At 37.2% G+C, this 123,487-nt stretch overlaps 7 protein-coding genes across 26 annotated transcripts in view; 2 read left to right on the top strand and 5 right to left on the bottom strand.

The window, feature by feature from the left end:
- Positions 1-3,022, bottom strand: part of vamp1a (vesicle associated membrane protein 1a) — an 8,842-nt gene extending 5,820 nt beyond the window's left edge. For both annotated transcript variants that reach the window (XM_027002274.3, XM_027002275.3), the window contains exons 1-3: positions 2,872-3,022; positions 2,085-2,220; positions 1,545-1,703 (exon numbers count right to left, since the gene is read on the bottom strand). In XM_027002274.3, coding sequence (XP_026858075.2) covers positions 1,545-1,703; positions 2,085-2,220; positions 2,872-2,873 — 297 coding nt within the window. In that variant the 5' untranslated portion in view covers positions 2,874-3,022. The remainder of the gene's footprint in view (positions 1-1,544; positions 1,704-2,084; positions 2,221-2,871) is intronic.
- Positions 3,023-4,515: 1,493 nt separating this feature from the next.
- Positions 4,516-15,746, bottom strand: iffo1a (intermediate filament family orphan 1a). 2 transcript variants are annotated; one of them, XM_027002271.3, is made up of 9 exons: positions 14,279-15,746; positions 12,390-12,450; positions 12,124-12,219; positions 11,784-11,924; positions 10,052-10,239; positions 8,198-8,315; positions 7,416-7,505; positions 7,012-7,142; positions 4,516-6,860 (listed from the first exon to the last, which is right to left on the bottom strand). In XM_027002271.3, the coding sequence occupies exons 1-9, from the start codon at positions 15,244-15,246 to the stop codon at positions 6,713-6,715; spliced, it is 1,941 nt and encodes a 646-aa protein (XP_026858072.2). In that variant the 5' UTR covers positions 15,247-15,746; the 3' UTR covers positions 4,516-6,712. The 2 variants fall into 2 exon arrangements, with proteins under 2 accessions (XP_026858072.2, XP_026858071.2); XM_027002270.3 differs by having other exon boundaries at positions 10,052-10,242; positions 14,279-15,744.
- Positions 15,747-19,839: 4,093 nt separating this feature from the next.
- ing4 (inhibitor of growth family, member 4) lies at positions 19,840-28,405 on the bottom strand. Its single transcript, XM_027002345.3, has 8 exons — positions 28,329-28,405; positions 27,565-27,636; positions 27,265-27,431; positions 24,623-24,737; positions 24,320-24,434; positions 23,596-23,740; positions 22,918-22,979; positions 19,840-22,767 (listed from the first exon to the last, which is right to left on the bottom strand). The coding sequence occupies exons 1-8, from the start codon at positions 28,363-28,365 to the stop codon at positions 22,728-22,730; spliced, it is 753 nt and encodes a 250-aa protein (XP_026858146.1). The 5' UTR covers positions 28,366-28,405; the 3' UTR covers positions 19,840-22,727.
- Positions 28,406-55,696: 27,291 nt separating this feature from the next.
- On the top strand, positions 55,697-81,388 carry fam131ba (family with sequence similarity 131 member Ba). Of its 9 annotated transcripts, XM_081697624.1 has the most exons (11): positions 55,697-55,854; positions 63,649-63,946; positions 64,374-64,463; positions 65,454-65,491; positions 67,470-67,505; positions 70,732-70,834; positions 72,229-72,447; positions 72,601-72,741; positions 77,747-78,048; positions 78,320-78,577; positions 78,830-81,388. In XM_081697624.1, the coding sequence occupies exons 6-11, from the start codon at positions 70,738-70,740 to the stop codon at positions 79,061-79,063; spliced, it is 1,251 nt and encodes a 416-aa protein (XP_081553750.1). In that variant the 5' UTR covers positions 55,697-55,854; positions 63,649-63,946; positions 64,374-64,463; positions 65,454-65,491; positions 67,470-67,505; positions 70,732-70,737; the 3' UTR covers positions 79,064-81,388. The 9 variants fall into 9 exon arrangements, with proteins under 9 accessions (XP_081553750.1, XP_081553739.1, XP_081553767.1 ...); XM_081697613.1 differs by lacking the exon at positions 64,374-64,463; XM_081697641.1 differs by lacking the exon at positions 64,374-64,463 and having other exon boundaries at positions 78,897-81,388.
- A 1,595-nt stretch (positions 81,389-82,983) lies between these two features.
- clcn1a (chloride channel, voltage-sensitive 1a) lies at positions 82,984-101,731 on the bottom strand. Its single transcript, XM_027002354.3, has 23 exons — positions 101,574-101,731; positions 98,337-98,607; positions 97,703-97,834; positions 97,147-97,275; positions 96,399-96,532; positions 96,230-96,307; positions 94,938-95,016; positions 92,856-92,981; positions 92,568-92,652; positions 91,383-91,484; positions 91,184-91,268; positions 90,864-91,019; positions 90,491-90,560; positions 90,025-90,135; positions 89,073-89,286; positions 87,610-87,743; positions 87,024-87,211; positions 86,772-86,853; positions 86,587-86,672; positions 86,342-86,386; positions 86,065-86,169; positions 85,257-85,343; positions 82,984-85,153 (listed from the first exon to the last, which is right to left on the bottom strand). Exons 1-23 carry the CDS (start codon positions 101,622-101,624, stop codon positions 84,923-84,925), a joined length of 2,781 nt encoding a protein of 926 aa, XP_026858155.1. The 5' UTR covers positions 101,625-101,731; the 3' UTR covers positions 82,984-84,922.
- A 2,400-nt stretch (positions 101,732-104,131) lies between these two features.
- LOC113572591 (uncharacterized) lies at positions 104,132-106,726 on the bottom strand. 4 transcript variants are annotated; one of them, XM_027002292.3, is made up of 4 exons: positions 106,632-106,726; positions 106,442-106,474; positions 105,577-105,615; positions 104,132-105,187 (listed from the first exon to the last, which is right to left on the bottom strand). In XM_027002292.3, exon 4 carries the CDS (start codon positions 105,147-105,149, stop codon positions 104,457-104,459), a length of 693 nt encoding a protein of 230 aa, XP_026858093.2. In that variant the 5' UTR covers positions 105,150-105,187; positions 105,577-105,615; positions 106,442-106,474; positions 106,632-106,726; the 3' UTR covers positions 104,132-104,456. The 4 variants fall into 4 exon arrangements, with proteins under 4 accessions (XP_026858093.2, XP_081553827.1, XP_026858094.2 ...); XM_081697701.1 differs by having other exon boundaries at positions 104,132-105,615; XM_027002293.3 differs by lacking the exon at positions 105,577-105,615 and having other exon boundaries at positions 106,632-106,695.
- On the top strand, positions 106,129-118,150 carry styk1a (serine/threonine/tyrosine kinase 1a). Of its 7 annotated transcripts, none has more exons than XM_081697660.1 (11): positions 106,129-106,416; positions 110,323-110,378; positions 110,953-111,156; positions 112,494-112,637; positions 112,911-113,141; positions 113,776-113,957; positions 114,277-114,357; positions 115,255-115,496; positions 115,580-115,620; positions 115,770-115,866; positions 115,959-118,150. In XM_081697660.1, exons 2-11 carry the CDS (start codon positions 110,324-110,326, stop codon positions 116,152-116,154), a joined length of 1,473 nt encoding a protein of 490 aa, XP_081553786.1. In that variant the 5' UTR covers positions 106,129-106,416; position 110,323; the 3' UTR covers positions 116,155-118,150. The 7 variants fall into 7 exon arrangements, with proteins under 7 accessions (XP_081553786.1, XP_081553809.1, XP_081553789.1 ...); XM_081697658.1 differs by lacking the exon at positions 106,129-106,416 and adding an exon at positions 106,855-106,992; XM_081697672.1 differs by lacking the exon at positions 106,129-106,416 and adding an exon at positions 106,855-106,992 and having other exon boundaries at positions 115,282-115,496.
- The last annotated feature ends 5,337 nt before the right edge of the window (positions 118,151-123,487 follow it).

Genomic DNA, 123,487 nt, shown 5'->3' on the forward strand with positions numbered 1-123,487 from the left:
AGTACTAACACTAATTCTGATAACGAACACATGATATTCAAATGTTGTATTATGGGATTCTATTATTATCTATCTATCTGCATTTATACTTTTCAGGTTTGTTTTCTTTAGCTGGTCAGATTTTTGTTTTCAGATAAGAGCACAGTTTAAGATTTATATAATCATTTGATGAAATGGCTTTATTAATACATTAATGTTGTACATTGAAAAATCTAATTCAGTAGGTAAGGTTCTCCATCCTCATTTCCTTTATTTTCTTTCCATGTTTAGATCTCACTGAAGAACACTACAATTATTAAATAGTTTGCCTATGTGAAAAATATCCTTAAATTCTAAATCTCTTGACGTTTCAGTATTTTAACATCCACTTGTTCTTGCTCTGTATTCATCAGGGGCATCTTTATTGTCTAGGTCCAAGGAACATAAGAAGATCATTTTGCTACTTATGACTTCACTTCAGTAGGCCCTTGAGATTTGTTTTAGCAACAGGATAATTTGTTCTGCTGTGCATAATGGTATGGTGTGTGTGTGTGTGTGTGTGTGTGTGTGTGTGTGTGTGTGTGTGTGTGTGTGTGTGTGTGTGTGTGTGTGTGTGTGTGTGTGTGTGTGTGTGTGTGTGTGTGTGTGTGTGTGTGTGTGAGAGAGAGAGAGAAATGAGAGTAAAAGAGGGAAGGAATGATTTGTAGCAGTTGCATCACAAATCACAGCAACTGGGAGTTAATCCAGCCATGCTGTAATCCAGATTGGGGCTAGGAAAACCCTCCCCCAGGGACTTGATAGAATGGGAGTTTCATCCATCTGTGCAGAAAGACAGTGGGGGTAGGGACAAGTTATTGGTGGGGGTGTTACATTTTTTCTGAGGGATACGTTGCTGGAGTGCTCGATGGATATTGTAAAATATAATATGTAAAGTGAATCTGACCGAGGATCTGATCTAGATATCACTGACTCAGACAAGATGGCTGCAATGTGAGAGTGACAGGGTTTGTGACTTATCAGAGCTGCCAATTATATACATTTGCTACACTAGTGATTTATAGACTGAGTTACCTGTAAATGAGGCTCCCGCATCAACACTGAGTCAGCAATGCCCTACACAGCAGCTCCATCAGCAAACCCTTCTATACTGTTAAAGAAAGGACTCAGTGATGCAGGAACTCAGGAGTAATGGCACTACCCTAAAATCCTGTGAGTCCTTGAACCACTTATTACCATTTTTCCCTATTTTGTATATTCCCTGTTAATTAGTTGCACAAATATTTGAGCTTGCTGTATCTATTGTCCATACTTTAATCCTGCAGTACAATTACCTTTAAAGGCAATGCAGTTTAAATCAATATGATTTATAATCTATTATATCAAAACATTAAGTCAAATAATTAAACAATACAAGTCATAACTTAGTTTGTAATTAGATTTGAACCTTTTAATTCTTCCTTATTTTTTATATAAGTATTTTAATTCTAAAAATCCTTTTTGTTTATGCTAAGCGAAGCCTGAGCAGTTCTTGGTGCAAACACTGTGAGGCATGCTGCAGCACGTACCTTGCAGTTTTTCCACCAGTACTTGTTCTTCAACTTGGCAGCACTGCTCTCAAACTGCGAGGCTCCAGCCTGCAGCGCGTCAGCCCGGTCGTCTAGCTCTGACAGTTTCTGGTCCCTGTCCAGGACCTTGTCCACATTCACGCGCATGATGTCAACCACCTAGGCAGGTTCATTTGAGGGAAGAAGCAATACATTATGTTCTCATCTAAGATTGGCTTCAAATTCCAATCACATTACATTTCAGTTTTTGAATTTCTCCATGGCTGCCTGTTAGGATATTTGTGGGGAAAAACTATAGCCTAAGTTGTTAAACTTATTTTCATCACTGTCAGTATCATCTCAACAAGATGTCAACAAAATGTCTCACACTAGAAAATCAGAATGAATTGAACATTCTAGTAATCAAGTTTGACTCCATACATTGGTAACCTAAATTGGTTACCATTGGTTACTCTGAATATTTGTTCATGGCCTCTGTCCTGCAGTGTCTAAATGTCAGATCTGTTCGTTGTGTATTTTTGTTTTGTTTGCTGTGCTTACTTCCTCCACTTGAGCCTGTGTCTGTTGGAGCCGCCGGTTGCTGCTGAGGTTTGGGACTGTACCTGGTGTTCCCCCTTCACACTCAGGAGCACCTGGGGCACCTGGGGTGGCAGCAGCTTCTGGAGTGGGGCCAGACCTATGTAAAGGAAATAAGGGTTTGCGGCATCAAAGATAAATAGAAATGATGTAAATTGAAATGCAAAACTTTAAAAACAAAAGTGTTTTATTGGTACAACTGAGCCTTGTGTTTCCTGTCCTGCAGCAATTACACATGTATAAGCAATGGGCCTCATAGTCAACAAAAATAGAGAGACGCAGATACGTATGATGTCTACCATCTAGACGGGTTCACTAAGCAATAAAAGCAGTGAATTCCAGAATACAGCAATCGCATTCTCTTCCACGAAATTAATATAATCTTTTTACATCTTTTATTAAAGTGCAGTAACTCTTCTTTGCGTTTGGATCAGACCAGTGTTACCTAAAATAAAAAATCGAACTGATGTCTAAAGATACGAATTTACTTTAATCTAACGCAGGCACCAATACATGAAAAAAGTATAGCCAGAATGCTTTGTTGCGTTTAAGAAACGATTACTAAGGTACTATCGAATGCAGAAAGAAAGTGTATTAAAGAGCGGTGAAAAATGTTAACGAAAAAAATAGGAACAACTACCGTTTTAAATCTAAAATTAATACAACGTATCCATTTTTGATAACAGGATCAATATTTTAGTGTTTTTCCTCTGAACAGTAAAAAAATTAAAAAGTCGCATATGCTACTTACATTTCGACGGTAGGAGGTTAACAGTGAATGAGCCCAGACAGAATAGTACACTGGATGAAAGAGATGAGAGAGAAAGAGAGAGGGAGGAGGAGGAGGAGGAGGAGGAGGAGTTCGAGTGAAGGATTGATTACTATAAACCAAAATTTTCCGTTCACTCATCTTAATTAAAAAGATCTTAATTCATTTAATTAAAACTAAAATAAACGACTGCCCTGCCTGTTTATAAGACAAAGTATGACGCTAGATGTAGAATCGCGAATATTTTGACCACGTCATTACAAAAGTGCTGCATGCTGCATTACCGAAAGAAAACCACTGTTCACGGCAAAATAGTTTGAATAAAGCAAACGGTCACTAAAAAGCACAAAGCGGCGAATAATGCTCTTGAAGGTGCAGCGACCCCACCCCACCTCACCCCACATCCCTCCCCGTGCGGAGTTTTCTATACCCTCCCTGTAGTCTGCAGTTCATGGGACAGCATTTCACGAGCCTGCCTTTTCCAGACTGCCCGTTGCTTAGACATCGCACTTACGTTGGATACTCTGTCCTCGAACTGATGTAAATAAGGTGGCATGTGGTTATTATTTCGAAAATCATAACGTCTCATGAAATGTGCGTCTTATTTTAAATCTAATATGCAGCATATTGCATAGGTGCTGTTGTGTTCTGCATTTGTGTTTAGGGAAAAGTGTTACTGAATAAATTTACGTATTACCTCAACTAATCTTAAAAGGCTTTCTTCATATGGCATCATATTCCTTAATGTATTTTTAATTTTTTTGGAATATGCCACATATATTGTAGCCTCCGTTGCAAGGATAAAAAGGATATACAGGGAAAATCTTATTTTACAGCAAATGAGATGTAAATGCATTTTGCTGTTTGGGTTAATGGAGGGTGCCATCGGTGCAGATATCAGACAAGCTCAGCAAAATCCAAGAGATTGGAGATGGTAACAGCTATACAGAGAGATGAACTCAGAGCACCAATTAGTGACAGCAGATTTAAAGCCCAACTGGTAGGGCTGGTCACTATTGCTTCAAATATATAAACACATTTGAAAGAACCCCCACCCCCTTCCTGGAATAGAAAAACAATTTTTTAACTAATTGCAATACTGCTTTTGACAAAACTGGATCAAGAACAACTGCTAATGGAAATGAGCAAGCATAAAATAAACCAAACATCAATATCATTGTCATACATGCTGCAAATGATTACTTCTGAATCAAGTTAGATGTTAAAATTCTGTATAAGATCTAAAGGTCTCTCTGGCTATTCTTTGAGTGTGTGTGCAATTGCCTTTGTATTCCTGCTACAGTCAATATTTCTGTATTGAAAATATGAATCAAATTGACAATCAAATCTGCAATGTCATGCTAATACATAAATAAGGTCAAGGGTTGAAAGAAATTTTTGCTTTTGAAAGATTTGCACAGTTTGAGACATCATATATAGACCAAAGCAGTGGCATAGGTTTCATTTCAACTTGGAGGGTACACTGCTCACACCATATGAGCAGGAATTACTAGGGGGGGGGGGGGGTCTTGTCACCCACCCCCCCTGCACACACATAAAAAAAAATCTTACTATACCTATGGAACAAAGCATTTTCCTCTTATAAACACATTCATACATGTCAAGTCTTTATTCATTTGGAATTATAGTATTCATATATCCACATTTGTATGTACATCAAGGTTTAAAGAACTACTGTATTCTGGACATGAACATGTATCATTTACATTTCACAGAACAATTTACATATACTAATTTGTTGTCATGGTACAAGTCAGTTGTGATCTTATGAGTGTTAGTTCTTACTAATGATTTAGCATACTTAATATGTCTACTAAAAACATAGTCTACAAAGGGAGATAAATGGTAAACTCATCCATATAGTCCCCAAAGACCCCTTTTATATATTAAAATAGATTAATCCATTTCAGCATCTCAAAAACTGCATCAGACAATCGACTGGCAACACACATATGTATATTATTTCAATATAGTGATAGCTGTTATCACTGTTGTCTAGTTTGAATAATTAACAACCTCCCAGAGTTGCACTTACACAAAACTGAATTAATTCAGTTGGTGATGTAGGTCTATGCACCAAAAACACCAGACCCTTGCTGCAGTGAGCTTTATATCCCAGTTATGTCTCTACCATAGCATGAAAACATGCCATAAGAATTACTTAACTATATGAACCTAAGTGTTGCAATGTAAAACTGCACAGTGAATGACCATACAGAGCGTTGCACCGCTGTACTTAATGACTATACATAGTATAAACTACATGGTAAACAGAATCCCTTTATTCGAGATCATGGCCACACAAAGACAATGGTAGATTTGTTGAAAATCCATCTAGTGGATAGATGTATTTTTGCTAATACTCGTACTCCTTTGTTTATCCTTGTCATTTGTTTCCTTGATTCTCTATTCAAGTTATTAGCTGCATCTCAAAACCTAGGCTGCATATCTCAGCCACTACGTCAAGTAGGCTGTTCTAATGTGAAGGACCCTTCAAATACAGGCTAGAAATGTAACCTACATTTGGAGTGATTTGAAGGAAGCAACTGATGTATCCTTTCTGGTCCTCGGTTACCCACAGTTGTCTGTGCATGTACAACGCAAAGACAAAAAAACAAAACAAAACAAAACCAGAAAAAAAAACAGCAAAACATAAATGGCAGAAAATCAACCTTCCGTAGCCGAGTTCATTTTAAAATGTGTTTTTCACACACTTGAATCTATCTGTCTTTATTTGAAAGGTTTAAAATGACTGATTAAGATGTATATAGATGAATGTTTTAATCAGATATATGTGCATATATATGTAGTTTATCCTACTAGCTATATAAGATAGCATTCCATAACAAATGCTAATCAAGCTAGCAAAAGCAGAGCTACACATCTCAACGGACACAAGTTTCACAATGCTATTTCAAGAGGCACTGATGTCACCACGCAGCCTCGTTAGACTGTTTGTTCTATTTGTGCAAGCTATAGATTACTAAGGAGGAGTCTTCACAGAATAGTCCTACTGAGGACTCACCCTGCCTCAACTGCAGACTAGGCTTTGGAAGAGAGCTATTGTCTTTTTCCACGACTCTGACCTTTGGCCCCGTACTTCATCTCTTAAATTATTCTGAATTTTTCCTCCACCCTGAATGATTTTGTGATTTGGTCCAACTCTCTAGATATTTATTGGCACGTTTCATCTTATTTTGAGACAAGTAGCATTACAGTGTACACATAATTAGACATATCTGGCTTTCAAACATGTCCTTCTGTATGCTGCTAGTCCCAAAGTGAAGCATGTTTGTTTAAGTTGTTGGCTAAGAAAGCATCTTACCGTACTTTACCACTGCTGGCATTATAGGTTAATTACAATACAAAGTATTAGTTAAGGGATTATTATCTTCATGTTTCCATTTTCTTCAAGTTTCCAGTAGTAAAATAATAATTTGGTTATCCATTTATCCATTGGCAGTTCCATGATTTGATGTAACTGCTAAAGTATGGCCTTTGAAAGTGTGTAAAACTGATTCTGAAACTTTGTGGTGTAAAACATTCTGGAGAAAGTACCAATAATGTGTTTAAAGTGTTGTTGTTTAGTGCAGAATATTATTAAATGTCCTAAAACAGTGGCAACTTCTTTTAAATATAGTAACAATCTCTCGCTAGAGGGCACCAGAGAGTTTTGTGAATTTGTGATACTGTAAAACTATGAGGCTACCTCATCATCAAGGTAAGGTGTGGATTTACAGAATCACTAGTACACCATGAAATAATAAACAGTCTTTGTTTATAATTACACAAATTAAGGTTGTTAGGATTTCCAGGTAAGGTTAGAAGGGTTGTCCTGAGAGTCACAATACATTTCAGTGGTCTCAGCATCTGATGAAATATTCGACTTCCTCGCCGTCTCTCCTTCCTCACAATCTTCCACAGTCATAGAAATGAGAAGGGGGGATTTTCTGGAAGAAAAAAATCTTTTATCAGGAGGGGATATCAATGAGCTGATTAAGATATAAATGCTGTCACTGTACTTAATGTGAAACGTTATTCATCATATTACTTCATAACTTCCTTAATGATGTATTTTTGTCTGTGTGCATGTGTGTATACCTGTCTCCAGTCTGTGTGATGAGCCTCCTGCAGGTCTCCATCTGCACATCCAGCCCTCTCTTCATACTGCACATCTCCATGTACTCATGCAGGTGCCTATTCATGTCAGACTTGGCCGTGGCCAACTCCAGCTGTGTAGAGGCAATGAGTGTGTGTGTGTGTGTATGAAAGACAAACATGGATGCACATTACAAGGTCTGTGACATCAGTTCTGAATCATGCTATCAAACCTTCAAACAATAACTCATATGCACAACACCACTCTAAAAGTTATGTATTTACATCAAGAGGAGGCATGAAATACCTCAACGCCTTGCTTCCACTTAAATAGGCCCAAGTTTGTTAGAAGGGTGAACTGCCTGCAGACCTACACACACTTGTCCCCAGTTCCAGACTGTTCTTACCTCAATCTGGTCTATGGTATCTTGGTATTCCTTCTCGCGAGACTTGAACAATGACTCAGTATCTTTTATCACCTTTTCGATTGACTCCTCCTGTTGTGCATGTGTGTGTTGTGGAAAAACACAGCAGGATCACATTTTGGATTCAGTTTACCTAATAATCTAAAATTAGTGTAAAACCAACACTCAGCTGAAATGATCATATGCTATATTTAGATAACACACGCACACACACACGCACACGCGCACACACACGCACACTCAAACTCAATTTATTCAAATGAAATAGTTGTGTTCACTAAATAGACATGTTTACTAAAAACAGACCTATGATATTAATTGTCTGAGTAATAAAAATTCAATAAAATATAAATAGATACTGGATTATAAATTGTAGTAATACAATTATAACACAAATACTCTGTTTGAAAATAAATTTGTTAAATAACATGACATTATGCATAATTTAGCTTAATGTCATGCTCCCCAGAAAATAACCAACTAGCTCTCACACCCTGGTCCAAACTTAAACATTCCATATATATTTGAACAGGTGGCTTCATGTTTTCTAATCCAAGCAGGGGTTTTTTTTTGTTGTTGTTGTTTTTTTTTAATATCAGTGCATCATTTTCATTGTATTGCCACTGCATGTATGGTCTTAAAACACTGTCGCAAGAATCCTTTTACTAAAATGAACTGTCGCATCTCTGCATTCCAATAAAACAGGTGCTTGGAAGACATTGCCAATTTGCCATGCAGTCTGGTGAGATCCCAAAATGCTGTACCTCTCCCTGAGTCTCCACACCCAAAGCGTATCCTGGGAAATCCTCCCAAAGCAGCAGTGTCTCCTCAGTCTCTTCCCATGCCAGACTATCACAGTCATCTTCAAACTCACACTCACGCCTGCAAGACACACAAGCATGCAGTTAAAATATTAGATTCAATTGGTTTCAGCCAATGTATAAGAGAACTCACATACTCTGGTGGACATGCACTTGACATATTGGCATATGGTGTAGACATAGAGAAGGACCATTCCCTAATTTCATTTGAACTACATATGAGCCACAATATAGTAACCGGCAAGGTTACTATCACTATCATGCTAGATGCATGATCACATCAGCCATTGCACCTAGATTTATTGCAAATCTCCCAGACTTTTCATTTGCGACTAGGATACCCTCAAACCCCATGGCATTTGATCAAATAACTGATTAACTAATAACTGATAAAATGACTGCTTAGAATCATTATTCCGCTACACACTCAATTATGTTGCTCCACTTAAGAATAAAAATTAGAGACAAAAAATGAGTACCTTGGTATAAAGATCATATTTGCAATTTAAAGCAAAACACTCAAAAAATAGAATGTAAATGGCACCATACAAAGACTGTAGTCTTCCAGCTTGCATGGAAGGAGAGCCTTCTCAAATATAGAAAGGCACTTATTATTGCTCGAACAGCTTATCTCTCGACACTAATAGACAATAATAAAATAATAAATAATAAAATAATAAAAATATCCCTAGATTTCTATTAAGTACATTTGCACATCTAACTAGGAATAAAACTGACTCCAATGTTCAGATTACATCATCACAGTAGTGAGTTCATGAATTTCTCTAATGAGAAAATTAAGCACATGAGAGATAACATTGAGAGTATTAGCGTGACATCGGGTAGCTAATTAGAAATCATAACAACCAAGTCAAAAAGGACTCTAGAATCCTTTACACCTATCCAAAGCCAAAACATCTAAGAAGCTACTGTTTGTTGTAATTGGAAATATTGAGACAGTACCATAAATGGTATGGTTTCACTGCATCCTTTATACTGACCTAAACTGCTTTTGCAAGCCTGGCACCTTCATGGGTGCAAAGTGCTAGTTCTTTTTTTCTTTTGAAACAAAATGCTTGTCATATACAATATAAACTTGCAGACATGAAAATAAAACTCAGATCATTCTAAGACCTGATATCTGCATGAGTGTCTCTTGAGTCTCCTTGAGCTCAAGTCTCTTGCAGCCCTCCAGGAGGCTGACTGACTACAAGAAGACAAAGTGAATCCTGATGTCCCCCCCCAACAGCTCCTATTTAACATGCTGTTTTTTTTGTCATTTTATTCTTCTGATATAGTTTTACTTGGTAATTCGTTTGTCAGTTTTTACTAGGTGTTTTCTAAGTTCAACAGTAGGCACATTTTAAGGTAATGACCAACTTGTTCGAATACCTGGAAAATCATGTAGAAAGATGAGATACTAATCAAAATGATGAGATACTATTCAAAATGCAAATGGTCAAAATGACCGCTATGGGCTTTATAGGTAGAAATACCTCTAAGTTTTTTGTGGTTTGTAATATTAATTTCATAATAATGTCATACTAATATATGTACTAATATAATAAAGGTCACAAATTGATAGACATGGGTGTATTAATTTGTCAAAGCTATTAAAGCTCAAAATTTCAAAATGGCCAAAATGACCGTCCTGGTGGATCTAGTAATAAAAGCAAATACTATATTTAAATAGGCAGATTGAATTGTTATCATTGTTATGTTAGCTTTAAGCAATCATATGCACACATACATAGCGAAAATGACAAGTAGGTTTTACTCAGGAACTCAGGCACTTACAACTGGTTAAGCATTCTCTGCATTTCTTCATTGACCTGACTGGTGGATGAGCCACACAGGTCCACATCTTTATTCCCACACTCGTCACTCTCTGAGATGCTGGTTGGTTCCTCACCCTCATTGCTCTTGGCAGAATGAGGGGCTTGTTTCCGAGGACGGCGAGTTAGCGTTGAAGGAGGTGTGGCCACCTGCTACATTGAAAAGGAAAGAGACTGTGACATGAAGCATGATAATAAGGGCAATATATCATAAAGCAAAGTATCAAATGACACTGAAATTTCAGAGTTAGTAAAATTATTCAGATAAACATTTTTGAGATTACTTCACACTGGCACAGTATAAGTCTTTGTACTTTGCTTGTCAAAGTTAGAGGTCTGTCTGGGGAGTATGAAAGATTTAATTTCATGCACCTGAAATGCATGTACTGTCTTCAGTTGCCAAGTCAACAATATTTAACAATGTTTAAACAACCTAAATGGCCCTGTTTGAACAAAACTGGCCATTTTGAGTGCCTGTTCCTTTAATATTAAGCCACTGCTCACCCCACCCCACCCTTCTTCAGTGGATGCAAGAAGGGCTCCATGCTACCATCGCAACTGTTGTGCATGAACCCTTGGCAGAATCATGGCTGTGGGAGAAAATATAATGACATGACCATATATATTTGAAGCAGAGGCAGACCTTGAGTTTACTCTGAGGTCAGGTCTCTGCTATTTCTAGTAGCTACACACACACTAATACACTGCAAAGTGTACCTAAATTACAGATGGAATTAAAGTACATTTTAATCTAGCACAACATGCTAATGTCACCAAGCCTTGATTACCAAAGTGGAACACAACTGTAACTTGATTTTAATATTTTCATTCATGTCATTCAGTGTTGATAAGATGAAGTTCATCTTACATACATTCAACTCACAAACTAATAGCAGTATTGTGGATCCTGCAGCAAGTGATGCCAATAACCTAGAAAATTACATCTAATATATTACCTCAGCTGTAGTGCTCAACAGCCGAAGAAACCTATGAGTCAGCATAACTAACTTCATTGTCAATCTTGCTTTGTCAGTCATGTGCTGTACTGACAAAGGTTGTAAAAGCAGTCAGACACAATGTAAGTAGCTAGCTAACACACATACAGGTTTTGGTCATTAGTACGTGGGCTGTTAAGGGCAGTGATAGCTCAGTGGTTAAAGTACGTGACTTGTAATCAGAAGTTTGCTGGTTCAAGCCCTGCCACTGCTGGGCCCTTAACCTTAACTTTCAATTGCTCAAGTTGTACTCAATCATAACTTGTAAGTCACTTTGGATAAAAGCATCAGCTAAATGTAAAAGCACTATCAAAAGTAACCATTCAGTTCATCTGAGGCTGGGGACTGATCTACTGCTTTGTGCTGGTATGCATTGCTTGTAAAAAAAAATGGCACACCTTTACAAAGGTAGTTCTCAGGTGGATACTCTCATATGAGGAGATGGCATAATTCTAATGAGTGCTGTAATAATTTAAAAAGTAGAGCCAAATCTGAAATATATGTTTTCTCATGTGTGCAGCCAAAAGAAACTGACTAGATTGTCTTATTTCACAGTTTGTGGGCTGGTAGGCACTCCACATAGCCAAATATATGTCCACAATTAATTTTAAAATGCACTTTTCAAATTATATCCCCTTCTTGACACCTTCTATATTACTGACTAAAACAGTTACATGGGGTGATGGGTAGAGGACTCACCTGGAATATCTGAATCATGTCCTCACAGTTCCTCTGCTGGGCCACATCACATAGACGCGCGGTGATATCTATCCGTCGGCAGATGTCCATGTCCACCTTCATGGCCTTCTCCTGGATTTTACTGTCCAGTTCTGAGAGGTTCTTTTGGAAAACACAGGAGGACAAATAGAAAGCAATGAAAACAAAGAAAATGACAGGAGGAAAATAAAGGGAATAAGCAATAATACTACATGTTTGAATTCAGCATCTGATGTTCATCTAAGAACAAGTTTTTTTTCTAGGATTGAAAGTTCTGCTCAGGGATATGGATGAAACAGGTTACAGTAATATGATGACTCACATTGCTCATAAGGCCTTTGAAGAGGACCAGCTCTGCCTTCAGCTGCTTCACCCTCAGTGCAAGCTCATCCTGACACACCTCACTCTCCTGAAGGTCCTACACACACACACACACACACACAGATTTTAAATTCTACATATATTATTAAGTACAATGGCGAAATATAGAAGAATTCATGAATGGTTGGATGGATGGATGGAATTTATGCCAAAACAGATCACAGATTTGATAACTGGTCAAAATTGATATCCACTGTCTTAGTTCACCTCTTCAAGCTCTGCAATCTTCTCTTGCAGGTCCATTCTTACTGTATATTCCTCCTCCCATCTATTATGAATAAAATAATATTAATATATAAATGAATAAAAGGGAATAAATGTGTAGCATTAGTGGATATTATATTATTTACAAATTATATATGTAAACCAAACATCAAAAGTGACATGAATGCTGACCTGCATTTTAAAACCTTTAAAAAATAAATGGTCCTTGGCTACTGCAAAAAGGTGACATTGGATTATTTGTGTAGTATGTAGCTACACATATTTCTAAGTGAAATACTAAAGTTAATAATAATTTGTTGAGTTTTTCACAATAAGAAACTGTGGATGGTGCACTGAGCTTCATACAACACAGAATCTTAGCCAAAATCTCTTAATCCCTCATATAATTTAACCCTATAGTTTGTAATAGTACTCTTATAGATTTTCTGATTTCATGGCACCTTGAGTCTGTATGTAATGTCTTAAATAAGCCTCTTTACATCTACCCACTGTTTAGCAGGAGAATTTAGCACCATAAGGGAAACAGGCTCTGAAATACAGTGCTGTGCTATTTAATCAACACTTGGAGAAAATAACAAAATAATGGCGCCTAAGATAAATGTCATGCCACCCACAGTGACAGAGAAAGAGAGAGAGGGAGGGAGAGAGAGAGAGAGAGAGGTGGGGTGGTGACCATTAAACCCTTCTCTTGTGGCATCACAACCACTAGCAGCACTCACAGCAGTGCTGCATTGCAGATGCTGAGCCAGATTTGGGAGGAAGCAGAAGGAAATGAGAGATGTGTGTAGGGAGGAAGGTCCACAGTAATTTCAAATTTAGCCATTATTTTTCAGTGTAGCAAAGCTAAGAGGGTAAATCTGGGTCGCTTTGACAAAATCTCCAGCACACACTCCAAAATGCAAGGACAAACCAAAGTGATGGTGCAATCAAACTATATATATATATAGTTTGATATCTCCTTTATTTGTGTATATATTGTGTACTTATCTGCAATTCTCTGCATCTATATATCTATTCAGAGAAACAATGAGAAAATAAGAGCAAGAGAGAGGGATAATAAAAAGGGCAGTGTAGAACACTGTTTTCCAAAAAGAAAATAGACCATTTGGGTCAGAGGTTGTTCTACGGCTGTGCAAGCAAAGTGCTTTCATATAATGTTATATACAGAACATATATGTAGATGGATATTTATATTCCTACTTGTAAATTCAGTATTTAAGTGTTTTTATAGAGTATAATAATAATAATAATAATAATAATACATTATTATTATTATTATTATTATTATTGTATATATTCATAATAACTAATGTTACAGCATTTGTTTTCAATGTTGGCTTACAATATGATAGATGTTTTTAGTTTGTTTTTGTTGTGCTATCAGTATAACCTTGAATCCTGTCACGACCAACAAACATTTAATGTTCAAAATTCAATAATTACTTCAAAATCGCTTTAACCAATTTCGAATCACAATGAGCAGATTTTGAGCGAATTGCTAGACCTTTGTCTGCACAACGATGGCAATTACATCACTTTTACAATATTCTTGTTTTATTTTATTTTTTTTAATTTTGGCTTTTAGAAGACTCAATCGTATATTGCCACCTAAGATCCCATGAAATCTCTAATCTCTGGTACGCAAACAGATCACCGGTGATCCTCAGTTCCTCAGTTAGACCGTTGGTTACTCATTAAAGTTAAACTACTCAGTATGTAAACTTTATATAAGGATTACCTTAAATGTCTTTGGTTTAAGCCTCAGAAAGTTGCGTAAATGTTGCAGCATGCATAAAATTTGACTGAACACTTGCTTTATTCATAGAGTTTACACCTTGGTTACACAAAGACAGAAGTGTCGAATTACTGACCTTCGTTTATATTCGTCCCGTTCCCGCTTCACTTTAGCCAGTACGTTGTACAGGGCCCGAATCTCTGGGGTGATGGTGTCGATTTGGACACCTACTCCGTCTGGATGCATGCACGACACACCGGGCCCTGCCACTCTCGACTCCCAGCCCGTGCTGAACCTACGAGCATGGTTATACGACCAAATAGTCCCGGGGAGAAACCTAGGCGGGGGATTAGTGGATGTACCGGTCCCAGTACTGACATATTTCTCATTGTTATTAGAGACGGTCTTTGACGCAGGATCATGTGAAGATAAAGGGCTGATGGTGAAATTTGGAGTAAAATTTGAATTCGAGTCCGTTGCACTTAAAGGGTTTATGTTTTCGTGCACTTTACTGGTTTCAAGAGGATTAAATGTATTGTTGAGCGTTGGTGATAAGAGGCCTCTGGACAGGTACGTGGAATTGTTTGCGTTATGAATCGGTGTTGGGTCTGGCCTTATCGTTATGGGTCCGATGAACCCAGTCTGAACCCCGATGTCTCTTGTCAGCGGTTTTTTATCTTCTGCACATCCTCCTCTACCATAATTGTTTTCCAAAGCTTGCTGTAACTGTTTCTCCAGAGCTTTATTCCGCCGTTCTAATTCATGTACTTTCGCCAAGAAGCAACGAAAACGCAAATTAAGAGTCTTCAGCACGCTAATGTTGGAACCCAGATCGTTGCGTAAGGCCACCGCGGCTGGAGGCGGTGCTCGGTTGAGAGAACTGTTAAGGTGGAGAAAAGGTACATCTTGCCCCGCACCAATGTGCTCGCCTAAGAAAAAACCCGGCTCAGGTGAGCCAAACACGGGCTCTGTAAAAACGCCAGCGGTTGTGGTATCTGACAAACCTGTCACCTGATTCTGTTGCTGTTGGATTAAGTATGCATTTTCACTCAACACAGGATTCATTCTTGAGTAAGAAAATCTGAAATGCTCGAAATCCGGCATGAACTCCGATTTAACCTTGTATCTTGAAAGCTAATTCCGTTAATTATCTAAGCAGTCGAGTCGGACCAGGTACACTTGTTTACCTTAGATGCCTGAATTCAGATGAATAAAGAGAATTATCTAATTCCACAACACAGCTCAAATAAAAGTAATCTGTATGAATTCCGGAAAAACCGTAGACTAATAAGTGGTTTCTATATGGGAGTACAGGGTACTGTACCTGAACAGAGGTAGACGTCCAGGAGACAAGATAAATCCATTGGTAACTGGGTATTTAAGGACCAAGCCACAAATAAAGGCGAAAGGCAACTGCGGCTGTTTTTACCGCATCTGGAGCAGTATATGCTCAGCTGAAGCCATACATTCTTACATCACGGTGTTAAGGTGATAATGTGAGTTTAATAACCGGCTTAACTCATAGTTCTATTTAACTGGTGTATATTTGACCTATAATTCATTGCTGTATAGTTAAATATTTGACCGTCTTCTATACGTTTCGGCCATCTTGATGCTTTTTTAGTTTTTATTGTGCGCTACATTCTTGGTGCTTAACGGTACTTATGACAAATTCTAACGTCACTGATCACGACAGACGTCGAAACAAGCGTACTTCAAAGCTGGGCCAGAAAGCTCAAGCCTTCTGCATCTTGCAATTACATTTTCATGGCCGAATAAAGAATAATTCATTATTACTGTATTTATCATTGTCTCAAAGCTTAGACGACGTGGCACCGTACAAACTAGTAGGCCGAGTCCATGTTTTTGCAGACAAACTAAATGTCCAGTATACTGGAGAAAATGTCCAATTAAATGTTTTAACCAATCTCAGACAAGATAAGGAATTTTCATTAAGAGCTCTCGACTGAACGACAAAAGCTTACAAATGCTTATTAAATTCCTTGTTTTGTCATCACTGAACGGATTAATTACCATGTAAAATTCTTGGGGGAAAAAACGCTCTTTTTATCATCATTTAAAACTTTTATTATCATATAAAACTTGAATATGACATGGCAATGAAAACTGTGCAATATTATGATAATACTAACGTTGGTAGTGTTTCATCCTAGGAGATTTTAAGTAGCGTGATTGAGTAGCGTAGATTGTCAGAGAAAGAAGATTTGAGGTATATTGGTAGTTTTACTCTTTGGATGATACTGAGACCATAAAGTCAATAACAGTGTGCAAACCATACTATTGCAAGACCAAAGTTCAATTAAAAACATGATAGATTGTATTCACACAATACAAACGTAAGCTTCTAATTTAATTTGCTATGTGAGATACTTCTGTGATCGGTTAGTGAACTGGTCTTTTTGAAATATACTATTATAAGTAGCACAATTCTCCAAAAGCATATTGCTCCTTAGAATCCAACTATGGTACCATGAAACCAGCTTGACAAAATGGTTAGAGTGTGCAATGCCAGCGCTGGCAGAAAAGTAAGAAGAGTGGGAGTCACTGTCGATACACAGGTCTGTCGATACCTACTGACAGTAAGGGAACATCTGTTGCCATAATTCAGACTTAAATTTCAATATAACAGTAAATGACCCTTGATTCATTGTGCCTAGATTCCTGCCTAAATTGTGACCGTGTACTTGTTTCTCTGTGTATCCCAGAATTCTGCTCAGGAGGCTGTCTGCAACTGCCTTCATCACTCTTTTAATTTATTAATATTTAGCCTGCATAATGTGACAAGTAGGATATTAATTTAAAGAGACAGCTGTACAGGATTTCACAATGTAGATAAAATATAATATATTATTATATTTGAGTAGAATATAGCATGAAGTAGAATGTTGCTTTCCATTATATCTTAAGATGTATAATTATTCAGGCCCTTTGATTATTCACATAATAATGATTATTCATACCACTTTCCTAGAGTGACTAAGCAAAGCTGCACACATTTAATGAGCAAAGTGTAGTCACTGTAAATTAATTATTGTCTAGCTCTATATTCCAAATGCCATCAAATATGACACTACACAGAATACTTTTAAACAGAAGGTTCAGTATGTCTGTATGGGACTTTGCTTACAATTCCCCTCATCCTTTGTTATATACCTATTGAGATTTGGTATGAGTTTGCCTACAGTCTTAGTGGCTCCAGTGGAAGCAGGAATGATGTTCTGGCTGGCACTACGCCCATCTCTCAAAGAATTACTGGACAGGCTGTCCACAGTGTTCTGTGTGGTTGTGATTGCATGCATTAAGATCTGGAGAATGAAGGTACAGGGAGAAAGAGCTTTGGTTTTGAGCAAAGGAAAACAGAGCTTGGGCCAAAATTTCCTAGGCTGACCTGTTTTGAGTTTAAATTAATAAAGCTGGATGAATATCAGTGTTACCATTAGTCCCTCACTGATGCCAAAATTATCATGGATGACCTTGGCCAAAGACGTAAAACGGTTTGCTGTATAGGAAGCATTCTGCACAAAATTCAAAAGAGATGTGTTTAATCAATGGGGGTTTTCACAGCACAGCTAAATTAGAGATTCAAACAAGAAGAGAATTATTGTGCTTTTATTATTCAGATGTATTCAGGAGTTCTCACCATAAGTTTAGCATCAATGAAGAGGGCACTGGATGCCACAACATTGACTTTTCTAGTAAGGAAGACAACTCAAAACACTGATGGGTGGAAGGGGTATTGATGTCACCCACTAGAGGGCAGCAATAGCATTTTGCATGGCCAGACCATACTGTATCTATTCAAATCTTCATGTTAAAATGGTACAATCATGGCCTGTACCAAACGCCTACCACTGCATCAGCGCATTTAAATTGTCAGGCAGGATTTATGACCAAAGCTTCAGCTCTAATCTTACTGATTGCCAGCAAATGAAGGTGAAAGTTAATAGATTTGCAATAAAGTTACCTTATTCTTATTTTATTAAAAAAGACCAAGACCTCAGAATCTAAGATATCAACAGAAAATAGTAAGGTTATAGAACATGATCGCAATAATTGTTACATTTCTTGTGTCTTAAAATAATATTTATTCCTTGATTTCACAAAATGTTACACATGCTCTAACAGTGCAATTGAAATACTTTTGCTTCAAAGACAAATTGTACTTAATGTAATTAAGGTAATGCTCCAGTTTCTTTTTGCCATGTTGCAAAATTAAGATGATAAAGTTTTACCCAAATGCTAGGTTTAAACATACATGTTTCCTCACACACCTTCTCCATGAACTTTGCAGGACAGGACAGAGTTAGAGTGAAAGATTGAGTGTGACAGCTGGAGAAAAGGGAGCCATGCTAGATGACTCAGTGGCTGTGATATGATCTATGTCATCTTTGTGGAGGGTATGGAGAGAGGATTACAGACACACCAGGGGCAAGACAGGACCGCTACACAATATAACCCCACTTGGTGACATCAGGATCTCTGACATTTCAGGCGAGACCACCAGGCAAAGCGTCAAATGTCAACATACAGAATAGAATGTGTTTTGGGAAGGACTTAATAATTAGATCACTCATTGTCAGTCACCCATTGATTCCATCTTTTTTTCAGGCTCAGCTCAGGACCTCTAAATAAAAATGAAAATCTATTTACTGTTTTTGTTTGTTGTTTTTTTACTTGCAACTTACTTACAATGATTTGAGTCCACAATGATATGCACCTTCCATTTTAACAGTGCAAGGATGCCATTCTTGCATGCCAAAGTTTTTCCAAATTAATACACCACTACTCACAACCATTAAAGTCATTAATATTCTTTTAAATGGAAAGATTCAGATTCCAATATATCCACTTCAAAATTATGTGAGTAGTTCTAGTTCACACCCGGGTGCTTTTTAAAAATAATAAATGAAGTCTAAATACAAAGCAAAGTCACAAATGTGAAATTAATTACAATAAACTAATCTACAGTGTACATTGGGTTATTTAGTAAATAATCAGGGAGAGTGAATTTGTTTCCGCATTTACAAATCTGTGTATTACAAAATGGTATTTTTTTGAATGCCCCCCCCACCCCACAGTTTGGTTATATTATAGAGGTTTCCTATAATATAAACAAAAATGATCTAACACCATAAAGGACAAACACAATAACAAATAGGTAAAATACATTGTAAAGAGGATGCATATTGTTAAGGAGGAAAGTATGTATTTAGTAAATATAATTTATTTTAATTTATACAGAAATATGCTTAAGAAAATATAAACAGCCACATGTAGATAAATACTCACCAGCCACTTTATTGGAAACAAATATCTTGTAGGTATTCCGTCCTTCTGTGTCCACGCACAATTTGTGTTCTTCATTCTTGAACCATTCAGCAATGAGTTTCTGATCACAGGACCCACTTTGCTGGATTTTCTGAGTTGCTTAACCCAGCAGTGACATTTACATATGTAAAACGCCAGGAACACCCCTAATAAATTTGTTCCAGCCCAACACCCACAACTGTCACTACCCATGTAAGTTTTAAAGCCACATTGATTGGTTCTCCACATGAACATCTAGCAGTGGTTTTGGGATTAGTGATTACGTGTCTGAAGAATTATACATGGCAACAGATTAGCTAGTCTGTCTATATGATTAAAAATGCATATATAAAATAATAGCAACAGTAATGACACATCATTCACATTTTTAATCTGCCAAGGTATCAGTTATGTAGACATCATATTAGGCCTGAGATTAAGACTTGGGCAGCAAAATTATGTCCTTTCTATTAAATATATGCTAGGCATACAAACAAAAGTGATCCTGGGAGTCTACCTACCACTCTAACAGTAACATGGATATGTATGTTGATTTACAGTTGATTACCTAAGCATAAATTAAAATGAACATTGTTTTAAATGGTTTGTTTTTTTTAGTTACAAATTATGCTAAAAAAAATCATACCCTGTAGGATTTTAACCCCATCAGTAATTCTAAAACCCAGCATTTATCAAAAAAAAGTTAAGTGATGTTTAACACTAGAGTACCTCTAAGTAATTTGACATGTTCTGTATGTCTATGTCTAGGTTATGCATGTTAGGCAAAGCTCCAATGATCCTTTCATATCTGTATGTACATTCTCTCATCTTAAAAAATTTAATGCTTTAACAGTAGTCCTTACTTTTGCAACAACTGTTAGTACATACAGAAAAGAGGAATTACAGATTAGTCTAATGAACACAACACAGATACTTTACAATTAAGAAAGGGTAATAGTTCCTGACTGCCTGTTACAGTAAAAGGTTTGACAATATCTATACAACTGATTTGAACCCAGTTCTGAAACTCCTCGAGGGTGAAAATATTTGTAAATAATTTTTTAAAGAATAGACTTAACACTACAGTGAAGCCACCTGGGCTTTACCATATATTTATAATTCTACAATAACATCTGTGTAGTCATGTTTGATGGCCTGCAGTCCAGACACCTTGTGGTGCAAATATTAACTGCAATACAAATGAAACATTTGCCACACTTTGTGATCTTTTTGAGATAAATATCCACCAAGTTCTTCTTGTACAGGATAGTATATACTACAGTGGCTTTGTGACAATTATTGTGCAATTAAACTGGAAATGCTTGCCTAGGACAAAATTTCTGTAAACTGTGATGATTTTTGTTTCTGGCTGTTGAACCTACTTTACCTTCTGCATTTGATGCCTTAATTGGAATACTTTTAGGTCATAATGTCAAGTGCAACAGAACGAATCCTAAATTCTGTGTGTATTACAATGCATCTGATTCCTTATTGGAATAAGAAGTAGGCAGGGCGTAAATGGCATTGATCTTAAGTTAGAAATCACCAAATAAAATTTACTAAGAATTATTGTCTTTTCATTTTAACATTCATGTACATACATTTCCTTTGGGTTAACTACCTAACTTCAGTATACAACATATGCCACATGCCCACACATAAGATTATATTTATGTAGCTCCTAATCAATCAAAATTTACCATATATATATATATATATATATATATATATATATATATATATATATATATATATATATATATAAAAAAAAAGTGAATTAGAAAGCTATTACATGATTTAAAACAGGAGACATACAAGAACATTCTTAAGACAAAATAAAAGAGACTGCAAGATTATAGAACACACAAGTCCAATTCAGACATCAGGTATTGTTCAGTCAACATGGAAGACACAAAGCCCAACATCTGACATTAGTACAATACAGTACTTATTAGAACATCTGTATCAGATCAAATCACAAACAAGACTTCATGGGAACTCAATTATAAGGCAGAAATTAGTCATTCATATAATGTAATGCTTTCTCATAATATAGCAGCCAAGTCAGACACTCATGTTAGAATTCAATTATGTATTATATCTTGCACAATTTTATGTAGAGGTTGTGATCTGCTGACAAAATCTGCTATGCAAACTCAGACACCATCATCAGCCATATGATGGAGAGCTTCGCATGAGTAGGCAACCAATTTCAAACCTTTCAAACCAAACATTTTACCAATAAATGTTTTCAAAAGCACCAACATCCAGTCAAACTGAATAATAAAAACCCAATCTGCAGGCCAAACACAGCAATATTCACCTTTTTTGTTCATAGCTTACAATACAGCGGGATGAATACACAAAGGAGTCTGGCCCACGAGTGTTGTTGCAATGATGTTGCAGCACTTTGTCCAGTACCTCATTACCTCGTGTTAATGCTATAGAGTCCAGCGGAAAGTCGTATAGTTTGACTGATTCAGTTCATTGAGTAGTGAACTTATAAGCACCAGAGGAAGTTTCCTTCACAGCAGCTAGTTTGTGGAATGAACCTGAATTTGGAGTTTCAACCCAGTAAAAGTGAGATGGGTTAATGTGCGGCAAGTGTAACTGTATGCAACAATGGAAAAGCCCTGGTTTTAGAATAGAACAGTATGCAGCTCAGCATTTCCCCATATCAATTATCCAAGGTACCTGGTAGGGAAAACCTTGAAGCTCAAGTGTATGGGCTCATTTAGAATATGCAGTAAAATTGTGCATCAGCAAGATCTCAAAATGACAATGGTTCAGTAACCCATGGAAAGTTATAACTGTAAATTTCAACCATAAAAGTATTTAAGAACGACTAGTGGATATTTATGTCCAAGGACTAAGTGACATGCTCCCTGATTTATCTACTGTTGAGTTCATTGATTTGTGCATGAAATGCATATAAAAAAAAAAGGCAACCAACCAATTAACAACCATCCCAAAATCAAAATGAAAATGTACATGTTAAAAATATATATATATTGGAAACATAAATTAAACTACAGTTGTAACTATGACTCCTTCATCCATCTATCCTCTTCTTTTTGTCAGACAGAGAGAAGAAAGATGATAGAGGAGAGGAGGACAAGCACCAGCTTTAGCAGAGTGTTTCTATATTAGTGTCTATAGGGGGGTGAGATCAAACACTTTATGCCTCTCTTCCTTTTTCTTTCTACCTCCTGCTCTGCCCATGTTTGTTTTCTTTTTCATCCTTTTTCTAAGAATGTTCATTTTTTCTTACGCTCCTGTGAACATCTTGGGCAGTACCTGCAAGACACATACAAAAAAACTGTAAAGAAAGGGGGAAAAGCAGCATAATCTTCAAAACATTTTGATAATAATAAGGGCATGGTTCTTTCAGCACAAGTTCCCAAGTTCAGGTTTGCAATTTCAAGGACACAATACATTAGCACTCACCATTTCCCCCTGGGCTTGGTGGTCAGTCCCACACAAGCAAAGTGGAACCACTCAATGGAACACTATGGAGACACAGACATACAGTCACATAAAGCATAATCATAAGCATGTCACTATACAAAAGTCCATATACATGATGGTTTTGAAAGAAATTTTAGAAAGAAAAAAAATCCAACTACAAATAAAACAGGAGGAATTACAGCAACCTTAGCAGTAAATGTAGAGATCCTTAATTCATAGGGGTACAAACTACATTTACTTCAAAAGAAAACTGTTTAACAAGATCCTTGATCCACATTTGATAAACGCATTAGTTGGTAAAAATGGAACTGGCAAAATTCAAATGAAGTTTGAATGCTCAAAAATGTTACTGAAATTTTATGAGCTTCTAGCTACTTTGTAAAATTTGGTTTAAAAAGACAATGATCTCTTATGTTCTTCCATTAAATTCTAAGTCAACATGGCTGATGAAACTCAAATAGAATCATATTGCATAATTATATAACCAGATAGATCCAGTTAGAACTCAGTACTAAAGCTCACGAAGCACACAGATGTATAAACACAAAATGTTACATTTCCTCGAACAGGGAAATAAAAGGTGTGTGTACCTTGAAGTGTTAGAATCTCGATTCCTATGTTATCAAATTCACTTTCAAAGTAAGATAAATATCTTACATCAGTATTGTCGCAGCCAATCATCTCTCCATAGGAGACCTGGTGGCAGAGGCAATAGGTTGGTTCATTGGGATCCACAGGCATATCCAGCACATCAGAGGGGTGAACATTCCCAAAATTTACTGAAGGAGAAGAAAACTCAGCCCTGGACAAGAGGAAACAGGACAAATACATGTTAGGCATTAGGTGTGAGTTTTCTCATTAGGTTAACATGTTAACTGTTTTTTATGCTTGAGTGTAGCAAAAATAGTTCTTGATGAACCAAGCCATTTTAGGACACACACACACACACACACACACACACACACACACACACACACACACACACACACACACACACACACACACACACACACACACACACACACACACAAATTACTATATAACCTGGGTTTGTTCCTTTTTTGTTCAACCTAGTGGAGCAAGTATGACTGGTTATATGAAGAAGCAAAGGAAAAAGGCATTAAAAACCTGCTTTATTGCAATCTGCAACTGATTTACTATGAATTAAATTGAAATGTGTCTTCCCCAAAACATCACTGCAGTGTCTAGACACTAAATACCAGGTTATATTGACAATTATTGCTACATTCTCACTGTTAAACAGAAATAAAGAATCTGCTTTAAATGGCATATTCCTATCACATACTTGCAGAAGACAATTTAAATTGAAATAATAAATCTAGTCTGGTCTTAAAACAAAGGCTTGTCATTTGCTCCCCACGTTTGTGTTAGCTTGACTTTTTTCTGGCCACCCTTAGGACTGCAGTCATCATCCGAGTTCTTGACCTTTGACCGGGTACGAGACACTTTTTTCTCCTTAGGTCCCCGAAGTTCACCTTCAAATGAAATTTGGTAATTTTTAAATAACTTTAAAAATGATTTGAAAATATAAATAAATTAATTTAATGTTAATCTTGCACAGTACCACACAGACTGCTTGGAATAACTACTATGTGCAAAATATTTAACTATCCAAACGGGCAGACCGACACAGTTAGATACATAAATTAAGATTGACACTTACTCTTGTTTCCCTTGCTAGAAGTGGAGTCATAATCTGTGCTCTCTATCTGCTTCTCTTTGAGATCTGCCTCGAAGCGTGCCAGGTCTGTGTCTAGCCTCCGGATGTGTTTATCCACCTTACAAAGAAAGCAAACACAAAAGGTCACAGTTATCAGACATAAGGTAGCTATACAGTCTAATTTTTCAGGTGGCCATAATGCTTTCATTTTGAATGAGATCTATTCCTTGGAACTTGAGTATTTAAAGTAGCAGTGAATAGTGCAAAACCCCATGTATTCTTTTTCAGTAAACAGATCAAGTAACATGAAAACCATATAATTAAGAATCGAGAAAGTTATTTTTTTTTAACCAACTCATCTAACAAAAAAAAATTATAATCATGCTTTTTAACAACTTGAACAATAAAAAAAACTAGAGCAGGCTGGCAAAATTCATTACTACTAGATTTACAATATTTTATTTCATATGAACTCTAGTACATATGAAAAAAAATCTTAAACTAACATTAATATTGTGAGATCATACAACAAAACACTTTAAAGCTTTGATCTTGATGACTCATGATGAAGTTAAAGATGGGGATATAAAATGTGTGATTCTCTAAATGCTCACAGGACTATTCCTGAAACATAGCATTCAAAGTTCTGTGATTTGTCAGTAATTTTTTATTTCAGTGTTATATGCTGAGCAACTGAGAACTTATAAAATATCACTTCCTTTGCATAATCAGAGGCTGAAACTGATACAAGTACCAGCTGATATAATTCAGAATGAAGCTCACTCTACCAATTAGCTTAATGGCAAAATTTTAAATGACTCCCTCTTTTCTTGACAAAAGGTTGGACGAATGAAAGCTTATAAACTTATTTCATCTTCAAATGGTTATGTTGTAACTATTGAAACATAATGGGGGGGGGGGTAGTGAAATAATACTAACAGTAATAATAAAAATATATATTGCTTGGCACATACCCAAAGGTCATTTTATAATTTCAAGGGGAGGAAACAAAAAGCTTCGAACAAGTAGAAAAAGGGAGGAATGAAAGTGTCTTGAGAAAAGATTAACTTTGTAGGTAGAAAGAGTGGGAGAACAGCAAAAATGTGGATAAGGACGTGCAAAGGGTTGGTGCAGCAACACCAAAAGGCCCATCACCTAGTATCCATTTTGGAGAGTGGACACAAGGAAGCAGTACTGCAGAATGTGGGCATAGGGAAGTAGTAGTTCAGAAACACAGGTGGATACACCCATCTTTGAAATGAAGGTTAAGAGGATTTTATTGTGCACAAAGTCTTAAAATGGCAGTTTACATGAATAAGCTTTCAAAGTAGTTATTTTGAATGTTAGTATATTACACTATATTTGTAGGTTTCAAATTTTTCAAACTGACATTTACAGCTTAGAGGTATCATTTCGGTGGTCACTCCCACATATTCCCCTCTAAATATTCTATAATTACATGATGCATAAAGCCTAGACCATACATTTATCACTTCTTCAAACGCAGACTGAAGACCCATCTATTTGCAGAATATTTAAAGGACAACGGACTCTGCACCCATATTGACTGACTATATAAGTACTTATTGTAGGGTATTGTTTATGTTGTTTAACAAATTCTAGCACTTATTGTTTATTGCACTTATCATTGTTTAAGATAGACCTTATGTATTTTGTACTTTTAGGTATCAGCATTGATCCCTGCATTCTACAGTATTCTAGTTCATTGGTATGTAGGACTCTAACCTACTGGTCTGTACTAGGATATATTCTATGAGTAAATGACAAAGCACTTTTATAAGTCACTCTGGCTAAATGCTGCAAATGTTCTAGATTGGACTACTATAATGCCTTACATTGGTTGTACCACTAAGTGCTTTAACAAGCTTCAGTTATTTCAAAATGCAACAGCCGAGGTTCTTACAAGAACTAGAACTTGTCATATTATGCCTATTTTAGTAACACTGTACTGGCTCCCAGGAACATTTATACTGATTCTAAAATACTTTAGACACATGTAGATGCCCTCATCAAACCAAGACTAGGACTCCTAATATATGCTTTCATCGCTAAACTATTGTTATTACTTTTGTTCTTTTTTGTTTATACTGTTACTGTTTTGGTCGACCAGAGGAGGATGGGCCCTCCTTTTGAGTCTTGGTTCCTGTCAAGGTTTCTTCCTCGTGCGCTTAAGAATTTTTCCGTGCCACGGCTGCCTTTTGTCTTGCACACTGGGGTTTTGGATTCAGATATCTTTAAATTTGCTTTGTGTGAATGGCTGTTGTATAAAGCACTATAGAAATAAATTTGACTTTGACCTTGACTTTGAAAAAAGTTGAATTCTGAATGAGTTCTCAGCATTCCATTATTATAATGTTTTTAATTAATTTATTTATGAATTATAATACCAATCCTTTTCTTTAAACATATATGTCAACAATCACTTATTTAAACTTTATTCTAGGCTATTTCTGCATTGCTTGGGCATTCAAATATCAAACAACCTAAATGGATTGGTTAAATGTACTATAGAAAATAACAAAACATTCTAATGTGTTGAGAAATCTTTCAATGTTAAAAAACAAATTAACCAAAAGAAAATAATTCTGCAGACTGCCAAGAATGAAATAAAGTGCTGGACTAACCATCTCATAGGTTTGCATGGCCAGCTGGACCTTGTCATCTCCAAACTCTTTACACTTCCCATAGGACTGCTGAATCTGTCTCAAAAGAGAAAGTTTCTGCTCCGAGGAAAGAGTCCGAGCATTAGCGGTGTACTCACGAGCAAGGGAATCTATTTGCCCTTTCAAATCTAAACAAAGGAAGAGACAATACAGCAAGGTTGCAAATAAATTACTCTTGTATGTAGGAGTTAATTTCGATGTTTGTATCGTAAATAAAAAATAAATAAATAAATAAATAAAAAGTAAATGAAAATGCGTTACCCTCAGTGCGCTGGTCTAAATCTCGCATGAGCTGGAAATTCCTTTGAAGTTCAAAGGGAAGATTCTCTATGCCTAAAGACACAACAAAACCCACAGACCCATTACATAAATGTCATGAAACACAGCAAGCTTTGCTACGCCCTACACATCGAACAGTCTTGCGCATTAATTTGTAGGTGCGACACAAGATATTTGGAAGTGTGCTAGTAAGAACGTCGAGTGGGATTCACAAAAAATATCAAGGTAGCTGTTAGCTACCTAGCTGGATAGTTTATCATCAGTTGTCAAATTAGGAACTTTGTCTTGGCGCACATGCACTTAAAGCCTGCTACCCTGGTAAACTAGCGCGAGTTTGTGAGAAAGTATCGGCTATCTATCGTTAGTTCGGTACTGTAACGCTAGGTTAGCTAAGTAGCTAAACGAGTAGGTTGTAATATATGGGAAACGTTTTTAAAAGTAAAACATAGCTTGTAAAATTCACTTTAAAAAGTAAAACATTCTCATGACTAGCACTGTCTAGGTAGTTTCTGAAATATAAATATCGTTGCTAGCTTGTTAACGCTAGCCCATAAGATAGCTAACCTAGGTTAGTTAATATGATTTTATGATTCGGGAGGCTGGCCAAGGCTTTTAACAACCGTATTGTTATCTTATAAGACCATGGAAAATATGTAGAATTATTACTAATAAACCAAATTATGTGCGTACATCATAAAATACTCAGAATAAAATAACCCATAATAACTATAAAACAATGGTCTTACTGTCCAGATAATGCTCCAGATACATTCCAGCCGCCATCTTGAAAAGCACAAACAAAAGTTGTTCCGATGTTACCGGAAGTGTGCTAGGGGGCGATCACGGACGATCAAAACATTTACGAACGAACAGTCTTTGCGACCAGAGACCTGATTGGCATATCTGTCCAGTTTGGGGATGCGCATGCGCAAACCGTATGGCGACGAATTCGTGATCAATTGAAATGCAGTCATGATGGTGGAAAAACGTTAATTGGAATACACACATGACGTTACTTTTTAATAGCAACATGCAGAATAAGTGACAGAAGTAAAAGCAAAGAATCGACTATATTGTTTTCATGTCGCTTGATCTCTTTACTGAAAAGTATTACATGGGTTTTCGCATTTAAAATGACGAATTCATGTCATATAATCAAGGCAATACTATATTGCTTTCAAGCCTCACTAAAATGCTGTCAATACAATTAGCATGAGCTTGCATTTAAATTGACATGGGGAAAATGTAAACAAAAATAAAGTGAATTGCATTGATGTAACGTCAGTTTTCCCAACTTTAATAAAATTAAGTCATTTTAAATGGCCATTTTTATTTTACTTCCATATATGTGTCCTGAAACGTATTGATTGCAACCACATCGTTAATTTAGTTTTACCTATCCAGAATGTGGATGCCTATTCTTAGTAGGATTATTTGAAATGTTAATTCCAAGATATGTGATTCCAAGACAACAGTTTTGATTGGAATCCCACATAGAGACACTAGAGGGCAGTTATGTATGGGCATTGGGTCATTTTCAACTTTGTAGGTCTGTTGCTTGAGAAGTCTGAAATGTAGCATTTTTGGAACTTCAGTAATGTTCTGGAGAAATAGAGTGGTGCCATTTGCAAGTTGACCGAAGATGATTTACTGATTATATGCATTTCATTATTAACATTAGAATTTAAGAGCATGAAAGATAAAGCAATGTTCAGCCATTTTGAAAAATCCAAAATTAAAATACCACATGTTGCAGTGAATAGAGTAACCACTAATGAACCATGACTGTTTATTGCTAACAACAATAGCATAAGATATCCCTGCTTTTATTCATAGGTGAAATTTATGCTGGGGACATGTCCCCAACATGCTTTCAAATGGCTGATTTTGTCTTTACCACTTTATGAAAATGTACTCTGATGATATTTTATTTTATAACAGCTTGCTGCAGATACCTGTCCAAACAGTCTGTGATAATGACAGAATCTGAAAATGCTCATGCTTATATTTTGTCACATAATGCCATGATAATTAATGTGACAGAACTGACATTGCATGAATAAGCATTTTATAAATAAAAATAAATACAAAACAACTGTACTACAAATATAATTTCAATTATAGTGTTTATACATCTTATGTTATTCAACACTTGACAAACACTTATTATGCCTTTTGTGAACTTCCTTACAGTGCTGATTTATTTTCAGTGAAAACACAAGCCAGCGTACTTGATTTCTTAATGGGAATGTAAAGTTGAGAGGCAGACTGCCACACAGTGTTCTTGTCCTTAACACATTTCAAATACAAGCTATACTCATGCCTTTTGGTGATTGGAATAACAATTATCACAGTTCAATAAAGTAATTTGGCCTTAAATTATCGAAATATCTAGAATCCGTTCCAGGTTTTGGAATCAGAACAATAAGTCCTTGTTTTTTGTAGGTGGAAGAAAGAAGTGTTCAGTTATGAGGTCTCAAAAATGTCTATAGAAATTTGCTGTAAGACCATCAACTTCTGGTAATTTGTCTGAGATAAGAATGGTTAATCCAAGATAAGAATCGCTAAGTGATTTCATGAGCATACATCTCTGCAAAACCTGGATTAATCTGACAGTGTAGTTTATATATTCAAATAGTTGACATTAACAGTAAATAATGATTGGGAATATAGTATTTCATAAAATACAGATACATCTTCAGATATTAATTTAGAATTTGACCATTCCTGTACATTAATTAGTGATCTGAGCATTCCATTTGTTTGTTATCCCAGCTCACAAATGTTTCTCTCATACCATCACCCTCATAAATAGCTGACTAGTTCCATGTGCCATGCCATAGCTTATCTTTTTTTTTTCTGAAAGCCATAAGAAGCTGCTTCACAAATAAAATAATGCATTAATGCTCTATCACAATTTCACTTCCATACTACTGATCTTAGCTTAACCACAAATACTGGCATTTTTTTGTATATTGTAATCTTGTATGTAATATGTATATTGCATGTATATTGGGATTTGTATATTTATTGCCTGTGTTGCTTGAGAGTTACTATCAGCTGCAACAAAATTCCTTGTGTGACTAAGATGAGCTTCACTCCCCCTCCATCTGCTTGGAACAAGTTCTAATAAAATCACCTTTGGCCTTATTAGTATATAATTGATTCAGTTTTGGCTATAAATCAAAAGGTCTTCTGCAAGCACAGCTTTGCTAGAGCACTGGTTAATCCTGTTGATTATTTCAAATTCTGCTATAAAGTATCTGTTTGCTAAATGATAGAGAAAATCGACCTACTTGTATTTAAATCATTACCACTTACTGGTGAAAGAAACTTGATCCTCCTGTTCATAAATTTTAGAAATCATTGACTTAATTTTCATACAAAATGAGTCATATTTTATAAGACCTGCATTAAATTTTCAATATTCCAATCATTTTGCTAATAGATTTCAGCTCCATGCTGAAATGATTTGTTAAATTATTTAACAATGATTTGTTAAAAGAGCTGGGGAATTATTATGGTTAGACACCAGATGTATTATAAATCCAGAAACCAGCCAATAATCAGTCAGCCTACTGGAAACATTAGGTTTAGACCAAGCATGTGGCACAAAACTGGCATTTCTCACACTCCACAGATCAACTAAGTTAAGACATAAAACAACATAGACTGTATATATGAATGGATGGTATGTCTGTGTTGGCATGGTATGTCTGCATTTTGATTTTTTAAAGGCACCAAGCAGTAGATAAAAATTGGAGACAGAGCATGCACAATAGGGACTATACTTTATTTGAAACTTAACATTATCTAAATGAATAGATAACCTTACATGAATCATCTTATTTTAGCTACAATATTCATTCCTACAAGATGAGATATTTAATTATTGTCTACTACTTTTCTGTTAACCAATTACCAATTAGGATAATGTTCACCTTAATTTAATTTGACATAACTCGAACAATACTGCATTATTCAACTGAAACTTGATGTGATATGTTTCAGTGCCACTTTGACAAACTAGCTTGCTAACATTCGGGAAGTTAACGTTAGCTGCCAGCTAAATATCTAACATTAGCAGCAAACCACTTACCAAAGCAACTGCAGAGAACTTGACCCCGAGGGTCTGTTGGAAACATTTACTACTGAACAAAACATTGTTTTACTTCAGAAATGTCAATGTAACAGTCAAACTTGTTAACACAGTCAAAGGTTAAAAAAACAAACATCTCAAGCAAAGCTTACCATAGAAGTGGAGTCAGCTGCAACATAGCCAGTTGCTGTCAACCAATTAATCTCCACAATAACTTCTATAACATCCATTAATTGTAAAGAAATATATTGAGAGAGATATTAACATTAGTGTAGCTTTATGAATTGGCATAACAATTGCTAAAAAATTAGATATGTAATTTAAAATGAAAGTTTGTCTTTTAAGCAGTTCTACACTGCAGCCACTAGAGGCCATGAAACAGTGATTTCACTTTTCACCCACTGCCACCTAGTCCACTTTTATATACAGTCTATATTTTATACGCAGTCAACAATGATTTGCCAACATTGTTTCACGTAGTAATCAATAAAAAAACAAATAAAAAACTAAAAATAATATATATTTTTTACTGATCCTTACCTGCACAAGCTTTCCTTTTACTGTTAGTGTTGTCGTCATGTAAAGTTATGTCATGGGGGGTCGGCCTCTCCGCTGGGGAACCACGCCCACTGGCCACGAGACCCAAGGTAAACACCTACCTTGTTTCAAATCACCTGCCTACTAACCCGGTGCACCTGTTCTTTGTTTCTCCCGTCATCTATTTCAACCAGCAGGTCGGTAGGGAGGACGCTGCGCATTAACGGATTACCGTGTGAGGAGTTGCCAAGACAAACAGTCGTCTTTTTGGTTTTCATTGTCGTTGCCAGAGAATTGTGCCTTTACCCATGGAGAATAAAGAGCACTTTCTGGCAACCTCGCCTCTTGCTCCCTCTGTGCCGCCACCGTTACAGTTACCTCAAATAAGACAGCATTTCTTCAGCTAACCTGGCACTTAGATTACCAGGCTGGTGAGGTTTCTCAAGACATCACTTGCATTGCTTGATTCTCCTCAGGGAGATATTCCTTCCCTGCTATTTTATGTTGTTTTGACTCCAATTATTGTGGTGCACCACAACATTGTTCTTTTACATTTTACGAAATGTAGTTGACACTTTTATTCAAGACAACTTGCAATTATGACTGAATACAACTTGAGCAATTGAGGGTTAAGGGCCTTGCCCAGGGGCCCTACAGTGGCAGCTTGGTAGTGGTGGGGCTTGGTTTTGTGTAAGACCTCCAGTGAACCATTTTAGCTGGCTGGAATTTAGCTCATTTAGTTCAACAGCTGTCTACACAGTAATTTAACGTTTTGGTACAGAAGACCTACAGAAGAGAATCAGAGAAGTTATAGAGAGTGAATAACCACAGTGTAATAGCTTCTTTTTCAGATGCTAGAGTGTCCAAAACTGTCCAAAATTAGTTGGGGTGAATGGAGCTAAAAATGAAAATGTAAAATAAATTCTCATCATCTGACCAGGATCTTCCTTTAAATTTGGAAGGTAGAAGTGTGTATTATACTAAAAATAACCAAGAAAATGTCCTGGTGTATTTCCTTTTTTCTATAGCAAATGTATTTTTGGGCAGTAGGATGCTAGCATTTCTGCTACTCTAGTCATTCATCAGCACTAGATCACAGAAATGCTAACATCCTGCTTCTCAAAACCCATTTGCTGAGGGTTTGTCATATTCATCTCTCCTGCTAATACTTATTTCTATGTGGAATCTACCTTCAATACTGCACAAGCTCACAAGAGATTACATTATGTTGCTTACGGCATTAGTCACACTATTATTCATAATTGTTCAAACTGTACATTTAAACATCAGATGAAAGTACATATATATTAATATGATGAAGACAATGGAAATGTCATATTACTTTACCTGCATTATCTTACTTACCCTCATCCAACAAGCCTCCAGCATGAGATTAAACTTTGCAATTATCTGGCCTTGATGGAATTTACATTCTGTCAATTGAGAAAACAAAACAAATGAGGTTTTTAGCTCAATGCCATAGCTTAAAGTCTGTATGCATTTGAATACAATTATACACATGTTAAGATGTTCATTAACATGTAACTGTCTTCCTCCCATTTTCCATACTTGTCTTAGTAATAGATAAACCATTATGGAGCCCATCAAATCATAGGCTTTTAATTAGGGTTCTCAAATAGGCACTCTCTTTTGTATTTGACCAAATTAATTCTGTTACCTCCAGAAGGCTCAATAGTAGGGTTGGCATTCATTAGACCATATCAAGCCCTACTGGCACAATTAATGCATGCTCAGTGTCATCAGTTCCACATAGCCAAACAATGACACACTATCAAAACAAGCAAAAATAAATCCTTATTGGCCTACCTGGTTACTAAGGCTGTAACAAGCCCCATTGGCACTGTTAATGCATCCACAGTGCCAGTGGTTCCATCACTCCACCAGTCAGATCACAACATTATGATGCAACCCTTAAAACCAAACTCAACAAGTAGCGAAGTTGTTGACTTGTCTATAAATCCTCTACCAGCCTAATATATGCCGGCCACCCACATTCCCTCATTTTAGTCACCAAGTATGCATATTTCAGCTTTTGTCTTTCAAAGGCTTTTAAAATTACATCCTCAAATGGAATCCTTAACTTAATAAACTATTTGCTCTCCCTCTGAATATAACATGTCCGACATCATCACAGTTACTACAATATGCTGTGGAACATAAAGTTGCCTACCTACATCTTCTACCAATTTCCAGGCTCATGTTTTAACCCATCTAGTTATGGCTATCTTGTCTGATCACTAATTCTCTCTGCCTTTCCTTCACAATCCTAACAGACTTATTAACACTTTTGTCTGGAAGAGAACCTGTATGCACCTACTATCCAATAAACATGCCAAAGATTTAGGGACCTCATTATGCCTCCATGTATAATGTTTCTGTGACAGACTAACCTTGTATCCTGATCAAATGTGCCTTAAAATTTCAAACCCCAGCTCAAAGTTTTACAACCCAAATATTCACCTACCAACCATAAGGTTTTTAAAGTTGGAAGCACATCATAGGTAGCTCCAATGATAAGGTTGTTGTGATTTTGGTCTATTGCCCATAAGCCTCACCAGCCCATCTTTCACTTCTCAACATCTTAGCACTTCAGCCACTGACCGTTTTCTTTGAGCAGCTGCTGCTGTACACTTGCGTTCTTCTTCCTGCTCTCAAAAAATTTTGAACTCATCCTCTCTGGTAATGCAGCCTTGTTGAATGCCTTTCATGAATCACCTTACTCAAACCCTACCTTCCCGTTTTGTTCCCACCCTTTGTGTTCCAATGCTTTTTGAGCTGAATGGACTGCCTCTCACAGATTCCACTTCTTCCCAGCTTTTACACCTGGATCAGGAGCTTTTGCTACCTAATCTTTAGGACTCAAAAGTCATTTAGAAACTTACCTTGGCACATTTAAATTCCTCTACCAAACTTGTGATAAGCAGCTCTAGCTTTCCTTTGCCACACTGCTTAGACAAAAAGGTAAACAACTTCCTTAGGGTCTTATTCTTAATCTTTTAATTAATAGCAACTTCATATGCTTGTCAGTTACCAGCTCATACAAAGAAACATTCCAAATCGACGACATCACAGTTTTTGATATAACAAAAAAAAAAAAAAAAGGTTTTAATGAAGAATATACCAAGAAAACAAAGCAAAGTGAATGAGGGCTAAATGTAAAGAAACAAAAACAAGCCATCAAACATCTCAGAGTCCTTTGGCCTTGGTTGATGTAGTTTCAGAGGTGAGATGTCCTATGCAATTCCCAGACTGGAGGATACTGCAGATTTAAATAAGGGTAGTTGAACAACATGAAGGTGTATATAATGATCCTTAAGAGAGTGATTGGTAATGTCTGTCTGGATGTTGGAGTTTGGCTATGTGTGAATGTTTGGCTGGGAGTGGACCGGAGCGTGACAAGGGATTTATTAATACTAATATTATCCCTCACCATATCTTTTCTCAGGGCCCAAACTAGCTACGTATCACTAATAACTGTTATACTATCCACCTAATCTTTTCACTTGTTTCTCCAATGTAGAGGGATTCAGTTCACAATTAATACATTTTCCTGCATGTGTTTCCCCCTAATAATTGACAAACTTCTAAAATGATAAGTTTAAATTTTAACCTTTATCACTTAAGATCATAACTCAAATGGTCAAGCAACTGCTAAGTACATGGAAAGGTAACTGTTGATTTGTCATATCATCCATGTATACTCTGATAGGTGTGAATCGAGTGTTATCCTGCAACTTCTCTCTACCACCAACCCACTTGGAAGCCATATGCCAGATAATACTGCTATGTTTCAAACATACTGAAGAGCTTTGGATCAGACTGCAAGACCTTGCAGAGAATGCAGCCAAAAAGGACATCATAGACATTTAAAACACATGTTGCCTCTGCAAAGCTGACCAGCATTGTCGATGATCCCAAACACCCCTGATACAAACTTCTCTCTTCTGTCATCTTGGAAGAGGTTCTGGAGCATTCAGGTCATTACAGCCAGACTGTGCAATAGTTTCTTCCCCCATGGCATCAGACACCCCAACTCCCACTAACTGACAACAAATATTGAAAACATACTGTATTCCATTTAACAATACTGTGTTCTTAAATGAGTCTACTGGCTGCTGTATGCTATAAATGTATCTTAAAATATCAACATATGGTACATCCTTTGCACGTCCACACAATTATGTGTACTGGACTGTGTTGCCCTATATATTATCTGTATTTTCATATTTATTGTCTACACCTACATTATTTTGTTTCCTGTATACCTGTATATAGCTGAAATTAAAATAAAATGCCTCTTGTCTTGAAAAATGTTCATGGACTAGATGGATATTGCTAGTTGTTTGAGCAGCCAGCTAGCAAAAACGTTTACCATAATACAATAACTAAACCAAACCTAACACAAAGTTTAGACTTGACCTTTAAACCCTGACATATCCTGATTAATCTGTTCCAGAGTAGAATAACACCAGTGAGACATGAAGAGAAATGCAGGCAGAGAAACAAACAAACAAACAAACAAACAACAACAACAACAACAACAAAACAGCAAGGAGAAAATACACCAAGTAGAGTGAGGACACAATGCCATTGAAGAGTACAGGGAGATAAAACACACATAAGCTAAAGTTCTTGGCCAGGGCATGGAACGAGCCAAAATCAGAGGTGAGTGAAGGGAGTTGTAAAGGGCTAATTAAACTGTACAATAAATATTGTAAATAAATATCATCTTACACTAATCTGAATCAATGATAAGATGTGATGTCCCAATCTTTTGTGGTTGTAGTCTTTATTGGAAAGTAATAACTGTCATGGAACATTCAGCTCCTGCGAGTCATGTGATTTGGCCTGCCACATGCAGTGGGAGGATCTTTGTTTATTTGTAACCATGCCTACACAAGGTTAGTGTTTTTGTGTATATTGTCTTTGTGTATATAAACCTGTGTTGTGGAGTGCAGTGCTGTCGGTCTTTGCTATGTTTGCCTTTTATGCATGTTTGTCTCTGTATATGGTTGTCCTTGTTCACGTTAGTTATATGTATGTAGATGTTCACCATTTATGTCATGTGTGAGTGCGATTGTTGTTTTTGTTATATGTTAATAAATGTCTGTCTACGTCAAAGGAGTCTGAGTCCTGCACTGCGGCACTCGGGCTGTTACAATAACAAACACTACACAGTCAGTAAATATTACAAAATAGTGAAAAGCATAATAATAATAATAATAATAATAATAATAATAATAAGCTTTCCAAATCACACAAAGGTCATGTCCTATCAAAATCAAGTAATCTAGGTGGATATACTGGGTTGTCTTTCTTTGTCTCTAGTGCACTCAAAGTCACTAATGGATTCTGATAAATGAATGAAGTGCAGAACCCCAGATGGATGTGAGATGTTGTGATCTCTGCTAACTAAACATATACTGTAATTAACCCATTGTGCAAACAAATGTCAGTACACAAACTTAATCTCCAGAATTATAATATCTGGTTTGTCTACTGGTTACCTTACTTCACCATTACAGCCATTAGATTAACATACATATTCTGAAATCAAATCTGACAGACACAAAGATGGATACAGGTGAAAGTGTGAAAGGTTTTTGCATTATGGAGAGAACAAATAGTCTCTAGGCTCTGACAAAATTGCTGCTGAAAGAATATTATAACTCCTTGTCAGCCCCAGACACTGGTTTATACAGGCCTGTTCTGTTATCTTGGCTAAACTGATGGCCTTCAGTAGAGACATAGTACTTGACACTACTCTTGAGAGCACATATGGTCTTGGTGTTGTCACACATTCAGACAAAATTCTTGAACATTGTTTACTTGAAATTTCTTCCCAAGACCATACAATATATTTATTTGCTTAAAATTGATGTGATCATGTTCATAAACACATCTCTAGCACACAGACATTATTTGTCCTTTCCAGTGTCTTCTTAATTGCACTCTGACAGTCATGACAGTAGAAAGTTTTGTGGGATTTTCAATCAAATTAGTGGATGAAGTGAGAAAGACTATTAGACATCCAAAATGTCAGAGATTATTATAGCCTTGACATTCAGGCCAATTAAGAAATAGAAAAGTAGATTCTGTAAAATGATACCATTTTCATAGAACAGCACACATTCTACACTGCTTATACATCACATTATTTTACTGTTTTCCTCAATCAATCAAAAATCAATTAATTATCTGAACTTAAAATCTGAACATCAAATATTCATTCTACAAAGGCCTCATGTGGTTACAAATTGCAGCAGAAATTATACAGCCCTTGAAATTTCATCCACACATTTAAACATAAAATGGATCTAGATTATAATGCAAAAATAATTCAGTTTTTCCAAACTGAAAAAACAGCAAGTTCATGGCCACCCACATGCCAGTTCTTGTCCTTGAGTCTCTGGTGGAACAGTCCACACAGCCAATGTGTTTAGTAATTTTTCTGTAGGGGAAATTACAGCAGCATTGCTAATATGCATTCATGCTCCCTTGAGCACATTAACGAAAGAGATGATTAGTGCACTTTCCTAGACAAAGTAGTAATTGGAATGCTTTCAGTGTTCATTAAACCTAAGCGCAGACCATGCATATGGTTTACCGACTTTGATACAATCTTTGATTGTATTTCTACAATATGTAATGGTGGAAGCCTCTAACGTGCAAAGATCTTACTTAATCTGCCAAAAGCATTTAGAAAGGTAGCTCTTTTTACTGAACATGCACCTTATGCATACTCTGTAATAGGTACATCTCTGCCTCACAGCGGATTGTAACATCCCTTACATCTTCCATAATAGAGACAGGAAGCCAAACCGACCCCAATACAATGTATCACACCACAAAGGTACAGCATAGCAGGCTTTGGATTTCTGTTTCTGTCACCACAGGTTATGTGCCTTCACAAAGAAGCAAAGTAGAACTCATAGTGAATAAAACCTTGATGAATTACTCCAGTTCTAACTTGAAGTTATTGATCTTGGCCTGGGCAGCAGAGCAATGCTGGAGTGAAACTCTCCATCTGAATTAAAGCATTGTCATGGCTGGATAAGGCCACCTACGCACACAGTTTTAAAAGGTTTAAGAGAAGCAACCTGTTTGGCTGCTGTTGGCTTTCATTTATCAGTGTTTACAACAGGACTGTTTAAAACTATAAATGGCAATGTAATAGCAATATTCATAATATTCATATTTTCAAGCAGCTTCTTGTTACAGCAGTTCATTATGTAATGCAGATTCATGTAGTCATGTAAAATTTAGGTTTTTAACTTAGCCAAACCACATCTTGAAAACATGAAAAGTTTTATTTTTAAGAAAGCTTTAAAAATCTTCTGATAAGACTTGTAACCAATGAAAAATGTGAACAACTGCATGTAACCAATGAAAAATGTAAACAACTGCACATTTAAAGAGGATAACTAATAAAGGATAATCTAATAAATAAATAATAAAAAAGTACTGGCTATCATGAATTCGCTATAATTGCTTTAAAATGATAATTACTAAATGGTAAAATAATAGTATACATATACATCTTCACACTCACTGGCCACTTTATTAGGTACACTTTTTCAACTACATCTCAGTGCATTTAAGCATATAGACAAGACAACAAAGTTCAAACCAAACATCAGAATGGGGAAGAAAGGTGATTTAAGTGACTTTGAACGTGGCATGGTTGTTGATGCTAGACAGACTGGTCTGAATATTTCAGAAACTGCAGATCTACTGGGATTTCTACACACAACCATCTCTAGGGAAAATATTTAATTTTGTGATATTCTCTGTGTAAAATGCCTTATTGATGCCAGAGGTCAGAGGAGAAGGTCCAGAATGATTTGAGCTTTGTAATGGAAACTTTATAGTTAATCAACCACTTGAACTGTTTGTGTAGTATGTCAGGATGTTACTGAACAGCTTGCCCATTATCTGCCCTTCCACCTAGTTTTTTTGACATTGGTGCTGGGAAGATGCTGCAGGACAAAACAACTCCTAGTAGGGAGTAGTTCCTTTCTCTCTTAAGTATAAAGTATACAGTATAAAGGTGGGCTAAGAAAGGGGAGAAGTTACCTCTCCCTTACTGAGACACCCCAGGCTGAGTCTTTGAATAAATTTTGTTTTTTGCTTTACCCTTGCCTCCGAGTCATTTCTTAGCACAGCAATTGCTGCAAAATCATTATATTGTTTCTCTAACCTGTCCAGGAAGATTTCAAACACAGCTGATAGAAAGGCAACTGTTACAACCCTGTCTAGGCTGGGAGGCCTTAATATAGGGTTTGAGTGCAACAGCGGTAATAATGAGTAATGGAATATAAACCAGACAAACAGGTTGACAGCAAAGGTCAAGTGTATTTTCAAGTTTTGGTGTTCAGATACAGAAATATACAAGAAACTGGTGCAATAGCTTCAAGAGTGACCCAGAACAACCCAACAAACAAAACCACACTAGAAATAAAAAGATAACTGACTGAGCTAACAAAAAGAAACATACAATGACTATACTTGTATAAACAGAGATAAATCCACACCCAAACAAAATGGCACCCACTCCCTGCCACCAGTGTCTAACTACTATATACAGGACATTATATTCATGAAACATATATTAACCAACAACCAAACCATTATGGGACAAAGTGAACTGGAAATCAAGGCCAAAGCCAAAGTCATACACATAAATCCAAGCAATCACAATATCAAAAAGCAGACACAAGTCAAAGCACTAACAACAACAATATCTACTCTAATGAGCCCTAAACTGAGCCCTTCTTCCCTTTCTCTTCCTTTTATATGGGCCTCAGCTCACTGGAACACCTGGTATAGATCAGGATGGGGGACACTGGAGAGACAGAGGCAAAACCTGGAACACAGGAAACACAGGGAAGACATCAAATAACTACTTGTTACAACTGAGGTACATAGAAGAGCATCTCTTATATACATCTTATAGCATGTCAAAGCAGATGGGCAAAAGCAGTAGAAGACAACTACCACTCCTGTCACTGCTAGCAGAGGAACTCTGTGACTGATGAAAAAATGCTAATGTAACATTACTTAAATTATTTCCTCAGTATTTAGGGCAGATGTCAAGTGGCACCCCTCCTTTGTTTTAACTTACATTTATTTATATTTAAAAATTTTTAACTTGTTAATTAAAAAAATGTAAAAAAGACATTTCAGGAAACAGGAGGAGGTGTAGACACAATATATGATAAATACTGATTATATAACGGAGCACACTGAGAATTAAATCTGTATGACTTTATATGGCAGACAACTGCCACACAAATGTGTGGGGCCCCAGAGTTCAGGGGGCCTCTTGCTGGCTGCAAGTGGTTGCCTGAAAAATCAATCAAAGAAAGAAGGAAACAAAAAACAACTAAAACACATTGTTTCTTTGATTGTTTTACACCAAAGGGATACTCTAACATGATAGATAGCTATTCAGGACTCTTGAAAGCAACCATGAAACACTCGTATCTCAGCAGCAGCCCCAAAAGGAAAAAAATAAACTAGGATAGTTCACTTCTGACTGTTAAAACTGCTAAATTTGCACAAAGTGAGTAACTATTGTATTTTGCTGTAAAAAATAAATAAATAAATAAATATATAAAAAAGGTTTGATTAGTGCTCATCAGGCATAATGATGTTTTATGTTTGCAGCCAAATGCCAAATCCACATTTGACTTTAGACATGGTTCCACCATCTTTAACAAAAAGAATTGGCAAGAGGAGATTGGCACCATGATACAACAAACACATAGTTTGAAAGGCAAAGCTTGGAGCATAAATTGTAAAATACTAAACTAGAGATAATTAAAGCCTCATTGAATATAAGCATCCCTCACTGTGGCAAAATCACTACGCTTATTGTTATACTAAATCCTCCTAATGTATACCAGCTCAATTATTCAAAGACCTACTGCCCATTAGATAGAACCTATGCTTATGTAACCCTATGTTTTAGCATAAAGTTCACTATAGGCAGTTCCAATCCCTTCTTTGGAGGAGACGATGCAATAGTTCAGGTTAATGGATGATGTTGATCTCAGGCCGAATGGCTCTGAGCTGTCCCTTGGCAAAAATGTTTCTAACTCACTACTCCAGTATGTTTTATTTCTTTACATGCACCCTCTAATGGGTCCTAAAACATACGTCCTTAGGAACCAAATTACCAAGATTGGCCTAACAATTTTCTAACATACAATTTACCCTACTTAAATGAATGACTAACACATTTAATAAAATAATTAATTATAACTCAAATCTTGCCTTAAATCTTAGACTCTTACATTTACTACCTTTAACTCTTCTCTTGGCCTGGTGCAAAAATGAGGCTTAGAGAGGTGAGAAAGATCCATGTACAGACATGGATTTTGAATCAAAATTGGAGTATGATAATGAGCTAGGCAAAGGGCGAAGTCCTGGGGGCAAAAACAAATTCAAAAAGCAGAGAAGGCACAGAGATAAACCAGCAAAGGTACAATAGGGCAAAGCAGAAGGCAAAGTCAAAAATACAGGCACAGTCAGAGGCATAAAGAAACCACCAGGTAACGAACACAGTTTGCTACACAGACTAAAATAGTGCTAACTGGGTTAATATTCTGGAGACAAGGACCTCTGGTGGCCAGAGGGGGAACTGCAGACACCAGGGTTATATTCCCAAATTATTAAAACTTCTAGTTATTAAACCAATAATTAAAAACCACTAGTCTTAATCTCCATGGGTTTTCCAATTACAAGTCAATTTCAAACCTTTCAATCTCTTTTTTGCCAAAATACTAGAAAAAGCAGTTTTGTTATAATTATGCACCTACTTGCAGACAAATTGTGAATTATTTTAGTATAGAATTAGAAAACATCACCACAATGAAACTGTGCTAACAATAGTAAGTTATTGATCTCCTAATATCCTCTGACAAAAGAAGCATTTTCTTAGTGGTGTATTCGATAGACCAGGTGCATAGACTGCAACTTACTGGATAGTAAGATGGAAAAGCTTATTGGCATTAGAGGCCAAGCACTCTCCTAGTTTAAATCTTATTTGACAGATTGCTATAAATTTGTCCTTGTAAATAATGAATGCTCTGAGCTTACAGAAGTAAAATACGTTGTTCCTCAAAGGACAGTACTGGGCCCCTTATGTTATCGGCACAATTATTTGAAGGCCTTTATTCTATTGTTACACAGACAATTATTAATTTTAATAATTATACTTAATTATGCTTAATTATGCTTATCCTGATGATGACTATACACTTCACAAAATTGTGGACTGTGTAAAGGAAATAAAAACTAGATGGCAACTAACCTTCTGAATTCTGATAAGTCTGGGGTGCTCCTGCTTGAACCCAAGGTTGCAAGAGGCAAATCGTTCATTTAATACTACTCTTGATGACTTTTCAGTAACACCCTAAACTATTGTAAAAATTCTTTGGTGTTATTATTGACTCTGATCTCGCATTTGACAGTCTTAATCAAGATTTGATTATCATTATTTTATTAAATGAACTCCAAAATTGTACAGAACACAACAGCCAAAATACTAGAAACTAGAAACTTTGACTACATTAAACTTATTCTTTCACCTCTGCCCTGGCTCCTAATTTTCAATTTGAGTTTAAAATGCTTTTGTTTACTATTTTAAAAGTAACAGGTATACTGTAACCATAATTACAGACTATTTGAGTAATAAGCGCATTACTAGGGTATGATATCTCACATAAGGCAGTACAGTTAACTCCTTATGATAAATTACAAAAGAGATAAAACCCATCATCAACACTGCACAGATCATTTATAAACTTTTTACAAACCTTTTACATTTCCACATTCTCTGTGAAAAATAGATTAAACTGATACAATAACTTGTCCAATACACTCACAAAGCTGTGTTAAGATCTTGAAAAAATAGCATGTGTTCATATATATGGATAATCCATGTTGGAATGAATAACCATTATTAACAAATTTGCCAATTAGCCCTGGCTGACCAACACTACAGGCTTGACTAAAGAAGGTACTCAGCATGGGATAGAATTTCATACAGACATAATCTTCAAGAAACTGGAAGTGTATTGTTACCAGTTCTGCTTGAGGACTTGCATGTTGTCCATCAGGTGTTTACTATGGACATGATCCTCTCTGCAGCCGCAAAACAGGAACAAAGCAACAATTAGATTGATGTAGTGCTTGAGATCATGCTCAAACTCATAGCTACCTGTTGTTAAATTGACCTCAAATAAATACAGAAGAAACCAGCACTCTGGAATGTATGTATGCAGGTAACTTTTAAAACTGATACGAGTATCAGCGAGAAAGGTAGAGACAGACATATTTCAACATTAAGCCATCATCAGCATTTGTTTCACCTCTGTTGACTTGCAGCCTAAATACTCAGATGCAATCAGACAATGATCAAAGTCCCACCACATTGCCTCTTATGGAATCCTGCAGTGACTAGCAACCATTTTTTGGCAAGTTCTGGGGAGGCTTATTTACTGGGAGAAGCACAGGCATTCATCATATCAGAAACAATTTGGATAATTTCTCTCCATATCTGTGGGTTTGGCCTTTCCCCCCTCTCGAGACACTGCATCAGGTCTTCAGGGAACCTCTCCCAAGGAATAGTGAAGCTGTCAACCCAAACTGTGGCAAACATTGGGTGGCTTGGCAAGGAGTAGGGAGAGAATGAGAGTACCAAGGAAGTTGGGGAGGTTAATGTTTATTAACTTACTGTGGATTTCAGTGCTCTGTGCTGTAAAACAAAAATTAACAAATAATAAAATTAACAAAATCTATTGAATGACCTTGGATATACTTAAAATAAATGTTGTCAAAATGTGCTTACTTGACTGTTTTTAGGAAGCCACTGATTTTTCCACTTGAATTGGTCTGAATAATGGAAGCACATCGCCTTCCTCTCCACAGCCAAATATTGTAGTGCCTCCTCTACAATAATCATAATTGAGGCTGGCAGGTCTTTTAACATCTTAATAATAGCACCATGTTTCTTTGCTCTGAATCATACTTTTCCTTGAAAGAGTGCATAAGTTTCAAATAATATCTATATTTATGAAAACAGCAGACAAAAAAAACCAAAACAAAAAAAAAAAACATATATGCCATTAGATTCCATCCCAAGTGGCTCAAAGAGAATGTGCCTTATGGCCAGTTTCCAAGAGTGTAGAGAAAGAAATAACTTGCGTTATGTGCTTAGGAATAGGGATACAGATAAATATTTACAGAAAGTGTAGTGCAGAGTCAAACATCTGGACAGACAAAGCTTCCTGTAGAGAAAAGCTCATAAACAAACAATAGAGTGGAATTTTACACAATCTACAGCACAGAGGCAGAAAACATTCAGATTAATTATTAATCATAATGGGTGTATTATTTAGAGTGATGATATAGTCAGATTTTCATTGAACCACCATTAATTCGTTTTAGGAGATGACCTACTTTATAAGATAAACTAGTACACACTTCAACCATGATGGTTGGGCCCAAAACTCAAGGGGCCCTATAATTGTACCCACTGTAAAAGTGTATTAGAGAACAAGACTTTTATGGATTTTACATCTCAGAAGAAATTCACCATTAATCACTCAGTAACAGTAAAATCTTGTTTGTTATCTATAGGTTGGAATGTCCCAGCTGCAAAGTTTTTACATTCCAAGAACAAAAAGACAATTAAGGATAGGCAAGCAAAACACAAACATGCCATCCACAAAGAATGTTAAATGTTAACTACGCTATGCCTAGACAATATCTGTTCTTACATAACACTAACCCATTCACATTACATGCCTTTGACAATGACCATATGAAAAGGTGACAAACAAAGAAAACTTAACCAAGTCTTCAGTTCTATTGCTCCCAAGCTTTGGAACTCCCTCCCACAATCACTTTCTGATTGCTCTACTCTCTCTTCTTTTGAAGCTCACTTCAATACATCTCATCGCTACACGCTTTTCCTATTCCTAAATGCTTTTCCCCCATAATGTGAAGCATCCTTGGAAGGTGCTATATGTAATATGGAGCAATTAAATGCTGGATGCAAATGCTGAGAAGAGTGAGATTTATTAAAGGCAAATCAGGGTCAGTAGTACAGTCCAGAGTAAGATAACCAGTATGGGTGGATGCAAAATACATGTCAAACAGAAAGCAAAGCACGATAAAAGAACAGGCTACAAGGAAATGGGCAAACAATGTGGAACACAAACTGAATAAAAACAAAACAAGACTATAGGACAACAAACATGCTTCATTCAAATGATAGAGGTTTGCACAAATGAGCAGCAATAAGACCAGGAATATGTAGGGTTTAAATATACAAATTAACAAGAGGGAACCTTGAAATGGGTAAGAACAATAACAGGTAGGGAAAACCTAAATGGGGGAAGAACTTACACAATGAGGAAACAAAGCAAAACAAAGACATGAGGGAGGTAACCTAGAAGATCATGGTACTAGGGGATAGGGATCATGACAGTGAACCCCATGTGATTCAGGAGTGTGAAAAAGAAGGCTCGTCAGTGTCTTTACCACCTCAGATGCCTAAGAGAGTTCAGATTGCCCTCCAAGGTACTGTGGAACTTCTACACCTGCACTATTGAGAACATCCTCATGGGGAACATCACAGTCTGGTTTGGGAACAGCACCAAGCAGGACAGACAAGCACTCCAAAGAACTTACTGACCTGCAGACCATCTATTACAAGCAGTGCCAGACCAAGGCCAGGAGGATTGTGAAAGACCCCACCCGTCCCAACAATAGGCTCTTGTCTCTGTTGAGGTCGGGGAAGCACTTTCGCTCCCTGAAGACCAAGACGGAGAGACTGAAGAGGAGCTTCTTCCCACAGGCCATTCGGGCCCTGATTCAGGGAAACTGATAAACTGTGGGGACCACCACCACCATGTAACTGTAAATATGTCAATTGTAAGCTGGAACTGTACATTGTGTACATACATATATACATATCCATATATACATTGTACATTGTGTATATAAATATATTATACATATATTGTACATACATTGTTAATATATTTTTGTATATATATATATATATATATATATATATATATATATATATATATATATATATATATATCCCTATGCACGTCTGTTTTTTTCCTCAGTTTGGACAGAGCACTCTCAAACCATTTCACTGTGAGTTATACTGTGTATGACTATGTATGTGACAAATAAACCAAACTTGAAACTTGAAACTTGAAAAACAAAAGCACAGGCAGGAACAGGCCAGGAAAGGTGAGGAGCAGTGAGATAAGCAGAAGATGGATTAATGGATTACACCTGTGCATACATATCTTTGCTATGTAAACCTACAGGTTTCTGGAGAAGGTGCTGCACATTAGTGGACTAAGCCAGATGGGAGTCTCATCCTGTACATTGCTTACCCAGATCCTCATATTAAGAATACTTGTTTTTTTGTGCATTTTGTGAGTGTTTTCATTTGACCAAAATAAAGAGCTCTTTAGCTCAACCTTGCCTCTCGCTTTAGCTCGACCTTGCCTCTCGCTTCCTCTTGCCTCTTGCTTGGAGTTATTATGGATTTCAGTCTCTTGTTTGAAGCTCATTTAAATAATATTTATAGGACTGCCTTTCTCCACCTCAGGAATATTTCAAAGATTAGGAACATGCTCTCCTCACATGATGCTGAAAAGCTAATCCATGCATTTATTACTTCAAGATTGGACTACTGTAATGCCTTACTATCTGACTACTATTAAGTACCTAAACAAGTTCCGCTAGTTCAAAATGCAGTAGCCAGAGCTCTTACTATTTGATCACATCACTCCTATCTTAGTTAATTTACATTGAAAATCTACAGTAGGGGGCAGAGCATTTTCCTATAAAGCTCCCACACCATGGAATAACCTTCCTGTAAATGTTTGTAACTCAGACACTGTCTCAAGATTTAAGGCTAGGCTCAAAAGCTATCTGCACAGTAAGGCATTTTATTAACTACTTCCCATTTTAGGTACATTTACCTGACACTTTTATCCAAAGTGACTTACAATTATGACAGTACAACAAGGTTAAGGGCCTTTGCTCAGGTGCCCAATAGTGTCAACTTGGCAGTGGTGGGAACCAGCAAACTTTTTATTACAAGGCAAGTACCTAAACCACTGAACTATCACTGCTCAAATATATCTTTTGTTACTTGTTTGTTGAGTGCTGAGTACTGATGTTCCAGTGTGCCCTCATGCCTGTGTTTCCTTCTGGATCTATTCTTTTGGCTGTGCTGCCATAGCTAGATCTGCTGGACTCCACATTCGCAAATTATAGTTCCCTGTTTTATACACCCTCATACTTGGATATGCCTACTAATCTAGTTTCTCTTTCTGCCGAGGTACACCTGACCCTGATGTCATGATGTTACTGAGCCTCAAGCCATCTCAGTTGCTATGACTACTCCCACCACCCCCTTATGTCCCCTGCTGTAGCCCACCACACCTCTACCCCAGCCAACTACTTCTACATTGCCCTTAATGGATGTTCTCTTTTGGGATGTGTTTCGGACACATGCACCCCATCGGGACAAGACAGGACCTCTAGAAAATTGTACTAGACATTAATTGCTTATTTTTTCAATTTATCATTAGTTTATTATTTTTCTCTTAAAATTGTTATTATTGTGGTCACCATTGTTGGCCAGAGAAGGATGGGCCCTGTTTCTTTTTTTCCCTGAGTCTTTCTTCCTCTCAATATTTCTTTCTCATGCTCTAGGGAGTTTTTCCTTGCAACTGTTGCCCTTGGCTTGGTCTTGTAAAGCTGCTTTATAAAAACATCTGTTGTAAAAAAGCACTATATAAATACATTTTGATTTAATTTTTGATTTGATATGGATTAACAAGCCAGACTGGCACAGGAATTCTGCACCTTTTATGGTTACCAAAGTCTTTGCTAGCTCAACATCCTTGCTGTTCATCTAAGAGACAAAAATGCGGTACATTATGATATGCAGGATATGCTATCTTTATACATAGCAATGCTTCATTTTGAACCAGAATAGTTATCACCTGGAAATTAGCCTATTGAGCTCTGGAGAACCAATGGTCCTTAGCAATGCCACACTGAATTCATTGTCAATCTGTAAAGACATCATTCCATTGTTAACTAATAGAGGCATTCTTGGAAAAAAGATGAGCCAGTGTTACTGGCTTCCTCTCAACAAGCTTATATTCATTTTCAGAAAAGTTATGTCACTTTCTAATACAGTTGTCCTTAGCTTTGATTTAATAGGCAAGAACTTGTGTTTCCCCTATGTGAAAATTGATTGCTAAATAGTTTTATAAAAGAGTGTGGAAATGAGCCACTCATTTGCTCTGTTAAACCCAGTGAATTTGCAAGAGATGGGTTGGTTTGGTGTCCTTTGGGGTTTATACCACATATAAAGGCTCATAAAACTAGCAGCACAGCCTAATGGAATCTCCTCTGCTTACTTGAACAGTCTAATCTAGTGAAGTGTAAGGCACAACTCTCCTCATATGTTAAGTAGTTGTCACCAGTCATTTTTGTGCATTACAATTTAATTAGAGAGTCCCCTTACTCCATTCTGCTTAGTACTCAGTTCCTATTAATCCCCTCTCATCCATGTCAGCTGCTTTAAAAAAATTAAATTTATTTTCTTACTCTGTTTGTCTACTTCACAATCTTGTTTGATTGAATTTTATTTTGTTAATTTTTGTATGGCTCTATTCTAGTGAATTCTACACATATGGTTCTTCTTCTCCTGTCATTCATTCTATTATTTAATGCAATAGAATCTGTGCAAACTTGCACTAATAATAGGCAAGGGGTACCATTCTTGTGGGGTAGTGGAACTGTTTTGGCATTGCAGGAAAATTCTGAATCAAACTATATGATATGACCAAAATCAGCCTATATGATATGAATATATTAATTTGCCTAAAGATGGTATGACTAATATGGATTTATGAACATATAGTTCAGTAAAGTCTGGTCATAATTGCAATGGTGATTGCCAAGGGCTCCTACTCTTATGTGGTATTAGAATTGTTTTGGCATTATGTGAAATTTTATGAAATAGCTATCCATACTGTCTCATAGCTGTATCATCGATACTGAGATTTTAATATGGATTTATGAGCAAATAGTACAGTTGAATGTGGCTAAACCTGCACTGGTGATAGTCAAGGGCAACCACTCTTGGGTGGATGTGCAATTGTTTTGGCATTGTGGGAAATGTCTGTGGAAAATTTTTGATAATGTGATTTTAATATGGATTTCTGTGCAAATGATACAATTAAATCTGTCCAAACTTACTCGGTTCTTAGCCAAGGGGTACTCCTTTAATGTGGTAGTGGAATTGTTTTGGCATTATGGGAGTGTTTTGAGTAATAGCTAACCATGCTGCTTGTAAGCCCCATGATCTATATTAGGACTTTAAAATGGATTTATGAACAAATGCTACAGTAGTTGAATGTTAAACTACTCTTATGTGGTCATGTAATTGTTTTCGCATTATGGGAAATGTCTGAGAAACACATATCCAAATTCAGCCTATATGAAATGAAAACATTAATTTGCCTAATGGTAATAAGATTTTTAAATGGATTTATAAAAAATGGTAAAGTGAAATCAATCCATTCTTATTGTAATGCATGTAGGCAAAGCAGGATGCAGGGATGAGCTGCGCTGAACAGAAACATACATTTATTATTACACATAACACTTAGACGTAGCTCGCAGGCTATCAGGATCAAGCACCGACAACAGTAATAGTAATAACAGGTGCTTAACAACAGGCCCTCCTCCCAAACGTCCCATTGTGTGTGTGTGTGTGTGTGTGTGTGTGTGTGTGTGTGTGTGTGTGTGTGTGTGTGTGTGTGAATGTTCACCAGTATGACCACGCCCTCCCTGTGTTCCACACCTGGTCCTCATTGTGTGTCATAAGTATGCGTGTATACTATTGTGACACTTACTCTGCTTATAGGGAAGGGCTCCTACTCAAATGTGGTAGTAGATTTGTCTTGGCATTATGAGAAATTCATTAGAAACACATATATAAATTCAGCCTATGTGAAATGAATACAGTAATTCACCTAAAGGTAGTATGGATTTATGAAAAAATGGTACAGTAAAATTTGACCAAACATGCTCCAAGTTCCAATACACTTATGGGCATAATTAGAAATTTCTGAGAAATATATATCCAAATTCAGCCTATACAAAAGGAGTACATTAATTTGCTTAAAGGTAGTACAAATTTAATATGGGTTTATGAAAAATGGTACAGTGAAATTTGTCCAAATGTACTCTGCTATTAGGCAAGAGCCCCTACTCTTATGTGGTAGTGGAATTGTTTTGGTATTATGGGAAATGTCTGAGAAACAGATATCTAAATTTAGCCATTACAAAATTAATACATGTCACTCTCAGCTCATGGACATAATATGAAAGGAATGTTTATTGAATAAGCATAGATTGGAAAAACATACTCAAAAATCATGGACTAACATTCTACTAATGACCAGGATGTCACAGTTGGCCCCTCCTGGCATCCATGTTTCCATGGTTTCCCTGTCTCGTGTCTTCGTTTTGCTTTACCTCCTTGTTGTGATTCCATTCCTTAGTTTAGTTTTCTCTGCCTCTCATTTGGTTTTCCACACCTGTCATTGGCTCCTGTCATGGCCCTAGGTCTCATCATTCCTGGAAAAAAACAGGATCCCATGTATTTTGTTGACAAGATCCCAGGTAAGCACCAAGAGTCTGCCTGTCTTGACCACTGCTGCAGGAGGGAGTGGCCTGAAGCGCAAGATATGAACAAGTGGAGTGAATGCACAGACAATCCATGGTACTCTCAAGTCCAATTGCAAGCTCCCCATCACTTGCAATTTCAAAGCACCAGCGGGTCCTGAGTCTGGTCTGTGGCCAAGGCGAAGGAAAGGGCCCCCTTTTGATCAGGTCAAAGTTTCATCATGGGAATAATTTGTAGGCTATCTTCACTATATACAAGACTATGAATGTTTAAATTGAACATGGAAGAAGAGTTTTCTCCTCATATTGTATTATCATAATACATTTTAAAAAACGTCTGTATTATATGTATAATTTCTAGTCTGAAAAATAATGTCATGGTCTGTATTAGAGGTCTATAAATTAATATCCATATGTTAGAGAGAAATGTTCTGCAAGCATAAGTCAAGTATTATTGTTGTCATACAAGGCAGAAGACTTGGGAAGAACTGTGCATATGACAGAGTAAAGAACTAGGTAGTTGTAGGCAACATGGATAATCAGTTGTGGATCTTAAGCAGACTTGGAATTATCATTATGCTTGGCCTGAGGCTTTGGTGAGTGCACAGCCAGCTGATTATATAAAGTGCTTCACGGAGCCTGCAGCTTGAAAATTTCCATAAATGTGCTACCTTTGAGTGCTTTAGACTCTTAGTGTTTTCTCTTTGTCTTTGTATTGCCACTTAACACGATGCAATAATCAAACAATTTCCTGCTCCATTCATAGAACCAAAGAGACACCATGGAAACCAGCAATTTCTTAAACTTATAGGAAAATTATACAGACATTGCTTCTCAGGGGCACTTGTTGGCACTATTGAGCTACATTATGCTTATTTAACAGTAGCAGTGTTTGGCACAGAGTAGCTTAGTAGTAGTGTAGAACAGCAGCTGCCTCAGTGTAGTATAATGTAGCAGTAGCTATTAGCAGTTAATTCTCAGAAGAGAATGCAAGCTGTATTGATACACACATATACAAGGACATCCACTTATATAGGTGTATATCCACATGTATACTGTCATGATTGGCCCCTACTAGTGTCGCTGTCTCCATGGTTCTCCATCTCATGTTATTGTTTAATTTTCTCCATTCCTGTTCCAGTCCTTGTTTTAGTTTTCTGTTTTATTGGTATCACCTGTTCATTGTTAGGTTTTATAAGTAAAAGTGTATATATACCCCGTGATTGTTCAGTCTTGTTGCTGGTCATTGTTAATCCAGGCCTTGCTCCTGTTTGCTTGTCTTAGTTGGTTTCATATTGCTGCTTGTGTAAGTCTTATTTGTTGTAGCCTGCTTACCTTTTTGTCATCATGTGTTTTATTCCTTTGTTTTACAGTGTATCCTGAAGTCTTCTGCTTGGTAATTTGACCCGAATCTGATTATATATTTGCTCCTAATAAATCTATCTCCTCTCAGCAAATACGTCCACCTCATTATTGCTACATGTTACATATATACACATTCACCCAGTTTTTTTGGGAGGAAATTCTTTCAACATTCTGTACCTGTTTTTAAAATAAGGGAGAGATGGTGGGTGGAGAGGGAGAGAAAGAATGAAAGGGATAGTGACAGAGAGAGAGAGCGCAACAAAGAGCAAGCAGAAAAAGTAGTGAGAAAAAGATGACTCACCCTATAGAAGACCCTCCTATAACTTCAGGCAAGCATGTCTGGCACATAAATAAATGATGATGTGGGGTTCTGATGTGGGTTTCTAATAGCAGTATGAGGCAATTCTCTGTGTCCCTGTCCCTCAGGGTCAGGAATATATTTTCTCTGTTCTGAAAGGTGGAACTGAGGCATTGATTTGCCACAGATCCTCATTCTGGAACTTGATTTGTTTGTATTTTGGACTTTTGAGCCTGCTAATCCACAGATCGCAAGTACAAATGTACAGACAACATGTGCCTACTGTGTTTCTTCAGCTGATGCCAGAATTAGATTTTTGGAAGCTGATCTCCCATGATGTAAATATGCATTCAGTAGACACTTTATTAGAACCATGGCAGGTTGTATTTGACCTGGTCAATTTGTATTTGCCATTTTCAGTTTGTCAGTTTCTGATCACAACAGTGCTGTTTACTCTCCGCTCTGCTGTGTTCACCACAACCCAAAAAATATCTGGTCAGCGGTGATCCTGTGGTCAGAAAGTGAACCCTGATAAATTGATCAGAAGATGGTTGATAAATTATAAATGGATCAGATGAGCTACAGATGAATGATGTAACTATATACTTTTTCATATAAATATAGTTTTAAGTGTAAATTACAAATATAATCATTTAATTCCTAAATACACAAATGGAGCTTCTTGAGGCATTGCCAATAACTTATCCATTTAGTATATAGTTATAGTCTATATTGGTCAAGGACATTATTTTGTGATGTGACTATAATTGCTGTACATTTCTAGTACTTATTTTGCTGCAACTAATATGTAGTGATTTCATCAAAAATATGCAGTCTGGATTTCAGACATTGCACTGAAAAGATAGGAACAGATCCTCAGGTTTTTCAGTGCAACATCTTATATCTTCATGAAAATAACTTAAAATATAATATGAAAACACCAAAATTGTTGTGTTTGAAGTATAGCAACAGTCTTTCTTGCTCACCCAAAGCCAAAAATCAGTACTGGAAGTTTTTAGATAGTTGACATTGAAGTTGTTTCCTGCTACTGCAAGCTTGATTGAACTTCAAACATGTATAGTGAGAGGAAATGGCTGCAGAACTATTTCTGCTTTCTTTGTTAACCCTAATAATTGTTAGAACGGCATTCATCTGATACCAACACATACATACACACACACGCACACACACACACACACACACACACACACACACACACACACAACCCCCCCCCCCCAAAAAAAAAAGACGTGCTTCCTTTGTAGCTTTCTGTCTCCTTCCAGAATACCGATTCAAACATTTCAGTCTCATCCCTCCTATTGTCAGTTTCCAGGTCTGCTGGATGTGCACGCATGCCTGGGTGTATTCAAGGTTACACAGTCCTATGGACAGACTGGACACTGCAAGCACACAAAGTATATAAATGCAGCCCCTGATCTCCATTCCAGAGTGATATATATGCTTGTAAGATATGGAAGGATGGACATGGAGAAAGAAAGACAGAGAAGCAATGGGAGACATTTCTTTGTGTCCACAGCTGACAGAATGTGACTAAAAGAAGGAAAAAATGTCAAAAGGGAGGGGCAAGAAGAATGATGTACTGCTTTGTTAGAGAGATATGGGGAGAGACAGAGAGAGAGGAGTATCCTTATGCTGTAACTGAGAGAGCTCAAGAGAGCCTTAGTATAGATGCTTTAGCCATGTTCAGCATAAAAATAAGCTTTTCTGGCTGGTCTACCAGTCAAATGTGTTATTGTGATTGTCCTTTTCAGTGGGCTCTCAAGCATGCTTCCCAGTGTAAAATATTATTAGGACGTGTTATGGTGGTAACAGACTAAGCATGTAAACTGGTAAACATAAATAAATAAATAAAACCTGGTAAAAAAGAATGTTGTGCTCAGACATGCTGACTTACTGACTGACTGACTCAAATCTCACAGCATACTGAAGAGTGTGTTCTATGTGTGTGTGGTGGTGACGAGAGGGCAAGGAGGGAGGGAGGAGAGGATGACGGGGAGAGACAGAGAGGGAGTGAGGCACACACGCTCACACAGCCTTGCAGAGCAGGGGAAAGAGAGAGAAACGCAGAGAAGAGGACAAGGGAGAGAAAGAGCAAGAAGAAAGAGAATGATGTCTGCTGAAAAGGCACTTCTTCCTCGCTGAGACACCATGGGCTGCATTGGCTCCCGCACTATCAGTAAGACCCCCGGCTTCTATTTCTTCTCTTACAAGGCTAAACATAGGAACCAGGGCGGGAGTGGACGATGTTCATGCCCACCCACCTCCCATTCCCAGTGTGTGCGTTTCTATGGAAACCCTTTGGTTAAGGACTGCTTGTCTTCAAGGCTATATTGTGATTTTGCGTGGTGCTGGAAAGCTTCTAGGAGACAATGGAGGGACCAAGGAATGGTAGTGGCTTCGGCAGGTCGTGTGCAGACAAGGGGGGTTAACCGGTGCAGGCTGACGTGAGTGGGAGATGGGGGGAGGGGGTATTTTAGGGACAAGGATGAAAGGAAAAAAGACTGTGGATGAAAGAGAATCTTTAGTGGCGATATAGTGTGATAAGGCATGCAGGGTTAGGTGTGGATAATAGTGAAGATGTCTGGAAAAAAATCTTTCAACCGAGCAGAAAAAGAAGTGTGTAATTGTGTATGCATGTAACACTTAGACTAACCAAATGTAACCTGACTAAGGTCAGGACAACTGCTGTTTTTTTGTGAAAATAGCAGCCATTTACAGATCTGCACCATGGTGTGTGGGTGTATGAGTGCATGCGCCACAAAGATGCTCAGAGGTGTGAACAGTGCATGTCAGGTTAAGTGGACACAGAGATACACACACCTATGATCTTCAAGGCCAGTCCCACAAAGGTGATGGATAAATGCTTGCAGGCTCAGGTGTTACACAGAGCTGGTGAATGTGTAGTTACAGTAGGTCAAATTCTGCTATGTCAACACTGCTTGTGGGCTCCTGAAGCATGATGGCAGTCCTGCATCTCACACCTGTCCCGGCCAAACAGTGAACACTCTGAGCAATCCAAACAGCAGCTGCCACTTAAAAAAATCCCAGTATTTGGCGTACTAGTGCTTATGACGAGCCAAGTCAAGAAGAAATCCAAAATACAGCAGTTCACAATATACATTAGCTCATTTGAATGTGATGCTCATTCACAAGAAATGTACACGGTTCAATGAGTGGAGCTACCGAGGAGTGCGGTATCCTATCAAAATAAACACAGGCAACTCTCCACGTCAGAATTAAATAAATAATCGGCACCGTAGTTGACCTTTGATTGTCATTGAGCCAGCGTCAGAGGCTCAGACAGCTCAGAGGGAAAGTAGGGTTTCTTTCTTGGGGAAAAAAGAGACAGTGCACATTTATAACCCTACAGCAAAGAAGTAGGAAATTGGGTCTGAAAATGGGGCGAATTGATTTGAATGTTTATTTTCCCTGTGAATTCCTAGCCAACCAAGCCAGTTTGTGGGGCCTTTCCCCCCCAAAAAATGCATCTGAAGTTATTGTGTGAAAGTTACTTCTTATTTGGGTGTGGAATTTTTTAGGAAATTAGTTTTTCTTATTTTTGAGGAGAAACATGGTTGTTGTATTTAGACTAGGTAACTATAAATAGATTGTGGTTTACAGTGACTGTGGATAAGAGAGAGCCAGAGATTTGTGCAATATGGGTCAAGTACTTCCCATAAAATAGTCTACTGTTTGCTTTAATTAGAAAAATACTCTTTTTCATTTAGATTAGTAGATTAAAGTGCCTTTGAGAATGCATTATTAATCAAATTCAGTTCATTTTTTGAGCTGTTTAAATTAATTCTGATCAACAGTCAGTTATAGGTCCGTTTACGAATTTGGCATCATGATATCTCATTTAAGCATTAATCCTATCCTATCCTACTGAACCTGCATTTAGTGTTAGTATGAAACAAAAGTCTTAATTTGCAGTCTTTATGGAAAATACAATCTTTTCCTCTGAGTGTCACCTTTGTAACTTAATTGCCCATCAGATATCATAATGTTATTATAGAAGAATTGAAGACTGAGAAAAAAAACCTCACTTGAAACTCCTCCCACTAGTTTAGGAATGTGATAAGTGTCAGAGGAGATCAAATGTATGAATACTCCACAGTGGTGTCATGACAAAGAAATTTAAGACAACCACGCTAAAGAAATTTTGTGTTAGGTCATGCTCTTTCTATCAAACTTAAGACAAAAATAAATGTTTATTCTCTATGATGTTGCCACTTCAAAACATTGCAACATTGCAAGTTAAATTAAAAAAAGAAACTTTGCATTGAAATATCCAAATAATAGATTATTACCAGATTATTAGTCCTATAGTTATCCAGATGCTATGACTGTTATATTAACTGGTAATATAACTATTATATTATACTGTTATTATTTGGGAACTTGAACTACTTCATACGGAACATGACCGTTTCACACAACAGCAGACAACTTGTCTAGAATGGGAGAATGATGACAATTATAAGCAAGCAGACTGGACACACACAGATGATAGCTGCAGTTACTGTCACTGGCCTCATGCACAAGCCCACAAACACCTTTAATCTGTGTTGAACTAGAGTTTAACATATCAGGTGAAATCTGTGCCTGAACTCTTAATTATTGCATTTGTTGCTGTCAGTGTGTCCACCAGTCCATAATTTGAGCATGACCACTACATTACTTGGAATAACTTTCAGATATTGGCTCATCCTACTATCTTGTTATTTTACTATTACTATTTTATTTTTTATTACTGGGAACATGCCACTGAAATTTTACAATGCATTTTAAGGTTTTCTATGCTGCAACACATAACTATATGTGAATTAGGTTCATTATAGCTGGAAACACTAAACTGAGAAATGCTCAGTCATATGCATCATACACCAAGGAACAGGAAATTAACTGTTTATTTGGTTGTAGATATCTTTACAAACTCAGTATTGAGAAGCTGATGTCCTATGTTTTTTTCTGCACTTTAGATCACTTTAGGGAGCAAGCAGCATTGAGTCTTTAGGTCTTATTTAAATAGTTTTAATCTGTGTTAGCAAGTGCTTTTGTAACAGCTAGCCAAATACCTTAGAGGAAATCCGTGGACAGTGCTACACTCACTGATTAATTTTTTTAAAATCATATTTCCTTAGCACCTTGTGTATATGTGTGTCTGTGTGTGTGTGTGTGTGTGTGTGTGTGTGTGTGTGTGAAAGAGAGAGAGAGGTAGGTATGTCTATCCTGCTGATGGACAGACAAACAGACAAACACCTCCCATGTGTTTTCTACACACACAAATTCCAACCTTGTGTATGAGTGAAGGGTGGGGGAGTGAGGGTTGTAATTGCATGATCCAGCACACACTGTGACTGAGATAGTCCAAGGTGACTGGTTGAGACATTGACCAGCATGCTTCTTTTGAGTAGATGGCCCAAAATGAGGAGGGGCAGGAGACAGCAATGAGAGTGAGGGAGAGAAAGTGAAGACTGCAAAGAATGAGTCAGAAAAGAGGAAGGAGGGGGAGGGGTAGAGAGTGATGTAGAAGCAGATAGGCCAAGACAAGATGTTGGGAGAAAAATGAATAAGAGGAGAGAATGGGTAAGTCACAGGAAGGGACTGAGAACAATGAAGAATAATGATGTGAATGGAAGGTGAGATACATGGTAAGACAGAAGTCTTACAAGGGCAAATCTCAGTAAACATAACTGGGGTTCATTTTAGAGCTTATATTATTTTCTGCTTTATACAGTAATAATATATTTAAATGATAACTGCCTAAACTACAGATGCAACTCTCAATCTGTAGGCTCAATGCTAAAATAATTCTCACACCTGGTTTTTGTACTGAATTACATAGACTTTGTTAGAAATATCTTCCCTGCACCTACTCATGGGGACTGCTTTTTAGGTACACTTATGGATGCTTTTTATTAGTGTACAATTACAGATTGTAATTCATATATTGTCATGCACTCATGCTATTTATGACTAGTCAGTTTCTGACCACAGGGCCTCTGCTAGATAGATATTTTTGGCGAATGGATCATTCTCAACACTAATATACTACTGTCATATTATTGTACTGCAGTGTTGCTGCATTTCTGCAGACTTTACATGTCAGTATAACTGCTGAGTCAGTATCACCCCCCAAAAAATCAATGACCTGTGTTCAGAAAGTGACCACTGCAACAATGTTAGAAGAGCGCTAACTTAAATTGTACATGACAGATAAGCTGTAGTCTCTAAATGGACTCCTACAAGGCACGGATAATCAATAAACATTTCTAAAGTGTAGTCAATAATATTTCTAAATGTGGATACTGAGTGTATAAATAATGAGTTGCTGAGGGGGAAAAAAATTATTCTACTCAATTCATAGAAACTCATTTACATCATAGTTTTAAGCAGACAATGACTAGCATGCACAGGGAGGTTCTGTTCGCAAGGAGATGTCTGTTTCTCACACACTATATAGCTTTCAGAACAAGCTGTGATGACAGTAATCACTTTTGATGAGTCTGTACAGTCACAGTTTGTAACACACAATTTGAGGGTGTGTGGGTGTGGGTGAGTGAAATGTGGAAGCATTAATAGTCTTAAGTACTTAAGACTAAGATTATGGGTGAAATACTGCCAGCATCACAACAGCTCTTTCCTGCAATATGTATGAAGAGAAAACACTGTGATGTCCAAGCATCCCAACTGCCAATTGCACAACAGTCCTCCATGGACATAGTCTGCAGCTAGTTCCAGAGCCTGCACCTTACTTACAAAGTAAGACTGGGTGAACCAAAAGAAGGCACTCTGTAAACCTGGTAACACAAATATCTTATTAATCTTGGCTCCTTAGTCTTCGCATCTACGTAATTGGATAATATATGCACTAGATACTAATTGTGCAATTTTACCTCCATGTCCAAAGGAGGACATATATCACTGAGCACCAAAACTGGGCAAGGACATGATGTAGCCTCTTTGAGCACAGCTTGTCCCTGTTAGGTTTCTCCCAAATCCTGTAGATTGTCTGTGGTTAACACCTCCCACTGGGATCTCAGAGTTAAAAGAGAAGGATTCCCCCAGCAATTCAGGACAATGACAATGAATACTTGTACCAGCTTTAGTAGAAGACCACCTCATGGTGCATTTAAGTAGTGAATGAAAGAGGGTTCACTGAAAATGAATTAACTTGAACAAACACTGGGTTCCATGACCTGAAATATAGCAGGACAAAGATCTTTTTCTTTTGGTTCTGAGTTCCTTTCTGGAATATGGAGTATAGGCTGGGTGATTGTTCAGGGTGGAGCCCAAAGGATGGCATGAGGGGGCAGAGTATCTGAACTCATAATATAATATAATATAATGTAATATATATCTGAGTATTTTCTCACTTGTAATTGGTTATCTGTAAAAATGGGTGCAATGGGTGATTTTCAAGCCCTTCTGCAATTTTTATGAAGCATTCTTGAGGTTAAAAGTGTTAAAGGAAGCAAGATATGAAGGTATATCTTGCAAGAGACATTATAATATTGAGATATTTTCTTTGTGTCTCCATTTTCTCGAGCTGCTGGAATTTCACTTGTACTGGCCAAAGCTTTGTGTCATGCCTGGGTGAAACGTTTGGTGAAGCTTCAAAATTTCCATTCTGTATGTCTTTGGCACATGTGCAGCAGCAGACCCAGGGAGAGGGAAAGTTTGATAAAATTGGATCTCAAAGCTGAAACATGAGATGCATTCCAAAAATGTTATGAGTCTTACTGCATAACTGTCTGCTTAGCTGCTTGATTGAAATTGGACTTCTGTTTATGAGCAATGTAGAAACAGATGTAGTAGCAATTGGAATGGCAGAGCATTTGAGATGCTGTTGTTTTTGAAAAGTAAAATGTATATTGCAATAAGATCAATCAGCTTCATCCTGTAACAGGACAAACAGAGCGAAGGTCTTGTGTGTATTCCATTTGCTTTTTGAATTCCACATATAATGGCCATCAAATGTATTTTTGTACTATAATTGTTTAGCACTTATTTTCTTTTGTCAGGAATTTTGAGCTCATGGAGTACTATATTGTAGGGCATTTAATAAATCTTTTAATTGCTCCATAACCATCTGTGAGTGTAAAGTTTTTCCTGTGACAAAGCTGTGCTAAAATAGCACTGGCATAAAATCATATGTTTTTTTTCCTGTCCAGAAATGTAAGGTGTACAATCTTATTTAGTTGCTTTTTAAAGAATTATGCTTATGCACACATTTGTTAGATGTTTACATTTTACATATCTATATACTGTCTTATACAGAGCAACTTTCAACTTTTCAAATATGTTGCAGAGGTAGGTAAGTGTAGTGTTAGGAATCTTGCCCAAGGGCTCTTACTGGTATAACATAGAGCACTTGCCTAACAGGACTTGAGCTGCAGTACCCCACAGAGGAAATGTTACTGTTACCCTCTACACTATAGCAACCAATATTGAGATGTTTATGATAGTGCTGGAACATTTACAACCTTGCCATTCTTATGCTCTCTAAAGTGAACTGTAGCATAATTACCATTGCTTATATCCAAATATGATTCTGGTAGAACATGGAATATCAGCATTTGAATGAAGAACAATGTTGCTTTTCATGTAGTGCCTTATGCTGACTGTTACATATGGGTTTGAAATGTGTTTAGTGAATAAATAGTGTGAACTGTAACAACAAACACAAAGAACTGTAACAATAAAAACAATAGCCAAATGCAGTGACAAAATCCAATTGCTTTTTATCAGAAATGAACAAAACAACAATGCTATATTATTGTGTAGCTCTGTCTTATACTTGACGCAAATGTACTTATTCAACACTGTCAGAGGGAGGAACAGTTTTGCTTAGTGAAGGAATGCAGTTCATGTCTTCAAAAATCTGAATGTGACTATATTTCAGTTAACTCTGTAAACTCATTAAGTTATGATTCACTGTACCAAACTGCTTTAGTTCTGATGACATTTCAAGATTTGTTTTGGTTGCAGTGATATGCTGCTTGAAATTTAATGACTTCTCAGATCTCTAATCTTTCTATTCATCAAAATCTGTACCTGTAACTATTTTTCTATGACTTTGCCCACCCATTTCATTGTTGGCTAATTGACCCCTTGCTTCACCTTTAATTGCAGTCCAAAATGCAAAGTGTATTTTGGGAGTTTCATGCCTTACAAAATTTATAGTGGTCAAAGTTAGAGGGCTATGCAAAGAAATGAGATATCCATGTCAGAGGACCATCTCCATTTTCAGCCCATTGTCTAACACTCAGCAAATTTGGTTATTTTGATAAAGGTACTGTGCATTATATGCAAGCACAACGTATGCTGGAAGTGTATGATGGAAACATGTCTATGACATTGTATAGGCATAATAAAACAAACATAAGTTATAGAACAGGCTTATTTTTAATGAATCATAGCTTGCTGCAGCCTTACCTGGTGTACATGGGCAGGTGATAAGGGAATAAACCCACAAGTCAAACCTCTTGTATTGCACAGTTTTTTTGACTACTACTTTCTGACGAAAAGCCTGTTTACACTTTAAAATGCAGTGGTTCAGAGATTAAATATATGATTGCAGTTCCAAGAATTTGCTTGTACCCTGTGCATAAGCACCTATGTACCCTCTGTAGTGAAATATTACCTTTCTGTATCTATTGCCCTGTTTAGTTATTGCGCTTTGTGCAGCTGTTTAAAAGTGTATTAATCAAGTAATATGATTGGCTTAGAAGACAGAAATTAATAACCACACTCTTCTAATTAGATTCCACTCAGCCTTTCTTGCGCAGTCTGCTAATGAGTGCAACTGTGTGAAAATGGCATGTATTTTGGACACACCCCATATAAGCACTGCAACATGAAAATAGTTCCTTCTCTCCTCCTTGTCTGTATTTTTTATATTTTGCCATAACATGCGCATGGTTGCAGGACCATTCTCTTATTGTTCTCCTCCCGCTCTGTGCAGTAGGTGATTCAGACTCTTGGACTGAATCAGACTGGCTGTGGGCATCACTGTGTGAAACAGCCCCCCCCCACCCCAGCAGCCCGTGAGTGACCTTCCTCTCACTCGCCCTCCTTCGCCCCAGGTCTGCCACATGGAGTTGGACAGAGGCTCCTCTGCATTCTGGGCAAGAACACCTGCCAGACCCAATTGTTGTGTGGTTCATTTGATGTTCCTTGCTGTTCCTGCTAGTGGCACATGGCTATCCTCCCTTCTGTCATGATAGGCAGGAAGATGACAAGTTCTGCACAAGGATTGCAAGGTTTTCCCGATTTTCCTAAGATACCCTCTTCTCCGTTTTGGTGATTTAGCCCTGGAGTTTTCCTTGGTCTTTACCCAATTTTGAAAAGTTTATAAAAAAATGCTTTGAACCATAACTGGATTTAAACAAACATTCTAAATAATATTAAGGCATTTTGTGTTCAATGGCCCTTGATGTGATAGTTTAAACTTCACTTGTTTTATGATTTAATGTCTTTTTATGTATAGACTAAGTAATATGTTCAAAAAATGTGAAGGAGCTTCATTTCGAGAGCACAAGGCAAGATTTGTCCATCTATCCAGTCATCTATCCACCAAAGCCAAGAATCTGAAAATGTACTTCTAATATAACTTCTAATCATCTTAAAACTTATCAGTGTTCCAGTCTGCTCCATTACCCATCTGAATCTCTCTTGTTCATCCTTCAGTTTCATATTCATTTCTCTTCATCTGAGCTCCAGTGATCTGCCTGTACTCTCTCCAGGGTGAGAGAGGATGATTGAGGAAATGGCCCCGAGGTACCGAGACTCCAATGTACTTACAGAGAAAGAGCCCAGCAATTAATACACACTCACACACACACACACACACACACACACACACACACACACACACACACACACACACACACACACAGACACACAGACACGCACACACGCACACACACACACACACACACACACAAAACAGCCGCAGCAATTAGTGCATTCTGAGTGGTTCAAATTAGTCTGAGAGAAAAAGAAATTGAGAACGAGCTATAGAATAAACTGGAGAGCGGGTGTAGAGAGTATTTCCTGTTTTGGTGCATTTAAATTCATGATATCCCCAATTTTCCCCCCTGCCTTCCATGTGAGAAAATTGCAAATATAATTAAGTCTAAAATTGTAGAGACTACATCAAATGGGTGTTTAAATGATTTTATTTTATCAAAATTTTAAACATTATTTCTAAAGCAGTAAAAGCGCGACATAATTATTACAACATTTAAATAACAATGTCATTAGAGTGACATTAGAGGCTTCCCTTGGGAACACTAATGTCATGTGCAGTTATTTTTGTACATCAATCATAAATTTTAATGCAAACTAAAATGTGTCACATCACATTTGTCATTTACAGTGAGTCGCTGTAGCCATGTTATATTATTGCTCTTATTTTTCATTAAGAGTAGAAAATTGTAATTGTAAAAATTATTTTAAGTTTCTTTGACATTTCTTTTAAACTGGACATAAACTTTGTAAATTCACAGTCAATATATTCTGAAGACATGGAAAATTTTTGTCTCATATTTTCATTATTTCCACCCTGGTGTAATATATTACCATGGTGTTAGATGCCTCATTGTACTCAGAGAGCTGGTGGTGTGGTGAAGATAATTATTCTAAATTTAGATTGTTGTGTGAATGTTAGCAAAAATTGTAGCATGGAGCTGTTACTTTGTTTCTATCAGAGAGGTTATGTAAGTGTGTCCTGTTAATTTCTCTTCTCCTCACTCCTTCTCATTTCAGCGGCAGACGCAGTCCCTGTAAGGAAAGATGGGGAGCAGGTAAGAAGGCCACTTCTCTTTATGTAGCCTTTGACCTCTGTTTATTTTTGGCACAGTCTGTGGCCTACCTGATTGATTACACTGTATAGAAATACTTACAAAAATGTTAATCTTGATAATAATTAAGTAAAGTTTAGATAAAAATCCACTCAGATATTTCTTGTCATTATCAGTACTGGGTCAAATATATGTTTAATTGTTTAATTAACCAATGTGTATGCCAGCACAATGGATAGTTAACTAAACCAACACTAACCAACTTTTCTGAGTGTGGGTATATAAGCTGTATCAAAAGTACATAATATTAACAAGTGGGAGATCCATGCTAGTCAGTATCTACATAACATAATACTTCTCTAGAGATGGATATTGAATTTTCCACCAAGGCCACAGGAGCTGGTCTTCAGAGACCCTCCGTTTCCATACAGTGTAGGCACATAACGGGCTTCCATCCACAGGAGACACAACCCCATCCACCTTCTTGATCTGCCTCTTCTCTTCCATCCCTGCACAAGAGCATCAGCTCCAGGATCTTTGGCCCACAAACACACTACTGAACTTGCCCCCAGTCAGCCATTTTGGATCTTGCTACCCTTCCATGCTTCTTTTGCTTCAGAGTTGGGCCTGTGACCGTGTCATGCACACACAGAGAGTAGGGCCAATTCACAGAATGTAATATAACCAAACAAAGAGGGCAATCCAGAACTGTATGCTGTTTTAACCACAAGGCTTCAAAAACGTTTCAGACTGTATGCACACAAAGATTTCATGACACAACAATACTGAAGTGCCTTCCAATTACTTGAATCAACAATAACAGTTGTTTGCAGTAATATCTAGGAATGAATAGTCTGTAGTCCTGAGGCAGAATGAATCCGCCATTCTCCTTGTATGGCTATGATAACTGCTGTGGCAGCAACCTTGTAACACACAAGGTTAGAGGAATACAGCAATTTATATTTGTAACTTGAATGCATGTATATATATTCATGTGCCTGTGAGAGATAGAGAGAATGGGAAAGCATGAAAACACTGCAAAGCCACTACCTGACAAAAAAAATAAAATAACGACAATTATCAAGAATTATCTTGGCCACTTAACTGGTAACTGCTTCAGATTTTCAAGGTCACTTGACCTTATGAACCTATACTTGCCCTTCAGGTTAGCTGAACACTAAAAATAAATGATTGCTAGCTGTGTAGCAGCACCGAAGGGACTGAAAAGGGTCCTTTATGTGGCAAGAATATTAATTAGCATATCCAAAGCAGCAGTACAAAATAACCTGCTGCTGGAAATTTATTTCTAGTTGTTTTTTCCTTGCACACTGGGCAGCTGTACCAATTTTAGTGTACTTTAGAAGAATTCTAATGCCCTTGAGGACAACTTCATGTTCAGAGTAGAGGGTTTACCCACGGCTTTGCTGCTGTGAAGATGGCCTCTCTTTGACCTTTACTATTGAGCCATCTTAATGAACACTGCAAGGCTCTTGATGTTTAAACTGGCAACAGTGTGTGTCTCACTGTTCAAGGTACAATATAAATGCAATCAGTAGTCCATCTGTATGGTAGCACTCCCCATGAGTCACACCAACTGTACTGCTGTTGTCCTACACAGTATGTGTCCTTTTCTCAAGGAATTTCTTATGTTTAAAGTTTAAAATGTAAATTCATAGGTGAAATATCCACAAGAAAAAATCTATTTCTCCTTCTGTTCTGTTGCTTATTCTCTCCATTTTTCTGCAACGTGTTGGTGTCTGGATGCCTCTAAGGGAATTTTACCTAAGGTTTTATTGTTATGTTAACATCAACTTTGATTATCACTGATATGCTGAGAAAAGAGTGCTCAAATGTTACATATTCACCAAGATATCAAATGCTTTTTGCTTGTTTTTCATTTGCTAGATTTTACAAAACATATCCCATGAGGAGACTAAAACATCCCCTCTTCCTCATTTTGTTCTCTTCCTTTTTCTCTCAGCATGGGCGTGCCGAGTTTTCCTGGGAAGGAATCAACGTAAGTGAAGAGCTGACCCTTTTCTCTTCTCATCCTCTATTTTCTCTTTCTCTTCAGTTGTTTTACTTCATTCATCTTTTGTCCTCTCCTAACAAGTGTTTGTAAATGCTTTATAAACCAGATTGCAAGGACTATGCAGTTGCATGAGAAATTGAATGCAGAATATCTGTAAGAAAGCAAGGAATATACTGATATTATTAACTGCCCTCAAAACAAAAAACTAACATTTTGGATCATCTTAGTGCCAGTCTGGATTTACCATAGCGATTTTATGGAAATAAGGTACATAGGAGCTCCATTAGTACTGTGATGTGTTTGGATGAGAGGTAAAACTGTATAGAAGAAAGAACACAATGGTAAAAATGCAATCAATATTAAAATTATAGCTCAAACAGATTCACTGAACTAACATTAATATTATCTATGTAACGCGTGGCCCGAGTGCCGAAGGGCGCAGAGCAGGACGCGCAGACTCCCTCAACTTTGTGAGACATTTAATAACATTGAACAGGGCATTCACACAGAACAAAACATTGAACATAAACACGTCTGAACACTATTACACAAAGTGAATGTTTAACACAGACTGTCTATACAATGATGACAACTGACTTGCATATGCACACTACCTCACCATTGATATTGACAATGAGCAATGACAAGGTGCACACTGACAGCGGTTTAAATACAAACACTTAATGTCAAAACCTTGTACAGGTGTGTGCCCTCATGGAGGGGGCGGCATTGTCCTCGACAATGACCCCTCCCTAGGGGCATGGGTCCTGACACTTCCCCTTCTGGGATAGTGAACTCCAGGCTGCTGTACACACAACCAGACACAGTACGACCATGCCCGGTGCCCACCCAGCACAAGGCAGGCCAGGAACCTCCCACCTGGGAGACCTTAAGCCAGGGAGAAAGGCATAGTGCCTGCCTCTCTCGGGTCAGTCTGACGCTTTCCCCATGACATGATGCGCCTAAACACACACAATAGATGCAAACATACACAAACAGAAACGCCTCCACACACACGCACACACACTTCAGACACTGTGCTGCAGTGCCTGCAGTCAGCACAGGTGCTGTAAACGTGTCCCCGGCCTCAACGGACACGCGGGTGTGCACGTCCGCCCGTTCTGGACGTGCTCCTCACCTGAACAGTCCTCCTTAATCCTGCCGCTTTAGGAGTGTCCCAGAGGCGATGTGCCTCCGAGGCTTTGGGCAGACCCTTCTAGTCTTGCTGGCGAGTCTGCCGACGGGAAGGGACTCAGGCTACAGCTCTGCCCTCTGGGGATCCCGCTGGCTCCACACAACCTCCCTCTTTCTGGTTGTGGGGCACATTGGTCCTCCTCAGCCCAGGCTCGATAGCCATAGGCCCCCTCCAAAGAAACACCTCTGGGGGTGTTCCCCTCCACCTCTCCCCAATCTCCTGGGATCCAGGCAGCAGTGCAGGGGGCACCCATGCACCTCCCGCTAGGAAGTCCGCTCTTAGCCGCAGGAGCTGGCGTCCTGTGGTGGTTGGTCATTCTGTGACTTGCGGCCCGAGTGCCGAAGGGCGCAGAGCAGAACACGCAGACTCCCTTAACTTTGTGAGACATTTAATGACATTGAACAGGACACTCACACAGAACAAAACATTGAACATAAACATGTCTGAACAGTATTACAAAAAGTGAACATTTAACACAGACTGTCTACACAACGATGACAACTGACTTACATACACACACTACCCTAACATTGATATTGACAATGACCAATGACGAGGTGCACACTGACAGTGGTTTAAATAGACATACAAACTTTTAACGTCAAAACCCTGTACAGGTGTGCGCCCTCATGGATGGTGTGGCTACACCCTGCATGCAGCAGGCTGTACCACGTGACTCGTGGGGGAAGGAGCAGTCCATGACAATCTACTTAGCATGATATTATTTTCATAATGCTAATTGGTGGGAGTTTTTATTCACTATTATCAGCATGAACCTTGTTGGCTGAACCACGCACTGAATGTGCAGAATGTTGAGGCATATGGAAGTAAGCATGGGGAAATCATTCCCATTTCTCTGTAAATTGTCCCTTGCTGTTTGTTAGACTTGCTTCTATGCTCACCTCCTGTTGTTAGTAATACTGGAACCAGTATTCTAGTACACCGCATAATGAACATCACTATGTTGCATATAATATAGTTTAATTTATTTGTATCGTTTATTATTGCTATTGTTATTATTATTATTATTATTAGTAGTAGTGACAGTAGTAGTAGTGTCCTTAATTTGTTTAATTATGCTGTAGCTACTTCTATTGTTTCACACTTATTTGATCTTTTTGGTATCTGTTTTTTTTTTGTTTTTTTTTTTGTAAATCATGCTGCTATAACACTTCATTACCCCATTGGAGAACAGTAATCTATCTGCTCCAGGCCTGCTTTTCCTCAAGATAAATGAAGACAATAATCAAAATAAGCAATGCATTAACATGCCTAGAACTAAGTTATAGAGTAAGTCTTTTGTGTAGATCATAAAGTGAATCCACCTCTAATTTGGACGTAGAAAATATGAGCTGTCATTAAATGGTGGACAAGTTGAAGATTGAAAGATTTTGAGTGTCATTATCTGAAGCAAAAAAAAAAACATTGATTGAAGTCTCCTTGTTGACTTGGCATACTTGTTGCTGCTGTCAGTTTTTCTCTGGCTTCTGAGCTATGTGTCACTTGGCATTTGGCAAGTCAAACTGTGCTATCTGTGATTCTGCCTGTCATTTAGGCTTTTGAGAAGCACTACAATTGGTATCAAGGATAATACGATGTAGTACACATACGGCTGGTTACATCAGCTTGCACATCAAGACAAGAGAGGTAGAGAAAGGTCTAAGCTGTCAGTTTAGATTCATGGTTATTCTTTTCTGTGAGATCTAACACTTGATTTAATAATATCTAACGGTGCTATAATTTTACCACTCTAAGTACTTCTGTGCTTTTGAACTATATAGGACTATGAAACATAAATATGATATGCTCAAAAGTTAATGTTGTCTTTTATGCATGATCATGTCAGTGAAAATGGAATATAATAACAATATTATTCCCTTTCTTTCTTTCTTTCTTTCTTTCTTTCTTTCTTTCTTTCTTTCTTTCTTTCTTTCTTTCTTTCTTTCTTTCTTTCTTTCTTTCCTATCTGTTATTTGTATTTTCATATTATGTCCTTGCAACATTTTTCTCTGTCAGCTCTCTATGGAGGACACCACCTCCATCTTACCCCGTCTGAAGCGTAACTCCAATGCCTATGGGATTGGAGCTCTGGCTAAGTCCTCTCTGTCAGGTGTGTCAGGTGTGTGTCTGTCCCGGTAGCTGATAACTGACCCCATGTTGGCTCCAGAGGAGGAGATGGAGAATGGAACCAACATGGATGCCCCTGTGGGTCTCCCCCCCCCTACCAGTTTCACGTCCTGTTGCCAGTGCCTGTGCCTGTCAATGGCTACACCTGTCATTGATAAAAGCACAATCAGATCCAACAAGAGCACAAACATTGACTAACGTAAGTGCACAACCCATCGCCACAGACTTGCTGCTGGGAACTGTAGTCTTCAGGTGTTCAATGGTTATGTGGTGAAAGTGTTATTGTAGTGTTATTGCTTTTGTTGTTTTGTCCAGTGTGCTAGTGTGAGTTCTGCAGTGTTGTGGTCAGTGGTTCAATGGTGAACATGTGTTTTGCTATATATATATATATATATATATATATATATATATATATAGTATAATAAAAATGGATATCATTCATTATCATAACAGCTTACCTGGAGTAGCAGTAGATACACTTACACACAGATACACTTCTCTAACTTAGTGGTTTCTTCTGTTTCATTCCATACGGTAACAACTGTGGAATACAACCTACCCCGTAATTCTTGTCCTTCCATAAAACAAGACAAAAGATCAGATATAAAAGTATGCAATGAAAGCCACATGTCAAATAACAGACTTTTGATATTATTGGGCTTTTAATTTTTAATCCTAAATAAACAATCCAAATATCAAAATCATTAACATGGTCATGTTAAGTCCATGTTGATTTTTTCTGCTTGTGTTCTTTTCAATGCACACTCCATGTTAAGTTTTGCACTAATATGTCTCTGGCTTGAACCAGATATTTACATACTAATGATCCATTTCCATATAAATAAATGTTTAGGCATTTCTCTACAACTATAATTAAATGTGTACAGGCTAATACATCTTGAATAACTAATTAATTTTGAGAATAATGTGTCTGAAATCAATTTTTCCTCATGGCTTGTCAGGACATTCAAGTCAAAATCAAGTCAACAAGCTATGCTAAGAAGGCAGCAGCTTTTAGTGATGCATTTCCCTGCTCAGAATCACTAATACTGCTCCTAACATTTTGCCTTGCACCAGATTAGTGCAGGAACTTCCTGAACATTTCAACCATACTTAATTATTGCACCTTGACTTTAATTGACATAAACAAAATTACCTATAATGCTATAATCATCACTACCCTAAACTTCATTCTCAACCTGTATGGAGACATTCACTGAGTCCTGAATTCCTCACACTACCAGTTCATTCCACAATTAAGCTTTACCATGCTATACAAACATGACAGGAGCTCAGTTTGGCAAGTGCACACAGTATTCAATATGCAGCATGGAAACTCCACTACCACATTTGACAGTACTGATGCCTGATTGTTTCTTCCTGTAGGTGTGACCCGGTCTATGAAGGACAAGGTAACAAAACCTACTGCTATGGCTCAAGGCCGTGTGGCCCATATGATTGAGTGGCAGAGTTGGGGAAAGCCATCAGCTGGGCCAGTCGGGGGAGCAGGTCACTTCAACCTACACCGTGAGAGGGAAAGAAGACTGGAAAACGATGCTTACAGTGATCTAAGTGATGGAGAGAAGGAGGCACGAATGGCTGCTGGTAAAACATTTTAAGCAGATGTTTCTATAAACATTTAATGCATTTTGTTCTAGTTCTGTGACAAATTCTAAATTACAATATGTACCAAAAATAATGATCATTTATGGGTTTAGTAGATGACAATAGTTCACATTTTGCCTCCTCATTTAACAGGTGTGATGCAGCAGTTTGCTATCTCTGAGGCTACACTCTTGGCATGGAACTCTATGGATGGAGAAAGTCTCTGTGCTGATTCCAACCAAGGCAGTGTGGCCCATCTCAGTGAAGTCAACCAAGAGAGCATCACCAGCAGAGGTAAATCAGCAAATCTGCCCATCAGGGCTTAACAAAGATGATCAACATTATTTTCACCTCTTTTAACTCACATCAAATTTTAAGTAAACAATGAATGATTTGATTAAAAAAGCAGGATTCCTTGGTTATCTAAAGAGCTTTGCCTTTATCTCAAAGTTACATTGTTAGAGTGGTGACCCATTTTCTGACTAGATAAATCAGATTGGTTTAGCAAATGTGAACCCATTGTCTCATGCATTTCCCAAAGCACTGCTGAATGTATGGCTTTTTGTACAGCCAGCCCTGCACACTAATAGTGTTCCAGAACAATGTGTAAAACATTTCCCTTTTTGAAAGTCTAAAAGGGTATCTCTGGACAATGAGCATACTAGAGAAATGCATAATAATGGAAGCACTGTACATGAAATCTATAGATTTAAACACTGGATTTGATTGTTACTGACTAATCTAATATAAATATTAACATTTTAACAACTTTATAGTCAGTATTTGTCTGTTCCTGCCAGTTCTATGCTAACTAAGGTCAATAGATGATTAATTTCCCAATGATAACTCAAAGAAGGTCTTGGGACACTTTTTGTATTCAGCAGTGCCTGTTTTCACTCTTAAGTATAAATTTACTTTGTGAAGCTTTGAGTTGGATGTTTAATAATCAAATGGTGCACCAGCGATCCAAATGTCATCTTAAGAAGCTGTTCTGAGTCATATCACTGGTACTTATCACCAGCACAACTGAATTATTACATGACAGATCTTCTCTTCCACCAAGCTACTTTTATGACACTGATTGTGCTTGATTGGCTAATGTGCCATTCTGTGACGTTAACTAACTTTTGTCAACTCTGAGTAGATTGAACTTTTTTGTAACAAACATTCCTGAGATCATTTTGTTTGTTTGTTTGTTTGTTTTCATTTTTAATGATCAACACTGGGCTGAGAGGGCCTTCCTTTGTTTTATCCTGGCAAAAGGATACATTTGTGATTGCTAGACAATTGGATCATAGCATCTCCAAAATAACAGTTCTTGTGCAGTGTTCCTGGTATGCAATATATGCAAAGTTTTTAGTATCTACCAAAAGGAACGCCAACTGGTGAACAGGATCATGGCCATCCAAGGCTCATTGATGCACACAGGGACCAAAGGGTAGCATGGTGTTTCCAATTGCAAAAAAAAAAGCTAATATATGACAGATTGCTGAAAATGTTAATGCTGACTCAGAAAAGTGTCAGAATATAGTACATTCTAGCTTGTAGCATAGCTGCAGACTGGTCAGAGTGTCCATGCTGACCCCTGTCCACCACCGATAGCACCTACAATGCTCCCAATGTGAGGATCAGAACTGGACCATGGAGCAATGGAAGAAAGTGGCCTGGACAGGTTAATCAATTTATTTATTTTTTTTTACATCTTGTGGATGGCCAGGTGGATGCACCTCACGTGGGGAAGAGATAGCAACTGGATGCACTATGGGAAGAAGGCAAGCCAGCATATTCATTATGATGCTCTGGGTAATGTTCTGCTGAGAAACAGAATTCATGTGGATGCTACCTTGACACAGACCACATAACTAAATATTGTTGCAGAGCAAGCTCATCCCTTTGTGACAATGTTCCCTAATGGAAATGGAAATATGTACTGTCAAGCTGCAAAAATTGTTCAGGAATGATTTGAGAAACAAAGTTCAAGGTGTTGGCTTGGTCTCAAAGTTCCCCAGATCTCAATACAAGTGAGCATCTGTGAGATGTGCAGTAAAACCAAGCCAGAGGCCCCACCTCACAACTTGCAGGACTTAAAGGATCTGATACTAACATCTAGGTACCAGATACTAGGTGCCAGTTGTTTTGAACAAAACATTTGGGCAATCCTAATTTTTATGGTCCACCATTCATTGCATAACATTTTTTGTGCAATTATCAACTTTAGGACATCTCTTGGATGCTTGGAAATCTCCACAGGAAACCTTTAATTTGAGTTATCTTCAGTAACTTTCTGAAATAATTAACTTGGTTCTGAAAGGACCTAAAAACTTTGGCCTCCATTACAATACAGTTAGTCAAATAGTTTGGAAATAGAAAGAATTCAGCATCAGTGCTACTTTGCCTTCTATTGTTTATCCTTCATAGCAGTGCTCAAAGTGGATCAGTACTCACCTGTTTCACTTTTACATTTTGTTATTTGGTGCACTGTGACTTTTTCTTGTGTACCAACACTTCTGACAAGCTCCACATATTTTTTTCTGTGAAGCATAATGACCCTATATAACCTGCCTTACCCTGGGAGCACTATGTGACATTCACCTGCTCTCATTTGTACAAGTCTAGTACAAGACAAGTGACCTTAATGCTAGTCAATTAACATTAATGCTAGTTAAGAAAAGCAATGCTAATGCTAGTCTAAGAAATGCTAAATAACAATGTTGGCCTGGATCCAAAAGGGCACAAAGAAAATGCATGAGTAAGAGAATGACACAACGGAGCTTGGAGGCTTGGGGAAGCAAGCTAAAGTTAGCTCCACTCCTAGTAGTGATTAGCCTGTTGATTTAGCAACAGCAAAAACACCTGAAACCACAGCTACTACAGCTTCTACAGCATATCTCCTAGTATCTTTTATTCACTTTAGAAATTCAGAATGTAATACTTGATGATTTGCTGATACCAAACAATACACATGCCAACATGTGAATATGATACCGGTGTTTTTTCAAATTCAAGCTGTACTACGTAAGTTGAATGTAAGTGAATTCTGTAAAATATGTATCAACAATCCTTAGAGTAACATCAAAGGATCTGCTGGAATCCTTTCTACTTGATAATGTTTGTACTCATGAGTCTAGAATTACAGAAAGAAGATGCTGAACAAAAGTGGTATGCAAAAGGAAGATACTATTTACTTAAAGGTTATCTTAAAGATCACCTTGAAGATCACTTTATACTCCCATATAACTATGGGATGTTTGTGCTTGTGTAGACAGATTAAACAAAAATTGAACTTTATGGTAAATGTACTCAGCATTATATTTGGAAACTGCAAATAAAGCACAATGTATGACAAAACATTAAAACCTCATCCTGACTGAGAAGTGTGATGTAGGGAATATAAGATTGTGTGGGGATGCTTTGCTGCCTCAAATGTTTGGATGGCTTGCAATAAATTCCAAGTTGAATAAGGAAATTAAGCACTGGAGTTGTGATTCCTCTTCCCATATGCTTTTCCAGGTCTCTGTGAGAGTGGATGAAATAATTCCATATTTCCCTTGTGTCCTCCCTTTTAACTGGGTTTGCTATTGCAGTGGCATTCTATTAGCTGCTTATTATCTATACATATGTGGCACAATCTAGTAGCTAGCATATCATCAAATAGTCTGTGTTCCCTAACATCTAATGTGTACCATATTAATGCAGGAAACATCTAAACCAGTGGAAGTCTCTTTGCTTTTGCTCTGATGTTTCAGTGGTAGGAGAATGTAATGCCAGGAGTCTTACAAAATACTCCTCTTGGTGGAAGTGTTTCTGCCTACCTAATAGATATGACACAAAAGATAGTGACATTAATAAATGTGGCTATCCCAAATCCAAAGAAAGGGAAATTAGAAGCTGGAAAAATACCAGGAACTGAAAGAGAAAATAGAGAATATAGAGACAGCCTGGTAGGGTAAAATCAACATTTATTCAGCAGTGATTTGCTGTGACCAGTAAGATTTTTTTCCAGTAAGCCCCTTGATCTGATGCCATCATTGGTTAAGGAACTGATTCTAACAAGCAATATCTATGGTAAGGAAAAAAACAAACAAACAAAAAAACCAACAACAAAAACCCCCAATATATTTGTCATAGTAAAGCCCCCTCCTCCTAGATTCTTCCCCATGTTTGAGTGACGTGTGTGTGTGTGTGTGTGTGTGTGTGTTTGTGTGTATGTCTCCATCACCATGCCCCTACCTTGTTGATTGGTCTTGTGTCACACCTGTACCTAGTTATCATACGTGTTAGTATATATATTTAAAGCCTTATTTTAGGGTTGTGATTGGTATGTGTTTGATCCTGTGTGTTCTACATGTTGTACTTATTCGCAAGTGTTTCCAGGTTCCCTGTTTGCTACGTTAGTTTTGGTCTAGTGTTTTTTTCTATCTTTGTTCTTCATGTATTGTTTCATTTAGTTTTTGGTTTAAATATATACATGTATCACAGAGACTTGCCTTGGCATCCCACTTCCTTGACACATCTCATCATTATAATATTCTCTGTTATGCAACATTGTAGTATTTTCATTTTGCTGCAAGATCATCCAACTTCAATTCTAACAATCAAAAACCAAAAAAATTAAATAAGTGTATGAATATCCCTTTAGGAAAATCTGATTACATGATGATTCAACATGTAAAATCTTTGAAAGAAAAACACTGAATATATAGTAAACAAAACTTGAGCTGCCATATAACTCTGATCAATGTCTGACTACACCTTCAGCAAACCCATAACCTCACATACATCTTTTACCACAGCAAAGGGTTTATATAACTGTTATCTTGATTTATAGTCTTTACAGTGTTTGACTAATACCATGTCTGGTCCATTGGACAGGTGTGGGATGATATGACAAGGTTTTATTTGGTGCATGGAAACGTGGCATAGTCAAAACCTGGGGAAACAGCAGCTGGAGGGCTGCAGGCAGAAGAGGAGAGTGGTGCAGAGGCGTGCTCTGAGGCTGAGGCAGGGGTTCACATGCATAGTGTATTGCAGCTCAGTTAGTGTAGAGCTACAGACTCATATGGATTAGTGATGTTAAGAGCCACACAATAAAGCAATTTAATGGATAATTTACTGCTACAGAAAGGACAGCAGAAGTCAGTGATGCTAATGTCTTTTTACTAATTTTGTCCACACTTTGTATTGGAATTGTCTCTTTATTTTAGGTGAATGGATATTTGAAAATGATATTTATTTGTTCCATATATATATATTATTACAACCTTCCCCCTTTGCCATTCATTTCTTCATTTTGCTCTAGATCAGGTATTGCATCACTCCTCTGCAGAAGTGTGGCCTCACACCTACGTCTCCCAAGGTCTCTACTGCCTCTCCTCCTCTGATGCCTGGGAGCCAATCAGTAATGAGCCTTCAGGCATGGCCTCTCCTGCTGCTGGCTCCTACATATTGGCAGGCGGAGCTGCAGGAGAGGGCTATGATGGCTCCGCCCACTATCTGTCCCAGCAGCAGCAGCAGCTGACAATGCAGCAGCAGAACCATTTACAGCAGTTGCAGCAGATCCAGCAGTACCAGCAGCAACAACTACTGCAGTACCAACAACAGGTTTGAATAGTTCAAATAGATACCACCATATAACCAGCCATATATCTGTAGAATTAAAAGGAAACAGCAGCAAAACTAGAATCAGTGCACTATAAAGATTAATTAATTTATGATGATTTTGCATTACGTATACTGCTGAAGCATTATGCTTCAGTTATTTTTGCAGTTCTTGAACACTAAATCATAAAATATATGTATATAATGTAAATAATATTATTTGTTTGGGAAATAAAAGTTTTTTGTCTTTCATTTATGTTTTTTTTTTTTTAAGTCACTGGAACATCGACTAAACAGCACCTCCCACTCTTTGCAAGCCACACCCAACAGCACCATTCATAGTTCGGGCCCACCCACTCACCCACGTTTGGCTGATTTATGGGCAGCAGCTCAGGTGGAGCCCCATCAGGTGGAAATGATGGGACACATGGGTGTAACCTTGGCAGAAATGGGCATGCCAGAATCATATGGGGAGGAATTAGTTACAGAAAATGAATGCATCCTTGAGCAGCAAGAAGAGGAGGAAGCCAAGGTGTGTATATAGTGATTTTGTTTTTTTTAAATTCAACATTGAATCAGTTAACCAACTTTTGAATTGTAGTATTAAGAACCACACAGTCAACTCAACCTATTTAAAGTACTCTTACCATCTCTTTAAACCAGTGTAAGTCCCCACAATTGTTTCTGAAGCAACTGGTCTTTGTAGGTCTAAAAACCTAGTCAATGAAATTGTTCTCATAAAACAATAAAGTCATTTACCTTTTCTTTAATTCTCTTCCTTAAGGAGGATGACATCACATTAACACTTGAACCTGAGCCGATATCGGTAACCCCCGTTCTGACCCCTCCAGCTCCTAGAGAGGCCTCCACTCCACCTGGAAGTGTAAGCCCAGCACAGGCACCAGCAGAGCCACTGGCTGAGCACATGGCCTTTGAGGTCACATCCAGCGTCGTCCAATCCCTGGAAGAGAAGGAAGAGGAGGTGAAAGAGGCTGTGGTCATTGTGGCAACTAACTGATAGCTACAATTACAACACAGCTATAGAGTTACTGAAAGGAAATAAATAAAAATAAAAATAAAAATGGAACTATCATACTGAAATAATCAACTAATTAAGCTATGTATACCCACCCCCTCCCAAGGTGTATTCCTTTTTCGTCCAACAAACTTGATGAAGGACTTGATTCACTAATATATGCGTTAATAAAATATGATGGAGGACATAATAGAATGAGCTCCTGTAATGCAGCAGCATTCAGACAGACACTATGAAGTGGAGATCTGTGATGTGTTTCCAGAGAACCCTGCAGTTTTATGACCAGGGAGAGCAAAAAGGAAAAAGACTCTGAGGACACTTACAAAAGAAATTACAGAGTGCAATACTGAGATATCAAGACAACCAAAAGAAAATGCATGCGTTTTGAATATTTAAATGACTGAATTATCAGTATACATATAGTAATAAAATTCCATTGATTTTTGTAATGAAATTAAACGCCAATAAACGGATATGTATTTGTATGTACGTACAATATGTATGTTTGTATGTATGCGTGTATGTTTGTATGAATGTATGAATGTATGTATAAAAGCATAATTGTGTAAAACATATTATCAATTCGCCATTTGGCAATAATGTTGTGTGAAGTGTCTCCTGTGTATTTTACCTCCAACATCCACATCCACACATGTACACAAAGATACCACTCATACACTCACATGCATGAACACACACACACACACACACACACACACACACACACACACACACACACACACACACACACACACAAATTATATATTTTTGTTCTTTATATAACCAAGCACAATACTGCCCAACTGGAAACAGTGCTGCCCTATTCAACATTCATACTGTACTGCTACATATATAATACTTATGCACTATTATGGACATAAAAGAATGTATTGTCTTTTGAGTAATGATTCTATTTTTTTGTTCCATTGGGTCTCTTCCCTGGTTTGTGTCTGTATTTGTTTACTTCTGGAACTTTTTTTGCTACATCATGCTACTTAATATTGATTTTCGTAGAAAAACAGATTCTGAACAGCAAAGAAAAATGATAGCTCCGATCATATTCTTGTCTCAATGAAACACCTAGAATGAACAGTTTTCTACACCAGGATAACATGACAAAAAGCATGTAACCTTTGCATTCTTGTGTACAACTATGAAAAACCAAAGGGTATAGTGACGCCAAAAGGATAGATTCCTTAGCAGAATTTTGGAGTGATTTTTGAGCATGGTGTGTGTGTGTGTGTGTGTGTGTGTGTGTGTGTGTGTGTGTGACAATAAAATCAAACTTGTTTAAGGGGCCAGATTCAAACAATTTAACTTACACTTGAAACCATGGATATTTGAACATTTTGGAAATGTCCAGGTGATTAAGCCTAGCTCACTATATATTGTATTTTGAATTGTCATGTTGTCATGACAGACCATGTGACTGTGGCTGAATTAGGGAGAAAAAGGCTAAATTAGGAGAAAAGAAGGTGCTTGTAATATTAATTGCAATCTTTGACCTAATTATTTAAAGAATTGCTGTTTACTAGGTGCAGAAAGTGCAAAATGGCAATCTTTTTATTGGAGACATATGAATCTCAGTATCTGGTTAGTTTGTAGTAACATGTTCAAATAAAATGCTTTATGTTAATTTATTTAGTCTTTTAAAATACTTTGTTAATTTATTTAGTGTTTTGAAATAGTTTTTTAGTCTTTGTCAGATTTTTTGGGGTTTGCAACATATTCTTAAATGATTTTGTGGAGAAGAAGTGAGTTCAGTTTTTAGTGATGAATCCCATTATGCAAATGGAGCAACATTTATTTTTGTATAAATAGGATATTCTATAATATGTAAATGACTTAAAGGATTAAGAAAGATCTTATAGGCATTCCTTTACTTTGAAAGGAAGGAGACAAATATTCATTGTTTTAATGACTTAGTAACTCATCTTGCTAAGTAAGCTGCTTTTTTTCAGTAGATAGATAAAACGTTCAAGTAAAAATAGCTTTGTCATCACTTATTTTCATTAAGAGAGCAGATTTTTTTATTTATTAACAGTAACACTCCCACATCATAGAAATATAGATGTTTTTTTACGTTGTTTTGGTTAAGCTTGGGAGAGTTAAACAATTGATTCATAAAATGACATGTTGGGAATTAAAATAACATTTAACTTGTAATTTTGCTTCAACCTGAAGTGTACATTTAAAAAGATTTTTTGGTTAAAACAAAAGGGACTATTATGGCCTGTTATGTTAAGTTGTAGCTTCCAGTACATATGTATTTTCATGTGTTGTAAATAAAAATGTTCCTGTTAGTGACTGCTGGACATCTTCAAACCATGCCAAAGACCCTACAAAAAACACTAACCCACCCACCCACCTATATACACAACACCCATGCTCACATGCATACGCACACACACACACACACACACACACACACACACACACACACACACACATCATAAATAGTTAACCCATTATTATTATCTAAAGGATAATTATTAAATAAATCTAACAATGCCACAGTCTAGAGTTATTTTTTTTTAAAAAACCCAAATATTTGCATTTTAGACCATAATTGCTAATATGAATCCATTACATCACTTTCTAATACTTTCTTCGATTTTCAATATCAAAAATAAAATATCCACAAAACAATTAATAAACTTGCTTGCTTTGTATCTTTTATGCATGTATGCCATTTACATCCCTGAGCATTGTAAAAATAAATTATGTACTCTGTATAATGGATAAACAGTAATTAATAGATAAATAGATTAAAAACTACAGTAAAATTGAAATTCATAGAATAATAAGTCACCAATAGCCAATGTAATCTTTAGAAGCCTTTCAGTTTATTATGAACATGTACTTGTGGAATGAGATGCAAGGTTTGGCACTGCTCGTTGTGCTGCTTTTAGTCAGATGTATACAGTAGACATATTACAGATCAAGTAGGAACCTAGACTCACCCTCTTATTTTTCCTTTATTTTTGCTGTATCCTGAAAGAGTGAAATACATATCTTAAAAGTGGGTGAGTGAATCCAGGAGTTCTCATCAGAATAGTTAGATGCAGCTAAAATTGGATGCTTAAAATTAGATATTTATGTAATATCTCTAAAAACAATCAGGATGTTTGTGGATTGATTTGGGGCTAATAGGAAATGGTGATTGTTAATAAACTGTGAATAGATATCATTAAAGCTCAAAATTGTCTTGCTAGCTTTGAAAGCAATGTGGTGTGTGTGCTGCATGTGTAGATAGTTACATACATTTTCTGATTTCACAGCCACTCAGACAAACAATAAGGTGCTTAGACAAACTGTTAATATGTTACTAATAATTGTTTATTGATATGGTCAATTTTTGCAATTGTGTGAGTGTTTTTAACAGCTTGCATGGCTGTCGGTCAGTTCTTGCATGCTACTTTGACAGTCTGGACTGCTTCTTCCATTTCCTTCATGCATCTTTGTGGATCTTCACACATAAGGGGCATAGGGCCTAAGGAACCTGAGTGCAGTCAGAGGGACTACATTCACATTACCAGGCTAAAGTGATCAAAATCTGATTTTTTGCCTTAATGTGACATAGATCTGATTTTTTTGAACGGGTCACCATTTTAATTTGTAAACTGTGAAAGTGCAACATTCAAACAAAGTATTGTGAATCCTAATAGCACCAGGCAATTAAACTAAAATGAGATTGACTCTTATTCATAAAGAATCTATTTTAAACCTGCCACAGATACATTTTACACTGAGAAGCCATATAGAACCATTAGTTACATGGCGTGTATTGGTTGGGGAGAGTGCAAGTTCAATTTTACTGAAAGTTAAATCAAATCACTCATCTTTCTACAAACCTAGGTTATGTTAGTCATCGTTGGGTGAAAGAGAACAGAGAGACACAGTGAATCTTTGCATTTAGTTGTACTGTTACTTTGCATAAAGGTGGTGAGTCAGGCACACTTTAGATTACATCACATTATAGAGATTATACATTGACTCAACAACTATTTCACCCACGTGCTACATATACATTCTGTCCACACAGACTAGGAGAGTAGGAGAAGACAAAGAAGACAAATAAATAAATAAATACAGGATGAACATCTAAACTAAAAAAAACAAGTGCTTGTTATTGAATTTCTGTGCCCTGTAAAAACACAGCTCAAAATAATTTTCATATAGCACAATATAGCACTACTATGTAGCACAAAATGTATATATAAGGATTTTGTTCATTATTGCTTAGAGTTCTTTAAAGACATTGGAGCAACCTGAGAGACTGAGAAATGATAGTAGGATGAGGATGTGAGAACAAAGTGGGGGACTGGCAAAGTCCATCCATAAAAACATGAATACAGACACTTGAAAAATAGTCTAAATGATGATAAGATCCTAACAAGAAAGATTACATAGACAGCATAAAATTAAGGCTGAACTGGAGAAATCCAAATTTCAAGCAGGTCTGCACAGATTCACTGACTGCCAAGAAACACTACCAGAAAATGTTGCATGCACATATGTGTAAACTGCAGGATCTGTAGTACAGCTGCAGTACATTCACAACAAAAATTCAACAAAGATAGATTCATAGTTCATATGGTACCACCTGCTGTCTAAAAGTGAAAGAACAATTTAGAGCAGGGGTGCAAAACTCGGGAGGGCCAGAGTCCAGCTCGGTTTAGTGATCTCCCTGCAATAGCATGACTATGAAAACCTTACACTAGGAATAGGGTATACTTGAGCAGGTAGCCACCCAACCCATAGTACACATTGTTTCCAGAGAAACATGACATTTCAGATAGAGGCCCTTCATCAGATGTGCAAGAAAATGTTCAGTAGATGTTTAAATCATAACATTCATTCCATTCTAAAGTTCTTAGAGTTTAAGTTAATTTTTTATACCTTGCTTCCTCACTTCATTGCTGCCACTTTATTAATACTTTATTAATTCAGTATCCATTAGTATTAAAATTAATTGATAATGAAAATGTCAAATACTTATTTCTGGTGGTATAAATGTGTTCTTTTCTTTTGGTTTCTCTGATGTACATCTTGCAAGAGATGTAGTCAACTTTACATCCATATGTATAAAAATGTATTTGTTTGGACAGCTGATGAAGGCCAACTGGGGTAGCTCAGTAGTTAAGGTAATCTGAAGTTTGCCAGTTCAAGCCCCACCACCACCAGGTTGCCACTGTTGGGTCTCTGAGCAAGGCCCAATTGCTCAAGTTGTATTCAGTCATAATTGTAAGTTGCTTTGGATAAAGGTCTCAGCCAAATGCTGTAAGGACCTCTGTTTGAAATGTCTTGTTTTTCTAGAAACTTTGTCTATTACACTAAGGTACATTTTTTTTCTACCACTACATATTTGTTACAGTACACTGCAGTTACACCCTATTTTCTTCAGATATATTGCATTTAGCAGGAAAGAGGACAAAATACAAAAATCTTCCTAGAATATTCCTGTGAAACATTTAGCATGGAAAGAATATGAAAATTGTATGACAGTTGTTTAAACAACACACGAATATTGGGGATGCACATAATAAAATGATCTATTCAGCCTACACAGTTTAGCTTCAGCTCTTAACAAGACTTTCATGTAGAGGACTGAGATTAGATAAACACTGAAGACAATGTTACAAATTCTATAAAAGCTTAAATAAAAAAACAACAAAAAAATTAAAAATGGAAAATAAGCCTATTGTATTTCACAGCTATTTAATGGGTTCCTCATCATCGCTTTCTTTATTGCCATCTTTCCTGTCCCCTGTGGGAGGTTGCCAGGAGAGAGGGATGAATGGATGGATGAGATGAAGTAGTTGGAGATGGGCCTTCAATCTACACCTCTGTCTCACCTTGATCTTGGACAGGGATCTCAGGAGCTGGGGCTGGGACATGGGGTGCTTCTGGAGATGAGGGAGGGGAAGTGACTGGGGAGGATTTGGGAGAAGATGGGGGTGCACAAGTAGGGGAGGCCTTGGAGGTCTTGCGGGTGCTGTCGCGGAAACTTGCCAGCGGGGGGCGCATGAGGACTCCACTACTTGCGGAACCCTCAATGGCTTTCTGAAGCTAAGAGAAGCAGAGAGCAATATGTTTTAGAAATAAACGAACTGGAATATATTGCTGTATGCACTGAAAAGTTCATTTATAGACTGGATGTTTGCCTCACTACCTCTTTAAGTGCCACAACTCCCACCAGCTTGCCTATGCTTGTTACATAAGCATGGCTGAGACCAAGTAATGAGAACAAGGTATGAGTCTGTGGGGGGGGAATGTTAAAGGTTACATACACCAGCCATAACAAGAGTTAAAGTTTCTTTAACCTAAAAGTCTCACCATGTAATCCAAAAGTATAATTTTGTTAGTTTGTTTTTCTTTTTGCCTAAGAGGGTCCAACAACTGTACTTTTGAGGCTGACCTCTGACCCCAGTGATTTTTATTTTACTGATTTGTTTTTAATTTTTAATTTTTAATTTTTGGGCTGCTCTGGTTTCGGATGAGCTCAGTGAGGTGTGGAGAATACCAAAGAGATCAGAGATGAGAACTAAACCAAAACCATGGGAACCAAGATGCTAAAGGGGGAAACCATGCACAGTATTATACAACAAGACTAACAGAGGAATGTCCCCATAGACCGAAGTTTTACCAGAAAACTGAAAATTATGCAGATTCTGTTATAGCTCCATTATGAATTTCATTTTGTAAATAAAGATCATTTTTACAATATAATTTATTCATGAGATTATTTATGCACTTCATTAGTCTCATAGCTTTAACTAAAGTATTAAAGTAACCACTGGACACCAAACATCTTGGCTGATCAACTAAATTTTAAGCAGAGAATTGTGTAAATTTCATTTTTCCTTAAATGGTTGGAATTTGTTACAACAGGGTAACATGTTTTGGGTAAGTATAATTTGAAAGTAACACTGGGAACTTCCAAAATTTTCCATTTCCAAAAATAAATGTATATAATTCACCTTGTGTAGTGATGTTCGTTCTACCAGCTGGAATGGGGAGGGATCTATTCTGATCTGGTCAAAGTCTAGTGGCTTATCCATTTCTGACTCCTCCCATGCTTTAACCTGTTTTAAAAAATGCCAGGAAAGATCCAAAACTACAACCAGCTATGATATTGTTAAAACAACCAAAACTACTATTTTACAAAGACCAAAATTGCTTAAAATCCTGTAATCTAAATGTACATTGAGGAAAAATATAATTAAAATAGAAATCGTAATTCAAAATACAGTCAACCTCTTCAGGAGTCATTGTATCAGTGAGGGGTGGAGGAGGCGGCTCCTATGGAGAAAAGGAAACACACACACACACACACACACACACACACACACACACACACACACACACACACACACACACACACACACACACACACACACATATATGTAAGAGACATATATGTATGGGACTTCCAGTGCATGTATATAGTCTACCTAGATGTATCCTTATACTTTAGATGACTTAAGTATACTATTATGTACCTTTGCTTGACCTTCTGCATGTCTTTCTGAAGAGGAGGAGAAGAAACTGTATAAACCTCTTCTGAACGACCGGAAGGGACCTTTATCTAAAGGCAAATTTCGAAGCAAAAGAGACAAAGGGTGAATTATATTTGCTGTACTGGTACTGAAGAAACAATAACAATAACTGCTTAACCCCAGCTCACCAGAAGCAGTGTTATTTGTGGAGGGCTCTGCAGTTTTGGATGAAGGCAAAGGGCCATTCCTTTCTTCTGGTATGGATGAATTCTAAGATGTTAATAGACAGCAGTAGATTAAACCAAAACTAGGGATAGCAGACAAAGAGAATTTAAGAAAGATGAACTGAGATATAAAACTTCTGAATCACTACTACAAGTAGGTTGCTACAAAATGAGATTCTGAAAAAAATGTATTATAAATCTTCTTCCTTCATGCACCTTATCATCTGAAATCTCTTCTCCTTCTTCATCCACAAAGGCAAAGGTTTCCCAGCTGGCCCTTGCACACATAATTTGCCCTGACAAATCCGGGTCCTGCATAAGAATCCTCCTCTCTGCTGACAACCACCAATCACAGAGGGCAAGGAGCTCAGACCGCTCAATGCTGCCCAGTAGTATCATGGATTCTGAGGGAGACAAGACAGGTAGGGAAGTGTTAAAGACTCACATCAGCACTTTCCTCACCTTTTATATCTTAAATCAGTCTTTCTGTTCACAATTGTTTCAAGGTCAATACTCTTTTCTACTTTGTGTTTACATTTGTGTTTTCCATTTTCTCTAATGTGCCGGAATGCTCATATCTTAAAATACTATTTTACAAGGCATTTTCCACAATTTACTGTAACAATGAAAATTATGTTGTTTATTTGGAAACCTGCCTTAATCTACCAAGTACGGCATGTAGACATTAATGGAAAAAATAAAGAACACGTCACATACCTGTTTTCATAATATAGTAGTGATGTGGATAAACATCTTAAAATATAGCTATGCAAACCATTACATGCTTCTTCCAAAAGATCACCTTTTGAGTCCACCAGAGGGATGGTTTTGAGGGTAGTGGATTCTAGTAGATGTAGCAGTTCTCTGTATGTGGACTGTGAGCACAGAAACTTCACTTTTCTCACCATGATGTCTTCAACAAAGACATTATGTTGACTATAACAGAGAGAGAATGGACAGTAGGGTACTTCCTCAATTTTGCATTTTATATATATATATATATATATATATATATATATATATATATATATATATATATATATATATATATATATATATATATAAATGAATAGCCTAGAAATCCATAGGTAGTCCATGCACCAAATTCATCAAACAACAGTTCTTCACAACATACATATATGTTTTCCCCCAATTGCCCTCTGGGCAGTCTTTTTTCCTTCAAGCTCAACTCCTCTACCAGAGGCCTGGGAGCATGAAAGTCTTACATTGTATCTAAGCTGTTCCCAGGACTGCACTCTTCTGGATAGAGATCTCGGATGTTTTTCCTGGGATCTCTTAGAATCATTCTCCCAGTTTGGGGGGTCACAGCCCCTAGTACTCAGCTTACCATGGGAACCACAGTTGCCTTCACCCTGCACATGATTTCTAGCTTTTCGTTCAGCCCTTGGTATTTCTTTCTTCTTTTGTGTTCTTTCTTCCTGATGTTGCTATCACTTGGGATTGCCACATGTATCACTACTTCTTTCATCTGCTGTTTATCCCCCACTACTAAGTCCTGGATGGTTAGCCATTACCGTCTTGTCTGTATGTTGAACTCCCACAGGATCTTAGCACAGTCATTTTACACCACCTACTTAGATCTTGGAACTTCCAGCCTGTACTCAGCACAGATATTTCTGTACACTATGCCAGCCATTTGGGTGTGTAAACTGTGCTGCTAGCATTTTGCATCCTGCTGTTATATGCTGGATTGTCTCAGAGGTATGTTTGCACAGCCTGTATATGGGGTCCTGCTTGGTGTGATTGATCCCAGCCTTTATTGATCTCGTGTTCAGCTCTTGTTCCTATGTTGCCATGCTTAGTGCCTCTATGCTGTCTTTCAATACTGCCTTTTCCAGCCATTGGTAGGATTTCTCCATATCAGCCACTTCCACTATCTAACAGTGGTACATACCATGCAGTTTTTTTTAATATAATTGCCTACATTAAGACATGTAGGTAACAAGATTTAAAAACCTATTACCTTTCTTTAAAGTCATGATATCAATAAAAAATTACATTTAGTCATCATGCTAATGCACATATAGCCACTATGTGCTAAGTGGCAAGAATCCAAGACCATGCATTGTTATAAATGCCCTCTTGACAAGTCGAAACTGTGATGGCTGGGAACACTGATAATCAATCACAAACACTCTGTAGTACTCTCAGCAGGCTGATTTGACATCCTGATTCATATTGCACTGAAACATGAATGCACCACAGGACAGTTTTGTGTGTTAGTGCACATTGGTGTCACCTTACCTGATATGGCCAAATCCCAGCTCTGGGAAGTAGGGCAGTTTCTTCACTTGGATGATGGAGTCATAGAGGGAGGGCTGAAGGCCCTGTGCCACCATGTTGGCCAAGATAACTGCCACCATCATGGGCAGAACATGGGAGATCTGACCAGTTATTTCAAAACAAATCACTGCAGTGGAGACTGTATGAGTGACTGCCCCTGACATCGCTGCAGCACCTGCAAAAGTGCCCAGGTAAGATAGAATAAATAGGATGAATAGATATTTAGCAATATCAAAGTGTAAAGAATGCATACCCAGACTGTTTTTAACTGCTCTTCATATATTAGACAAACAATAACCTCTGTGGATTAACTTTGGCACACATTTGGCACACATTTGACACATGAAACAGGGTTATGGATCAACGCTGGTAATGCATGTGCACTTGGAGGAAACAAAGATAAAGTGGTTAAGCCTATTCTTGCATAATCACAATTAGTTTGCCTCATTGTATTCTAATTAAATGGCATTAGACAATCAGTCTTCTGATGGTCTAATGCAATCAGTCTGGTATTATAGGTATAGCAGCTAACTTTTTTAAAACTGATCTCTTAGTTGGTGACTCTGTACCTATAGTTTCCATGTACTTTGATAAACTCCCATAAAACAGAAATACACATCCCAAGAAAATCCCATTAATTAAAATACACATAAAATAGAAACCTTAGTGTAGTTGTTAAATTTTGTCAATATGTTTGAAATATTTGATTACATAAGGAATTCATAACTATAATCACCACATTATAATAATAAATATCTTGAAAGACATAAATGTCTTTTCATTGTTCTTATTTAGTTTTATATAGCTTTTGAACATTAAAGAAGGGTGTGTTTTTTTGTGAGCTAACTAGATGTTGTTTAGAGAACTTCAGATAAAGACCAGGAGAAGAGTAGTAGTAGGAAAGAGGACTGACCAATGACAGCATACCCTCCAGGGATGATGCGATAGAGGATCCCATCAAACAGAATGCCATGAGGGAAGAGGGCTGCCATGATCTCCCCTACTAGACGACCAAATGCTGCACCTAGAAAAGAACAAAAGAAGGAAAAACTCCTCAACACTTAAAATGTTTGTATACAGTGTATACTTAATAGATGCTGCAAATCCTCATATGCACATATTATTTTGAAAAAAGAAATTGAAGTTTTGATCCAGTTCTTTTTTTTTCTTTTTTCCTTTGCACAATATTAATCATTGGTCACTAACCAAACAAACTTTTTTTAATCACTTGCTGAGTGCATTTAGGTCCTGCCCTCAACATCAAGATGATTGATATGTGATAATTCCATGAGCAAGCTTTTTAGTTCAACCAAAGCATTCTTAATTATTATTTTACAACTCTATTGTGAATAACTGAAAGAAGTAATTTATAAGCTTACCAAGTACAAATACAGGCATGAAGGCTCCAGAGGGGACAGGCATTGTTGTGGAAATGGCTGACATCCAGAACTAGAAGATAAACAACAATTTTTTTGTTTTTCTTTAGAACATCCCAAAGTATCTTATTCAAAATGCCATGATAATATATCTAATTTCTAAAACTGTCTGATAATTTGGAATGGTTATTAATGTGATGTAATATTTACCCAGAGATTTTGATATGGCTCATGTAGTTGTACCAAGTCACTTAGCAAGAGCTCATTGCAATCATCTATGTACATGTCTGAATGCATGTCTCAGCAAGGCTTCTGAAGGCAAGTGGGATACAGGTTGTAAAATGATAAGAAAATTAAAGAAATAAAACATATTTACCCTCATTATGAGGAAGAGAGCAATTACGATGAAGATATTGACATCAGGGTGAAGCCAGGCAGAAGATAGTCCCAGACCAGCTGGGACAGGGGCTCCCCAGATCTTGTTCCAGGTGAAGTTGTCAAACATAGAGTTGATGGATTCTCTGGGCATCAGCTTTGTTAATTTGGGAATTGCAAATATAGTCAAGAATATCAGTCAGTTCAGTCATTTGTTTCAGATTTAAGATAATGACACTTGGAATAGATCAGTTTTTATAATCTAAAAATATAAATACAATATTAAATGTAGAAGTAAATGTTTAATTGTCTTTCTCTGACCTCTCCTGCCATGAACTGTCCAAGAGCTGGAGGGAATGTCAGTGTTGCGATCACAAAGGAAACAACACATGGGTAAATCACTCGGCTGTTAAAAAATAAATAAATAAATAAATAATTAAATGGTCTCATGATAATAATTCTTTAACGTTATAAAAAAGACATTCATCCAACAACTCTCCTCATGATCCCCCTCTCTTACTATTTGGTAAGGAAGCGTGTAATGGCGTTGGGTCTTTTCATGAAAAGGATGACTTGGCGGTTCAAGTAGACGAAGAAAGCCCCAAGAAAACCACAACCAATGCTGTATAGTGGAGCAACACAAATAAGTGTAAGATCACTCAGGTGACCTGCTGTACATAAGCATTCTCAAAATTTCATAATATTGTACCCCATAACGTGTTAATGCCCTGACAAATTTTAGATTTTATTACCATAGGATCAGTTTCCACAGCCTAAATTAAATTAAAATAAAGCAGTCTAGTCCAGTTTTTCTCATTGCAGTCCTCAGGACTCAACAGATTTTCCATATTATATTCTTCTTCTCAACAAACAAACAAGATTACTATTGAATACCTGGTATAGGTATGCTGGGAGCTAGATTTTGCAAAAATATGACTGCCTGGCAGGTCTGGGGGACTGGGTTGAGAAAACCTTGTGCAGGCCATAAATGTAAATGATGCTTATGCTAAAAATGAATAAATGCAAATAGTAATCAATTAGCATTAAGCAGATGCTAGTGAAAGATAATGCTTATATTAATTGACACCTTTCTAGCTTTAATATTAGTGTATTGGGTTTATTAATACTTTTTATACAAACACAAGACACATTCTCTAAGCCTTAAATAGATGGATCACTAAAAAATAAATCATATACAATCTTTCATTTAATCCAGATATAGTTATTCAGCCAAGACACATTTTGTCTGACAACCTGTTTAGGTTAGCTAATGAAGCTAACAGATAATGTCCATACACATTGTAAATAACAAAGAAAAAAATACTTTGTGGGTAAGGGTAAAATTCTGTAAATCGGATTTTTCACAAAGCTATTTTTAATATGGTAAGCAGTCAGACATGCATTAGTTCCAATACAGTGGTGTTAATCAACAAATGTTTGAACCAACATGCAAATGAAAACTCCAATAATAAAATAATTCAGCAGTGCTTCACTACAGAACCTTATTTTTAAACATAATGCCAAATATTACAGCAGACCAAAAAGGGCAGGGGGGGAGGGGGATTGGGCATGGCGTTATGAGCAGTGTGCCGTATGCATTCAGAATGGAGTTGTGGTATTGTAATAGAAGGTTAAGCTACTGCACACATAACTCCAGGACTATGCCCTCGCCACGAACGGCACGCTCTTGCCCCTGTACTCTCACCCAATGATGGCAAATGCTGGAAGCTCCTGCAGGTCAAAAGGAAAGTCCATACGGAACTTGGTGCGGAACAGGGCAGTGATGGTGACTATGAGGACAGTGAGATGACATGATAAAAGGAGAATATGAGGAGATGGAAGAAAGCAATAATAAGAAGACCAAAGCTGCAAAGCTCATCCCAAAAAATACAAACAAACAAAACAAACAACAAAAAAACAACAACAACACTGCATTCTGTAGAGGTACACAAAAATGGGGATTGCAGATGTGGGTTGCATTATGCTATCTCACCTGTATCTTTATTGATCACTGAAAGCACTCGAAATATGAAGGCACTAAAAGTAGCAGCAAAGTAGCCTCTCCAGTAGTTCCTCACTGCAAAGTAGGTTGAAGTAACTTCAATGCTGAACAGTACCCCTAAAAGGAAAGAAATGACAAAAAGATATTTATAATATAAGGCATCAGGTCAGATTTTGAATCAGCAAAACCTGAATGTATATAGCCACTGAATTTATGATCCTCGATGGTGAAACATCTTGAAAATATTAGTTAAAATAGTAAAACATACAGTGCCTCATACTTAAGTAGATGTGTTCAGGTTTTAAAATTCTGAGAAAACATCAAGGGACAATAACAACACAGATTATATTTCAAAAGCAGGAGTATCTTAACTGCTTAACTTGAGTAATGATGTTACTAACTTAACCACATTTTTACAAAGCTGACAACTGCATAGTTATATTTGAAATGTAGCTTTTCCAGTAATGTTGTGCAAAAAACTGGACTGAACAAATATTAGTTTCCACTAGGAAATTTTAATTGGTGAGGAATTCACTTGCTGTGTATCTCCCCTCTTCTATGGCTAACGGGGAAATCTCAAACCTTTTGTACCTTGGAGAGATATAAATTCAAAGTAGCTTAATTAGCTCTGCAGAACCTGAATTTATAAAGTCAATGTCAAAGTAGGCCTGTATGCAGTGAAGGGTTAGCATGGTGTTTGCATGGTTCAACAGAACAAAATATTATTTTTTCATATGTTTGTTGGTTTAACTCGCTCAGTTGTTAGAAATGAAATGATCAGGTGAGGATTAGATTTCCCCTAAAGACACTTCCTTGATCTCTTATGATCAACAGATATTAACAAAAAAAATTTCATATGTTATGGGTCACTGTATTTTATACATTGCCTTCAAATCTTCAGGCCACCATCTGAGATGTTATATAGCTTTAGCTGGTTACAACTAAAAACATTATTGATGTATAAAATATTCATCTATCTAGAGCTATTATGAAACAGGAGCTATAGATTGCATCAGTAATTTATCAGTTGTCTATAATCCTAAACACATCTTCTATTTTAAAAAGGTGATATTTAATTAAACTGCCTATAGTACCAATAACATGGTTTTAACATTAGCAGGCTACATACATAGTAAAATTTTCCTAAAGCTACCAGAAGTGTCTGAGAGCTACCAGAAGTGTTTTGCCAAGTATACGCCACAGTAGTAATATATACCACAAATCGATGTTTCCTCAAGCCATTCCATGCTTGAGAAAAAGAGCAAAAACTCCTTTTCCACAGGATATGATGGAATATTTACTGCCATGGCAATCACAAAAGTACTGATCACTTTTGGGGCCTGTTTTTGACTACTGGTGCAACAATTTCCCATTACATTTCACATTAACCCTGTTGAATATTCTGGTGACTCTGAGTAAACTCCATAACACACACACACACACACACACACACACACACACACATACCTTCTAACTTCACACTTACTTTTCTCAGACACATCCAACTACCTACCAAATGCACACACACACACACACACACACACACACACACACACACACACACACACACACACACACATACACACACACACACACACACACACACACACACACACACACACACACACACACATACCTTCTAACTTCACACTTACTTTTCTCAGACACATCCAACTACCTACCAAATGCACACACACACACACACACACACACACACACACACACACACACACACATACACACACACACACATACACACACACACACACACACACACACACACACACACACATACACACACACACACACACACACACACACACATTACTTTATAAATATTGTCATTCCAAAGAGAATGGTTTTTGTGTCTCGCATCCCCCTTCAAATCAAGCCCTGCTTCTTCTGCCAATATATTACACTTCAGTGAGCTGCTATTGTAACACCTATCCTTCTAATGTCATTAAATCAAGACCTTAGAGAACATGTTTTTCAAATGTCTTCAAAAATTGAATCTCAGATTGTAATTTAGTATATGTAACAATTAAATATATAACAAAAATGGTCACAGCCTACCTCCAAGAGGAGTACCAAAACAGCAGCCTACCCCCACAGCACAACCGACTGTGAGAATGTCTGTATAGCAGTATGGGCTCTAGTGACACAGAGGAGCAAAGGGGGGTGGGGATGGGGTATAGACAAAGCATGGTTGAGGAAAAACTGTGAAAAAAAAAAATAAAAATGAAAAATAAGTAATAATTAGGGACTCCTGGATTAATTAAAATTTTAAAAGCATTCTGCCTATTTGGTTTTAATTCATAATGTCACATTTGGCCCTTCCTATCATGTGCATTGTCATGGTCACCCAGTCTGGTGTATTTGTTTTGCTTCTGTGTTTCGTTTTCTCTGCCCATTATTTGTAGTAAATGTGTCTTCTTAATTCTTATTAGTATGTGTATTTAAACCTTGTCTTGTTGCCTGTTTGTTGGCTGGTCAATGTGTTAAATCCAAGCCGCTGTTTGTTATTCATAGCTGTTTGTATTCCAACCCTTGTGTTTCCTCTGCCTGTTTGTATTCGCTAGTGTTTAGTGTTAATTCTTATTGTCAGTTGTATTATTGTTATAACCTGCTTCCCATTTTTGTCACCGTGTGCATTTGTTTGTTTGTTTGCTATGCATTCCCAGACTCTCCATGTTGGCTTACTGACCCTGGACTCTTCTAATGACTGATTATGGATTTGCTCTTAATAAATCTCGCTCTTTTCAGTGTATGCATCTGCCTTGTGATCGCTCCACATTACACATAACATTTAATCTACATAAATGCTGACTGTTTAATTAAACACACATTCATTTAAGTGTGTTTCTGTGAATTACAGACAACTTCCAAACCTTCTGTGTCACACGGAAGATTCCAAAGAGCTAAAAGGCAAATGTCAGACCTTTTTATTTACTTTAGATGCACTTCCACACTGACTATCTTTACTGAATACATGTTCTCAGACCATCTGTCAATGTACAGATTCTTCAAAATTTGAGTACCCACTAAATAATCATATTATATATTTTCTACCAGATTTAATTAAATATATAAATCTAAAAATAAATATATGTAATATATTTCATGTCATGAGCATAACTTCATTGAAATCTGTGAAGTCATCACCATACAAGAAGCAGGGTGATTTGTAGCACTTATATCTAGAACTCATGGTGCAGTTTGAAAAATAAGTCTTCCTCAGATCACTAGTACAATTCATATCTAAGTTATAATATTTAAATGTAACCAAATATAATCTTTCTATCTTCTATCAGACAAAATATTATTTGTACAATAACATGAAAGAATTTCCAAAAATCGATGTTTACCTGATAGACACCAGAAAAAAAGGACATAAACTTGCTGAGCACAGTGGCACACATGCTGGCTATGTGAACAAAAGGACCCTGAGGAACACATAATGATACATGGCTGATCAGTTACAGGTTATTGTATAATAAAATGTACGAGGTAAGACTACATACAAAAGAGCCTTACCTCTTTACCTATTGGCAGACCGCTGCCTAGTGCAGCAGTGAGTCCAACCACTTTAGAAATAAAAGCCCTGAGCGTGAGGTACTCTTTCAGCACGACTCCTCTGAGGATGGTCTTCATCTCTGGGATACCAGAACCTGAGGGAAGAAGAGACAATTAAAGTGGGAAAAAGGCATTTGCTGGGAACAGAAGCAGACTAGACCAATGATCAACAAAGATCAGATTTCAAACCAAGCTAAGCAAGTAACTGACACGAATGTCTAAACATAAATGTATGAGTCCTACATAGGACAGATATGGTACTAGGTAGGTTACATAGAGTATTAGAGCATTTAACAGTAAAAGTAAGGGTCTTTTGAGTAATATAAGGGATATGGACGATGTATGCAAAGCAATTTCTGCTCCAGCTACTCCTCAAGGATCAGCAACCTTCCACAAAAGATTCCACCTCAAGTAAACAGTTTTGAATCAAGAGGATTTTTAGTCTATAGTAAATACTTGTATCAAGTGTGTCTTGGCTAATGCAGAACAAAAAAAAAGCCTACTGTGGAAAGCCTACTAATCCTTGAGGATCAGTTTGAAGAGTCTTCACTAGTTGCTTTGGCACAAAGAATGGCAGAAGGTATTTCAAAGGAAACACCAGAATGCATGATAACCATTAGAATAGCCCAGCATGCAGTGTAAATAGCTAGGGCTAATAAATGGCAAAGATAATGCACTGGCAGAAAGCAGAGGTACAAACAGTACACACCAATAGCCTGTGGAGCAACCAGGTGACAGAAGATAGTGGCAAATATGATGAGCACCATGGGATAGATGACCCACACCAAGTACTGCAATAAGATATTCCCTCTCAACTCCCTATACATCCACTTATAACCTGGGAGAGAGGTCGGTGGTTGTAATAGATGGCAGACAGGAGAGGAAAGTGGAGTTAGCAAAATGCAGAGAGGCAAGTAAAATGGGCAATTATCATGTAGAAGAAGTTGGAAAATTGAAGTGGTTAGGTGGTGTAAGAAAATAAAAATATAAAGAGTATGGAAAGAGAAAGGTAACAGAACAGAAACAAAATTATATAAATAAAAAAGCAGGAAAAATCTCTGCAATGTTTACAACACTAGCAGAGCAGATCAGTAGTGACTTCTTGTAGAAAGTTACAGCTCAGTTTCAATATATTTTTAATCTAACATGGGTGTATACACCCAATACATTAAAGCATTGACTGTCTGCAATGTTCAACAGTGCTTTAGTACTGTAGGTTACTCTAGAGACGGAGGTGGAATAGGGAAATCTAGATACTGTAATACCTTGGAGACTCTTGGCACTGGCATAGTCCATGGTCCAGCTGACTAATGCCATGGTAATACCAAGAAGCACTAGGAAGATCCAGTCTTCTCCTAATTTAGTTACTAAAAACCTCTGTACACGAGCTACACAGTCTGTATAAATAAGAACAAGGGTCAAAAAGTGATTAACCAATCAGTGTACTTCCTTAAGGAGCATGAAAATGTTTATAATCAACTATTATATCAAACATCTTTACTGAATTCTGCCTAATATCTCAAATATTACATTCAGATATTCTATGTATATGTAGATGTAAATATTTAGGTGAGGTTGTAAAATATATGTATAATCAAAAACATGATATAATCAAGTTCATACATAATGCTATATGTTTACAGGACCTTACATACTTTACCATGCTTTGTATTTTACATCCTGTTCTCCAAAGGTAGTGATTTATATTACTTTGCTCATCACTGTTACTAAAGTGTAAACATTTTACAAGTATACATTTTTTTTACTACAATACTTTGATGTCCATAACATTCGTACCATGCTTTCACTAAATATTTATGCCCTCATACAGTCTCCCTTGCATATCTGTACTCTAAGCTGAAATCCATTGTGATTCAGAATTGAGGCTTTGACCCCCACCCTTGCACTTGGAGTAGGAGCGCTGTTTCTTTAGAGAGAACATGTGGCTCTTCTGAGGTCCCTCATGGGACCCTCCTATCTCCACATCTGGGTGGTGCGAGCTGCCTGGGTGGGCATGACTGTGAGTCCACTTGTGGCTGCCTTGGCCAAGGTGTCCCTGTTGAAGTTGTCCTTGATGTCCATCACGCTTCTTCAGCTGCCTCTCTCTCAGCAGACGGGTGGCCTCTCTTCGATAGGACCCTCCGGGGTGCTCTCTATACTCCCCACACAGCTAAAGCAGGAAAGTAAATGAAAAGATTACATTACCCAGAGTTATCTGACCACAAAAAAAAGAAAGCTCATAGTCAGACTTGTGCTTTAATATCTGTTTTTAGAATGACATATTTATTTCTGACTTATGGGCTGTCATTGCAATCATATTAAGTATGTCATACATTTATGAAATGTAAGAGACACCATAAATAGAATAAATATTTTCAGCTTGGTGTATTTACCAAGCAACACAGATTCAGTCTGCATTTAGATTTATTAGCTTCTTTGCCAGACTGAGACATCTGGAAAAAATATACCTTCTAACTTCACACTTACTTTTTTCAGACACACCCAACTACCTATCAAATGTGCGCACACACACACACACACGCACACACACACACACACACACACACACACACACACACACACACACACACACACACACACACACACACACACACACACATAAGCATGGGACTTCCAGAGCATGTATATACATGTATGCACATTCTTATCAGCATCAACATCTGATTCAGAGCAACCATACACAGGAATACATTTCCAGTGATGGTTACATCTAATTTCTAATTTCTCAGAAACAACATATTACTTTCTGATGCATCCAATAAATCTTTAGGAAACTGCCAATTGTGTTTTGAGAAATCCTGCATTCCATTTATAAGAGCAATGGCAAAACTGGTACATTCAGACAAATTCTGAACTATTGCTAAACTTATTCATCATAAAATTACTTTTATAAAACAACTTTCATATTCCTTGACCCTGAGAAACCAACAAAATATGATGAGCTAAAATATATGTAAGTCCATGAAAAAGTCCATACCAACACCGCTCAAATATAAGAATGTTCAAAATCTAGAACTAAATTATATTGCTAAAAGCAATTTCATAGAAAGTATATGATTAAAGCATTACAGTATAAATAACTGATGGCAGCTGTTTTAATGACAGTTAGCAATACAAACCACCATGCCTATATAAACACCACACTTTAATGTTTCTTTCCTGTACTGAAGTCACTGGCTTCACATGGTGTTGTCATTGATTTTTCATTAGCAGTGTCAGCAGTGATTATGTTCACATTATGTGGTTGATGCCATAAGCTGTGCTATGATAGGCGTGGCTAAATATGAACATCACCAAGGAGACACTGTGAAGGCACTTCTGAATTTCTTAGCATTATGCAGTATATCCTCAACAAATAGTGATTTCTGTTTTCTACACAGTGAGATTTATACAAAGTGCAAACAATGTATATGACTTATTTGATTTGTTAAAAAATAATGAACTAATCATATCTATTTGATTATTTCTTTTTATCACCATTTGTGTTATTGTCCAGCTTCATATATATATTCATGATTCTCTCTCCTTCATAATCAGGATATGCTTGCACAGGCCATCTTAATGCTTTCATTCCTTAAGTCTATACTATTACTTTCACATGTTCGCATAGTACATGTAATCCCTATCTTTCCCCATATTTAAGCCCCTCCTCCCTTCTCTTCCCTGGCTTGTGCACACATCTCCATCTGGACAGAGAACCCCCCTCTCCCGCCCAAACTGGAGCTAACGCTTTTCTCTTTCTCTCTGTAACACAACCCGCTAAGCTATTTTTAGACTCTGTCTAACCCGGCGTTCACTTCCCCTCTTCTCTCTCTCTTCCCCTCTTCCTTTCCCCCTCTCTTGCCCTAAGTGGTGATCTCTGACTCTGTTTATATAGCTTTACCTGTTTATAAAGAGCCCAAAAAGCTGCATTTGTCTATCCACTTCCATTCCATTTTTGTCATGGCCATCCTTTCATATCTAATATCTAACTGAAATCTAGAAAATTACTCAAATGCATGTTTGTTTCCATTTCCAATCAAGGTTAAGCAGAGTTAAAAGCTCAGGGGTGTTAAGCTTGCATGACTTGAATTCATCCATCCAGCACCATTGCTCCCTAGTATTCATGACAAGAGTATTGTGAGTATGTGAATGGTGGAGACATATCACAACACTACATACTCTATTACATGTCAATGCTGATGGCCATATACTAAATGAAGAACAGTCATGCAAATATGCTGTTGTCACGTGATGCCATGTAAAGTCAAACATAATTATCTTGAAGGTCTTCTAAAATAGATATTTCTTTGAAGCTGATGATAACATTCGTCAACATATCCTCACATGCCTGTTTGCCCCTTTCCTCAAGTGTCTGCTGTAAATTCACCATATGATATCTCTTACAATAACCACAGAGATGCAAGTGATCTTAATGTGTATCAGCGCAAAGAAATAAAGTGTCACATCTGAGTTCAGGCCAGCTTCTAGGGTGACAGGATAAACCACTGGTTTATCACGCTGCCCTGTGACCCTGAAACATCATAAAAAAAGAAAATACCTGAAGCTGTCTAACATAGTAATGTATATTTACATGTATCCTCATATATATATTTGCATCATAGTGTGTACTTTTTCCCTCTCTGTTCCTCAGCCAGGTTGACTAAGCATGCCACACTGAAAACACAAACATTGCTAAAGTAAGTTAGATTTTGAGAAACTTAGGTAGAAAAAACAAATAAGATGCACTGAGGGTGCCCCGCAGGCCCCTACAGACAGATAAAGTGCTCAATTGGAGTGTATAGTGCCATCACAAAGGTGTGCTTAATGCAGTCACCTGGTCATTGGTAAGCTTTCAGTCAGGCACTGTGCTTTCAGACTACTGATTCAGGCAAGGTCTCATTGCAGCTAGAGAAATTTGCACATCATGCAGAGATTGTGCAAGATAGCATGAAGAGAGCATCAAATTAAGGTTACAGAAAAGAAAGAGACAAAGTGCAAATCACAGCAAAGTAAAAAGGCTAAGCAGAACATATGACAATAAAACAGTGAAAGAGAGGTTGTCTAAGCTGTGAGAGGATGGAGGAGAAGCAGAATGAGCAAGGAAGAGAGAGAGGAAGAAAAGCTAGGACTAACCAGGGTCTGTTGGTATCTCAGAGCCTTCCTTTGCGATGCACCTGCGGCCATTGACACACTGTCACTGACCCAAAAATAAACTGTGTGTCTGCTTCAGCATTCCCACCCTGGGGTGGCGCAGGCTGAGGGGGAGTGAGAGTGCATATACACACATACACACCCACGCACACACACCACGGACATAGACACCCAACTCTAAAATATTTACCTACTCAAATAGTGCATGAATATTATGTGTAATTTGAATGAAGATTATGTGGAATACAATAGGGGCCTCTTCCAACATAATTCTTGCTTCATTAGTGGAGTTAGTTTAACTAATAGTGGGCTTGCCAGTTGCTCTAGGCAAAACACTACAACTTTACTCACCTGTTAATTTGGAGTGGTTCAGAAAAAAACAAACAAAAAAAACACGGAGGCACTCCACATTTGATCAGCATGTGAAACTAAAAGGGTGGCCAAAAGAGCATCAGACAACACAGGTAGTACTACTCTTATTGCATAAACATTCCATATTCTGTATCTTGAATACACTAATATTATTTTTAAATATTTAAACATTATTTTAATGTTAATTATTTAAATTATTTAATTTATATACAAATACAATAAAGTGTTAGGGTGAGACCTCAACTTGGCAACACAAAGTTAATATACCCCAAGTATGTATTCTGGGGACCCTTTTCTCAGCTGCTTAATTAGTCTTTCTATTTGTGTTAATGACCTACGTTAATAATTCATTCATTAATAATAACAATAATAATTATTGTAGTTATTATTATTTCTGCAGTTACCATGTCTTTCTGCACAAGGTAAATTACCCTGTCCTTCTGTATAAGGTCAAATCTAAACATTGCTACAGGAAGTTCAAAATTAGCAGTCATTTATGTATCATCACTGGGAAATGTCCCAGAGTCCCAGTGACACTGTGGATTTCATCAAGTAGGAAGAAGCCCTCTTCTTGTTTCTTGCTTTGCTCTGTCATATATGATTAAATGAAATTTGTTCCTGACCAGCCCAGACACTATAGTGAAAAATTGCAGAACAACCAAGATTGTAGTAGTAACATGTATCCTGGGGCTTAACACCCAAATGACACAGCATTTAAGTGCACATTAAAGCAAAAGACTATCAGGTGACCAAATACAAATGCACCTTTTGACCATTTCTGATTTGTGTGGGTTTCCCCAAGTAGCATGAAGCCCTGTTTTGTTAAGTTTTACACATAATATGCTATAATCCCTCTAGTGGGTCCTGGGTCTGCTTCTGGGCCTACTTCCAGTGAAACATGCCTTGAACAGCTGTAGGTGAAGCTGACAAGGGTGCATCCTTATAAGAAACCATTTCAATTTGCTTCTCTCCATCTTGAGTTACAGCTGCTCTACTCTGAGGACTTTCCAGACTGCAGAGATCTGTACCCTAATCACAGTGTGAAAGTCCAACAACCCTGTGGAAAAACCTAATTTTCACCACTTTATCATCTTATTCCTTTGGCATATCTTGTGATTATAAGTAAGGATGGAATAAAGTTTGACTCTTAAAACTGAGAACTTCGTACTAGGATTAAGCTCCTGCTTTACCACCACACACCAATTCAGAGATTCCAACACTACCGATGCTAAGATGATCAATTCCTCATGCTCCCTAACAGAGCTGCCACCTTTAGCCCTCAGTACTGGTCTTGGCTGAACTTTGATATCTTGTCCGTGAAAGCCACAAACATAAGTGGAGACAAGACACACTTTTAGCAACACCCACAGTGAATGACTCTGTACCACAAAGTTCAACTCTGATTTAATGTCAAAACTACAGACTTTTTTTTTTTTTGCGGTATTCAGGCACAAATTGGACTGACCAAAACAGCAACCTAACTATATACCTTATAATCCAGCAACACATCCCACAATGTATCCCATGGTATACAGTCACATACTCCCATGATCCCTCAAAGTTGTGTCAGAGAAAAGAGCTGGTCTGATGATCCATAACTAGGGAGGAAACTGCATTGATCCTCCTGCATTCTAGGGGCAACCATCAGGCAAATTTTCCTCTCCAAAAGCAAGTTAGCTGCCTTGCTTAAGGGCACTTCAGCCATGACTATTGTAGGATCAGGGGATTGAACTGCCAACCTTTTGATATTTCTTTGAATATCATTCTGTTTCTGAAGGTTCTTTGTAGTTGCAATGTCAGGAGAAATGGCTAATAAACATTTATTTTAATCCAGAAACCAATCATGTGCATCCTTCATGATTAGCCCCCTTGCAGTCATGAATCATGTGCATTGTGATGTATTAAATTGGGTTCTGGTTGTTGAATGTGGCTTATAGATGTGGATGCACTTACCCTACCATAACATCTGGCTAAAATGTGTCTCATAACACCTCTTTAAGTGGTTTGTGTGAATCTATTTTAAAAGCATCTTAGGTTATGTAACATATGAGAAGCTGACGACAAACACGTGTGTGAAGTAACATTGCCTGAAGTGAGGGACTGTAGAGTATTGGAGACAGAAAGATTGTGAATAGCCATAACAAGAACAAGGAAACAGACAGAGAGGATAACAGAAGTGATTAGCAAGTTTAATATGAATAACAACCAACCATAGAAACAGAAACACACAGAAGAGAATTGACTAACGTAATAAACAAAAGACTAACAGGCTAATGGAAGGGGATGATCAAAAGGAGAAAACAAAAACTAAAAGAAATCAAGACACAAAAGGAAAAACTAACAGAAGAGTAACAGCAAAACTTAAGACAAGCAAGCATGACATACAAAGGAAGGGGAATATGCTGAATCAGAATACTTATGTAGACAAATTAAATTATACTAAAACAGAAAATACAGGTAACAGGAAACAGAACTAAAGGGAAGACTAGAGAGTTACAGACAGACATATGACGCTAAAGCAAAAACACGACAATACTTGCGTATGCTGACAGGGATAGTGTAACCCAGCAAGAAGCGAAGAGAAAAGAGCATGACAGCCAAAGGAATATCCGGCAGATATGGAGGCATGGCTGCGGCTGGCAGTGGGTATGGCAGGTCCAGAGGCATTGCTGCAGTAGGTGAGTCTGAGAGGTCCGGAAGCAGGGCTGCAGCTGGTGGTGGATCTGGCAGGACTGGAGGCACAGCGGTGGGATCTGGAGGCTGGCCCATGAGTTTCATCCTGGGGTCTGGAGGCACAGGAACCGGAACTGGTTGAATGGTGTCCACAATGCCGGGAACAGGAACTGGCATTGTGGCATCTTCCGTGATGGGAACAGAAACTGGGAGGCTGGAGTTTTCCAGGCCGGGAAGAGAAATTGGCTGTAGGTCCAGAGGTGCAGCTGCTGCTGGAGTAGGCATGGATATGCTGGTGGACATGGAGACAGCCACTGGGATAGGATTGCTACAGGGTAAGAACACTGTGGCTGACTGAGAGGCCAACTGGGTGGCCTTAAGAGCCACAGTCTTGCCCCTAGCTGCGGCCTCAGGAATGGGCTGTATGGTGCCCTCAATGCCGGTAACCAGAATAGACTCACCGCTGGGTGGGGCATCTTCCATGCCAGGGGCCGGAGCAATCTCTAGTGGCATGGTGGCCTCAGGCAGCTGATCTAGTGGTATAGTGGCATCTGCAACATGATGCACAGAGAAAGTTGCCTTGGCTATGTAATGCTGACAACCTGCCAACATGAGACATGAGGCATTCACATCCTTGGGCCTTTCCTGCCCTATGAGCCATGTACTCCTGATGCTGCCATTGTGACTTGTAGAGTATGAGCTCATACTCGGAGTCTCAACCTCTTGGACCTGCCTTGCCTCGAGAGCTCATTGTCCTCATAGTGCCAAGTGAGATGATCTGTCTGGTGTGTTCTTGCTGAGAGGATTCTTCTTCACAGCAAAGTGACCACTTACCAGAGAAATGAGTACTTGCTAGGTACTACCTAGGTATTCTAAGTTGACTGGTCATTCTATAAGATATGAGAAGCTGAGGACAAACATATTCATTAAGTAAAATCACCTCAGATGAGGGAGTGTAGAGTATTGGAGGTGAAAAGATCTAGAAAATCCAAAACAAGAGCAAGGAAACAAACATACAGGATAAAACAAGTGATTAGTGAATTTAATATAAACAACAAACAACCAGAGGAACAAAACACACAGAATATAATTGACTAACATAATAAACAAAAGTCTAACAGGCTAATGGGAAGGAGATGATCATCAACAGGAGAAAACAAAAACTAAAGGAAACCAAAATGAAAAACTAACAGAAGAATAACAGCAAAGCATACATTTAAACAAACAAGCATGACACAAAAGAAGGGGAATATGCTGAATCAGAATACTTGTGTAGACAAATGACAAACTATCTTAAAACAGAAAACACAGGTAACAGGAAACAGAACTAAAGGGAAGGCTAGAGAGTTACAGGGAGACATATGAAGCCAAAGGAGAAACAGGGCAATACTTGTGTGTAATGACAGGGGTAGTATAACTAGTAAAAAGCAGGTAGTAAAAAGCAAAGAGAAGAGAGCACGACAGACAAAAAGAATGACCAGCAAACAAGAGATGAGGGTACAAAGCTTAAATAGGATAACTCATGAAAGACAAAGAAGGAACAGCTTGAGATAATAAGAGGAGGAGACAGGGAACCATAGAAACAGAAAAGAACAGGAAAATATGAAAGTGGTCAGGTAGCCAGGGAAACAGGGATTGCTCTGTTACGTGAGCATGACAGGGGCATTTACACCTGTATTTTTACATGGATAATATCTATCTCTCTATTACAACATGGATACAAAAATGGAAATCACAGAACCTAGGAAGGGCCATACAAACACAATCACCAACAACTAAGGTAGGAAAATAAGGGTTATACATACATATGATGATTAGTTGAAAATGAGACTGGAGAGCTGGACACAAGGACGGACAGAGATACACAAACCATCAGACAAAGTAGGGATAAAACTAAACCATGAATGAAAACAAAAGCACATTAATGCCTTGGAAACTGCAATGCCCATGGGAGCAGACAATGACAGAACCTGATATCTGTTATACTAAACTTACTCCATATTAACAACCTGAAGATCACTCTTGCGTGTGAGTTTCAAATCATTTATAACATTATATTAGAATACAAGAATAAGATCAGTAAGGATCGGATAAGAGAGAAACAGGTATGGTGAGGAGGAAACAGAGGTTAGGGCAGGGCTTACTTTGAGGAGAGAAAACAGAAGGACAAAAAAAAGGTTGTGACTGATAGTGAGAACAGCTTCACACAAGGTAAAAACAGTGGTGGATAATATTTTGACAAAGAAGTACAGCTGGCTATGATGGAACATATTCTAAAATATCCCGATAAAAGCAAGCATTGTGGAAAGAGAGCATAAGAAGATGAAATTTACTTCTTTACTACAGAGGATGAAATGTAAGTTTACTTCTGACACTAGTAATATAATATTCTTATTTTACTATATGCACTATAATTAATTGAAATTCATATAGGATAACTCAAGGTCCTGATTTGCAGAAGTTGTTAGTTACAGTCTAAAGAATTACACATTCACTAATGGCATAACACAGGCTTACAAACGAAAGAATATACTATAGTGTACTCTATTCAAGGAGTTAAAATGTTTAATTCTTTGAATGGCTTTTAAATATGTTAGAATCCTGGTGTCTTAAGGATCCAATTATTAATATAGTTTTGCTTTTGTTGGTATTTCATTTATGTGATGAACAGTACTCTCTCTGTGTGTGTATATGTGTGGGTGTGTATTCATGAGCATTCTCATTCTAACATGTCACCATGTCTATGCTTGAGGCAGCAATGCAGATAAACAGGTTGTGTAAGAGACAGAGATGAAGGTAGACCAAAACAAATGTGCTTTAAAATGTACATTTCAGAATGACTAAGCTGTGTAGAAAGGTGTGATGGTATAGCAAGTGCTGGAGAAATAAGTGGAATGCCTGTTGGTTTGCACAATACAAAACATTTAAAATGTTGCAATGCCACATACCATGAGATATGTAATAATGTTACATGTTGTATGTAATATGAAATTACTCTATGTAATGTCAGTGGACAATGTTTCATTTAAACTTTGGAGGGAACACACTGCTCACATCACCCAACCAAATTTTTTATATTTTATGTTCAATAAAACCTAGATTATGCAATATATGTATATAAGGAATGCCATTTAACATTTCTCCTACCTTATTAATTGCATAACATTTGTGAGCATATGTTATCACTAGACCATAGGAGTATTTTGAGATTCATCACATTTCCTGATGAGCTGGTTTTTGTTTTGGGTCTTGTTCCCCTGGTTTACTGAGAGTTGCAGCATATGCTACTGCTGTTGCCCAGGAGATGGGGGAGGGTGCGGGGTGAGGCAGATGAGAGGAACTGTAACACTTTCACCCCATTGACTTGAATAGGCCTGCTATATATATATATATATATATATATATATATATATATATATATATATATATATATATATATATATATATGCAAGCATATTGTAATTACCTTTGGGTCACCAAACCACACAACTGAATGAAAATAAGAAATGTTCTGTAAGGGATTCATATTCCAGAAACATTGCATATATAACATGGCAGTTGTACAAAATGATCTGATTCAGTTCATACTGTATTTTTATATAATAAACACTCAAAATGTTTTACAATATACAGGTAGTAGTAGTAGTAATAATAATAATAATAATAATAATAATAAGAAGAAGAAGAAGAAGAAGAAGAAGAAGAAGAAGAAGAAGACAAAGAATATATTTAAAAAATGAAAAAGTAAATTAAAACAATCATAATACATTTTGAAAAATGTAAAACTACAATATTATTTAACGGATAAAATATCAACATCCAATGAGTCACAGAAACTGATAAAGCAGAATATATATAAAATGCTGTACCATATTGTGACAGCATATTACAGGAAGCAGCCTCTCTGACTTTCTTATGCTTAACTTTGGAGCATGTCATAGATTAAAAGGCCTGAGAGCATGTCTTAGCATATTTTGACAAAATAATCAGCAATATAATTGATGGTAGTCAAAAAGTTTTTAAAAGCAGTAAAATAATTTTAAACATAATCTTAGAAAATAGAACTGAATTTAGCATACAGTGCTATTTTCTGAACTTTTCTTTTTCTTTTAGTCAGGATTCAAGCAGTAGTAGAAGAGACTTTGTCATCTGTCAGTTGTGTCAATTGTGTCATTTGTGTAACTGGGGAAGCTGACACCAGGCTCACAAAGTGGAAGTATATATAAATAGAAAAGGACCAAGAATTGCTCCTTGTAAAACACTACATCTTCTGATATTTGAAGGTTATTTGAGAATGATTTGCATGTCCATCATGTTCTAGCTAAAAGTAGTACCAGGAAGCAGTTCAGAATAGGACCAGAGTTGCAACACAATTTTCAAGACAATGTAATAAAAAATGATGATCTTTCGTGTCAAATGTCCTGAGAGTATACTGAGTATCAAATGACCAATTATTTTTACTTAAATATATTTGCATATTTAAGAATGAGATATTTAGATCTGTCAAAGGTAATTATATATATGGTCAGATATATATATATATATATATATATATATATATATATATATATATATATATATATATATATGTTAAGTAGATCATCTGAGCTGATCATCTTGTCATGAAGTCTACTCATCAATTAAAAAAAAAAAGAAAACATCTTATTTCTGACCAGACTGGAACAAGTAAACAGCACTATACTCTATGTAATTTATATTTATAGTAAGAATACTCCTGCCACAATTAGCGATTATAATAGATAGGAACTCTATTATAGTGTTCTGACAGAAACAGGCATTTTATTTAAATTTGAACTTACTTGGAATGTGTATTTTCTGACATACTAGTTGTACAGCCCTACCTACAGGGCTGTGGTTTTCTAAGAGAGGACAAGATTCATTGGCCAGTTGTGTCCAAATATTAGACATGCACATGTGGGCATTTGCACTGCATGAGAAATTTATGCTTGTAGTATATAACCTACATGTAAATTGATATATTTTCACATAAATATTGAGTCCTGCAAAAAAAAAAACAAAAAAAAAACAAAAACAAAAAAAAAACAAAACAAAATGATTACAGTAAACAGTAAAAGCAGTATTATACAAGAATTGTAAATCCTCTGAAGACTTAAGAACCAAATCTAAAATGACCTGAACCTTGAGCCTCAAGTGAGGAAATTGGATGCTGTATAAAATCAAACTTAACACTATTGTTCATTAGGTTAAAAAAGTTGGGAATTTTCAATGATAAATTTACTTACATTTGCATTTTAATTTTAATAACAGTGTTATTTTAAATCCATTACAAACCAAGAAAGATATTGTGGTCCAAACATTAAACTTTGCAAACAAGTGTTGAAGTTCACTGAAAATAAAATTAGTTATGATTTGTAGCAGTAATTTCCAGTCTGTCTGACAGATGCAAGTCAGTGGTCCTTTTACAAAATCAGGCACCAGGTCCAAATAGCAGTGTGTTAGATTAATGACTGCTATACACGGTCTCTCCAAACTTCTATATCTGGCTTTTTCTGAGAGGGGTCCCAAATTCCTGTCATGCTGCGTCCGGCCACTCATGATGAGTAGCTTGCTTAGTTCCCATGCCTAATTATAATTCAATGTTTGGCAGAAGTATCCAACCAATCTCATTATCAGATGGTGATACTGAGTTGCTTTCTTCTGACAGCATGTCCAATTCATCTAATGTAACAAGCCTCTGTGATTCAGGGGACAGGATATGTGGTAAGCAGCTGCTTCTCTTCTCTTATCATTGTCTACTTCCTGTTCCTTCTGTCCTTCCTATAAGGGGATTTGGTTTCAGTCCCTCCAATTCAGAAGAAATTTATCACCTCAGAAAAAGATCTGGCTAAAATCCATCGTAATATAATTGCCTGAACTGAAATTGAACTGATTGGCATTGATTCCAGTGCTCTTTAAGTCCTTTTGGAGTTTTAGCCTTCTGTGATGTTTTGTCAGAAATCTCCAAATTCTTTCTAATGTAAGAGAAGTGATCAAAGCTCACATACCACACAAGTTAATGTTTAATACATCCTGTGATTTACTGTATGTAAGACTAGTAGCATAGAAATAGAAACTAGCATAAAATATCACCTGACAAGGGATTTACTATGACATCTTGCTGGAATGTCACTGCCATTTTGCTTGACAGATAGTTTCAGATTGAGTGATCAAGGCTTGGCCCAGTGTAATGAAGCTGAAAATGTATTTTTGATGTAGTTTATGTGATATGTTTGGTTTAAAGTATTAAAGTGAAATCAAAATTCCTATCTACCACGTTTTCCATCCTCTCTGTCAGTGGTACGAGAGTACGAAAAAGAAATCATTGTGGTTCCAGTACTACTGCTAGTGGCTTTCCTGAGTACCCTGCTTGCTCTGTGTCTATTGAGACTGAGGTCTAAGAAAGATTTTCAGACTGTAACAACACAGAAACATCAAACACACAACCACCATGCACCCAGACATCACCATCGCAACAGACAGCACCTGCAAGGCATTGAAGGTAAGATTGCTGTTCTTCTATTAGGAATTTCTCTTAGCTGTTTTATTTGTTTTCTTAGATGTTGTCACTAGTCCTACACATACAAAATGAGAACTAGAAGTGTAATAATAATAAATATAGTCACAAGCGGCAATCCTCAGGGTCCAAGCACTGTCTAGTAAGTTGTGCAAATCTTATTGTAGTATACAAAAAATTCCAGTAACTGTTATATATAATCAGATTTAACCCTTGGTGGTCAAGGGGTGCACCAGTGCATTTTTTATGTTTTGTGATGTTTTCATCTTTTCAATAAGAAATATTTTTCAAACATTTCTTGAATCTGTGGAATCTGCCCTTTCAATTTTGTCAATAGTTGGAATAAATAGCCTATAGGTTAATATAGAGGTTAGATAAGAGGTTAGATAAATTGCCCCTCCCAACTCTAAGGGCAATTTCTTTTTTTATTGTTTTTGCATATGTTATTAAATTCACTTTAAAGGTTCTTACTTATAGCATGATACCTATATGTTTCATATCAAAATGTTCAGACCAATTTCAGCTTTCTTCCTACTGAGGTACCATTTGACCTAGAGCACAGCATAAAGAAATAATATGGCCATAAACCTGAAAATATGAGGTTCAATTTTAAAAATGTATCATATTTCATCTGAAAACATACCTTTACTCATGTGAACCACCTGATTTAGTGTTTGAAATAAGTTTACCAAAGGGTTTGGGTCGTAAAAGGAGTCAAATATATAAATTTAATAAAGTAACGAATAAAGTAATAAAGTGTGTGTGATATATATATATATATATATATATATATATATATATATATATATATATGCTATACTAGCTTACTTTCACACAAAACACTTTAACAAAGGACACTTTTACTAATGGACTGGTCAGATTTGTCAAAAAAAAGTCATGACAAGTGTATTAGAAATCAATTTTATGAATTTTGCACAGAAGCAGCAATATTTGAGACCATGGCACACCCAAGCATAATTGACTTGCAGATGTAAGTGGTATTGTGTTCTAGATCGGTGATATAAGATGGTGCCAGACCATTAAAGTTCAAAAAACAAATAAGACCTTGCAATGAATCCAGAAATGTAGATTTTAGAGCTAAAATTTTTGCAATTAAGCTTTGGCTAAATCTAAAATGATGGGGCCTCATCCCAGTCCTTTAAAATTAGTTGGTCCTCATGTTTTCAGTAGCTTTGTCTTCAATAAGCATAGAGATGAGAGACAGTTCGACACATTTAATTAATTTTACCTCCATGAAATAAAGCCTTATTTTCTGTTGTGTACTTTATGTATTATTCTGTTTCATACTTGATACATAACAGCTCCTACAGAGCTAAACCCCTTGGAGTATGAGGCTGTTCCTATGACAGCCAAAGCTGTAACAACACACAGTCAACAAGCACACAATCACCACCATACACTCAGACAGCACCGCAGCAGCAGACAGCACTTGCAGGGTATTGATGGTAAGATTGTGGTGGTGGTGGTTGTTTACCTCCTTTAAAGCCTTATTTTTTGTTTGGTACTTTATTATTCTATTTATGCAGTTGCATTTAACATTAGGTTTATATACAGTATAATAATTTAGAAAATAGAAAATACAGGTTTTTCTAAATATAATAAATGTATATATTTATTTAGTATACATTTTATACATACATTAGTACACATCTAAGACTATTGCAACTTCTTCAATTGCTTCTGTTTTGCTTTTCTCTTTTCCACATGATTACTAACAGCCCCTCCAGAGCTCAACCCATTGGAGTCTGAGGCTGTACCTATAACAGCTCAAACACAGAATGACAGGCCCTGGCCACAGATGTCTACTGAGATGTCTACTGAGATACAACATGGCTCCTTTCAGCAAATCACCCCACTGACCCTCTCCTTCACAGTGCACCCCAATAAGAGTGTAACTCTCTACCATGCCATTAAGGACCAGAGGGCAGTCATCTTACGAGTGCTCAAAGGTACAAACATGGTTAGATAAGAGACAACTGAAATAAGTTTGATAAGAGTTCTAATCCCTGAATAGCAATATAAAACATACCTAAAGTCCTTTAAAAAAAACCTCATCCTGTTTTGTAAATCAGGTAGGAAAAGAATATTTGTGTCAAGTAAAGCCTACTACATAGAGAAAACATCAGTAAATAACCTTGGATGAGAGTAAATATATCATTCACCCTTAATAGTTTAATGGTATTTTTGTGGTGTACCAGTTTTGAGCTAAAACAGTTAGGTTCACTGAGAAGAGTTCTGGCCAAAGGGAGTTTGTCTGATGGACAAGTCGGGCTAGAAAATGCAACTTTTTCCATTGCAACTTTTGGTTACACAGTAATTATAAAAACAACACATTTGTGAACATTTATTACAGAATGTCTATAAAGTTGAACTCTAAAGAAAGACTTCCTACAGAGCTGGTGTATGTGACAAAAATTCTAAATGTATCAATAAAATAGTAGTTCCTGGTCAAAGTGCAACAGCAAAGATTTTCCTTGAAAATGAATGAATAATTACAAATATGTTATTCACTTTTTTTTTTTTAAACCTTACACACACTTTACACATAGTCATCCTTATTTCTAATATTTTTCTCTGCCAAAGCTACAGCCAATACCAAAGAGCACCAGGCCTTCTTGGGCTTTGCCCACTTCTTGTCTGACCTGGGGCCCCACCCATGCTTGCCCCTTCTGCTTGGGCCTGTAACAGTGGGGCCACCATTGATTATGGTGATGGAGGAACTAGTCAACAGAGACCTGCTAGGGTTCTTATGGAGATACAGACAGGTGTAGTATGCTACGTGTGTCTGTGTGTGTGTGTGTGTGTGTGTGTGTGTGTGTGTGTGTGTGTGTGTGTGTGTGTGTGTGTGTGTGTGTGTGTGTGTGTGTGTGTGTGTGTGTGTGTGTGTGTGTATGTATGCATGTATGTATGTGTGTATATATATATATATAGTTTCCAGTGAAACAAAACATTTCAGACAGAGGTCCTTCAAAATGAAGCACTTGCTGATGACAAATCGCATTCCAAAATGTACACTGCTGTTATTATCTTTGTCCAATCACTGTTTGCATTCAATTATTTGCATTTACTCTATCTACCCCACAGGAACATGCACACAGGACAGCTACATGCAACATAACAGAGAAACAAATTTTCATTATGGGAGGACATATCGCCTCAGCTTTGGTAAGTGCTTATTCACATCTGGTAATGTTTACTTTATTTAACAGTGATACTTTAATGTAGGCATGTTTTAAGAACACTGTTATATGATACAAACATACTACTTGAATAGTAGCATCTTAAGATGTACAAAAGTGTGATAAAGATCAAAGCATTTTTAAGAGATATCGTTGGCCATTCTTAATAAAACGCACTGCAAATGACAGGTAGTTTTATCTTGCATGGATTTAAGTGTAGTAAAAAATTTGTTTAAATATTACCAAAGCTAAAGTTTTGCCATTGATAAATGTTTAAAAGTATATATTGTGTTATAAAAAAATGACTTTGGGTGAAGTACTTCATTAATTAATTCCCACAAAATCACCTACCATTCCAGAGCACCAGAGTGAAATTTAGCATAGACCTTTAAACTCTCATTTGGCTATATGATATTTCCAGGCAAATACTTTGACAGATGATGGTTCCTTACTGTTCTTTATTTTAAGTGCTAAGTTGTTGCTCAGAAAATCAGCATTTTGCATTAGCATTCTTCATCTTATGCAACTAAAATTCCTCTTTTAATGGCAATAATCTATAGTGCGTAGTTCAGTTACCTTCTTCAAATGTGTCCCCTGTCACCATAGCTAAAAAAATATTGGGCTCCCAGTCTGATGGACAACTTTATAGGTAATCAACCAGCTTTGCAAAATAATGGCCATCAAGAGGTTATTGATCTAGTGACTACCAAGTCTTTTTTCCTTTTCTGGATCATTTTTGCTCATGGCTCCTCAGTTGACAATTCATCTAATCAGAGCCTATTGTTTACATTGCTTTTTTTTTATTATAGTAAGATAACAGTTTTCCGGCCTATGATGTCAAAGCCTCTTTCTATCACAATATCACATTATGGCCGTATTACAGTTTTACAACATACTTATCTGGAAACAGGAGTTTCTGCACAGCAAGAACTGTACCCATGGAAATGTTCGGGCACGGAGTGTCCTAGTTGGTCAAGACCTGTCTGTGAAGCTATGGGGATTCGGCCCAGCATTCCACAGGAGGATGGAGGCAGGTTCTTCAGCAGAAATCGAAGTAATGGAGATGAGGAAGTGGCAAGCTCCAGAGGTGTTAGCTCATCGCCCTGTTAGTCACAGCAGTGATATGTGAGTGGAGCTAGAGTAATCTTGTTTATTGACTTTAGGTTTTGGGTATATGGCCATATTAATCTTTTTTCTCTCACATGCAGATGGTCATTTGGCATCTTGCTATACGAAATGGTGACATTTGGTGAGTTTATTTCAAATAGTCATTTCAGATTTTGAACCTCCATGTATGAATCTCAACTTTCATTTTGTTTAATACAAAGTTAAATTTTCAAATCTCCTATAAGAATTTGGGGTTCTTAACATGAGTTACTAATTTTCTTTCATTCACAGGTGAACCACCCTTCCCCAAAATCATGGCTTGTGAACTCCTGCAACACTTACAGAGGGGAAAATCCCTACAGAGACCAGCAAACTGCTCAATCTCACTGTACGTAAAAGATAGACACACAAACACACAATTCTAGAAACAGAATTCAAACTAGAATTTCTTATATTGCTGTAATATCTATAAACGCTTAGATACTCCAACATGAAGGCCTGTTGTCAGTGGAGACCACAGGACCGACCTACTCTGACTGATCTGATTTCAAAACTCAAGCAAGGGGGGAGGAGAGCCAATGACAGGGTAATGCTACGAGTGCCTGAGCCAATAGACATGGAAAAGTACATGCGGGAAGCGGGCTATGGAGAGCGTTACAACTATGCTTTTCTCTAATATATATATATATATATATATATATATATATATATATATATATATATATATATATATATATATATATTGATTAACATTGATTAAGCAGTATTCAGTACATGAGAATGATCTATCATATTTTTGTATTCTAAATCTAGCACCACCTAAACGTCATAAGTAAAATACAAATTGGGTAAGATGAGCGGATCTGATCTAGCCCCAGTGCTATACTGCAACTTGATGTGGCATTGAACTTGATGTAAACATTCCACTGTGTTAAAAAATACATCAATTTTTTTGTAAAACAAAAAAATATATATATTTTTGATTGTTAGAAAAAAAATCACTATTGCTCAAACTCACTGTACGTAAAAGATAGACACACAAACACACAATTCCAGAAACAATTCAAACTAGAATTTCTTATATTGCTGTGAATGAGTTTGACTTAGAATAAAAGCCTATTGAAATATATATATATATATATATATATATATATATATATATATATATATATATATATATATATATTCAATAGGCTTTTATTCTAACAGTCATGTCAGTTATAAGTAAATAAATAGTTGACTGATAAAGAACATTAAAACAATAGTTCTGATTGGACAGGAAACATTCTATGAGTATAGCATCACTGGAACTTTTAACTATACATGTATGCCTCCACTTTACAGATTTGTTCTATTAACCATTATTACATTAACAATCTATATATCTTAAATTATAACAAACTTTGCGCTGCAAAGATGAACATATTTCCACAAATAATATTTGAGTTAAATTCTGAATTCGCTTTTGAATTCTGAACAACTAAAGGGCACTTGTAGAATTTTTGTACAAAGCCAAACCACATGCTGCTATATTGATTACCAGCATGGATACTATTCAATCATAAGCATGAACTAGAGTGTGATATTGCTTAATTTACCTAATGCTTGCAATAATAAATAAAACTCCAATATAAATGATTTTATCAGACACAATACAGTCAGGGGCATCACAACTATGGGGGATGGAGTTTTGCTGTAATACAAGATTCTAGCTACCAAGTGAAAGTGTGAATAACTCCATGTTTTGCACCATCTCATGCACCACTGAATTTTCTACTATAGAACTGTACCTATAGAACTGTAATCATAACATGTGGCATTAGCTGTTGAATTTCAGTTGCTGTGCATAAACATACCTGTTCAATGAGTCCCTTAAATCTACCTGAATACATAATTTACCAGTTTCTACTGACAGGTTTGAGGACTTGTTGCAGCATAAACTGTGATATTTGCTTTAAGATGAATATCTTGTTCATCTGTTTTGTTTCCAAAGAAAAAAGTTCATATTTGTGATATACCTGGTTTTTAAGAAAGACATGAAAATGGATTCAGTGGTGGAACAGATGCTAGTGTGGCACTTATAATGCACACAGTGCAGCCTGAATATGGAGGCGATTCACAGCCCAACATCCCCCTCCCTTAAGTTGTTCATCTTAACAAAGAGTGGCTACAATGTTAATGATTCAGCCTTAACAACTGGAATGATTCTTACCTTGGAAAGCAATCATATTTGCAGACAGTCTGCCAAAAGAAATGCAAATGACATGTTCTTTTGTATATTTATATTATCAACCTAAAACCTTAATGAAGTCTTCACTGTTTCTAAAGTGTTTCTATGCTTTAAAAGTGTTTCTATACTTTTCTACACTACAAAGTGTTTCTATACCATTTGAGAGAAAAATAAGTGAATCACCCCTGTCTTACTTAATCTGCAGAAAAATCAGTTAGTGGTGTCAATTCCACTAAAAAGATGAAACATAATTCTGATGCATGATCTGGATTACAGCTATCAGACATGTATGTGACCTCTTCAAAGGCTATGTTCACATTACAAGTCTCATTGTTCGAGACTTGACAGATTTTTTTCCGCAATCTTGACAGTTCATATTCAGAATTGCAAGTGACCTGTATCTGTGAGCAAATACTAAATAAATAAATAATAAATATTATTAGTACCAGTAGTATTTCCTATTTTTTCAAGGGGAAACTACTCACCTCTCTCTCCTAGACCCCCTCCCCCTCCACACACACTTTTATAAAGTTTCATTTACCATATAGTGTTTTGTTGTTGTCTGTTAAAGTGAGAGTGTCAATGCTAACAACGCAGACTGTCATAGAAATGCACACATAAAAAAAGGAAAACAGGTGTGTTAAAATCAAATGTCTGGTACATTGTTAAGAGGCAAGTGTAAATAAAGGCACAGGTTAGTTTTATGTATCATGAGTGACAGTATATTTATAACATGTGTCAGGACATGTCTGTCCATAGAAACTTTCATACATATCTGTATGATAGTAAGTGTGCTTCCTGGGAATTGACCCTATCATTTTTGGTACTACCACCATGCTCTACCAGGTGAGTTACTGGAAATCTGTAGTTGGCATCTTATTTTACAGCATTTAGCTGACACCTTTTATCCAAAGACTTGCAATTATGACTGAGTACAATACGAGTAATTGAGGGTTAAGGGCCTTGCTCAGGGGCCTAACAGTGGCAATATAGCAGCAGTGGGGCTTGAACCAGCAACCTTCCAATTACAAGTCAAGTGCCTTAACCACTAAGATAACACTGCCCCGGCTTAAGTTTCATGTTGTCCCTATGGGAATACTGACCTCTAGTAGTACAAGCAAGGAGATGCAGCCATGGTCCAATGGCTGTAATAATAATTTACCACTTTTCTAGTGCAGTCTTAGTATTGTGATGAGGCTTGATTCTTGTATTTGATTCCTGTCAGGAAACATTTTAACTGTTGTGCTACACCCTAAGATCCATGAGCTTAGAAATAAAGGGAAAATTTGAAATTGGCTTATAGTATGACACTGTACAAGTATCAGTTAGTTTTCTTAATCAACAGTTTGATCAGCCAATTTGAGACCTTTAGGAACAGACCCAAAACAGAGGAATGAATTTACTTTGGGACATAGGCGTACAGAGGGAACAAGAGGTGAGGATAAATGAAAAGAGTCTTTACTCTCCATGTCTTATGAGAATAAAAAAGAACAAGCTGCAAGACAGTGGCAAAAAATAAAAGAGAAACAATTCAGAATACAGCCTTGCACTGATGAAGATCCGAAGGTGGCTTGGTAGTTTGATAATGTGCGTCGGTGACGTAAGGAACCTGTGGGCTTAAAGTAGTGACACAGAAAGCAAGGAATAGGTGAGGAACTTTAATACACTGGTGATTGGGACCAGGGAAGGTGCAGTGAGTAGGTATATAAAAGAGTGGGCATGTCCTTCCTGCTGAATGGCTGGCCTACACTGATAGAACCCACCCTTGACAATCCCACCAGCCACCCGGAGTGTGGTCTCCCAGGCCAACAAGGAGCAGGCCTCTCTGGATGTTCTCCGTGAAATGAGGCAACAAGGTAGGGATCCAGGTTCTGGTAAGATGTTATATTTATATATTTCTGAGTCCCTAATTGTCTATTCTATGGCTCCATAACCTTATATGGAGACAATCAATGGCATATAATAAGTTTGGCTCCAACTGCAATCACAAAGTGGCTAATTTAAACCAAACAAACATTGTTAGAATAAATCTGTAATGCATACATTTGCATTTTCCCCCCCAAAGTCTGACTGTGCAAAGATGCATTTATTTATTTACACATTTACATGATGTTCTTTCTAGTGTTTTCCACTGTAGTGTAACAAGAGTGGCTCACAGAGATGAGGCACCAATAACACTCAGTGTGCAGGTATGAATTTTTAATAAAAATAGGAGCACAATAAGGGGCTAGGCAATGGGCAAAGTCCTGGGAGCAAAAACAAAATTAGACACCAGAAAAGCTACAGAGAAAAACCGGTAATGTCAAAAACACAGGAACAGTCCCGAGGCATAAAGATGGCTGGCAATGAAAACGCCTTGATATGCAGACAAGAATAGTTAGCAATACATCACACTGAATGAAGTGACTAGTGGTTATAAGTAGGAAGGCCGATGAAGTGAGTAGTGACTGTAGCTATGGTAACCAGACTAATACTCTTTTGCTGACACCTACTTGACTCAGACCCCTTATGTAATTGTTATTTATAATATAATGTGGCTGTTTATTATTCATTGTCAGTTTTCATTTCAGCTAAATTTCTGTTTCTGCCCTGTCTTATGTTTTGTATTCTCTGCCTATTGTCTGCAGCTGGGCCATGTTCTTTTGTTAACCTGTGTTCCTGTTTTTGTTGGGAAGGGTTGCATTGTATTGTGAGTTCCTTAGTTTGAGATTTTCTGTCCAATTTAGTTGTTTTCCACTTAACATGTTTTGTCTACCAGTATTCTGACCCTCGACCATATTCACTGATTACTCTTAATAAAGATCATTATAACTTGCACTCATGTTCTGCTTTGTCTCACTCCATTAACACATGCACAGTTTTAATGGCAAATATTTTTGGAGTTCAGTTGTTGCCCATCAGCACATAATGCATTACAAAGTCAATCAGTACTATCACACATAAAATGACACAGGATACAAGCAAAGCACTAGAACTGTAGCAGGCATTTGAATATGTACACAAACATGCTGTTCTTTTATCATACATGTATCGATGTACACAATTTCACATAGCCAACATTGTTTTGAACAGTAATAAGACCAGACAGCACTTTTAGACAAAGCAAACAAAAACTGAACAAACTTTTTCAAGATGCATCATACCAGCTTTGGGCCTGAAGTGCTGATGAAATTGACAACCATTGTGAATGCACTGCCTGCTGTTTGTTTTTCCATATAGATTTAAAATGGACTTTGAGTGCCCATGTCAACCTGTTTTTATTGTCAGTGTCCAACCGAAGCCACTGAAATATGAGCGTGCACTTGTACACATTACACACCTCTTAGAAATGGGTACTCTAGCATTAATGTGGATCAACATCACAGACTGACACGGGCAAATTCCTTGCAAGGATCAGAAGATCAAAGCATTGAGGAGATTACAGAATTAAGACATTACTATGAGCAAAGGGTAAGTTATCAACCTTTCTATATCAAGACTAAAGTAATCCACCTGAGGTTACCTGAATATCTGTTAACCATTTGAAAGTTTTACACTGAATACCAATTACAGAGTTTTAGCATACAAACAGAAACAGTCATCTTCAGTAATAGCATGAAATATCAAAAACTGTAAATATTGTTTTCTTAGGTTAGACCTGGGCTGTCTTCTTGCTGTGCCTATTATATGGACATCTTGCTCAAGTGTGTGTTTGGCATGGAAGCCATATTACCAGTTTCCCCTCTGAGAACTTTTTATATGAGGAGACTGGCAATTTGGAAGAAAAACCTGCATAAACAGGCAAAAGAAGACTTGATTGCCATGTTAGTAATGTTTGAACATTAAAGAAACAAAAGAAGGAAATTGAAAGGAAATTTAGGGGAGGGGAAAAAAAAGGCTTAAAATAGCTTACCCTTTGTGGCATCACCAGTTCATACAAGCCTCACACGCTACTTTAGTTCTGTTGACACTCAGATTGGACCATTAACAAATATCCACTTCAGAACTAGACATTGATGGAGCATTAACACAAAATGGAAATCCTTTTGATTTGGTCCACAATCACAAGAAACGGATAAAAACAGCATCCTACCCAAGTACTGCAAAAAAGGTAAATCACCAGACATTACATTTTAGTCCAAAACTAGGTCAAAGAAACCTGCAATAACAGTTTGAAAGTTACTATTGACTGCATATTTATGACGGTGTTAACAGGCTCAAGGAGTTATTTAACAAGACAATTTGACCCTTACCCAGATAACTCTGCTTCTTAAAACAGCCGATTCAGCCTTGATGCTGACAAATGTTGCAAATGTTTGCCAGAGGCATTTAAAGTTTAGTCATTAACTTTCTATGCAAACTAAAAGCTAAATATTAGAGCAATGACTTGTCAGATGAGGGCTTTCAAGCCACAAACATCATGAGCTGACCTGGGAAAATGAAAGAGGGATGGTCACGCATATAAAAACCTAAGCTTTTCACATTGTGAAGTATGGTGGTAGATGTCTGATATTATACGCAACATTCAGCAGAACAATGATACAAAGCATTCATTGAGATCTACAATATATTTACTCAGATCATATAATCAAGCTTTTTCAGTTGCCGCAAACCCTACAGAATACCTGTTAGGTGACTTCCTGAGAGGAAACCATGTTGGAGGACCATGGATTCTGGAGCTTCTGGTTCTGATTTCCTAAAATGCTAAGGATTTAAAAATATTTGGTAAACTACATCTGATTCAAGGATCAGGATGGGCAGCGTCTCTCATGCTGGGAACAGGACCAGGATCAGGACGTGCGGTGTCTCACGCCGGAAACAGGGTCATACTGGGTGGCTTGCGGGATTGCCAAAGACACTGGTGGGCTGACCCTGGAGGAACACACAGATACAGAACCCTCTAGGCAGTTCTCAGAGCGCACATGGGCTATGGGGAGCTCACATTTGCGCTTGAGCACCAACCGAGTGCCTAGAAACGGGTTATCTGCGCATTCACTCCACCTACTCACGTCTTGCGCTGCTTGCCGCTCCCCGCTGCAGCATTAGTCAAGACAGGTAGACTCTTGGCGCTTACCTGGGATCTCGTCGTTATCAAGATTTATGGAATTCTGCTTCTTCCAGGAATGATGAGATGCCCATGTACCCGCAGCGCCAGGCGTTTTGCTGTCTCTGGTTTGGTGAAGCAGAGACGTAACAAAATCGAACTGTGTGGAAACAGCCAGTTTTGTCCCAGCGAAACCACCTCCTAGAGTCTCGCACTCTCGCTGAGTCCTGGTTTGGCTGTTTATTCTGTAACAATGAGCGATAAGGAGGTGGACACGTGCCGAAAAGAACGAGATTTAATAGGGGCAAATCCAAAATCAGAGTTGTTAAAGCAGTTCAGGGTCATAGAGCCAACACGGAGATACTTGAGTAAACAAAATAAATATACACGTAGGCAAACAGGGAAGCTGGCTCTAACCAAGGTTAGGGAAAACTCAGGGCTAGGAAACACAGAGTACAAACCAACACAACCCTAAACTGAAAAAACACAAGACGGAAAACACGGAACACGGGAGGGACTAATTGTGACAACCTGGAAACAGGAATAAATTTCAAATTTTAGTTTATGTTAGCATTATGGTCCTTGAAGACCATAAAACAACCCCAGAGCTTCAAACACTCACCATCATATGTGGCATGTCTTAAGTGGCAGGCAGACAACTATTCCACACAAACTGAGAATGTGAAGAAGCCTTTTGATCTCTTTTTAATTTACTATTCAGTTAGAGATGTTTTCATGTCTCTCATCCTTTTTCTG

This window comes from Electrophorus electricus, chromosome 2, assembly GCF_041902795.1.
Source record: "Electrophorus electricus isolate QZ-2024a chromosome 2, ASM4190279v1, whole genome shotgun sequence".
Classification (NCBI taxonomy): domain Eukaryota; kingdom Metazoa; phylum Chordata; class Actinopteri; order Gymnotiformes; family Gymnotidae; genus Electrophorus; species Electrophorus electricus.

Coding starts and splice junctions, on each gene's coding strand:
- iffo1a (XM_027002270.3), bottom strand. CDS start 15,246: ATGCCGGATTTCGAGCATTTCAGATTTTCTTACTCAAGAATGAATCCT. Junction 12,451..14,278: donor CGGGACGAATATAAACGAAG/GTCAGTAATTCG, acceptor TATTCATAATAG/ATGGGAGGAGGAATATACAG. Junction 10,243..11,783: donor ACATGATTCAGATATTCCAG/GTGAGTCCTCTA, acceptor TTTTCAATGTAG/CAGGTGGCCACACCTCCTTC.
- ing4 (XM_027002345.3), bottom strand. CDS start 28,365: ATGGCGGCTGGAATGTATCTGGAGCATTATCTGGACA. Junction 27,637..28,328: donor TCTGGAGCATTATCTGGACA/GTAAGACCATTG, acceptor TTGTGTCTTTAG/GCATAGAGAATCTTCCCTTT. Junction 24,738..27,264: donor CCATGCAAACCTATGAGATG/GTTAGTCCAGCA, acceptor TTTCTTTGTAAG/GTGGATAAACACATCCGGAG.
- fam131ba (XM_081697613.1), top strand. CDS start 63,883: ATGGCTATCCTCCCTTCTGTCATGATAGGCAGGAAGATGACAAGTTCT. Junction 72,448..72,600: donor GGAGGCACGAATGGCTGCTG/GTAAAACATTTT, acceptor CTCATTTAACAG/GTGTGATGCAGCAGTTTGCT. Junction 78,578..78,829: donor AAGAAGAGGAGGAAGCCAAG/GTGTGTATATAG, acceptor CTCTTCCTTAAG/GAGGATGACATCACATTAAC.
- clcn1a (XM_027002354.3), bottom strand. CDS start 101,624: ATGGCCGCAGGTGCATCGCAAAGGAAGGCTCTGAGATACCAACAGACC. Junction 91,020..91,183: donor GACAGTTCATGGCAGGAGAG/GTCAGAGAAAGA, acceptor AAATTAACAAAG/CTGATGCCCAGAGAATCCAT. Junction 87,212..87,609: donor CCCTCTGGTGGACTCAAAAG/GTGATCTTTTGG, acceptor TGTCTCCCTCAG/AATCCATGATACTACTGGGC.
- LOC113572591 (XM_081697701.1), bottom strand. CDS start 105,341: ATGAGCTCATACTCTACAAGTCACAATGGCAGCATCAGGAGTACATGG.
- styk1a (XM_081697660.1), top strand. CDS start 110,324: ATGTCCAATTCATCTAATGTAACAAGCCTCTGTGATTCAGGGGACAGG. Junction 110,379..110,952: donor TTCAGGGGACAGGATATGTG/GTAAGCAGCTGC, acceptor CCTCTCTGTCAG/TGGTACGAGAGTACGAAAAA. Junction 115,497..115,579: donor GTTAGTCACAGCAGTGATAT/GTGAGTGGAGCT, acceptor TCTCACATGCAG/ATGGTCATTTGGCATCTTGC.